General features: G+C 40.7%; 3 protein-coding genes across 5 annotated transcripts; all 3 read right to left on the minus strand.

The window, feature by feature from the left end:
- Positions 1–863: 863 nt before the first annotated feature.
- Positions 864–82,799, minus strand: LOC126176189 (uncharacterized). Of its 3 annotated transcripts, XM_049923331.1 has the most exons (4): positions 82,756–82,799; positions 25,154–25,274; positions 1,469–1,906; positions 864–1,387 (listed from the first exon to the last, which is right to left on the minus strand). In XM_049923331.1, the coding sequence occupies exons 2-4, from the start codon at positions 25,263–25,265 to the stop codon at positions 1,179–1,181; spliced, it is 759 nt and encodes a 252-aa protein (XP_049779288.1). In that variant the 5' UTR covers positions 25,266–25,274; positions 82,756–82,799; the 3' UTR covers positions 864–1,178. The 3 variants fall into 3 exon arrangements, with proteins under 3 accessions (XP_049779288.1, XP_049779287.1, XP_049779289.1); XM_049923330.1 differs by having other exon boundaries at positions 864–1,906; XM_049923332.1 differs by having other exon boundaries at positions 864–1,906; positions 25,173–25,274; positions 82,756–82,778.
- On the minus strand, positions 60,194–61,369 carry LOC126176172 (52 kDa repressor of the inhibitor of the protein kinase-like). The gene has a single exon (XM_049923312.1). It carries the CDS (start codon positions 61,367–61,369, stop codon positions 60,194–60,196), a length of 1,176 nt encoding a protein of 391 aa, XP_049779269.1.
- Positions 66,154–67,329, minus strand: LOC126176173 (52 kDa repressor of the inhibitor of the protein kinase-like). Its single transcript, XM_049923313.1, has one exon. The coding sequence runs from the start codon at positions 67,327–67,329 to the stop codon at positions 66,154–66,156; it is 1,176 nt and encodes a 391-aa protein (XP_049779270.1).
- Positions 82,800–144,179: the final 61,380 nt, after the last annotated feature.

Genomic DNA, 144,179 nt, shown 5'->3' on the forward strand with positions numbered 1-144,179 from the left:
TTAAACACTCTAATAGCATGAACAGGGAGGATGGCTCCAAGTTCATGATGGTCTGGCTGCCAATGAGAATAGTCCACTGAGCTGCATGTGTTGTCCAGCCAGCAGTTTCACATGAACCAGTTTCAATAATATAAATGAGCAGGTACAAAAGCACTGCCATGCAGCATCAATGTCTCGTTACAGGAAAATCACTACCTCTGGTTTCAAGATTATGATTCATTACGATCTACCAGTCACATGCCAGCACAGCTCTATAGAGTTACTATACAGCCACTCCCCACCCTGTAGCAACCCCTATGAATTTCCCCATGGCATCCCAGAATGTAACTCCAGTAGCTACCTGACAACCAAAACAAATCAGTATACAGTGGAAAACCATAATCAGAATCCAGCCTTTCATTGCCCCTGAAAAGGCCACACTGAAGTCCATTAAAATGTTAGCTTTTTACTTGTTTCAGGGTTTCATAATGACACAGCCTAATTCACAAAAGATTTAACTCAAACTGAATGCCTAGTCTGTGTAAGCCTTCATGTTCACCTTTGAAGAATAAAAGTGTATTTCTTTTAGCACATTGCCCTGGAAGATAACTCAACACTCAAACAGAGAGTGAAAGTACAAATTCTCTCATGATAAAACAGACTCAGCAGATAATAGGGACTTTTCTTCAGATTAAAATATTGGCTTAGAAAGGAAAACTTTTACAAATAAGAATGAGCTGATACTACTGAGTTTTGGATTTATGACACAAATGATACTGTAAAAGTGAAACAACATTCTTAAAAATAAACTAATACTGCTTGCTATCAAAAAACACCAACAGCTACTTCATCTAAACTGGTCTTTATTATGCTTGAGACAAAGTCATTAGCTGTGATACATGTGGAAAATCTGAAACTACTGTTCACATGTTTCAATACATTGTTTTTTCACTTTAGCAGAAAGCACTGACTGGTTATGACCAAGTTCTTAGAGACATAGTGGTATGACTTAAGTAGATACTGTAATTTTCAAAGATCTAAACATATAATCAAAATTAAATCTGAAAATTTATCAAACTGCTTATGTATGCAAGTCATTCCCACAGCACACATTAAAAAAAGTAAATCACTGATACTGGATGTATTTATAGTTAAAATATGTAGGTATGATAACATTTAATAACTGTGAACCTACATCACTACCTTCCATATGAAACAGTGTAGCCCATATTTCTCATAACAATGTTCTTCAAAGTCTGCTGAAGCTGCTTTCCAAGATAAGTCTTGAGAAGTGACTGAATGCCTTTTAGAAACACTTGTTCCATTTCCTGTGTTGTATCTTCAGTAGCACGGTTTTTTGCTGAATTTTGCTTTTCTCCTATAACTGTCTCCTCACGGTGCTCTCGGCCTGGAGGATGACAGCCATAAACATATACACTCACAAATTCAGGTTGCAAAAACTGACTGTCCATAGCTATATCTGCAATACCTCTGTTGCTACTGGACAATACACGTGGCTGAGCAGAAATCTGCAGTCCAGCTCGTTTCATGCGCATCGTTACATTACAGACATCAGTTGGCAATGGATGTGGTGTGTTTTTTATGAAATCTCCCTCATATAATTTCACTGCACCTGTAACACTGAGCTCTGAAAAACCTAAACGAGTTTCTAGTGTACGTTTATGAGGCTCCCAGTGGCAATGTTCAACCTCAAACCAAACTGCTTGAGCTGGCATTTTTATGCGCATTTCAGTCACATACATATCAAATGGTGCTGAACGGAGTGGCTGATGAAGAGCATAACCAGCAAGATCTAGAAAGCTTCCATTAAAATTAGGTTGTTGTATGTTCCGCTTGCTAATCAAATCCATTGCTGATTCAATTGCTGACCTACAATTCTCTCTTGGTTTTCGTGCTGTTCTTCCATCTAAATAGAAAGGAAAAAAAATGTATCTTAAAAACAGTTTTTACAGTATTTGAAACTGTAAATAAAACAATTTTCACAGTGACTTTATAGTTAATGTAAGAATATTTACTGTAATGGGATGATAGTGTGAAAGGAGTATCTAGGAAGAATAAAATTGAGATATAACCTTGTGCATAAAAATGGGAGAGCAATCAATAGCTGTACTGATTTGAAGAACAACATTCAACCAGTTCTAGTAGAAATTATTTTATTATGCAGGGCCATTTCAATATGAGACTATTTTCATATAAAACAGCGAACACTGTACTGGTGCTATTAACTATGAGGACTGGTTATTCTTGTCTTCTTATGGCCTTCAATTGTATAGATTATGAAATAATATAGAATTCAATGAAATCATCACCAGACTTTGATTAAAGTAACTATGTGTAATTGACTTACATCTGGGTTTGGTGAGCAGAGTGCTCATGCGATCATCAATGGTGTGTATGAGAAACAGAGAGTGAGAGAGAGAGAGATTGGCTAATGCCCAGCCCCATCACTCAAGTTGCTAAAAAATCAAGCATAAAGTTATTTTAATTGAAGTAGCTTATATTGCTGATACCATTATCACTCATCAGTCAACAGAATGAGCTAAACACTTTGTACTTTAATCTTTGCAAAATAACTTTTCATATAGAGTTAACAACTGGACACCAGTCTTGATGCAGCTGACAGTGTTAACATTCATTCCATGTTTCTGCTTTGATATTTTACAATTATAGATACTGAAGGATTTACATACTGCTTATTTGCCACCTTTAACCATTCCTAAAAGATACAGTTTTTGCAATGACTGAAGAACTATTCACTTGAATGTTCCATGCCACAGCCAAATGCTTCTGCCTCTTGACTGAATAGTAACATGGGTATCTCCTGTTTTCAGTTCACTAATTTCTCACCTTTTGTACTTCTTATGGCAGTTATCCATATCTATGGTATAATATTTTATACAGTTGGCTCATAATCCATTCCTAAATATCCACAAACTTTTCAGATCTGGTGCTTTTTTCCCCAAGAATTCTAATATATCTGCATCATAGGTTACTTGTGGTAATTTTTGGACAAGCCTCTCACAGCAGTTTCACAAGAAGTTTTAGTCCTATTTTTTACTCCTGTTACTTTTCCAGTCTATAAAGACTGGCTAAAACTGCTAACCCCCCTGCTATAACAGAACATGAGGTGTCATTTAACTTCATCTGACCATCTCATCCTCTGTCTTTGTTTTCCTTCTAGAGTTGTTGCAGGAAGCATATCCTGCAAAACACCTCCATTTTGATTTAAATAATTTTCCGTGTGGCTAGCAGTGCCGTCACCAGTGTGGACGGGCATAGGGTCCAAGCGTCGTCCCCGACCATGACAGCGCTTGTCCGAGGCTTCATTAGTTCTGTCCTGAACCATCTAATCACACTAAAAGGGGGGTTAGCCCTATTAGTGGTTTGTTCTTTTCATCACCTTTTACGACTGGCAGAACATACCGGAGGCCTATTCTTTTCCTGGGCCTCCATGGGGTCAATTATTATTATTATTATTATTTTAATGCTGGTGATGTGAGAAGAATGTCCTTACACGAGCATGTCATAAGAAATATGTTACTGGAAGAGTCCAAAGTACGACGTGCATTCAAGCTCTAAGGCCTCCGATTCTTTTTCTCCGGACTGGAAAGAGATAGAAACATGCGCATTGTTTTAAAATGAGGCCGCGTTCATTGTCAATATGTCCCAGAGATGGCAGCACTGTACAGCAGATGGAATTTTACCGCCAGCAGCGAGAATGAGAACTGTTTTAAATACTTAAAATGGCGACGTTTTCCTTACTTGAACAGCGTGCAATCATTCGTTTTCTGAATTTGCGTGGTATAAAACCAATTGAAATTCATCGACAGTTGAAGGAGACATGTGGTGATGGAGTTATGGATGTGCTGAAAGTGTGTTCATGGGTGCGACAGTTTAATGAAGGCAGAACATTGTGTGACAACAAACCGAAACAACCTTTGGCTCGCACAAGCCGGTCTGACGACATGATCGAGAAAGTGGAGAGAATTGTTTTGGGGGATCGCCGAATGACTGTTGAACAGATTGCCTCCAGAGTTGGCATTTCTGTGAGTTCTGTGCACACAATCCTGCATGACGACCTGAAAATGCGAAAAGTGTCATCCAGGTGGGTGCCACAAATGCTGACGGATGACCACATGGCTGCCCGTGTGGCATGTTGCCAAGCAATGTTGACGCGCAACAACAGCATGAATGGGACTTTCTTTTTGTCGGTTGTGACAATGGATGAGACGTGGATGCCATTTTTCAATCCAGAAACAAAGTGCCAGTCAGTTCAATGGAAGCACACAGATTCACCGCCACCAAAAAAATTTTAGGTAACCGCCAGTGCTGAAAAAATGATGGTGTCCATGTTCTGGGACAGCGAGGGCGTAATCCTTACCCATTGCATTCCAAAGAGCACTACGGTCACAGGTGCATCCTACGAAAATGTTTTGAAGAACAAATTCCTTCCTGCACTGCAACAAAAACGTCCGGGAAGGGCTGCGTGTGTGCTGTTTCACCAAGACAACACACCCGCACATCGAGCTAATGTTACGCAACAGTTTCTTCGTGATAACAACTTTGAAGTGATTCTTCATGCTCCCTACTCACCTGACCTGGCTCCTAGTGACTTTTGGCTTTTTCCAACAATGAAAGACACTCTCCGTGGCCGCACATTCACCAGCTATGCTGCTATTGTCTCAGCGATTTTCTAGTGGTCAAAACAGACTCCTAAAGAAGCCTTTGCCGCTGCCATGGAATCATGGCGTCAGCATTGTGAAAAATGTGTACGTCTGCAAGGCGATTAGGTCGAGAAGTAACGCCAGTTTCATTGATTTCGAGTGAGTAGTTAATTAGGAAAAAAATCGGAGGCCTTAGAACTTGAATGCACCTCGTAAATCACATGAAAATATATAGTATTCACCATGATGATTAAAATTCTTCAGGGTGTTCTACCATGCCACTGTACAAAATACTTGAAATACAAACTATAAAACCAACATTTTGGCTATATTACAATGGCCTTCCTTAGGACGCAACTGTTTTTACTGGATACAACATTGCAGTGGGTTCAGAAGTATGATGCAAAACTCCTTCAGACATGCATGTGTGTCTGAAAGAACAGGCACTGTGAGACTACAATCATTATAAAGTATATGAAATGTATTCATATTTGTAAATGTGGACAACCATTAGCTACATAACAGAGTGATGGCAATGAAAACTTGTGATGGACTGGGATTCGAACTCAGATTTCCCGCTTATTGCAAGCAGCCACCTTACCATTAGGTTATATGCTATACGGGCATGACTCACGCCAGACCCAAACTCCTGTATGTTGTCAACCATGTGTCAACAACCTGTACTAGTACATTCATGAACAGGTGAGACATTTTAATTGAAAGTTGCTTGTCTGGTGCTGGCAGATAAGTACAATATTGCAGTGCCTGTTTTGTTCAGAAATATGACGCAAAATTCCTTGCCATGCATGCATGGCACTGCAACATTGTATTTGTCCACTAACACCAGGCAAGTGACTTTCAGTTACAATGTCTCCCCTGTGTGGGAATATTCGTATGAATGTAGAAGTACAGGTTGTTAACACCTGGTTGATGACATATGGAAGTTTGGGTCTGTCCATGAGTCATGCTTGGATAGCCTAATCATAAAGTGATTGCTCACAATAAGAGCAAAACCTGGGTTCAAGTCCCAGTCTGGCACAAATTTTCCTGTTGTAATTACATTATACAGCTGATAGTTGTCCATATTCACGACTGTGAATACATTTCATGTATATTTTTACTGTAGGAAAGGTGCCCTGCTTATTACAAACCATCAGAGTCAATATGTCATTTTTCCTGAACTTTGTTGGACCTGGAATATAATAGGTCATTCATGATTAGAAGGAGAGGGTAGCCTGGATGCTACTCATGGACTATCTGGTTTATAGATGACTGATTCCAGCCTGCAAAGCAGCACCCCACTTCTGATGGGCATGTTTTCTTCCTGGTGTGCACAGATATACACTGACAGTTCCTCTATATCTGTTTGTTTAGGCTTTTCACATCCAGACTCAGTGACACTTCTGCCCCATGACTGCTTGTGGCCCATTAGATGGGGGTAGCAGGAGCCCTGAAAGTTTGTAGCCTCTCTTATAATGTTGTCAGACTGCTTAATAATTTCAGTCCCCTCTTGTATTTTCTGTTGCCACATCCTTGATTATTTTGCCAGTACACAGGCTTCCTGGAACATGACAGGCTATCTAAAATCATGGTGGTGTTCTGCTGTCACTGATTTATGGTGTTTTTCTAATTGCAAGTAGCATTCGTGTCCCACTACTCATGTGCTGACTAGTCTCACCTATGTAGGCAGCTTCACACTCACAATGTAGCTCACATACTTCTGCAGTATCAAGATAGTTCATTGTATCCTTGGTGGAAACTATCGTGGATCCTGTGGTTGCTGTGGAAAGTCAGTTTGGAACCTCTTTGGGGGTGGATGTTACCTTACTGTTCTAATGCCCTTCACATATGGTAAGCGCACTATCAAGCTTTTCTTCATGGCCTTCTTCTCTTATTTGATTCTGCATGGCATTGGCTGCCTTCTTATAATGTTGTTATCATACCTACTGGCATGAAAGGTATAGTGTAACTCCCACAATTCTTCTTTGATATTATTAGAATCACGTATCCAACAGACACAGGCCATCAGCACATGCAAAACAGAATGCTTCTGGGCTGGGTGATGGTGGCTCTCCACATGCTGGTACCCATTTCTGTGGATTGGGTTCTGGTACACTTTGTGTCCCAGTCTTCTATCAGTGGTTCTACCTACCTCCACATCAAAAAATGGTAACATGCCAGTGTTTTCAGTTTTGTGTGTGAACTGTATATTCTTATGTTGGCAGTTTAAATGCTGAAGGAAGCTTCCCACCTCCAATTCTCTGTGTAGTCAGATAATGAATGTGTTGTCTACATACTGTAGCCAATAAGGGGGGAGTAATGGTGCAGAAGCTAGGATGTTATGCTCAAAAGCTTCCCTGAAAATGTTGGCAGCAACTGAGTAGACCAAGGAGCCCATTGCCACTACATCTACGTGAAAGAATACGAGGGCTGTTCAATAAAGAATGATACTAACTTTGATGGTCCTTCTCAAAGGAGTCTCCCATGAATGCAATACTCTTGTCCCAGCATTTCTGTCAGTCTTCAAGTACATCCTGGAAACCGTTTTTTGAGATGTCCTTTCAAATCGCCTCAGCAGTCTTCACCACTGCTTCTGATGATTGATAATGCCTCCCACAAACGTGTTTCTTTATAGGAATAGAAAAAAGTCACATGGGGCTAAAACCGGACTATAGGGAGGGTGAGGGATGCATTTCATGTTGATTTTTGCAAGATATTCAGCAATAACATTGGCAATATGTGGCCACGTATTATCATGGTGCAGCATCCAGCCTGCTTCATGGAACTGGGTCTTTTGCACCTGATATGGATTTGCATTGTTTTCAGGACATCCCTGTAGAATTGTCCAGTTACCAATGTGTGTGTAAGTACAACATGCTGATAAACCATTCCATGATGACCATAAATTTCCCAACAGAAGCAACCACTTTTGCTTTTTTGGGGGTTGGTGATGAAGGAGATTTCCACACTGAGCTTTACTGTCTGGTCTCAGGATTAAAATGATGTAGCCAAGTTTCATCAGCAGTGACTACATTTGAGAGAAACTCCGGATCTTCCTCTAACATCAACTTTAACTGCCTGCAGTCCTGCACATGAATGTCCTTTTGTTCAGGGATCAACAGTCTTGGAACCCATCGCACACAAACACGTGTCATTTGTAATTTTTCTGTCACCAACAATTGGGTGGCACCCAATGAAATGTTCAGTATTTCAGAAAGTGATCCTAAAGTAATCCATCAATCCTCTCACAATGACAGCAGCAGTGTTGATGTTTCCTTCCGTGACAGCAGTAACTGAAGCACCAGGTCTACCTGCCTTTGAAATTGATTGTCTCCCCTCTTTAAATATTTTAAACCCCTTCAAGCTGTGCTGTAGGGAAGAACAGACTCTCCACAGTCCTCCTGTAACACTGTATAGGCCTCAGCTGAAGATTTTTTGAGATGAAAGCAGAATTTTAAAGTTGCATATTGTTCCTCACATGTTACCTCCATTGCAGTGGTAGGCAATACTGAACATGTGTGACCTTGCCTGCCTATCACAGGTGGCAGCCAGGAGTCCCAACAATGAAACTACTATGGCATGTGTGTTGCACATTAAGCTAACACAGTATTATAAGATTAAATTTTAGCATGAGAAATTATGACTGTAAAAAACTATGATTATTCTTTATTGAACAGCACTTGTATCAAAGATGAAGTCTGGGAGCTACACCATACATTTGACACCAAGGGGATGATAATGACATTATAAGAAAGACAGCCAAGGCCAACTGGAATCAAGTAAGAGAAGAAGGCAAGGATGAGAAGCTTCCATTAGAGCATTTACCATGTTTGAAGGGCATTAGAGAACAGTTAGGCAATGCCTATCCCATGAGGTTTCAAACAAATTTTCCGCAACATCCACAGGATCCTCAACATGATAGGTTCCTCCAATGATGCAGTAATCAACCTTAATACAGCAGGAGCATGGGAGCTATATTGTGAGTGAGGAGCTGCCTACATAGCAGAGAATGAGAGACCTGTCAGCACACAAAGAGTGAAACATGAACTCTACATGCAATTAGAAAAGCACCATAAATCAGCAGTAGAGAACACCGCCATGATTGTGGACAACTTAACATATTTGAGGAAGCCCATGTACTGGCAAAAGAATCGTGATTATAGCAACACAAAATATGAGAGGAAACTGAAAGTATTAAGCAGCGTGACAACATTAACAGAGAAGATGGCTAAAAACTTTTAGGGTCCTAGCTGCCTGTTATCCTAATCTGATGAGCCACAACTGGTTACAGGACACAACCCTTGCCTCGCACAGATGTTAAAGCCTAAGTAAACAGCTATAGAGGAACTGTCAGTACATATGTGTGCACACCCAAGAAGAAAACATACCACAAGAAGCCAAGCATTGCTTTGCAGATCAGTATCAATCATCGATAAATTGAATAGATCTTTTTGCTAATTTCTCCCTCTCATCATGACTGGACTGTTATATTCCAGGTTCAATAAAGTCTTGTCAAAATAATGTAGTGACACCAATAGTTTGCAGTAAATTAAGGGCACCTTTCTTCCAGTAAAACCAGTCTTGCCCTGAGGAAGGCTGTTGTAATATGGCTGAAACATTAGTTTTATAGTTTGTATTCTAAATATTTTGTACAGTGACTTGGTACAAATCCAGAAGAATTTTAATCATCTTGACACTGACTATGGTAGTCTATATAGTTATGACTGTTCACCATATTTCTTTATTTGCACAGGAGGTAAGTTACCTGGGGTACCTTTTACAAGTGTCATTGATATGATCCTCTCAATGGAATTTTGGATCAATGTGGACACCTAAGCTAAGAGTTTTAACATTTTTAGTTTCAGAATTCTTTGATAACCTCAAAAGGAGGTGTTGAGTTTTATCTCACTCTAGAGGAGTTTTTTAGCAGTAAACCATTTCAGTGTGGAATCTAATGATTCCCTTGTTATCTGATTCAGAGTTTCAATGTCCCAGTGTGTGGTAAGAAACATCATGTCATCAGCATAGCATATAACACACTGAGCTACATTATGGGGCACATCATTAATTGCAGTACTGAGGAAGAATGATTCAAGGATAGAACACTGTGAAACTCCAGTGTTACTATAAAATGATGGGGAACATCTATTTCTGATTGAGACAAACTGTTTTCTGTTATCAAAACAGGGAGCAAATACTACCATTGTGAGATTACTTACACTGCAGAACTCCAGTTGTGTTAACACAATATCAGATGGAGTGCAATCAGTGCTTTGTTTACTTTACACTAATCAAGTGACATCAAGTTCTTACTTTTGAGCAATTTAGTACTTGACTGACAATTTCTATAGCAGCTGTTGTAGTATTTCTACCCTTTCAGAAGTCAAACTGATTCTCACACAAAATGATGTAGTGCTCAAAACTGTTACTTAATTGGCTATAAATTAATGACTCAAACATCTTTGAAAACACTGGCACAATTGAGAGTGGACAGGGGCCTTGTGGCAGTTGTTTATCACCATTTTTTTAATATTACGATAACTTTTGAGATTTTTAGCTGATTAGGAAAGACCCCAGTCACTATTGTTTTTCTTTTAAATAAAAGCCACTCATCCAGAAATTAGGTTTATTGTTTTTTATACCATAACTGGACAACCACTAACAGTCCATAACTTGGGATTTTGGACACCATTTTTAAAATTTCAGGGGCAGTAACTGTAATCCAGTAGAAGAGATTATATAACTGTTAGTGGAGCACTAAGCAAGTCCTCTGTAGATGGGCCTGATCCTTGTGTGCTATATCTTTGACTGACTTTACAAAGTACTCATTTAATGCCCTAGGGTCAAACAATTTTTCTCTAGTGTCACTAGCAGATTTCATGCATTCTGTGACTTCCCATGCTGCCTTGTACTTGTTGGAAGCTGCTTCTATGAATTTTTTCAGACAGGTTTTTCTTTTTTTTTATCTAGAGAAGCATAGATTTATCAGATTTTTTACATTTCTGATATGAATTATAATAAGTCTCCCACTGTTTAGTGTCTTGTATGCTTGAATTTTTATGTATGCTATATAGTAGGAGCATGGTTTTTTCCTAACTTCACCCATGCATTTTACTTTTTGGCATAACTGAAGAGCTAATTTTAATTAACAGTGAACAGCCATTCACACTATTAAAAAAACTGTCAAAGACACTTTCATCTACTGGCTTTCCAACTGAATTTTTTAAAATTAATTTTGAATCATCAATGAGAGTTCCTTCCTTTTGTCCTCTTACCGACAGCACAGTAAGTCCAGTGAAACCAAATAGTAACTTATTAACACAAAGTGTGAGGAGCAACAGATCATGATCTGCAAACTCTCCTTTTGCTAGTATGATTATATAATCATCTCCATGACAATAATATGATTGATACATGCATCACTGCATGTCACAGCATTGTTTGTGCAGTAGAAGTTTGGGGGTCTTAAACTGTTCCTGGAATGTCTCATGCGTATTTTAAGGCCTCCTTTAAATAGTTTGTACTGACTGGTGTTCTTATAGTCAATTTAATTTTTATTTATTTATTTAACCTGATCTCATTAGGGCCATCAGGCACTGATTTACATTGGAACAGGGTTTCACACATAAACAGTGCCTTTTTTGCATCATAGTTACCTAAAAATGACAAATTCTGTATGACAAATAGTAGTAAAATGATTTGAGTGTCTAGAGTGACAATGTGAGTAAATAATACTAACTATGAACTAATGAAATTAATACTGGCAGTACTTGTACTACTACTACTACTACTATTACTACTACTCCTACTACTGCAACTACTGATACTGTCACTAATAGTGATAATAGTAATAATAATAATGACAATAACAATAATGATAGTGGCAGATATAAAAAGAGCTTATAGGTGTACAAAATATACATTTTCTGATTCAGTGAGTTCTGGAGAAATGGAATTTAAGGAGCCTCCACCAGTTAAGAACACTGGGAAATGAGAAAGGTCTGGTTCAGAAGAAGGATGTACAAGGGTAATGGCTGTGTGCAGGGACAATGGTAATCATTATAGTTGGTTTATATATCTAAAAACAAAGATTCTGTAACTTACCAAACGAAAGTGTTGGTACATTGATAGAGACAATAACAAACACAAACACACACACAAATTTCAAACTTTCGCAACCCATGGTTGCTTCATCAAGAAAGAGGAAGGAGAGGGAAAGACGAAAGGATGTAGGGTTTTTAGGGAGAGGGTAAGGAGTCATTCCAATCCCGGCAGTGGAAAGACTTACCTTGGGGGGAAAAAGGGACAGGTATACACTTGCACAGACACACATATCCATCCGCCAGATTAAAACTGTGTGCTGGACCGAGACTCGAACTCAGGATCTTTGCCTTTCGCGGGCAAGTGCTCTACCGACTGAGCTACCCAAGCACAACTCATGCCCTGCCCTCACAGTGGAATTAAAGCTGTGAGGACAGGGTGTGAGTTGTGCTTGGGTAGCTCAGTCGGTAGAGCACTTCCCTGCAAAAGGCAAAGGTCCCTAGTTCGAGTCTCGGTCCAGCACACAGTTTTAATCTGCCAGGGAGTTTCAGGACTTTAATTTGTTGGCACTGAATATTTTATAACAATTCCAGAAGGACAGTTCTTATGATAATGTTAGAATAATGCATATTTTGCTAACAATGAAACAGTTTCTTGTTTATGCGAAGTGCCTATTGGATGATGAAAACAAACATTTTCCTTACACCAGGCACACCAGGTGAAAGCAAAATTAATGCATTCAGGCACTTCACAGTAATTACTAATTTTATTTACACAGAACTGGAATGGAATAAGACATGGAGAAATCGTCATGGCTACTGTTCTGCATATTGTGCTGTATACCAATCATCTGACAGCATGGAAATGACTGAAGTTTAACAATACTGTTCCACAGACAAACCTAAAATGACAAAGAGCTAATGGAAATTATATTGCCTGACAATTTTCTGACAAATGCTTTAGACTATCGAAAATTTGTTGTCTTGAGAGGTTGAATCACACTATTAGTTCTGGCTGGAATCTGAATTATATTAACGGTCTCTTTATCATGCTCCTCCTAAAGACAGAGCTGTCAGTATGTCCATGCCAAGAGTCCCATGAAAGCAGTGAATTATTTTTTGCAAATGGTAAGAAGACATTTTCGGTGTAACATTGAAAATCATTGTCTCCCATTTTTCAAGATTTTTCTATGCCAATTACAAGAAATTTGTGTGTAAAGAGTCCTCTTTTTTACCTTTGGTCCTGATTTGCCTTGATATTCCTGAGGACAGATATAAAGGAATGTGTCATAGCATTCATCGACTCCACAACCTACTCCGTCTTTTTTTGCTCGAAACGACAAAGTACAGTTTGCACAAAACCTGACTGATTGGCTTTATATGCAGCATTTATAGGTTAACAAGAAGCGTTGTCTTTACATCAACTCTGAATTTCATTGCAGTAATACCTATTCAGGAGAAGCATGTGGTTTCATTTATGTACCATGTTCTTCATATTTCATTTTGCCAGGTTGAAAACACTAATTGCATTCCACATTACTGAGAGACTCTGGGACTTACACAAAGACAGATGCTATTAGCAAGCATATATGAAGAAATCACAAAGAAAATTAATTCATTTTATGTCTATTGTTAACATTTACTAATACTGCAAAAGCAACTGCTATTATTACTGAGGTGATATGTGGTAGATGGCAGCAATAACTTCCTTACGTGCAAGATGTGCCTCACTGAGAGGGGCATGTGGTGCCACAGAGGTTTGAAGAGCACTCATATATTGTCTTAACACAGTGTATGTACCCAGACCACCAACTGAGCACGAAGGTGGTTTTTCTGGCAGAGAACTTTTGTGTGGCGATACATGCTGTGCTGGCCGGGGTGGCCGAGCGGTTCTGGGCGCTACAGTCTGGGACCACGCAACTGCTATGGTCGCAGGTTCAAATCCTGCCTTGGGTGCAGATGTGTGTGATGTCCTTAGGTTAGCTAGGTTTAAGTAGTTCTAAGTTCTAGGGGACTGATGACCTCAGAAGTTAAGCCCCATAGTGCTCAGAGCCTTTTGAATCATTTTTGATACATGCTGTGGACATGCTATGTGGAATGGGATATATGATTAGCAGTGCTAGTGAAGTTACTTGAACCTGTTGCAGATTACCTTTTGTAATGACAAGTGACCACGGCCATTGGTTCAGCTCTGTCTGGTGTCCGTGCATTTGTACAGAAGCAAACATCAGAGTCTGCCTAATTGGGGATGGCCTTGCTGCTTTGCTGTAGAAAAGGTGCTGTTCTGTGGAGGTTATAGCACTGTATATTTCACCTTGGCTTCAAAATGGGTGTAGAGAGAGATTGGTGGAGTCATTTGAGTTGGATTTCACGACATGATTGATCACGGTGACCACCTGTCCTTACATACTGACAGAGTGCAAGTATCAGGCTTATTGGCACCGGGAATGTTTTGGTGGCCCCTGTCTGAATAGTCATATTAAGTGATTGCTAATGGTGTTAATTTGGATGTTTTAAGGTTTTCAATTGTTTTTAAATTTTAAGCTCTAAATGTTTAAATATGGTGGGCCTTTGTAGTTGTTAAGTGTATACCTGCTATCTAAATCTAATCTTTAGTTTGTGCTACTGTGTAAATTTGATTTCTGTTGTACAATTATAAATACGAAACATGAATTGATTTAACTGTTTCCAGTGTTTAAGCTTAGTGGGCCTTTGCAGTTCTCAAGTGAATTACTGTTACCTAAATGTAATCTGCAGTATGTGGTACTGTGTAAATTTGATTTCTGTTGCATAGTCATAAACATGAAACATTCATTGATTTAACTGATCTTCCAGGTGTCTTCTGGTGTTATTGAAAATGTATTATGATTTGAAATTTCTTTCTTTTTTAAATAAGTTAACTCACAATGGTATGGATGGTGTAAGTGTTTTATAATTGTCTGGGTGCTAATGTTCTGTTTATTCTGTTGTAGATAGCCAGATGGGTAGTGTTTTCAATGTTATTTGCCTGGGGGTGATCGCTGTTGGCGTCATCTTTGCACTGGGGTTGTTGCACCCATTTGTAAGAAAAGAGATACTTGGATTTGAAAATTAATTCTTACATACATGTGAATGTGGACTGTTTATTAATTGTATTACAGCTTTGTCATAAAGGGTGTAATTTGTTAAACTTGTGGCCTCCGGGTTGTGGTCCTGGCACCACTTGATTTGAACAATTTGTCCTGTATTTTTTAAAATTGTCTACTCAAATGCCTTTAAAATGTTCAACAGCTGCTATATAACTATATGGTTTAAGTTTCAAGGGTTGTTTTACTCTATTTATCAGGAAATATAGTGGGGTTGGATATCAATTACTGGTATGTATATTAAATGAGTTGCAAATTTAAGCAAATAGTAACTGTATAAGCTGACCTTGAGGAAGATCATTTTTGACTCTGGAGAAATGTAGGAACACGGGAGGCAATACTGACTCTACGACTTCTCATAGACAGTAGGTTAAGGAAAGGCAAACCTGCATTTATAGCATTTGTAGAATTAGAGAAAGCTTTTGACAATGTTGACTGGAATACTCTCTTTCAAATTCTAAAGGTGGCAGGGGTAAAATACAGGGAGAGAAAGGCTATTTACAATTTGTACAGAAACCAGATGGCAATTATAAGAGTTGAGGGGCATGAAAGGGAAGCATGGTTGGAAAGGGAGTGAGACAGGATTGTAGCCTATCCACGATGTTATTCAATCTGTATATTAAGCAAGCAGTAAAGGAAACAAAGGAAAAATTTGGAGTAGGAATTAAAATCCAGGGAGAAGAAATAAAAACCTTGATGTTTGCCAATGACATTGTAATTCTGTCAGAGACAGCAAAGGACTTGGAAGAGCAGTTGAACGGAATGGACAGTGTCTTAAAAGGAGGATATAAGATGAACATCAACAAAAGCAAAACGAGGATAATGGAATGTAGTTGAATTAAGTCGGGTGATGCTGAGGGAATTAGATTAGGAAATGAGACACTTAAAGTAGTAAAGGAGTTTTTCTATCCGGGGAGCAAAATAACTTATGATGGTCAAAGTAGATAGGATATAAAATGTAGACTGATAATGGGAAGGAAAGCGTTTCTGAAGAAGAGAAATTTGTCAACATGGAATATAGATTTAAGTGTCAGGAAGTCTTTTCTGAAAGTATTTGTATGGAGTGTAGCCATGTATGGAAGTGTAACATGGACAATAAATAGTTTAGACAACATGAGAATAGAAACTTTTGAAATGTGGTGCTACAGAAGAATGCTGAAGATTAGATGGGTAGATCACATAACTAATGAGGAGATATTGAATAGAATTGGCAAGAAGAGAAATTTCTGGCATAACTTGACTAGAAGAAGGGAACAGTTAGTAGGACATAATCTGAGGCATCAAGGGATCACCAATTTAGTATTTGAGGGCAGCGTGGAGGGTAAAAATCACAGAGGGAGACCAAGAGGAATACACTAAGCAGCTTCAGAAGGATGTAGGTTGCAGTAGGTACTGGGATATGAAGAGGCTTGCACAGGATAGAGTAGCACAGAGAGCTGCAGCAAACCAGTCTTTGGACTCAAGACAACAACAACAACAACAATAGTAACTGTGAACAGCTGTGTCAGAGAAAATTCACTTAACGAATTACAGTCACATTGTGCTATTTAATCAGTTTAAAGATGTGCCATCACCAAAGGATATGTGCCTGCCATGTTGCACATGCACTATCTGCTACAGGTACAGCAGAGGTATACGTTTCTCCAGCTGCCTGGTGCAAATTTCAACATTTTTCTAAAAGTAATTGCAATGGGTCTCAGCAGTAAAATTTTTGCCATTATGTTTCTTTTTGTGTACTCTTCTTATATAAAATATTTCAGGGTAAGTTTTGACATGTCAGACAGGGCAGTTCCCTTGGGAGAAGGATTTCAAGAAAGTGGCTGAATGATGGAGTAAGACAGGAAGGATTATGCTCTGGTGGCAATGGGTGCTTCTGCTAAGTTGTTCAGACAAGAACATTAAGGTGAGGAGAGATATGAAGGACAGTATATTTTGATAAGACAGTGGAATACAGTGCTTATGGGAATCTGTGCACTTTTTTTGCATGCAGCCAAAGCATCTATGCATGTGATGGTCAAAGGGTCAAACATCACAGGTATAATGAACAAAGGCATTCAGAACCAGTTCCAGGTGCTGTACACTGTCTTGAGAAAGGCCTTGCGGGACAACATTGCAGTAGCCTGTGATTGGATGTGTAAGTTATTGAGTGCAGTTGCCCATGATACAAATTTCAAGAGATCTTGATATTACAGTGAGAGTTATTGGAATCTATTGCATTTGTGCATAAGTTGTTACATTTTTCTGTAAGTTTTATAAATGCAACAGAGACACATAAAAGAGATTTTAATCATCAGTAATATATTTCCTTCACCTTTTACAAAAGACTGCCAATGCTGGGGTAACTTTTTGATTCTTCAGTTGTAGATATCAAGTAGTGTTGAGGAAAAGAACTTGTTGAGCCATGTTCAGAATGAATTTTCATCTTGAAAGGAAGTTTCTTGAAGGTTGTTTGACAGATAGCAGTAAAGGGTGCAAGATCAGGTAAATAATGTGGGTGTGTAATGAATTCCAAACCCAATTACAGTGTTTTTTGTCAATCTAACAGAATTGGGTAGATGTTATCAAGGAGCAGCATCACTTCATCCAGTTTTCGTTGTCATAGTTCTTGGATTGCAGCTGCAAGATGTCTTAGTTGTTGACAATAAATGTCAACAGTGATGGTTACTCCTCGGGGAAGCAATTTGTAGTACACTACATTGTCGCTATTCCATCAGATGCATAACAGTATCTTTTGTGAATGTGTGCAGGTCTTTGTACAAGGAGTTGGTGCTTTGTTTGTGCTCAGCCATTCCTTTCTTTTTCTTATGTTAGCATAAAGACACCGTTTCCTGTCACTGGTAACAATATGATGTAGGAATGATCATGTTGTTCATGAGGCAACTGATGTTGAGCAAGCAATGATGCACATATGGCCAAGCCACCTCCTGATTTTTGTGACTTTGCCTTAGACCCATACACTCAATTTTTGAACATTCCTCCTTGCTTGCTAATGTTGCATGATGGTGGAATGATCATGGTTCATCACATTTTCCAGTTGTCAAGTGGATCATTGTGGACTGATGCATTTAAATGACCTCCTTCAAACCACAAAGGTGTTCCTGGACATGGAGAGCCACTAATGTCAAAACGATCCTCCTCAAAATGAGAAAACCATTTTCTTGCCGTGCTTTCTCCAATGGCGTTATACCCATACATGGCACAAATGTTTCTTGCTCCCACTGCTGCTATAATCCCTCTGTTGATCTCAAACAGAAGAATATATTGGAGATTTTCCAATTTCTCTACTTGGCACTCCATTTTCTAGCATCCACAGCTCCCACTCACTATCACGAAAAGCACAAAATGATAATGTGTAAACTCAAACAGCAACAGTGAACTACAAATAGACAATCAATAAATAAAACCATAGCAGCTGAAATATCAACATGAAAAACAAAAACACTCCAAACTTATGCTACAAGCTAATAGTTAAAGGTACATAATAACTTCTGCACAGAATTGATTGTAGGATAAAGTGAACAGCAGACATTTATTATTAATACTTGGTACATGTGACAACAGTTGGGTGTAGCGACAATGGCGCAATGGTGTTGGCTGCCCCCACCAAGTCTGTGGAATGAACAAAACTTCACCCTATTCTTTGGGTCAGAGGACATTTGAGGTTGGTAGGGATGTAGCCTCTCAGTGCTTGGATGAGTCAGCACTGAGACTTTGGTATTTGGTCTGTGGCTGCCTCTTCTGCTCTTCTGTGTGTGTCAGTTTGATTTGTTCAATTGACACAGGCTCTTTTCCACCATTTTACTCTATTTTGAAGGTATTTACACCACTCTGGAGAACCTTGTAGAACCCCATGTGTGGTGGATAGAGTTCACAGTCTATCACCTCTCAGCCAGACTCATGGTGTTGACTGTAGCTCTTTGTGTACAAGGACTTTTTTTGTCCCCATGATTCTGCAGCTCAGTGGGATGTAATTGTGCCATCCTTTTTACAGCAGTTGATTGAATTATGTCATGGGCTCCAGAGTGAGGCTGCTGTGACTTAGTGGAGACAATCTTGGCAGGAAGTTGTAATTGTTGCCTGTACACTACCTGTGGTGTGCAGCAGTACAGTTTCTCTTTTACTGCTGTCCTTAGTCCTAACAGTGCTAGTGGTAGTGATCCGTCCACTGGCTGTTGTTGCACACTAGGACCACTTTGATGTTTCTGTGGAACCTGTCGAACATCTCACTATTTGCAGAATGACAGCTGATGGTTTTGAGTTGGCTGCAGTCACTTTGATGTATGAGTTTGTGGAACAACCAAGACTCAAATTATCTCCCACAATTGGTTGTTATGATTTGAGGCACTACAAATCTCGAAACCCAGATCATGATAAGGGCTCTGGCGAATGTTTTGGCTGAGACGTCCATGATGGGAATGGCCTCTGGTTGATGCTAAGACAGTCAATATGTCCCTGTGTTTGCCTGAGATTGGTATCAGCCATACCAGGCCCACATACAAGTGCATGAAACAAGCCATGGGTGTTTCAGTGGTACCTTATGTTGCTGAGATGTGCCTGCCAATTTTACTCTGGTGACAGCTCTTGCAGGATTGTGCCCATTGACAGATTTTTTTAAGAATACATTATTGGGCAGCAAGGCCCACTGACTGTCTGAAGGTGCCACATACTAGTCCATCTTTGATGATTTATGTCATCTTTAGTTGCTAAAACATTTTGGTGCAAGTTGGCAAGATTTTGCTGCCACTGGTGATTTGGATGACTCCCTGTTGTGCTTGCATGTCCTCTTGAACACTGATGGCTATGTTAGTTCTGGGAAGTCTTATAAAATGCCATGGAAACAAAGGTACCCATGCAGTGAAGCCACCTCCACTAGTGGCAGCAGCCACCTTTTGTTGCCTTAAAACTATTTTGAGGCAATGCAATGAGGTCTGACTCCATGTCCCCCAAGAATGTGGTTCCTGATGAGTTGTCGTTCATATTGGTGTAAGTCACCCTCTTCTGCTTGCATGAAACTAACTCCATGAGTTGTTTAGTATCTGCAGTAGCTGTGTCATCAACCGTAATGGCTTGGGCATTGGTGAGTGGTCATTACAGACCTCTTCATGCATGGTGCAACCGGTTACTTTCCGGAGGTGTGTACATGAGCAAATGTCTCCATTCAAACTGACACAATAGCCACGAGAGGAGAGATGCTTACTTTGGTGCTGATGATGGTCATTGGTGTCCATTAGTGGCTGTATGTAGCATTTGGGTGCTAGCATTGTATCACACATATTTTTTCCTTCACTCTGAATTGATAATGATACCAGCACCACTGTCATTCAGTTTCTGTGGTGAAGGTTTTCCATGCCACCTGCAGCATGCTCCTGATGCTGCTTCTTGAGAGTGTTTTAGAGCTGCTAATTGTAAGCTCATTTCATATGTGCTGGTATCCAGCTGAACCTGTGCTGCTGTGTCTACTTCTGTAGCTTAGTCCATTCTGGGTCCAGTATGCTGGTGCATCTTGGTCATGAGGGCTCCGGGTCTGCTGGCTATGTCATCATTTACTGCTGCACTGGAAACATTGTTTAGCAGTTTATTTGCAATGCCATCAGCTTTATCTGTTAAAATGCTTGAAGACATCTCTGTGTTTGCTGACAAAGCTGTCTGAATGTTAGTTGGTAGCCATTTAAGCCACAACATGCGAATAGGATTTTCAGATAGCAATTCTGTTCCGGCCAGGATCTTAACGTCAGTCAAAAACTGTTTGGGAGACCTGACCCCTAACTGCTCTTCCCACAGTAAATTTTGAAGATGTACTGTAGCTCAGGTAACACTATCAAATTCTGGATTTGACATTCTTTCAATCTTACGTAGTGCTGAGTTTTCAACACCTCTTCAGCCTGGACAATTTGAATTTTGTTTAAGTGAGCTGATGTGCAATGAGACCTTTCCACATTGTTTCTGATTCTGTGCTGTTCAAAAATGCTTTTGCCTTGCATAAACCATAGCTGTTGCCTTGTTCACTAGAATGGGAGCACTTTTATATGTTGAGAATCCTACCTTGTATTGCTTCTGGGGGTTACCTGAGGTGCTTTGATTGTTCTCCTGATGGATTTCCTCCATTTGTCGTGGGCAGCAATGTTTGCTGCTGCTTGCAGCCATTGTTTACAGTGAGAGTAGTTGGAGTCATTGTTGAGAGAATGCTCCAAATTCATGTTGTATTCTCTTCATTAGATCACCACTATTAGAATTTAGTTATAGGTACATAACAACTTCCATGCAGAATTGATTGGAGTATAAACCAAACACCAGACATTTATTAACAACTTTCTAGATACATTCCTTTTTTCCCCACCTCCCTGCTGAACAACATCCTGACATTGTGTCTGTTGGCAGTCCAGCCCCCACACACTCCACCAGACAGTATTTGTCTCCCTCCCCACCTTCCCCTTGCCCACCCCCTCCAGATTGCTGCTTGCATCCCACATGATGTTGCATTCTGGCCCAAGATGCTGGAGTTAGTGTCATGTGTACATGAGTTGTGCTTGCTTGTGTGTATGTGTGTGTATTTTAATAATATTAAAGAGGAGAAACTTCCTAACGTTCTGAAAAATTATTATTGTGGTTACAAATTTTTATTGCCTCTCTATACAAGCATGGATGACAGTGGCTAAACGTCAAACTGATCAAATTTTATTTCTTGGCCTCTACACAGTAAAGCATGTTCCACTGTGGCTGATTTATCAGTTTGCCCGCATCAAGAGTTTCTCTTGTGTTTATCTAAATGGGTGTGAGTCTTTCTTCCTTGTTTCCAGTATACGCTTAGTGACAATTACATGGGATGTTATACACATCAGTTATAACAAATGAATGATATACATCTTTTACATATCTATCAAATTCATCTATTTTCCTAATGATTTCAGTTTCAGTCCCTGCTTTGCCATGTTCCAAATGGATCAGTAATTTTGTTTGTAAAGAGGAGGAAAACTTTCCCATAGGCATCTGTTGTTCTTCATCAGTCCTGTAAATCATTTTGGTCACAGTGTTCTTACATTTAGATTAACATTTTCCTTGAAAGTCATCTGTAAGTACTGAATCTCTGGTTGATGGGTTAATTTCTTACGTAAGTGCTAATCTGTTGTTGTTGACATTTTGTTCACGTTATAGAGCAAAGTTCCTTCACACATTTGATTATTGATACATCCAGGAAAAGCAGCTGCATGTTACTCTCTTTCTTCATTGTAGTACTTGGGTCGATACTATTGAAATGTAGGAGTAACGCATGCAACTCCTCTTTGCCATAGGTCCATGGTCATTCCCTTCAGAGAACACACTTGCCATCTTGACCTGTTGTAAATGGTGTAGCACTTGTACCAGGTGGCCCACAAATCATTGTAGTCAAATGTTGTGAAATTTATTCAGTTGTGGAGAATCAGCACAGTAAGGTGGGTTGATATGGAGATGTGACAGGATGGCAGCGAGGAGCTATCATGTCCATGACCACACTATGAATAAAGTTTCTCAATCAACACGCTCCTTCGAACATAGTTCTCCAGTCAAAACACTCACTCCAACATGACAAGCTGGAGATGGTTCTCTGATGTTTCTTGGATGTTTTTCACACCATAACTTGACCCCACTCATTCAGATTATCAAGGAAATAAACCAGGATGTTTAGTTTAACATTCTTATTGAGCAAATGTTAACCCTTCTACCATGTCTTTATGATGAGTATGCTGTGAAAATTTCTTGTTTCTCTTAATACCACCATAATTTTCTCTTGATTTATTTGCAATTCTCATCTCTCGTTTACAAGTTGCAGTTTTATCCAGGAGCATACTGTAACCATTGAACCATGCAGCAGACATACTTGAGAAATGTAATCCCTGAAGTTTCCTCTTGCTTTCAACTGTGCCACATTACTAAGAATGTGTGGCCATGTTGGATAATGTTACAAGGCCATACCAGTAATTATCTAAATTGTTGTTCCTGCAGCTAATAAAAAGGCTGCTACCCCACAACAAGAACCATATGTTATGCTGGACTTCCTGCAGATACATTCTGATGTAGTTGCATCTAAGATAGGACCATCTGTATTGTAAAAACACTCAAGTCATCCCATTACAGCATAGTCTATGGTTCATAAATGGTGGAGAGGGAGGGGAGGGGAGATTTGGAGCAGCTGTGAATTACATAATTAACTAGATCTGTAGATCTATCTTTCACACAACTCAGAGGAATGCTAACTCACAAGCAGCATCTAAAGATTTTGTTTGTGGCCAATGAGTGAATCATATGTTAGATTACCCTAAATAATATAATGAATGGAAGCTTCTGAGTGACAGTGCCATGGAAGTGTATCATTTACACCAATACTACATTTCATGAAAAGCCTCTTTGAAGGTTTTGTATGCACCTCTTAATTTCATTAAGTTCATGTGTGTTTCCAAGGTGATTACTTTTGTGCCTCTATTTCTTCATGTGACATACTTTTCACATTCACTAATGTAATTGAGATACAGGAATTCCAAATAAATAAATAAATGACGGAAGTGTGGAAAAGCATTGTTGTATAGGTGCCCATCATTGTAAGATAGTTTCTTTGTTGGCGAATTTTCAAAATTGGTACCTAATCCTTGACCGTGAAATTGTTCACTTGCTTTCCCTAAATATCTGCTAATTTTAAGAACTTACTACAAAATGTACAGTTTTCATCATCTTCTTTTATAGTTCACATTCTGTCAGATTCTATCAGAGTATTTGAACAAAGCTGCACAATTATCTGATCATCAAATTACCTTCCATTAGGAATGTGGGTGTACTCAACAACTGTGATATGACTCTCAATTGGTAGAGCACAGTAATCAGTCATCTTTTTCTTTCAGGTTTTAATAGGCAAATCTAGATTTCGGCTAGCCATTATCAATGTCCTATTTTATGGTATCAATGCATGTCCTAATACATCAGTCTTGTACTAGGACATGCATTGATACCGTGAAATAGTGCATTAATAATGACTAGGCACTAGCCTAAATCTAGATTTGTCTAATAAAACCTGAAAGAAAAGGATGACTGACTGCTGTGCTCTGTCATTTGAAAATGAAATCTGATCAGTTCTTGATAAGATTTTAATGTGATGCAAAGCTTTATTAGCTGTTTTAAATGTTCAAAAATGTAAAGTTTTGCGCTTCACAGAAAGCAAAAATGGAGTGGCTATACTGCAACTGTAATATCAATGAATCAAAACTGCAATCTGTTCTCTCATACAAATACTTGGGATAAGCAATATGTTGGGATGTGAAATAGGAAGATCACAAAGGCTCAGTCTTAGGTGAAGCAGATGGCAGACTTGAGTTCATTACTAGGATTCTGGGAAAATGCAATGATTCTAAAAAGAAATGGCTCACAAAACACTCACACAACCCATCCTAGAATTTTGTTTAAGTGCATTTATACAAGACAGGGTTAAAAGAGACATTGATCATATACAAAGAATGGTAGCTTGAATTGTCACAGGAGAGCATCAAAGAAATGCTGAAAAGCCTAAAATGACATATGTTTGAGACTGATGACAACTACCTATGGACGCCTGATTACACAATTTCAAGAGCTAATATTAAGCAAGGGATCTGGGAATATAAGTCCAGAAATTATCATGAAGGTATTTAAGCAGTCATTTTTCCTGCACTCCATATGGAAATGGAACAGGAAGAAAAGCTTATATTTGGTGCAATGGGAGGTAATCTCTGTCATGCACTTCACAATTGTTTCCCTAGTATGGGTGAAAACGAAGATGTAGATGTAGGCCTATGGAGATGACAAACTTATTTTTAAAGGATGTAATATTTTGTATATTATACATTTAAATGTACCATAACAAACAATTGACAGTCCAAGATGGAAAGGATAGATTGCTTCTCACCATACAGAGGAGTTGTTGAGTTACAGAGAGGTGAAACTACAAAGACTGCTACAATATTAAAGCTTTCACACAAAGCCCATCTTCTGTGGTAGAAAACACACAAACATTCACACAAGCACAACTCACACACACATGGCCAATGTCTCAGGGCCCTGAGACGGTAACCATGTGTGTCTGATATGTGCTTGTGTATGTGTTTTCTACTGCAGAAGAATGACTTTGTCCAAGAGATATAATACTGTAGCAGTGTTTTTCACTGTACCTCTCTGTGACACATTGGCCCATTTATATGGTGACTAGCAATCTATCCTATCCATATTGTTGTTAAACATACCATACTTTATAAACATATTGTACGCAACTAAATGTACCATTTCTGAAATCCATAACTAGTTTACAACCACTGAAATATTTTACCTTTTGATGAAGCACTTACTGCTGATAAACTCTGCTGAGATGTCGTGATTCCCAGGATGGCATCAGGAAGTGTCATAGCAAGTAGGAAAAGTATCCATGCTTCAAAAAGCATTTTCTACCCCTGCAAATGATCATTGCAATTTGCTTAGACAGAACTCTTGGCATATGGGAATATTAAAGTGTAAAATTAAAGTGTTGAAATTGGTTAGTATCTGAGTCAAATTCAGGATTATGGCCAGAGTGTGGGGACCGAGCTCATAGAAACTTGGTATAATTTTTGAATAACTATTCCCTAAAATAAACAAAAGTGTTTTTCTACGCTATTAAATTACCAACTATAATAGTGAGAAAATTTTGAGCCTGTTAAGTCTGAAAGCTATTTTGTAGGTATTTTTTATTAAGAAGAAATATGTGTAGTTCCGAGGGATGGGAGTGGCTGCAGATCCATAGCCCCACCCCCAACCCCCTGTAACCACCTCTGGATAGTGTAAAAAGTTTTAAGTTCAGTGGTGGATAATTTAGTTATATTTTGAATCCAAAATATCACCAAATATGTATAAACTACAGATAGTGAATTTTGTGTTGAAAAACAATACTATGAAAAGGATAGATTGCAACACACCATACAGAGGAGATGCTGAGAAGCAGACAGGCACAACAAAATGACTGATATACAACTGAGCTTTCAGCCAAAAGGCTTTCTTCAAAAATAGGAAACATTCACAAACATATATTCACACAAGCACGACTCATGCCCACATCACCGCTGTCACTGGCCACTGAGGCCAGACCAGAACAAATGTTTGTACATCAGAGTTTTAGATAATTGTCATAATTGTAGGTCTCATAGTTTCATAGTTATGAAGGCATGAAGGCTGTCAATGGATATTTTTTATTTAATCAAAAGCTGCAGAGAGCACAAATTAAATATTTCAGATTTATCTGGAGAGTCTTCATCCATAGACCCTGTAATGTGTAATGTTGTTTTTCTGTCAGAGAGTATTAATCAAGGAAACTCAGTTCTGATCTCTAATGTCTGATTATTTTCTGATCTCTAATGTTTGATTATTTTCCACAGTAATGTCCCTGTTTATGAAATTGAAATGTTTCACCATTAATAACATCTCTCTTGCATTAGACTTTCCTTCACACTGCAAAACAGAGGATCACTTTGCACTACAGGAGTGAAAGTAATTCTGAATAGGGAAACACATAATATGAAATTCCAAAAAGACCATTACTGCATTTGCTTCTGTTCCAAACATGCAGCAATGTCCAACAAAACCACACCATAACCCAAGTGATAGATAGGCAGTCCTAGAGTGATTCAAAGCAAACAGTATTTTAATCTTAGAAAGACTTTTACTAAACAATTTCAGAAAAGCATAAATAATGTTCTGGTATCACAAATCACCATTGTTGATCACGCACTAAATGAAACACGATGTTTAATATAACTTGTATTCTAAGTGGATAGCAAGCTAAAATGTAGTCACCATGTTGATAAACTAATCAAGTTTGACATATTTTGCACTTACATATCTTCTGTAAACCAGAGTGTTAGTAGCTTATTTTGCATACTTTAATTCCCTATTCATTTGTGGGATTATCTAACAGATTAATAGGTTGTTTGGCTTTAGGGCACTCTAGATTGAAATTATTAGTGACTATATTAATTTTTTGTTGGCTAAATGAGGCTAAAATTTATAAAATCCTTCCTTTCAGTACCGGTATGCTAAAAGATTAGTGAAAGTATTGGAAAAAAATTCTTCTCAGTTAGTTAACCTGTCATGAAATAAAAGTGTTTAAAATTGCATTTCAGACACATGTGGCTGATTCATAACTAACAATATAAAAACAGGCAAAACATCCACTCTGACAGCCTAAAAACTTAGCAAGAAGTACTGAAACTACACAAAAACACAAGCAACAGGCATCAATTCAACATCTATGTTGATTATTGAATCGTTTTCTCATGGTTGCCTCCCCCTTGGCAGTCCCCTCCTGGATATCTGAATGAGGGACTATTCCAGAATGTTTTTCCAATGCAGTGATCATCTTGACACTTGGTCAATTACAGGCTATGTGTCCTGTGGGTAGACACTGTGTGTCTTTAATGCAATGGTTTTCATTACTGTCTGCAGTCTCCCCAAGGCAATAGGTTGCCCTGAAACTCTGTCCGATCCGCTGTCTTCTTTGACAAGACCATTGGCTGTTGGCAATGTGGGGGTGACGTCTTACACTGTGAGGTTGTATAGAAAGCTTTCTAACAGACAAACTAAGGCAAGATGGTGGCATATATACAAACTGTCGTAAATTGCTCCATAAATTTTGAGTTATTATCATCAGTAAATTGTTGTTCATGTGATATTATAGTGGAAAAAGGTATTAGAGTATGTTCACTAACGCATTAATGTTACAACTCAAATTGTTTTGTGAAATTAAACTCTGATAAAATCTCGTGTGATTGTGGTCAACTGTGTAACTGTCTCCAAGTAGCAACGGAAATGTGCAGTGCTGGAATTGAACTAAATGTGTTACATGAGATTTATTGTGATATAAATGCACCTAGAAAATACGTAGAATTTCTGGAAAATCTAAAGCAGGTATTTAGGAATCCTCTTGAAAACAAAAACTGTGAATCAGAAAATGCTTACAGCAGGCCTAGGTATAAAAAACTACAGAACAATTTTGCCATTCTAGATGGTGTAAAAGCAAACAAGGAAGACTTTAATGATATTGATTGCCATCTAACAGTTGCTGCTAATACACAAAAATATAGAAATAGCATCGCCCCAAAAAGCAGTAATGGCAGAAATACATATCTTAGGAAATCCAAGTTAGTTGTTTACTCAGACAGTCATGTTCGCAATCTCACAAAAATCTTGCAAAATGAACACAATCGTAGAGCTACCAGCTATGTAAAACCTGGAACCCCTATGAACGAAGTTATAAGGAACATACAGTGTGATAACACTACACAAGAAAATTGAGTTTATTTATAATTGGTGGTGCAAACGATGTTTATTGCAATGAACTAAAAAGTGCGTCCATGACCTCCGGAAAACACCAGATACAGTGAAAAATGAAAGTGTAATAGTGACTGGAGTACCACACAGATATGACCTAATAGAAACGTCATGTGTCAACCAGGAAATTATTAAGGCCAACAGGCAATTTTGCAAAATATGCAAAGCATACAGAAACACAAACTTCTTAGATGTGAAATTCTTGGAAAGGAAACACTTCACCAGGCATGGTACGCATTTAAATATTCATGGGAAAAAGTTCATACGTTCTAGAATAAATGAGATGGCTGAGATGATGTAGGGCCTACATAAAAAATTACATCATGCCTATTATTGTATCAACTCAAAACGGAGAAGCCATATCATCACAGATGATACCAGCAACAAAAAAAGCAGCAGAACAAACACAACCAATACCAGTTACACAAAGTGCACCAGTACAAACAATAATCCAGAAATGCCAACAACAGCATCACCATCAACAGCAGCATCACAGACAGCAGTAACAACAGAAATCCCAGCAATAGCAGGAGCAGCAGTACAAACAATAATCAGAACAGAAATGCCAACAACAGCATCACCATCAACAGCAGCATCACAGACAGCAGAAATCCCAGCAATAGCAGGAGCAGCAGCAGACATGGAAAAAACCATTCATGGGGCAGCAAGTAGACGGAAAAGGACACCTTCTTCCCATCTGAAGGATTTTTTAATTGCAGATATGACGAAAAAGAAGCCACCAAGGTAAGTAGCATTAAATGTCTAACAGTACTCCACCAAAATATTGAGTGTGTAAAAAACAAAGTGCAACAGTTGGAATTCGAGTTAACAAATCTTAGACAGCACTGTTATCTATATTACAGAGCACTGGTGTAAAGAAAGTGAAATCTTATATATTAATTACCCTCATATGTCCAAGCATGTTCTTATTGCAGAAACACAATGAAAGATGGAGGATCATGTATTTATGTTAAGAACAGCATTGAATTTAGAGGTCAGAAATGATATCATCATGCTAAGTGTAGACAAAGACTTTGAAGTGTCAGCAATAGAGATAGTTGCTACAAATATGTCCAAGAAACTAACTATATTGTGTGTATATCATTCACCCAGTGGTAATTTAGAGATATTCTTTTCGAAACTTATACAAAACCTAGAACTAGTGTTGACTCTGAAACATAATATCCTTTTGTGTGGGGACTTAAACATAAATACAACTAAAACAGATGACACCAGTAACACATTTATGAATATCCTACATAGTTTTGGTCTATCATCACTAGTCAACTGTGCAACAAGAACAACCACACATTCATCATCTGCCATTGGCCATGTAACTAAAGATGTAGGCATGGAAAGCTGTGATGAGAATCAAAACTGCATGTATATAAAAGAGTCTACTCTCCATCAGCTTTACAAGAGTTTTCCTAAAAGTTAGCACATGAAAGTTGGGAAGGAGTATACATAGAAACTAAAGTGAATAGCAAGTTCTCCAATTTTATGTCTGAGTTTAAATTTAAATTTGAAGAAACATTCCGCAAAGCATTAATCCCCATTGGAACACCCACCAACAATACAATCCATTTAGGGTTACTAAAGGAATCAGAAAAAGTAGGTTCATAAATTTAGCCAATAATAAAAGTAAAGCTACATGGGCTGTAGTGAAACAAGAAACAGGAACTGTGAAGCAGAGAGGTACAAACACACAAATCAGGAACAAGGAACACTTGGAAAGTAGCCCAAAAGAATTAGCAAATTATGTGAATACGTACTTTAGCAGCATTGCAACAAACTTACAGAAAAACTTTCCAAAAGGTGCTAATCAATCAATACAGAAGCATATAGTAAACTCAGTGGTATTGCTTCCAACTACTGAGGGGGACGTATGCAATGTTGTAAGGCAATTAAAGAATAAAAATTCGGCAGGTTTAGATGAAATCCCAATGTGTGTGCTGAAAAAAAATGCATAAACGCTATCAAAGCTCCACTAACCAACAGAAGTTGTATAAATTAGAGGCACTAGTAGTAAGGGGAGTGGTTCTCAAATGGTTTCGTTCATATCTAGGAAACAGAGTACAGTCGGTAGAGATCACACATGTCTGCAGTGGATCAAAGTACATTGAGAAACATATATCAGATCCACAATATATTATTATTGGGGTCCCTCAAGGAAGTGTACTAGGCCCTGTATTATTTCTGGTGTATATAAGGGATCTCCCGCAATATATCAGCCATGAAGAGAAGAATTGTTTGCGGATGACAGCAACATAGTAATCACCAGTAAGACACCAGCACAAATGTTGGAAAATTCTACTGAAGTGCTGAGGGATGTTCGCAGATGGTCTCAGGAAAACAAAGTAACACTCAATGTAAAGAAAACAAATTCAATATTCTTTAGAATGAGCAGAAAACAGAGTCCCCTAAATTTAAAACTAGATAACATTTCCATAGATGATGTACCTATGACAAAATTCTTAGGGTTGCACATTGACAGCCAAATGAAATGGAATGAACATGCTATGAGACTCTCAAAAAATATATCCAGAACATCTTACACACTTAGAGCCCTTGTATCCGCATGCAGTAGTGAATGTTTGGGAACTGAATATACATCAGTTATGTTCACTCAGTAATCAGTTATGGTATTATTTTCTGGGGAAACAGTGCTCAGAATTTACAAACAGTATTTAAAATGCAAAAGAGAGCAGTAAGAATTATAACAAAAAGCAGTAAGCAGGCCAACTGCAGAGAACTTTTCAAAATGTTAGAAATTCTAATTGTTCCTTGTAAATTTATATTCCAAACCACAGTGTACATCAAGAAAAATATAGAAAATTATAGTACAAATAGCAGTTTTCATAACTATAGTACAAAAACAAGTCACTGTCTTCACCTAGACAGGAAGAATAAACATAAGACTCAAAATAGCTTCTTGTATGAAAGTGTAAAACTGTATAATAAAATGCCGCAGAAAATAAAAGAAGCAGATAACATCTACCACTTTAGGAAAAATCTTAAATTGTATTTGCAAGAACACTGCTTTTACACTATAAGTGAATTCCATAGTACAAAATGATGGTAAATAGCTTTTGTTTCACAATTTTTTGATAAGGAGAAAAAATGATTCTAAATAACTTATATGTCACAATGTTTAACTACATGTAACAACAAACTGTATAAATATATGAATGTATGCAACTGACAACATCCATACATTTTAAAATGTCCACAGATGGCTAAATAAAAAGTAAATAAATAAAAGAGAGCAGTATGTCATCCTGAATGGGGTGACTTCAGCAGAAGCAAGCGTAACTTCAAGTGTGCCCCAGGCCAGCGTAGTGGGTCTGCTGCTTTTTGCGATTTACATAAATGATCTGGTTGATGGTATTGACAGAGGCATTAGACTGTTTACCGATGATGCAGGAAAGTAGTATCACGTGAAAGTTGTGAACAAGTCAATGAGGATTTGCAGAAAATAAATGCTTAGTGTAATGACTGGCAGTAATCTCTCAATATTAGCAACTGTAACCTACTGCATATAACAAGGTGAAAATCCCCATTAATCTACGAGTACAAAATAAATGCCCAGTCTTTTGAAGCAGTAACATCCGTCAGGTATCTGGGTGTGACTATTCGAAATGATCTCAAATGGAATGATCAGATTACACAATTAACAGGCAAAGTGAACTCTAGAATGCAGTTTATTGGTGGAATCCTGAAGCGATGCAGTCCTTCAGCAAAGGAAATTGCTTACAATATGTTAGTTCATCCATTCTTAAGAGTATTGTTCATCTGTATGGGACCCTTACCAGTTGGGTCTGATTCAAAAGATTGAGAAGGTCCAAAGAAGAGTGGCAAGATTTGTGATTGGTACATTTAGCCATCGCAAGAGCATTACAAATCTCATAGAAAGTTTGAAGTGGGACACACTTGCAGATAGACGATGCGCTAAATGGAAGGGGCTGCTCACTAAATTCTGAAATTTGATCTTCGCTGAGGACGTAGAGCATATATTATTAACACCAACTTTTACTTCATGCAATGATCACCATTCAAAGATAAGGGAAATTAGAGCTCATACTGAGGCATTCAGACAGTTGTTTTTCTCTCGCGTGATCTGCGAGTGGAACAGAGGGGGCGAAATATGAGTTTGGCACGAATTGTGCCCTTTGCCACACACTGCTTGGTGGCTAGCAGAGTATATATGTAGATGTAGAGAGTCTTCAGCCATCATTGTTTCTAATTTTTATTCAAAACAGAAGCAGTGCCCTAGTTTCATACTCAAGAACCAGACCATCAGCAGTTCTCTCAATGGATGCAGTGAAGCATGTTGAGTGAAGCCCCAAGGCATAAACACTGAGTATACCTGACACTCCTGCCCTTCCCCTGAAGCAAATTTAATAAGGGGTACCATTATTCACTCATGTTTAAACTGATGATTGGTAGAACACCCCCCCCCCCCCCCCCCTTCCCTTCTGCATTTGCCTCCTCTTGACATGGAACACAAAATGTTTCCAAATGAGAGGAGAGAGCCTTACAGGCTCAGTTTCAATTTCACTGCATGATATCTGGTCCCTGTCTCCCTTGTACTAGTTGCCTAGTCCTACCACCAAAACGTCATTCCATCAGCTGTCAAACAGATGAATAATGAGAGATCCTGTACCCTGTAGAGGAGACAGCACCCACAGGAGATAATAGTACTAGAGGTACCTTTTGTACCTCTGGTATACAAATATCAGTAGCTTTCCCATCACAATCATTCACCGTAGCTTCTAATTGTTTTACAATGATCATGGATATTTCCTGCTGCTTGTGAACAACAGCTATCTCATCCCACACCAGGGAACACCATATAGAGCGGGGACGTGTAGTGCCTGACACAGAACAGTACACAAGTAACTTTAAACTAAGCTTCCTGATTTATATACACACAATCCCCTGCCTAATACCATGTAGGACCCCCGAGAGCTCACAGAAGTGCCACAACATGATGTGGCATGAACTCAACTAATGTCTGAAGTAGTGCTGGAGGGAACTGACACCACGAATCCTGCGTGGATATCCATAAATCCATAAGAGTATGAGGGGGTGGACACCTCTTCTGAACAGCATGTTGCAAGGCATCCCAGATATTCTCAATAATGTTCATGTCTGGGGAGTTTGGTAGCCAACGGAGGTATTTGAACTGAGAAGAGTGTTCCTGGAGCCACTCTGTAGCAATTCTGGACATATGGGGTGTCACATTGTCCTGCTGTAATTGCCCAAGTCTGTCGGAATACACAATGGACATGACTGGATGTAGGTGATCAGATGGGATGCTTGCATATGTGTCACCTGTCAGAGTCTTATCTAGACACGTCAGGGGTCCCATATCACTCCAACTGCACACGCCCCACAGCACTAAAGAGCCTCCACCACCTTGAAAAGTCACCTGCTGACATGCAGGATCCATGGAGTCACGAGGTTGTCTCCATCCACTCAGTAGAATTTGAAATGAGACTTATTTGGCCAGGCAACATATTTCCAGTCATCAACAGTCCAATGTCACTGTTGATGGGCCCAGGTGAGGCTTTGAATGCTTCACACGCTGACACTTGTTATGGCCCAGCATTGAAATCTGCAGCAATTTGTGGAGGGTTGCACTTATGTCATGTTGAATGATTCTGCTGTTGGATATTTGATGTTTTACAGGATTACTGATATTCACGGTACACTCATGAAATGTTCGTATGTGAAAACCCCACTTCATCACTAACTCGGAGACGCTCTGTCCCATTGTTCATGCACCAACTATAACACAATGTTCAGCTCACATAAATCTTGAAAACCTACCATTGTAGCAGCATTAATTGATCTGACAACTGTACTAGACACTTGTTATCTTATTTAGGTGTTGCCAACCGCAGCACAATATTCTGCCTGTTTACATATTTCTGTATTTGAATATGCATGCCTATACCACTTTCTTTGGTGCTGTAGTGTATATATGGTGAACATTAATAAACTGACATTCTGTAGGGATGGATTCTTAGCTGGAAATGGAGGAAAAAAGGTCCTATGAACATGAGTCCAGAAATGTATCATTGCCACAGTAGATGGTGCTGATGAATGAAAATTCCTCTGGCCACGTACTGTATGTTCCTTGTGTGTTGCAGGCTATGTGATTGCTGCAGCACACTGTAAGCAGCAGAATGTTCCAGTACTCATGTCAGGAACAAGCCAAGATGGTGTTTATGTATGCTAAATCAGATGGAAATGAAACTTTCCTGGCAGATTAAAATTGTGTGCCGGACCGAGACTTGAACTTGGGACCTTTGCCTTTCGCGGGCAAGTGCTCTACCAACTGAGCTACCCAAGCATGACTCACGCCCCATCCTCACAGCTTTACTTCCACTAGTACCTCATCTCCTACCTTCCAAACTTTACAGAAGCTCTTATTCTGGAAACATCCCCTAGGCTGTGGCTAAGCCATGTCTCCGCAATATCCTTTCTTTCGGGAGTGCTAGTCCTGCATGGTTCACAGGAGAGCTTCTGTAAAGTTTGGAAGGTAGGAGACGAGGTACTGGTGGAAGTAAAGCTGTGAGGATGGGGTGTGAGTCGTGCTTGGGTAGCTCAGTTGGTAGAGCACTTGCTCGCAAAAGGCAAAGGTCCCGAGTTCGAGTCTCGGTCCAGCACACAGTTTTAATCTAGCAGGAAAGTTTTACATCAGTGCACACTCTGCTGCAGAGTGAAAATCTCATTCCAGATGGAAATGGTCAAGAGGCAGCATCCCTATACCAAAACAAGTAGACTCACAGACACCAACCAGATCACACAACATTTCAAGCCCTATCTGGGCATTTGTGTGATCATGTGTCCTTTCAAACAGATGAACATGCAGGGAGGCAGCGGACAGTGCATACACCATATTTCGAGGACTGGGTTCTACAATATCCTGTAGGATATTGTCCTGTTCTCAGGACCTTTTCTTCCTCCATTTCCAGTTAGGAATCTGTCCCTGCAGTTTCTCAGTTTTATTAATGTTCATCCTCTGTGTGTGTGTTTTCTACATCTCCTCCCAAACCACTGGATCAATTTCAACCAAATTTGGTATACATGCTCATACTGTCTGGAAAGATGTATTGTGGAAGAGATCATACCCGCTAACATCTAGGCAGCCCTGCATGACTGGCACATTTTGACAGCAGTGTCAGAATACATTCCAGGGATTATATGTGCAGATGGACATGGCTGGGCAGAGAGAGTTAGGAGTTGGAGATGGATAGTGAGAGGGGGGGGGGGGGGGGAGTATGAGATGGACACAGTAAGGAGAGAAGAGGAGATGGACAGAGAGAAAGGGGGAAGAGGAGATGGACAGAGAGAAATGGGGAGGAGGAGATGAGTGCAGTATACGTGCTGTATGTCTATGAAGGCAAAGCTGTAGGTAAATGACTAGTTTATGATAAATTCAGACAATACTTCTCTCTCAGAAGAGAAAATTAAAAATAAACATGATATGTTAGTTGTAATATAAGCTAAGTAAATGTAAACCCTATATGCAGATTTACTATGAACTGTACACAACAGTTATAACTTGCAAAAATTTGTTTATCCACACAGATACACAGAGAGTTGGTGAACAACTTTTTCTTTGATGAATTCTTCTCGGGTTATCAGCCGAGTGGTGGCGTCATCTTGTCGCAACGTTTCGATGAGTTTCGCACCCATCATCTTCACCAGAAGGTGAGTTTCGTACCCATCATCTTCGGGCGAAGATGATGGGCATGAAACTCATCAAAATGTTGCGACACGACAACACTACCACTCGGCTGATAACTCAAGAAGAATTCATCATTGGAATACGCTGAGAAAGACTGCAATCACATATAACTCTTTCTTTATTATGATAATAGTGCTAATATTGTATAAAGCATAAACACTTGCAAGCATCCAAAAAATCTCAAAAATATTCCTTTTTCAACTTTTTTCCTTATGTTCTTTCTTTCTTTTTTCTTTTTTTGAATGAGGGTACTGTTACCAAAAGCTGCTAAAATGCAGAAATTAGGTTTACTACTGACAATATAGAAGGGGAGAGAGTTGAACCTTGGAAGACTTTCGAGTCTTTCACCTCTAGCCAGCCATATAACAGATGTTTAAAAATATACTTTCTCATTCCATTTTGAAGTGTGCCACAGTATTTTTCTGAAATTACAAAATTTACTTAAAAAAAAATAAGGTTTTTCCAAATGTGAGAAACTGTTCCAAGATACAACATGGTCATTTATGGGAGGGTGGGACTAGTGTGGACATTTTTTATGTTTCATGTTTTACCTTACAACTATTTGAGGCAGATATTTTGAATTTGGTATCTTTGGATTAACCAGCTTCCACACTATCAGAAGTATTAACGAAATTCTTTATGTATTCAACATTTTGACCATCTACTTGGAAAGAAAGATACCTGCAGTCTGCCCACATTTATCCCATGATGGGGTAAGTGTGCACATTGGCTGACACTGCATGAGGTAAAAGTGGACAGCATGTTTTTGATATAAATAAACCCAAGATTCCCAAAAAAGTGTTATTTATTCCTTAATAAGTGTCACAGATACCAAAATTACCAAAATTAACCTAAAGAAAACTTGGTGTTGTTTTTTTAAACAAATATTGCACATTGCAAAACTAAAATTAAATTGTAGCATCCACCCTTATCTTTCTGTTGCAATTGTTTTTGCAGAAGGCAGGAGGCAAATAATGTCAGACCTTTCTATTGCTGACTTATTTGTGACTATAGGGAACACAAATCTAGATCCTTTTTTCCACAGATAGGGAACAATCACTTCGCCTTTCCCAAATGTATTCACAAATTAGCCTACATAATATTCAAAAGATTTTCTTGGTGGCAAAATGAACCAAAACAAAATCACCAGACCTCACTTCTTCAGCATGTCAACTTATGTAAGGTTTTGGCTTCATCATCTTCTATTTCACAGCATCCCTCATCCTCAGATTCCAGCACAGTGGATGAAAGGCTTTCTGATTCACTGTCCGTATCATCAATGATTTTATTTTTTGTAGATCTCTTCAATTATGTCTTGCTCTGGAACAAGGCCTTTTTTAAAGCTGGTTTCATTTTACACACCACTGCAGCTTCTAAGTCACCTCTGACTGGAGTACTAATGTAAACTGCAGATTTATTTTGCCTTGATATTCCTTCTCAAACCTCAGCTTTTTGGAAAGATCTACAGTCTTCATAAGTTGAAATTTCAGTTAGGTCTCCACTTGAAGTGGAATGTGAAGCATCAGATAAAGTTGTAGGTTTCACATGAGAAGGTGTTTCACAACTTGATATAGAAGCTGCTGGCTGCTCAGTTATTTCTGATGGCCTGAAATCCTTTTCAGTGAATGCCAACCCATTAAGTAGCAACAATCTAGGTACTTTGAAGCCAGAGGTGATATTTTGTAGGTAAAGAAAATTGAACATGCTAGGCCTATCCTTCAAAACAAAGTTATCTCTGAAATAGTGACTGAACAACCAGGATGCATTCTCATCCAGTCAGACGTCGCTATTCTTAAGTATCCCTTAAATGGCCCAACACCGTGATATCTAGTAGATGCATCCTCTGGGAACAATGTGGTGAGAGTGTCAGGAGATTGATTCCAGCATCCCTGGACATACTGATAACCTCAATGCCGATGTGACTTGAATGGTTGACCAGAAGAATGAGTAGATGATTATGTTTTGAAAAATTCATCTGCTTAGTTACAGGCATCAGAACTTTAAGGAAACGTTTGGTTGACATATACCTACATTTGTTGGTGTATCCACTACTTCCATCTGGCACAGCATTCAGAAATTTGTTCTTCATATGGACTGACAGAAAAATCAACTCTGGCGGTATAGCCATCCCTGATGCTGAACAGAAATCATACATAGTGAGATTTCCCCCCCTCTGTTTTGTGCTGCTGCCATTCCCACTTGCTTCTTACCATGTTCTGCATTACAGTAGGAATACCGTATTAATCCAATTCATTATCCCTGTGTGGAGTGACCTTTAATTTGTCAGTATTCTCAAAAAGTTGTCAAAGAAAAGGATAATTTTTACTTTCTCAAATACTGCATCTGTTTCAAAGTTTGTGTTTTTTCAGATCTGCAGAGAGATAGCTTCTGTTGCCTCTGTAAAAATCTATTTGTCCAGGCCTTTCCTGCCAAATGTCTTACATACCAGCTGCTAGGGTAGTTTTTTCTTTGTAGTTTTTTAGCATACATGTACGCCAGTTACCCTGCTTGGGTCTATGTCAGCCCACAATGTGAATACTTATGTGGTGCCGATGAAATCGTCACCAACATCGATATGCTTTCATCTTTGGACTCTAAGTTTTATCTTTTGCTGTTCCACCATGTTCAGTTCAGTTCTTTGTGATCCTTGTATGTGTTAAGGTTAATAAACAAACTATTGCTAAATGGGTGTGATTATTGGTGCAACCAACCCGGTAATCCTCCTCACGGGTGATCCCAAGTTGTAACGTCTTCCGTTTTGGCCATTTTACTGCGTCCGCGACCTCCTTGTCAGTTATTTTCGCGTGTATTACATCGACACAGCATTCGAACAATGACTTCGGCCCAGCGCCTAACGCCAGATTTTGTGATTGACATGCATCGTGTTGTGGGCAATATACACCCACCAGGACTGCAACATGATGCCTCTCACTCGATGATTCCGCCGATTTTGCTGGACGTTTTTGAGCCTGCAACAATAAGTGAGGTTAGGAGTGTGCATGACTCTGGCTATCAAACGCCTTTGTTCCTGCCACATGTGCCTTCCCTCATCGACTGTGCAGTTACCTCTTCCGGATCTCCGTGCAGTGTGGGACCAATGTCGATTTCTGCAAATGCTTCGTCGGACAACCTACTACCACCAGGACAATGATTTGCCACGCCGCAATCCATGCAGTACCATGCGGATACCTGTCACATGGCCGGAACTGCTTTGTTCACACGTCTACCTCCTCAGCATCCAACCACGCCCGCACCTGCCTCAGTTCAGCATCAGCACATTCCTTCCTACTTTGATACCTCGTCCTGCAACAGGAACAAAAACTTGTTATCTGTGCCTGACCTCCACCTCTGACCCACTGCTATGGCTCAGTGTTTCGTGCCACGACATTCACCTTATCCGCACACTGTTTTGAGTGGAGTGACTATGAACAGTGAACATTTACACATTCCATCCCACATTCGACATCATTTCACACACTGTGCTTCTGGACAGCCCGCACCTCTGCAGCCTCCCTGGCTCTGATCATATGTCGAGCTTTCCACGGACTACCACGCATTCTCAAACTTTGAACTTTTTCTCGCCTGTCGCCCCACGCCGGCTCCAGTTGAGCTTCCGCTACCATTCTCAGCACATCTCGGTGCCTCATCCACATTGGTCTTCTGTGACACATCAATCCGAACACACCCGCAACGTGTTGAGCTTCCGCAACCGCAATTGACACATTACGGTGTCTCACCTGTGTTGGCCTTCCGCGTCTCGACGGATCGCACTCAACCACAACATGTCACCTTCACGCTGCCACCCGAACAGCTGTTGTTGCCACATCCCCTGGAGGCACATTCTCCTGGAATACTACAGCAACAACAGCTCGATTCAGGCAGTGCCCCGATGAACTCAACTCAACCTGTTCTTCCAAACATTCTACAATGCTTACCGACGCTGCCGCCATTTAATCCCGACAGAGCAACAATCTGGTTCAAAACTGTGGATGAAGTGTTCGACCATTACAAACTCGATGAGTCAACCAGGTTTCTGTGCCTCATCACCCACCTGCACGACCAGGAGGACTTGATTGCTGACCTGGTCGATGCCCTGGACTCATCTACCCGGTACACTCTAGCCAAAAAGACAGTTCTACGTCGGCTTGCACGCTCAACTGAGGCAGCAATATGGCAGGTGCTCCATGTCGAGCAACTAGGCAATGAGAAACCTTCCCAGCTCTGGAGACGGCTACTTTCCCTGGTCAGCGCCAATCTATTCTCTGACACAGCTCTCCTCACCATCTGGTCAGATAAACTCTCCCCTCACATCCGCTTTGCTCTGGCTCAAAGGTCTCCTGAATCTGTCGAGCAAGGAATGACAATTGCTGTCATGCTACACGATGCATCACTGCTCTATTTCGCCAGCCACTGCCTACCTGACAAGTCTCAGGTTCAGGCTCATCGCACTGCGGGCGGACGCGGCCGGGGCCGTACTGTGTCGACCGTTTCGCTCGCTCTGGGAAGCAGTAAACAAGCAACTGGGACGTCACCAGCTCCGCCCATGGTCACGCCCCCTCCTGCAACTGAACCTGCTGCGGCCACCGAACCTCAGCCACCGCCACTGGCAACGAGCTTTCCGTAGGAAATGCAACCGCACTACGCGTACTGTTACTTCCACACACAGTTTGGTGAGGCAGCACGGAACTGCAGACCATCCTGCTACTTCCCAAACACCAATCGCAGGTAGGTCCTGGTGCCGCCTTCTGTGCACAAAATGACAGGCACCCCCCCCCCCCCCCCCCCCCCCCCCAGTGCTCCATTCTGTCTGGGAGTGACCGGATAATTGCGGACAACTTTACATTAAAGACATTTCGTCGGGATACCTTTTGCTAGTGGACACAGGCATAAGGTGATCTTTAAATATATTGCCATTTAAACTTAGGACAGGTAAGCTCTTGGGTTCCAAACTTTGGGTGTAAGTCGCTTTAACTGTGACGTCAGAGCGGTTGGGAAATTGTTTAAACTTTGGACAACTGGGCTAGTAACATTTTAAAACTAGGGACAGTGAACTGTAACGTCATAGCAGTGGAGGACCACCAATGATTTTTGAATTTCCAACCATTTTAAACTTGGGACTAGGTTCTATACTTAGCACAAGTGATCTGTCAATCATGCATTTTGGTCTTGTATTCCCAGATCGCCATTTCAGGCCACTTTCTTGGTTATAACATTATATACCCACATCGTCATCTTGCATCACTATTTTGTATTCTCATGTCAAAGAGGCTGACCTCGTATTCACGAGTCCATCATCTTGGATCACCATCATGGAGTGTGATATCATATGGCTAGGGAAAGCCAAGAAATCTGACAACAGTGCAGACTGACCCAATGCCCTCAGCTCCAACGTTTTGTATTCTTTACTCAGAACAAGTGATCTGACAACTATGTACGCTGATATGTGCAGGTCCACCATCTCAAATTTCACACCAGTAGAACAATGCACCATGTTGGATTTCCCACGAATTTACACTAGGCTTTGAGCTGTGACGTAATAGGAGGGGGAAAAACAAAATTTTTTTTGTATTACACCACTTTTTCGAATTTACCTCCATTTTTTCCATAGGACAGTTGGCCCTTGTCAGAGGGAGGTGGGAGACCTGCAACAGTGCAAGATGTGATCGATGATGTCATAGTGGGAAGAGCAGGGGAGGGAGGAAATCTGTCAACAATGCAGAGTAGCACTGAGCACTGATAGGTATACCACTCAGCCAAAGGATTTAAATATGCTCAAAACATACAAGGCAACATAGTCGTAACCGTATGAGATTCACTTCTTACGCTACCATTGTTACAAAACAATGTACAAGGGTCACCCCCAAAGAAATGCACACTATTTTTGTAAAAATACAGTTTTCATTCTGCAGGTGTGAAAGTTTTACAGTGTGTAGATACATACTTCCCGCTTGTTTTCAATCTTAGTTCAACCTGTTCCCGTGAGTGGCATGTCTCCAAGATGTCTGCTACACTTGACGTTCGTCAGAAGCAACGTGCTGTCATAGAATTCCTGTACTGTGAAAACGAGACAGTGGGAAACATCCACAAGAGGTTGAAAAAGGTGTATGGAGATGCTGCTGATGATCGCAGTATAGTTAGTCGGTGGGCAAGCAGGTTACGTGATGAAAGCAGGCACGTCAATATTAAGGATTGTCCTCGCAGTGGCAGGCCTCGTACTGCACACACTCCAGACAATGTGCAGAGAGTTGAATTGGTGACTGCTGACAGACGCATCACAGTGAACGAATTGTCACGCTACGTTGGGATAGGGGAAGGAAGTGTTTGCCGAATACTGAAAGTGTTGGCGTTAAAAAAGGTTTGTGCCAGGTGGGTTGCCAGGATGTTGACAGTGGCTTACAAAGAAACAAGAAAAACAGTATGCAGCGAACTTTTGTAACAGTACGAGAATGGTGAAGATGAATTTCTTGGAAGAATTGTGACAGGTGATGAAACATGTCTCCATCACTTTTCACCAGAGATGAAGAGGCAATCAATGGAGTGGCATCATGCAAATTCACCCAAGAAAAATAATTCAAAACCACACCTTCTGCTGGAAAAATTATGGCTATGGTGTTTTTCGATTCCGGAGGACTCTTGTTTGTGGACGTCATGCCAAGTGGAACCACCATAAATTCTGGTGCATATGTGACGACACTGAAGAAATTTCAAGCTCGACTGAGCTTTGTTCGACCACATCGGCAAAAACGGGATGTTTTGCTGTGCACGACAATGCAAGGCCACATGTCAGTCAAAGAACCATGGAAGCGATCACAAAACTCAGATGGACAACACTGAAACACCCGCCTTACAGTCCTGACCTGGCTCCATGTGCAAGACAGCTAAAGATGGCGTCTGGTGTAGTAGGACTAATGAATCGCTCCATGAAAATTAATTACGTAGTGTCTATAAAGTGTGTATTATGTAGTGAAATAGTACGTAAAGGAATAAAAATTTGTTCTACATTGCAAAAATGGTACCACACAGAATGTTTTGGTGTTACTAACTTTAATAATCCAAGTTGTGAGTGCGGGGTAACAACGTGTAACGGCCGACAGACTGCAGCCAAAATGTTTGCCGATGGACAAGACGAAAGTGTATTATGTTCTCTACAGCGTGATGTGGAAATGTGCGAACAGTATACAAATCTACTTAAGAAAATGATGAGAAGCCTTCTTAGCAACTCGGATAGTATTAACGACGATAACAGTGTATATGTTACACCTAATCCAGTGCATCGTAAACAGTGTGAAAACATGCTTCACTCAGCAATAAACGTACGTATCAGTGCACCTGAGGCAGGTGTGAATACAGGTAAAACCACGTACGGGGAAGAATATGTTATGTCTAGTGCAGTGCGTCGTAAACATTGTAAAAATATGTTTCATACAGCTGTAAACACAGCGATAAATACGCAGAGTGAAATAACAACAGGTAGGCCTACCGGTACTGTAAACAACACAAAGGAACATGCGCAAATTAATACAGTGTTACATGCGCAAATTTCTGAATCAAATGTGTGTATATATTCTGACAGCCACGGACGTGGTCTTGCTGAAATCTTACGTGATAATTATCGTGTAAATGCAACCGCCATTGTAAAACCGAGGGCACCCATGTCTGAAATCACAACGAACATAAAAGTCGGAAATCGCCCCAGCTCAACTCAGTGTACAATTATAATAGGTGGAGCTAATGATGTCTACAGGAATGAACTTTACAAATCCACTAACAATTTGAAAGAAATTTTGAGCTTTGCTAGAACACCTGTAATTGTCGTTGGTATTCCCCATAGACACGATCTTATGACTACTTCAATTGTAAATAAAGAAATTATTAAGGCTAACAGACAGTTCAAGAAGATATGCAAAGCATTTCAGAACTCACATTTCATTAGTGTAGATTCACTGGAGAGAGAACATTATACCCAACATGGCCTGCATTTAAACAACAGGGGAAAGATTGTATTAGGACAAAAAATCCGAGACTTCCTTTGTTCACTAGGCAGATGCAAGAAAAGTGAGCACATTATTCTTCCACCTCCAGTAACCCAGTCTACAGCATCGTGTGTAGGACAACAATCACCATCTTCAACAGAAGCAGATCAGCCTACACTGCTGGCAGCTTCAACAACAGTACCTACTAAGGAAAGTGAGCCCACTATTCTTCTGCCTCCAGTAGCCCAGTCTACAGCAACTTCTCCAGTACTACAATCACCATCTTCAGTAGAAGCAGATCAACTTACATCACTAACAGGTTCAACAACAGTACCAACTACCCGAGCAGAAGCAAGGAAAACCACCCGCCCCTTAAGCAAAAGAAAAGTGTCACCACCAGGCCATCTCAAAGATTTTTTATTGGAGGCAGGCACAAATCAGCCAATGCGGTGAGCACTGCAACAGATGCCAATCATAAAAAATTAGTAGTTTTGTATCAAAATGTACAGGGTATAATTAGTAAGATTCCAGAATTAGAAGTACTATTGCTTGATGAACTAAAGGATGTTTCAGTTTTATGTGTATGTGAACATTGGTTAAAAGAAAATCAAGCTTTTGCTGCCAGAATAACAGGATATGAAATGGTTGGTAGCTTCAGTAGAGAAACTTTTAAAGGGGGAGGAACATGCATTTATGTCAGACAAGGAATTGAATATAAAGAAATCAAGTTTAGTAAGATAAAAAACATTGAAAAAGTATTTGAATATTGCGTTTGCAAACTAACAGACCTTAAAATAATTATTGTGTGTGTATACCGTTCCCCATCAGGTAATTTTATGGAATTTTTGGACAGTGTTGAAAGTCTTTTTAGTGAGTTAAGACATTCTACAGAAAGCATTATTGTACTTGGAGATTTCAATGTCAACTTCAAAATCAACTGTTTAAATGTTACAAAATTGACCAATGTCTTTTGTTCGCATAATTTAGCACCAACTATCTTTGAATACACAAGACATGGAAAGAACTCTGAAACAATAATAGACCAAATATTTCTTGACATACATAAACTAGACAATGTTGTAGAAGTGATTGACACTGGATTCTCTGATCATAAAGCACTAAAACTTAGTATAAATAATGTGCTCTGTAAAAACTCTAGACCAAGTGAGAAACACATCCACAGGAGATGTATTACTGAGGACAACATTAGGATTTTTAATTCCTTGTTAAAAAATACAAGTTGGGATCTAGATAAACATGATAGTATAGACATGAAGTTTGAGTCATTTCTAGCTGATTACAAACATAACTTTGAAATTGCTTTTCCCCTTAAGAAAATGAAAGTAAAAGGCAAAATTAACCCATGGATAACACAGGACATAAGAAAATCTGGAGAGCAACTCAGAATGTTAAGTAAATCAGCAAGGCAAAATCCTGCTTTGAAACAACGTGTTAAGTGTTATAGGAAATTATACAAGAAAGTAATCACTGCAGCAAAAAAGTTAAATAATGATTCATGTATCAGTAGAAATAATGGCAACAAAAAAATGAAATCAGTTTGGAAAGTGATCAATAGTAACTTAGGAAGAAGCAAAGTAAGAAACAACATTGTTATTAAAACTGAGGACAAAACTATAAATGATCCATTACAAATTGCCAATATATTCAACTGTCATTTTACAAGTGTAGTTCAAAACCTCATACAAACCCAAAGTAGTACAGACATCAGTCATAACATCACATTGAATTCCAAAACTATGTTTTTGTATCCTGTAACAGTACATGAGGTAGAGAATGCCATCAGCAAACTAAAAAATAAAGTATCCTGTGGCACCGATGGCATTCCAGACAAAATCATTAAACACAGCAGATATATTTCTCCTCTTCTTGTAGATATAATTAATGCATCTTTCAGTACTGGCACTTTCCCTAGAAAGCTGAAACAATCAATTATAAAACCATTATACAAAAATGGGGATCATTACGATGTAAAAAACTACAGGCCTTTATCAATGTTATCTTGTTTTTCAAAAATTATAGAAAGAGTAATGTATGGAAGACTCTCTACTTTCCTAAAAAAAAAGTGGAATATTGGTCGATGAACAAAATGGCTTTCGAAAGAATAGATCAACTGAAACAGCTATATACAACTTTCTAAAACTTGTCCTAAATTCCATTGATAATAATGAAGTAAATTGTGGGGTCTTTTTAGATTTATCAAAGGCTTTTGACGTTATTGATCATAAACTACTGCTCGAAAAACTTAGTTGCTATGGACTCCGTGGTACTGCTCATGCATGGTTTAAGTCATATTTAACTGGCAGATCCCAGAAAGTAGAAATAGTTCATGATGGAAAGTCATACTTTTCTGGTTATAAGGAAGTTAGTTATGGGGTGCCCCAAGGATCGGTGTTGGGACCCCTGTTGTTCTTGATCTTTATAAATGACTTGCCAAACTATTTAACACAAGCTGATTGTGTACTTTTTGCTGATGATACAAGTCTCTTTATTAAAGCTCAGAATGAGACTGACCTTAACAGCAAAATTGAAACAACAGCAGTTGAAGCAAGTAAATGGTTCAGGGACAACAGTTTATTTGTGAATGAGGGGAAAACATTATGGATGAATTACAGACATGTTTCAAATAATATGAAGCCCAATATAACTGTGAAGCTAGGCCAACAGAATATACTACAAACGCCAAATACAAAATTCTTAGGAATTTGGTTAGATGAGCATCTAAAATGGGACAAGCATATAGATGTGCTCAATAAAAAGTTAAGTAAATGTTGCTATTTATTTAGAATGCTCAAAAATTGCTGCAGTGATCAAACAGTATTGTGTACATATTATGCATTTATGCATAGTCTTTTGCGATATGGTGTCATATTTTGGGGCAATTCAAGTCAGGCAAAACGCTCCTTTATTATTCAAAAACGAGCGATAAGAATCATAAAAGGAGCTGCACCTAGAGATCCATGTAGGGAAATTTTCAAGGAATATAAAATCATGACTCTTCCATCCATTTACATCTATGAAAGTATATGCTTTCTGAAGTCTCACCCCCAGTTTTCTTCTTTAAACAGTGAGTTCCATGACTATACAACAAGACAAAGTAATGAATTTCACAGAGAAGTGCATAAGAAAGCCCAATACAACAAGAGTGCAATATACCACCCAAAAATTCTCTATAGTGCTCTTCCCTTAAAAATAAAAAGGATTCAGCAGCTGAGCAGTTTTAAAAGTGAACTCAAAAGAATGTTAATCAGTAATAGTTTTTACAGTTTTAGTGAATATATGAATTCTTCAGAAAGATAGCGTGCCTTCACCTATCTTATAAGTTACTCATATACAAACTTGTGTTGTGGGGTAGACTCTTTTATGTACACACAAAAATTAATTAATCTGTCAATATAGAGTGTTATAATCATTGTTTCTTGTTGCTGTCCATTATACACAGAATATATGTAACTTATTTGTGTCCTATATTGTTACAAATTTATATCATGTAAGCTATAATTGTTTTGCCCATATATTTAATTCAGATTATTCACTGATAGTTTTTACATAATATGTTGTTATTCATATTTTTTCTGTATGTAGCATATGACAAATCCCATATCATTGTACATGATAAAACGGGTGCTCAATAAACTAAACTAAACTAAACTAAACTAAACTAAACTATCATCTCTGTGGGAACTCTCTTCGTGGAACAAGTTTTGTGCACGCTGCCGAACAGTGGCTCCAACAGGTTGGTCCAGAATTTTACTGTGCGGGTATACAGGCGCTGGTTCCAAGATGGCGTAAGGCAGTTGAGAGGGATGGAAACTATGTGGAGAAATGAAAATATTGCTCCTAAAGGATGTATCTACATACTGTAAAACTTTCAAACATGTAGAATAAAAGATGGATTTAAAAAAAATAGTGTGCATTTCTTTTGGAGTGACCCTCGTACAACACGAACAGCTACTTGGTATATCAGATAGTGGAACTAGTGAGAATTATATCGTCACGATTCAGCGACGCTGTAGATTTGCACGTAGATCATTTCAGAGACATGTCACCTTCGTCAAAACGAGCCACTATACTATACTATTTCAGTTTTTTCTTCTAGCTTTAGGAAGTAAATCGGTTGAGGTGAATAGTACCTACAGATTTAGTTCAGTGCAAGATGAAAGAGCCATAATGCTACAGGAAGCCATAATTGAATTAAATGAGGAAGTGGCAAACAAAAGCGGCGATCCTGTTACATATTAAGGGAGGCATAGAGCACAATCCAATATACATGTCATAGTAGTTAATGAGCATGCAGTGAAGAAGAACAGAACCTGAAAAGTTGAAAAAAGCATCATCACGAGCGACCACATCGTTATAGTCTTTACAGCTCTCTCCTGTAAAAATGGATTCAGCGGTAACGTACAGCAAACACGCTAAAGACACGACACAATATAAGCAAAGCTGACTAGAGCCATGTGAGGAGTAATTTAGCTGCCCGAACCCTGTGGATATTGATGACAATTTGGACAATAGCCCTCACCTCTACATAAGAGGCCATGAAAGGTGCAATATCAGTCATAAGACAAACGGGCTGGAGTCGCAAGTACCATGGAGAAAGAATAGAGAATAGAGTAGGTGATTCTGCCAGAAAAGGGGCACTGTAGAAGAAAGTTCGCAGAATGGGCAGACACTAATTAGCAATTTAAAGACCACCTGCAGCAGGGAAGAATGGAGAGCTGGTACCAGTTCGTGGCACAGAAGCTACATCGTGACCCTTGGGCCGTCAAAAGACTAAATATCCACCAATGGTATCCATTCTAAAACGAGCAGGTGGCAGCATGATGGAAAACTGACGGTAGTCCGCACAGTTACCGACGAACTCACATTTTCTGGACGAGAGTGCTAAGAACGAATTTGATGAATGCAGAGAACTGAGAAACGAACATAGGGAAGTATATACGATATTCCAATACCGGTATTATTCCGAATGATGCAATGTTGGACATGTATGCAAGTTCGAAAGAACATTGCATTGTAATTCAAAGTAACATAACCACTGCAATATCGTATTTATCTGCCGACACCGGGCAAGGACTTTCAAGTAAGATGTCTCGCTTTTACGGGAATATACATAATGGATGTACGAGTACAGTTTTTTTTTTTTTTTTTTGTTTGTTAAATCTCATTTTGTTCGTTGCATCTGCTCGGGGCGGACGTCGTAAGGCATACGTTTAAGTTCGTTATTGATCGATTAACTCAGTTTTTTTTATTACAGAGGGCAACTAACCCTCTGACCGAACACGCTGAGCTACCGTGCCGGCAAAAATACAGGTGGACGCGAACAGGCCACTATAAGTTTAGAATGCACGACGATTACCACTAGGCCACGGGCTCACACGGGTTGTAGACACATGATTGACTACATATGGAAGTCTGTGCCTAGCCTTGAGTCGTGTTCGAGTAGGCAGTTGTTAAGGCGACCTCTTGCGATAAGCGGGCGTCCGGATTTGAGTCTCGGTCTGTCACAAATACTCGTGTCGTCATTCCGCTATACAGCTGATGGTGGTCCATATTCGCAGCTGTAAATACATTTCATGCATAGGGACGTATACGTCGGAGACGGAATTGTTTTTCCATTTTCAGAAGAGGGGGTGAAGAAATAAATTCTGAAATAGAATCTTCACTAAGTTCGAACATCATCCATGCTGGAATTCTAGTTTTTAGTTGTGACAGAAGAATACCCGGTATTTTGGCCCACAGCTCGTGGTCTAGTGTTTGCCAGCACTTCAGTTCTGCGTGTTCGGCCTCGGGACTGGCAGCCCTCTGTAATAAAAAAGAAGACCGAGTACAGTTCTTATCGAGGGAACTTGAAAGACGTCAAACAACATCCGCACAGAACCTGTAAATGAAATGATCGTATGGCATTGTTGGCCGGGAGGCCCCAGGGAAGTTCGGCTGCCGTATTGTAAGTCCTTTTTAGTTGGCGCTACTTCGCCGACTTGCGAGTCAATGATAATGATGAACACACAACACCCAGTCATCACGAGGCAGAGAAAATTCCTGACCCCGCCGGGAATCGAACCCGGGACCCCGTGCGCGGGAAGTGAGAACGCTACCGCAAGACCACGAGCTGCGGACACAGTGAACCAGCAATGATAAACGATGAAGAACCAGATCGACATGAGTTCCGCAATAATGCCTTACGATCATTTCATTTTTTACCAGGTATTTAGAAGAAGGCAATCGTGATTATCTTGAAAAAATGTGAAGACAAAGGTCCCCTAGCTTCAGAGTTCTACTGATCCCTTTGCCTTTTCGATATATCAGAGAAAGTGCTGGATAAGCTACTAGGCGATTGACTGCTGGAGAAAAGAACTCCCAATAATACGGGTTCTGAAGAGGGAAGTCAATAGAAGACACCTTAAATGAGGCGATAAAGCTTGCAAAAACGCTCTGCATAAAGATATTGCACCCCTAATGTTAGGTACTGCCGGGAATAACAATAACTTCTGCTGCACAGCACCTTTTGACTTTTAAGAAGTATTACCAAACCTGAGATGCAACTCTCCGCGCAAGAGATACTTCTACAAAAGACATTTCAGAAGACTGCTCACAGGGATCTGCAACTCGGGCCAGTATTAGGAGAGCTTCAGGAAAATGAAGTGGTAGTAGGAGTAATAGCGTATGCCGACGACAAGAAGAGAAACTCCACGAATACCACGAATAAACTGGAAGAAGAATGCAACACATCCCTTCAAGTGTTACATCGGTGGTGCCAAGGAGTTAAATTAGCTGTTGCAATTGAAAGGACCATGTAACTGTTATCAAAAGGGAACCTTTTAACAGATCTGACCATGAAATTACGCACCAGGTCCATAAGGAGAATGTCTATCACCAGATTCCCATGCATCTTTTTGGTGGAGCAACAAAACTGTAATTCGCAAACTGAAGAAAGAAGCAAGAGAAGCAGGAACACAATGAACAAAATTATTATCCATGCCAGTTACGACTGAAAACTACCAATGGAGACACTGAGAAACTATCATAATATTACCATAAATGCGATAATGGGAAGACATCAGCTCATAACACCAACATGGGTTGTTAAGAAGGTGCAATGCGGAATACTTCGGTTGGCACGAGCTTCTGGCACCATGTATGTTGAGTCGATGTAGGTGATACATTGGACGTTTCCACTCGATCTCCAGATACGAAAAAATGCGGCCATGTATTGGCCGAAGGAAGAACAACATCGTGGATTGCATAATTTAATAGAAATACGGACCACAAACACGCAGGAAATTCACATTCCGATCCTCCTCCTGTTGCAGCAACGACGGGATGATACCCGAACAGCGAGATACACATGTGGTTTTTTCCCCAGTCATAAAAAGGGGGCTGGAAATGAAGCATCTGAGTCCTATAACACTTCTTGACTGGTCATGGTCATTATGTCACCCACTGGCACTGTACTGAGCGAAGGTGAACATCCGAATGTGCTTGTGGTGAAGAAGGCACAACAATATGATTTTCCGTATCAGCATATTCAGTTCTTCTAGTGCAGCCGTGAGTTTTGTTAATCCTGTTTAAATACACTCCTGGAAATTGAAATAAGAACACCGTGAATTCATTGTCCCAGGAAGGGGAAACTTTATTGACACATTCCTGGGGTCAGATACATCACATGATCACACTGACAGAACCACAGGCACATAGACACAGGCAACAGAGCAGGCACAATGTCGGCACTAGTACAGTGTATATCCAACTTTCGCAGCAATGCAGGCTGCTATTCTCCCATGGAGACGATCGTAGAGATGCTGGATGTAGTCCTGCGGAACGGCTTGCCATGCCATTTCCACCTGGCGCCTCAGTTGGACCAGCGTTCGTGCTGGACGTGCAGACCGCATGAGACGACGCTTCATCCAGTCCCAAACATGCTCAATGGGGGACACATCCGGAGATCTTGCTGGCCAGGGTAGTTGACTTACACCTTCTAGAGCACGTTGGGTGGCACGGGATACATGCGGACGTGCATTGTCCTGTTGGAACAGCAAGTTCCCTTGCCGGTCTAGGAATGGTAGAACGATGGGTTCGATGACGGTTTGGATGTACCGTGCACTATTCAGTGTCCCCTCGACGATCACCAGTGGTGTACGGCCAGTGTAGGAGATCGCTCCCCACGCCATGATGCCGGGTGTTGGCCCTGTGTGCCTCGGTCGTATGCAGTCCTGATTGTGGCGCTCACCTGCACGGCGCCAAACACGCATACGACCATAATTGGCACCAAGGCAGAAGCGACTCTCATCGCTGAAGACGACACGTCTCCATTCGTCCCTCCATTCACGCCTGTCGCGACACCACTGGAGGCGGGCTGCACGATGTTGGGGCGTGAGCGGAAGACGGCCTAACGGTGTGCGGGACCGTAGCCCAGCTTCATGGAGACGGTTGCGAATGGTCCTCGCCGATACCCCAGGAGCAACAGTGTCCCTAATTTGCTGGGAAGTGGCGGTGCAGTCCCCTACGGCACTGCGTAGGATCCTACGGTCTTGGCGTGCATCCGTGCGTCGCTGCGGTCCGGTCCCAGGTCGACGGGCACGTGCACCTTCCGCCGACCACTGGCGACAACATCGATGTACTGTGGAGACCTCACGCCCCACGTGTTGAGCAATTCGGCGGTACGTCCACCCGGCCTCCCGCATGCCCACTATACGCCCTCGCTCAAAGTCCGTCAACTGCACATACGGTCCACGTCCACGCTGTCGCGGCATGCTACCAGTGTTAAAGACTGCGATGGAGCTCCGTATGCCACGGCAAACTGGCTGACACTGACGGCGGCGGTGCACAAATGCTGCGCAGCTAGCGCCATTCGACGGCCAACACCGCGGTTCCTGGTGTGTCCGCTGTGCCGTGCGTGTGATCATTGCTTGTTCAGCCCTCTCGCAGTGTCCGGAGCAAGTATGGTGGGTCTGACACACCGGTGTCAATGTGTTCTTTTTTCCATTTCCAGGAGTGTAGATCATACACGCAAGGGAATTTTTGCTGCTTGGCCTTACTCGGGCCAGACGCCTGTTGTGAGAACAGTTAAGACTTTAGTTCTGAACGCCAGTGATACAGTAGATGGGATCATTGTCACTAGCGTCCTAAGGTCCGATTTCGCCTGGGCAGCAAACATACAGCAGTGGCTGTCGAGATATGCTGCCGAAGAGTGCGCAGTGAGAGTTGCCTTGACACAACACACTGCTATGCGTGGCACTGTAAACACGCTGGGGCACCAGAGTAAGAGACCGTCTTGCTGGTGTTTCTCTTTATCTCAAAGTATTAACTAACGCCAAGGGAAGTGACCTGATATAATGATTAACATAATGGCACACAATAGGCACATTAGAAAATCTGGAAAGGGATATGCAAAGGCTCAGTGGTAGGGGAGGGTGATCAGTGAAACGAAATGGAAAGAGGACACGAATTTCTAGTCACACGAATATAGGGTAATACCAACAGCAGCAGAAAATGGTATGATGGATGTAGGATTTGTCACGAATAGGAAAGTAGGGTAAAGTGTTAACTACTGTGAACAGTTCACTGACAGGGTTGCCCTCATCAGATTCGACAGCAAACCATCGCCTACAGCAATAATTCAACTATATAAGCCCACATCGCAAGCAGCAGATGAACAGACAGATAAAGTATACGAGTTAGAAGAAAGGATTAGAAGAAGGAGATAAGAAAGGCTTACGAGAGGATATGGGCTTAGCAGTAGGAACGAGAGAGAAGAAAGGCGAAATGAATTTTAAAATAGATTTCAGAAAGTAATAGCGAATACTCTGTTCACGAATCGCAAGAGGAGGAGGGATGCTTGGAGAAGACCCGGAGACACGGGATCAAGTTAATGTGTAGAATCTGCGAGACTGGCGACATATCACCAGACTTTCTGAAAAATATCAAACTCAATATTCCGGACATAGCAAAGGCAGATAGGTGCAAAAACTATCGCACAGTCAGCTTAAGAGCTCATTTATCCAGCTGCTGGCAAGAATAATATACAGAAGAATGGAACAGGTACCTGAGGATCTATTAGACGACGATCAGTTTGGCTTTAGGAAAGGTAAAGGCGCCAGAGAGGCAGTTCTGACGCTGCGCTTCATAATGGAAGCAAGACTGAAGAAAAATTAATACACGCTCATAGGATCGGTAGACCTATAAAAAGTATTAGAAAATGGTGCAAGATCTTCAAAACTGTAAGGAAAGTAGGAGTAAGCTGTAGGGAGAGACGGGTAATCTATACTGCTATAAAAAGACAAGTTGTTATCTAAAGTTATTACCAAAAATATGGAAAAGCTCTTGGCCGATTTACTTCAGATTTTTGCACATTATTCTAATAAGCGTTAGGACGGATATAGACTACATATTTTTAATATGTATGATAAATAAATGTATATATTATGTTCAAAGTGAAAACGTTGTTAAAAATAATCTCGAAAAGTTCTTCACCGATTTACATCAGATTTTCGGACGATACTCTTTTACCAGAATCTAGAAAGTTCCTTGGCAAATTTACTCCAAATTTTTACACGATACTCTAATAAACGTTCAGACGGACATAAACTACTATATATATAGTATGTAAAGGTGAAATGTTATTAGCACAAATCTCGAAATTTTCTTGACCAATTCAATACTCTAATGAACGTTTGGCTGGACATAAGCTACACATTTTTAAATATAAATGGTACATAATTTGGGGAAATTCTTGCCCTCTTTACTTCTAATTTTTACACATTATCTTAACAAACATTTGTTTGGGCTTAGGCTACATAATCTTTAATATACATAATTTATAAATATGTGTGTTATATATAACTGGGAAAAGTTGTTACAAAAAATTTCGAAAAGTCATTGACCAATTTACTTCAGAGTTTTACATGATACTCTAATAAATATTCAGACGGGCATAAGCAATATATTTTTTAAACAGCTGTGTCAGTATTTCTGTTAAAACGAACTCCAAGGAAGAATATATTGTAACATGCCGTGTGGTATCGTTTTCTTTCTCAAAGTCAGTTTCAACTCTAATAACTGGGCATCTAAACCATTAGACAAATAGTTTCTCCCGTATATATATTATTTCTACATACAATTTATTTTAAACAAACATTGTATTCACAACAATGCGCTATTTTATTTTCTTCCACGCAGTTGATTTTAACAGAAAACGGGAAAGTTGTATATATGACCTATTGGGTTATAATGAGATTACTACTACGGAATCTGAATCGCCACGAAACTTCGTATTCCTACCTGTTTGCAGATTAAAACTTTTACTGAAGCTACTATCCTCACAGATCAAGCAGCAGGAGAGGTCTCGCATATCCCATTTAACAATACTCCCAACCGATTTCGCCACTCATTTTAAGCGACTTCATTTCTCAGTAAAGGTTTTGTTGCCAGTAACAATAAACAAAAGCAACAATATGGGAACTGTGCGTCCGCTTTGATGCTAAATACTTTTGTTATTTATTTATTTCCAACTAGGTTCAGCGACAAACATCGCCGTTATCAGTGGATTCTTTAAATCTAAAACATGCAGAAAATATCACATTTACAAAAAAAAAAAAAAAAAACCGCTAAAACATTATTCCATGTGTCTTGTTTGTTTTTTAAATATCATTTTCTGTGAATGCTTTCATAATACTTAACATATTATACGTTACTTTGTAAGTAACAGCCAGTATACACCAAAACTGTATCCACAACACTACTGCAACCCCAACTGTGTAACGCTGACATACGTTCTTGTATTTTTTTACTAACAGCTGCTCACACAGTTGCAGGTGACATGATGTATGCCGAGAAAAATGGCAATAGAAAATGTACTTCAAACAGCGACGACAATCTTAAAAACATGCTGTAGTGTATAATAAATAAGGTATTTTGAAAGTATTCACAGAAAACAAAATTTAAAAAGCAAACAATACACATATAATAGTGTGTTACAGTGTTTAATAACTTTGCTATTTTCTGCATGTTTTAGATTTTAAGAACCCACTGGGGATGGCGATATGCAAACACGGACCAAATGGAAGAGTTCTGAGGTAAAATTATTGTTACAATAAGCAAGGCTCAAGTTCAGAGAGAAGTGAAGAGGAGATGACAGAGAGGGGGGAGGAAGTAGATATAGGCAGGGTGAAGGAGGAGATGGACAGAGAGTGACGGGAGAAGGAGGTGTGGAGAGAGAAGAGGGGGTGAGGAGAAGATGGGCAAAGAGAGGGTGGACAAGGAAGTGCAGAGGGAGAGGGGGGGGGGAGGAGATTAGGAATATATCGAATTCCCGTACCTATTTACAAATTTGCAAAGCATTGCCAGGCGCTGGTATGCAATATGTACAAGAACCCAGAGGGAACAATATAACTGGGAGACCAAGAACAAAGTGCTGGGATTAAAAATAGTGTAAGACAGGTATGCTGTCTTTCGCCCCTACTGTTCAATCTGTACATCAAAGAAGCAATGACAGAAATAAAATAAAGTTTCAAGAGTGGCATTAAAATTCAGGGTGAAAGGATATCAGCGATAAGATTCGCTGGTGACATTGCTATCCTCGGTGAAGTAAACAAGAATTATAAGACCTGTTGAAAGAATCATTATTATCCATATAGCACACACATGCACTTCATTTAGAATATGTAAAGAATATACACTCCTGGAAATGGAAAAAAGAACACATTGACACCGGTGTGTCAGACCCACCATACTTGCTCCGGACACTGCGAGAGGGCTGTACAAGCAATGATCACACGCACGGCACAGCGGACACACCAGGAACCGCGGTGTTGGCCGTCGAATGGCGCTAGCTGCGCAGCATTTGTGCACCGCCGCCGTCAGTGTCAGCCAGTTTGCCGTGGCATACGGAGCTCCATCGCAGTCTTTAACACTGGTAGCATGCCGCGACAGCGTGGACGTGAACCGTATGTGCAGTTGACGGACTTTGAGCGAGGGCGTATAGTGGGCATGCGAGAGGCCGGGTGGACGTACCGCCGAATTGCTCAACACGTGGGGCGTGAGGTCTCCACAGTACATCGATGTTGTCGCCAGTGGTCGGCGGAAGGTGCACGTGCCCGTCGACCTGGGACCGGACCGCAGCGACGCACGGATGCACGCCAAGACCGTAGGATCCTACGCAGTGCCGTAGGGGACCGCACCGCCACTTCCCAGCAAATTAGGGACACTGTTGCTCCTGGGGTATCGGCGAGGACCATTCGCAACCGTCTCCATGAAGCTGGGCTACGGTCCCGCACACCGTTAGGCCGTCTTCCGCTCACGCCCCAACATCGTGCAGCCCGCCTCCAGTGGTGTCGCGACAGGCGTGAATGGAGGGACGAATGGAGACGTGTCGTCTTCAGCGATGAGAGTCGCTTCTGCCTTGGTACCAATGATGGTCGTATGCGTGTTTGGCGCCGTGCAGGTGAGCGCCACAATCAGGACTGCATACGACCGAGGCACACAGGGCCAACACCCGGCATCATGGTGTGGGGAGCGATCTCCTACACTGGCCGTACACCACTGGTGATCGTCGAGGGGACACTGAATAGTGCACGGTACATCCAAACCGTCATCGAACCCATCGTTCTACCATTCCTAGACCGGCAAGGGAACTTGCTGTTCCAACAGGACAATGCACGTCCGCATGTACCCCGTGCCACCCAACGTGCTCTAGAAGGTGTAAGTCAACTACCCTGGCCAGCAAGATCTCCGGATCTGTCCCCCATTGAGCATGTTTGGGATTGGATGAAGCGTCGTCTCACGCGGTCTGCACGTCCAGCACGAACGCTGGTCCAACTGAGGCGCCAGGTGGAAATGGCATGGCAAGCCGTTCCGCAGGACTACATCCAGCATCTCTACGATCGTCTCCATGGGAGAATAGCAGCCTGCATTGCTGCGAAAGGTGGATATACACTGTACTAGTGCCGACATTGTGCATGCTCTGTTGCCTGTGTCTATGTGCCTGTGGTTCTGTCAGTGTGATCATGTGATGTATCTGACCGCAGGAATGTGTCAATAAAGTTGCCCCTTCCTGGGACAATGAATTCACGGTGTTCTTATTTCAATTTCCAGGAGTGTAATTGCATAAAACAAAAATAAACAGACTAAATACTAATATTTAGATTTCTAATCCATTCCACCACCATGGCATTGGCATTCATAAAATCATTCTACGTGCCCTTGTAGCACCGTAGGGGGTACTGCTCTCTTATATGTCTGGTAGATTGTTTCAGAGCACCACTGTCACAACTCGCAGACTCCAAAAGACACCCCATTTATAGAGCACCGACCATATCCAGTAAGGATTCTACTTAAATTGACCCACAGTTTCCTGTCAAGGTCGACATCCACAGTATCACAGTTATATTTCTGGAACCACTCCAGTTCTTGATAATTTCCGATGTGTTGGCAATTCTTGTTCCAGAAATCTCTTACTTTCGTTTTACTTGTATCTAGCTGTTCAGCGTACAGTAGTGGCGGTTGTCTCGAAAGAAGCCTGTTTCTTCATAAAACGATAGTGTCGTGATGAATGGGTAGTTCCTTAATCTCTTGTTTATTGTGGTAATCTCTAAGCAGGGCCTCAGTTTTGCGAATCTGTGGTGGGTAGATATTGCTTAGTAGGGGAAGCCAGTAGACAGAAGTTGGTCACATTATACCAGTAATTGTGTTGTTAAGCTGCGCATCGATGGAGAGGCTATGACAAATATTACACCGCATTGAAGCACGGTACTCTGCGGCCGGAAAAAACAATACAAGAGCCGATGTAGCAAAGCCTCCATTGAAGCAAGCCAGGTTGTGCCACACAGCCTCAGAATAATGTTGTTGCGAGCTTTTATTTTGGCTGATGTGTTTTCCATATGTTTTTTATAAGACAAAGTGCGGTTGGGCATGATGCCAAGGTACTTGGGGTATTTGTTGTGACGGAGAATATTGACATCACATTGCATCTTAGCTCAATGTTAGCTTAGTTGTTGTTGAGGTGAAACGCACAAACCTCGCTCTGACTGTTACTGGGCTTCAGTCTCCATTTCGTTACATATCCTCTTCTAGTGTTCCCTCTGACCGACCAAGCTGTTTTGATTGACAAGCCAGAGCGATATCGTCCACACAGTAGAATTTTCTTGAAGATGTTTTTAGAAGGTCAGAAATACAAAGGCTGAGCATGAGAGGTGCGAGAACTAAAGGCAACAGATGTGTAGTTTCTCCTGGAAACCGGCCTCTATGTACGTTTTCAGAGCTAGTACAAGCTCGCTGCAGCTTCGGTGAGGCCTAAATCTCGCTTGTTCTGTTGGAATGTGTTCTAAAACACAACAACTAATTCTGTTTAAATAAGTCTCTCCAAGAGCTAACACGTGCAACCAGGTAGGGAAATTGGCAGAAAATTCTGGAGGAGATACAGTGATTTTTAGGTTTTAAGATTGCCACAATTTTTGTATTTTTCAATTCCTTTGGAAGTGTTCAGTCATCAAAATAATAGAAAAGAAGCGAGTCGGCCAGCTTGCATTTTCCCCAAGATGGGATAAAAATTCTGGATGGATGTTATCAGACTCTGCAGTCTTACCACTTTTAACCTCTGCTAAAGTTATCTCTATTTCATCTAGAGTAAATGAGGAAGAAAATTTTGAATCGCTTGGAGACTGAGCTTTTAGCTTTGCTAGCTCTTTTTTGATTCTGGAGGTATGCTGTTCATTCCTGAACAATCTGGACGTTTTTACCATGTGGTTAGCAATATGACTGACTGAAATACCAGACTTCAGATTTATTAAAAGAGCCACCCACTATGCTAAGCAAGAACCAGACTTTCCTCCTTGAATGTTTGAAGTTCAAGTTTTCTACGTCTCAGACTAGGACACTTTCCCTGCATCACCAAGGCTGTGAAGAAGTTCATCTGCAATATCAGTGTCTCTGCTCCTGTTAAATTGTTGATATCTCTTATCTTACCCCGGGATATATTCTCTTCTATATCCATGAGGAACAGGGACGGATTTAGAATATTTTCCTTTGGGGTGGGGGAGGGGCACAAGCTTTCATGTCAATAATTATCCATGTCACAGCAGAGCACAGTGTATCCGTCTATGAAAGGACACTTCTGTGTTAAGGTCAGAGTGGTCTTTATAAGGACTTTGTAATAAATTTAAATCAGCTGAACTGTTTTACTCAAATTTTACTTGTTTAATTGCACCAAAGCACGTTCATTTTATATAGTTATAACATAAGATACACTCTGAAAAATACTGCACTCTCAAAAATACTCCAAGTTCAGCCTTCTCTTAAATTTTCGATAGAGGACTTCTAGCACTACTGCTATAAATTGGACGTTCCTGTTGATGTGCATCAAAGCTAAGCCACTCAGTCGGTTTTCCGCCAAGGTGTTACGAAGATAGGTTTTTATGCATCGCTGCGCAGAAAATGATGTTTCTGCTGTGCTAGTAGTGATGGGCAGAATCAATAGGAACTGAAGGGCGGCTGCCATGTTTGGAACACAAGATGAACTCGGAGAGGCTGGCTTGAGGCCTTGTTTTTTCCTCAACTGATTCCAGATCATCAGTTCCGCTTTCAAAACTGTGAAACACGGCAAACCATTTTTGTATATTTCAACGCTCTTCAGCACTTCCCCAGTGGACTCACCAGAAACGTACATCGGTATTAGCTTCTTTAAATGACAAGCGGCTTCAAGGTGTGCTTTGGGGAATCTATAGTTTTGTTCATTACACAGAAAATCTAGAAAAGGGATCCGGTTTGCCACTCTAAAGTATTCCTCGCGTGACTCAGCTGGGGCATTCGTTCGATTCGTCTGTAACGCAGTTGTTCTAGGAGTTTTTATCTCAGGGACAAATTTCTCAACAAGTTCACCTACTGCCTTAAAGACAGGATGGAAGTGTAAAATACTGTCCTGATGAAGTTCTTTCAAGCTCTCGTGTGCTGCTACCATGAGCAGCATTGCTTGGAATAGATCGATTTCCTTGTCTTGCAGTTGTCGAACAAGTGGCAATGCTAACCTAAGCACTTTGGCAAGTATGTATAAAATTGCAATAAATTCTGATGGCTGCACAACACGAACTAAGAAAAATACAATTTTTGCATTACTGCTTCCACTGCGAATGTTACATAATTTCTGCAACGCAATAGTTGGGCTAGAAACGATGTCTCGAAAATGCAGGATAGCGTCGTGCCTCTCTACCCAACGTATTTCACACAGTTTCTTTGTTGTGTGAATCCTTTTTGCTGGTAGAGATGACTGTATTTCTTCTTGTAATAAATATCGTCGCTGAGTAGATTCCCTGATGAAGTTCTCTACTGAACCAATTATATCTATAGGATTTCGTAAGCCGCCTAGAGTAAAGGCTTTGCTTAGTGTAAGAGTGAGCCTGTGACTATCGCAGTTACAGTAAATTGCTAATGGCTGTTCCTGTGACATAACTACTTGAAATAGGATTGTCCTCGGCAATAATCTACACCAAGGTTATTTGCGTGATGGTGTTCGTTAAGTTTTTACCTGTCAGGTCAGTAACAGCAACGAATTTTAGAAAATCTTTTCTTTACAAGTCTACCTTCAGCGTCAAAGAAATATATGCATAGCGATAATTGTCCAGAGATGCTTATATCAGTTGTCTCGTCTGCTATTACGGTGAAAAATTTCGATTCCTTTATGGAATCAATAATTTTTCCAGTAATAACATCAGCGCAGCGCTCTATTAAATCATTTTGTCTTGTGTTACTGATATAAATGGCACTTCTTGAGACCGACTGCATGTGTTGTATTAATATTTCATCGCCTGCGTCCATTCGAAACTTCAGTGCAGCATGAAAGTGTGCTTGTGAAGTGGGATGGATAAGCAAATATTGGGAATAACGGGTCTGTGTTGGCTGTGTGGGAAGTCTGACAAGACTTTTCTTGATGTAGGAATTGGCTGGTCGTTAGATCATGGGAGACAAAACAGAGGTCTGGGTTATAGCCTTTCTGCCATGCAACTAGTCTGAATGTAAAGATTGTTTGAGATGAGATGCTACAGATGAGTGAAAATTAGATGGACTGATAAGGTAAGGAATGAAGAGGTTCACTGCAGAATCGTCGTAGAAAGGAGAATAGGGAAAACACTGACAAGAAGAAGGAACATTATGATAGGAAATGTGTTGAGACATCAGGTAATAACTTGGGTGATACTAGCTGGTCAAAACTGCAGGTAAAGACAGAGATTGGGCTCCATATAACATTATTGTATTTATAATTGCGATAAGTTATTTCAATTTTCGTCCACTCCTCTTCTCTTTCTAACCTCATCCATTCTTGTTAGGATATTCGCTGACTTCCCTTCAATCATATGCACAAATTTCTGCTAGTCACCATGATAGTCTTTCTCTCGGTGATTGTGTATAATTTCAGTTGCTTTCTTACACATTTTCATTGGTTTACTCACTAGTCTTCCTAATGTTACGCCATTATTGCCTCCTTCGTCTCTTCTGAAGAGAACGGAAGCTTTGCAAAATCCGCCACTTAAATTGCTGCTGTAGGCCAGTCAAACATTTTCTTCTAGCCATTTTCTCTGGAACGATAGCACTTTATCAGCTTCTGCAACTTGCGGTAAGCAAAATATGCACTTTAACCATTGAAATACACTCCTGGAAATGGAAAAAAGAACACATTGACACCGGTGTGTCAGACCCACCATACTTGCTCCGGACACTGCGAGAGGGCTGTACAAGCAATGATCACACGCACGGCACAGCGGACACACCAGGAACCGCGGTGTTGGCCGTCGAATGGCGCTAGCTGCGCAGCATTTGTGCACCGCCGCCGTCAGTGTCAGCCAGTTTGCCGTGGCATACGGAGCTCCATCGCAGTCTTTAACACTGGTAGCATGCCGCGACAGCGTGGACGTGAACCATATGTGCAGTTGACGGACTTTGAGCGAGGGCGTATAGTGGGCATGCGGGAGGCCGGGTGGACGTACCGCCGAATTGCTCAACACGTGGGGCGTGAGGTCTCCACAGTACATCGATGTTGTCACCAGTGGTCGGCGGAAGGTGCACGTGCCCGTCGACCTGGGACCGGACCGCAGCGACGCACGGATGCACGCCAAGACCGTAGGATCCTACGCAGTGCCGTAGGGGACCGCACCGCAACTTCCCAGCAAATTAGGGACACTGTTGCTCCTGGGGTATCGGCGAGGACCATTCGCAACCGTCTCCATGAAGCTGGGCTACGGTCCCGCACACCGTTAGGCCGTCTTCCGCTCACGCCCCAACATCGTGCAGCCCGCCTCCAGTGGTGTCGCGACAGGCGTGAATGGAGGGACGAATGGAGACGTGTCGTCTTCAGCGATGAGAGTCGCTTCTGCCTTGGTGCCAATGATGGTCGTATGCGTGTTTGGCACCGTGCAGGTGAGCGCCACAATCAGGACTGCATACGACCGAGGCACACAGGGCCAACACCCGGCATCATGGTGTGGGGAGCGATCTCCTACACTGGCCGTACACCACTGGTGATCGTCGAGGGGACACTGAATAGTGCACGGTACATCCAAACCGTCATCGAACCCATCGTTCTACCATTCCTAGACCGGCAAGGGAACTTGCTGTTCCAACAGGACAATGCACGTCCGCATGTATCCCGTGCCACCCAACGTGCTCTAGAAGGTGTAAGTCAACTACCCTGGCCAGCAAGATCTCCGGATCTGTCCCCCATTGAGCATGTTTGGGACTGGATGAAGCGTCGTCTCACGCGGTCTGCACGTCCAGCACGAACACTGGTCCAACTGAGGCGCCAGGTGGAAATGGCATGGCAAGCCGTTCCACAGGACTACATCCAGCATCTCTACGATCGTCTCCATGGGAGAATAGCAGCCTGCATTGCTGCGAAAGGTGGATATACACTGTACTAGTGCCGACATTGTGCATGCTCTGTTGCCTGTGTCTATGTGCCTGTGGTTCTGTCAGTGTGATCATGTGATGTATCTGACCCCAGGAATGTGTCAATGAAGTTTCCCCTTCCTGGGACAATGAATTCACGGTGTTCTTATTTCAATTTCCAGGAGTGTAATTGCATAAAACAAAAATAAACAGACTAAATACTAATATTTAGATTTCTAATCCATTCCACCACCATGGCATTGGCATTCATAAAATCATTCCACGTGCCCTTGTAGCACCGTAGGGGGTACTGCTCTCTTATATGTCTGGTAGATTGTTTCAGAGCACCACTGTCACAACTCGCAGACTCCAAAAGACACCCCATTTATAGAGCACCGACCATATCCAGTAAGGTTTCTACTTAAATTGACCCACAGTTTCCTGTCAAGGTCGACATCCACAGTATCACAGTTATATTTCTGGAACCACTCCAGTTCTTGATAATTTCCGATGTGTTGGCAATTCTTGTTCCAGAAATCTCTTACTTTCGTTTTACTTGTATCTAGCTGTTCAGCGTACAGTAGTGGCGGTTGTCTCGAAAGAAGCCTGTTTCTTCATAAAATGATAGTGTCGTGATGAATGGGTAGTTCCTTAATCTCTTGTTTATTGTGGTAATCTCTAAGCAGGGCCTCAGTTTTGCGAATCTGTGGTGGGTAGATATTGCTTAGTAGGGGAAGCCAGTAGACAGAAGTTGGTCACATTATACCAGTAATTGTGTTGTTAAGCTGCGCATCGATGGAGAGGCTATGACAAATATTACACCGCATTGAAGCACGGTACTCTGCGGCCGGAAAAAACAATACAAGAGCCGATGTAGCAAAGCCTCCATTGAAGCAAGCCAGGTTGTGCCACACAGCCTCAGAATAATGTTGTTGCGAGCTTTTATTTTGGCTGATGTGTTTTCCATATGTTTTTTATAAGACAAAGTGCGGTTGGGCATGATGCCAAGGTACTTGGGGTATTTGTTGTGACGGAGAATATTGACATCACATTGCATCTTAGCTCAATGTTAGCTTAGTTGTTGTTGAGGTGAAACGCACAAACCTCGCTCTGACTGTTACTGGGCTTCAGTCTCCATTTCGTTACATATCCTCTTCTAGTGTTCCCTCTGACCGACCAAGCTGTTTTGATTGACAAGCCAGAGCGATATCGTCCACACAGTAGAATTTTCTTGAAGATGTTTTTAGAAGGTCAGAAATACAAAGGCTGAGCATGAGAGGTGCGAGAACTAAAGGCAACAGATGTGTAGTTTCTCCTGGAAACCGGCCTCTATGTACGTTTTCAGAGCTAGTACAAGCTCGCTGCAGCTTCGGTGAGGCCTAAATCTCGCTTGTTCTGTTGGAATGTGTTCTAAAACACAACAACTAATTCTGTTTAAATAAGTCTCTCCAAGAGCTAACACGTGCAACCAGGTAGGGAAATTGGCAGAAAATTCTGGAGGAGATACAGTGATTTTTAGGTTTTAAGATTGCCACAATTTTTGTATTTTTCAATTCCTTTGGAAGTGTTCAGTCATCAAAATAATAGAAAAGAAGCGAGTCGGCCAGCTTGCATTTTCCCCAAGATGGGATAAAAATTCTGGATGGATGTTATCAGACTCTGCAGTCTTACCACTTTTAACCTCTGCTAAAGTTATCTCTATTTCATCTAGAGTAAATGAGGAAGAAAATTTTGAATCGCTTGGAGACTGAGCTTTTAGCTTTGCTAGCTCTTTTTTGATTCTGGAGGTATGCTGTTCATTCCTGAACAATCTGGACGTTTTTACCATGTGGTTAGCAATATGACTGACTGAAATACCAGACTTCAGATTTATTAAAAGAGCCACCCACTATGCTAAGCAAGAACCAGACTTTCCTCCTTGAATGTTTGAAGTTCAAGTTTTCTACGTCTCAGACTAGGACACTTTCCCTGCATCACCAAGGCTGTGAAGAAGTTCATCTGCAATATCAGTGTCTCTGCTCCTGTTAAATTGTTGATATCTCTTATCTTACCCCGGGATATATTCTCTTCTATATCCATGAGGAACAGGGACGGATTTAGAATATTTTCCTTTGGGGTGGGGGAGGGGCACAAGCTTTCATGTCAATAATTATCCATGTCACAGCAGAGCACAGTGTATCCGTCTATGAAAGGACACTTCTGTGTTAAGGTCAGAGTGGTCTTTATAAGGACTTTGTAATAAATTTAAATCAGCTGAACTGTTTTACTCAAATTTTACTTGTTTAATTGCACCAAAGCACGTTCATTTTATATAGTTATAACATAAGATACACTCTGAAAAATACTGCACTCTCAAAAATACTCCAAGTTCAGCCTTCTCTTAAATTTTCGATAGAGGACTTCTAGCACTACTGCTATAAATTGGACGTTCCTGTTGATGTGCATCAAAGCTAAGCCACTCAGTCGGTTTTCCGCCAAGGTGTTACGAAGATAGGTTTTTATGCATCGCTGCGCAGAAAATGATGTTTCTGCTGTGCTAGTAGTGATGGGCAGAATCAATAGGAACTGAAGGGCGGCTGCCATGTTTGGAACACAAGATGAACTCGGAGAGGCTGGCTTGAGGCCTTGTTTTTTCCTCAACTGATTCCAGATCATCAGTTCCGCTTTCAAAACTGTGAAACACGGCAAACCATTTTTGTATATTTCAACGCTCTTCAGCACTTCCCCAGTGGACTCACCAGAAACGTACATCGGTATTAGCTTCTTTAAATGACAAGCGGCTTCAAGGTGTGCTTTGGGGAATCTATAGTTTTGTTCATTACACAGAAAATCTAGAAAAGGGATCCGGTTTGCCACTCTAAAGTATTCCTCGCGTGACTCAGCTGGGGCATTCGTTCGATTCGTCTGTAACGCAGTTGTTCTAGGAGTTTTTATCTCAGGGACAAATTTCTCAACAAGTTCACCTACTGCCTTAAAGACAGGATGGAAGTGTAAAATACTGTCCTGATGAAGTTCTTTCAAGCTCTCGTGTGCTGCTACCATGAGCAGCATTGCTTGGAATAGATCGATTTCCTTGTCTTGCAGTTGTCGAACAAGTGGCAATGCTAACCTAAGCACTTTGGCAAGTATGTATAAAATTGCAATAAATTCTGATGGCTGCACAACACGAACTAAGAAAAATACAATTTTTGCATTACTGCTTCCACTGCGAATGTTACATAATTTCTGCAACGCAATAGTTGGGCTAGAAACGATGTCTCGAAAATGCAGGATAGCGTCGTGCCTCTCTACCCAACGTATTTCACACAGTTTCTTTGTTGTGTGAATCCTTTTTGCTGGTAGAGATGACTGTATTTCTTCTTGTAATAAATATCGTCGCTGAGTAGATTCCCTGATGAAGTTCTCTACTGAACCAATTATATCTATAGGATTTCGTAAGCCGCCTAGAGTAAAGGCTTTGCTTAGTGTAAGAGTGAGCCTGTGACTATCGCAGTTACAGTAAATTGCTAATGGCTGTTCCTGTGACATAACTACTTGAAATAGGATTGTCCTCGGCAATAATCTACACCAAGGTTATTTGCGTGATGGTGTTCGTTAAGTTTTTACCTGTCAGGTCAGTAACAGCAACGAATTTTAGAAAATCTTTTCTTTACAAGTCTACCTTCAGCGTCAAAGAAATATATGCATAGCGATAATTGTCCAGAGATGCTTATATCAGTTGTCTCGTCTGCTATTACGGTGAAAAATTTCGATTCCTTTATGGAATCAATAATTTTTCCAGTAATAACATCAGCGCAGCGCTCTATTAAATCATTTTGTCTTGTGTTACTGATATAAATGGCACTTCTTGAGACCGACTGCATGTGTTGTATTAATATTTCATCGCCTGCGTCCATTCGAAACTTCAGTGCAGCATGAAAGTGTGCTTGTGAAGTGGGATGGATAAGCAAATATTGGGAATAACGGGTCTGTGTTGGCTGTGTGGGAAGTCTGACAAGACTTTTCTTGATGTAGGAATTGGCTGGTCGTTAGATCATGGGAGACAAAACAGAGGTCTGGGTTATAGCCTTTCTGCCATGCAACTAGTCTGAATGTAAAGATTGTTTGAGATGAGATGCTACAGATGAGTGAAAATTAGATGGACTGATAAGGTAAGGAATGAAGAGGTTCACTGCAGAATCGTCGTAGAAAGGAGAATAGGGAAAACACTGACAAGAAGAAGGAACATTATGATAGGAAATGTGTTGAGACATCAGGTAATAACTTGGGTGATACTAGCTGGTCAAAACTGCAGGTAAAGACAGAGATTGGGCTCCATATAACATTATTGTATTTATAATTGCGATAAGTTATTTCAATTTTCGTCCACTCCTCTTCTCTTTCTAACCTCATCCATTCTTGTTAGGATATTCGCTGACTTCCCTTCAATCATATGCACAAATTTCTGCTAGTCACCATGATAGTCTTTCTCTCGGTGATTGTGTATAATTTCAGTTGCTTTCTTACACATTTTCATTGGTTTACTCACTAGTCTTCCTAATGTTACGCCATTATTGCCTCCTTCGTCTCTTCTGAAGAGAACGGAAGCTTTGCAAAATCCGCCACTTAAATTGCTGCTGTAGGCCAGTCAAACATTTTCTTCTAGCCATTTTCTCTGGAACGATAGCACTTTATCAGCTTCTGCAACTTGCGGTAAGCAAAATATGCACTTTAACCATTGAAATACACTCCTGGAAATGGAAAAAAGAACACATTGACACCGGTGTGTCAGACCCACCATACTTGCTCCGGACACTGCGAGAGGGCTGTACAAGCAATGATCACACGCACGGCACAGCGGACACACCAGGAACCGCGGTGTTGGCCGTCGAATGGCGCTAGCTGCGCAGCATTTGTGCACCGCCGCCGTCAGTGTCAGCCAGTTTGCCGTGGCATACGGAGCTCCATCGCAGTCTTTAACACTGGTAGCATGCCGCGACAGCGTGGACGTGAACCATATGTGCAGTTGACGGACTTTGAGCGAGGGCGTATAGTGGGCATGCGGGAGGCCGGGTGGACGTACCGCCGAATTGCTCAACACGTGGGGCGTGAGGTCTCCACAGTACATCGATGTTGTCACCAGTGGTCGGCGGAAGGTGCACGTGCCCGTCGACCTGGGACCGGACCGCAGCGACGCACGGATGCACGCCAAGACCGTAGGATCCTACGCAGTGCCGTAGGGGACCGCACCGCAACTTCCCAGCAAATTAGGGACACTGTTGCTCCTGGGGTATCGGCGAGGACCATTCGCAACCGTCTCCATGAAGCTGGGCTACGGTCCCGCACACCGTTAGGCCGTCTTCCGCTCACGCCCCAACATCGTGCAGCCCGCCTCCAGTGGTGTCGCGACAGGCGTGAATGGAGGGACGAATGGAGACGTGTCGTCTTCAGCGATGAGAGTCGCTTCTGCCTTGGTGCCAATGATGGTCGTATGCGTGTTTGGCACCGTGCAGGTGAGCGCCACAATCAGGACTGCATACGACCGAGGCACACAGGGCCAACACCCGGCATCATGGTGTGGGGAGCGATCTCCTACACTGGCCGTACACCACTGGTGATCGTCGAGGGGACACTGAATAGTGCACGGTACATCCAAACCGTCATCGAACCCATCGTTCTACCATTCCTAGACCGGCAAGGGAACTTGCTGTTCCAACAGGACAATGCACGTCCGCATGTATCCCGTGCCACCCAACGTGCTCTAGAAGGTGTAAGTCAACTACCCTGGCCAGCAAGATCTCCGGATCTGTCCCCCATTGAGCATGTTTGGGACTGGATGAAGCGTCGTCTCACGCGGTCTGCACGTCCAGCACGAACACTGGTCCAACTGAGGCGCCAGGTGGAAATGGCATGGCAAGCCGTTCCACAGGACTACATCCAGCATCTCTACGATCGTCTCCATGGGAGAATAGCAGCCTGCATTGCTGCGAAAGGTGGATATACACTGTACTAGTGCCGACATTGTGCATGCTCTGTTGCCTGTGTCTATGTGCCTGTGGTTCTGTCAGTGTGATCATGTGATGTATCTGACCCCAGGAATGTGTCAATGAAGTTTCCCCTTCCTGGGACAATGAATTCACGGTGTTCTTATTTCAATTTCCAGGAGTGTACATTATATTGAAATTGAAGGGGGAGAGGGGAAAATTTGATAGGCGTAGCTGGGCAATGGACCCACCTTCTTCGTTGCGGATGAACAAATACGTCCGAATCTGTGGGAATCTCAGAGAGCGAAGAGAAAATTGACAGGGAGTGCGGACAGGTGGCGCTCAGTGGGAATGTGGCACGGCCGTGAGGCGTGCTGAGGTAGTCTGCGCAGTTGCACTAAGGCTGTGGCGCAGTGGTTAACGCACCTGCCTAGTAAGCAGCAGATTCAGTTTGAATCCCGCTCCAGTGCACATTTCCATTCGTCGCCGCTAAATCCGAGTAATGTGCTGACGCAGCTGATAGCAGTGATTTCCTCCGTTTCCTTTTCTTTTTACCCTTCTCCACTTTCAGTTTACATATACTAAAAATGCATTTTAATTACGTTCCTGCAACTGGGGGATCTAATCTTTTATATGATGCTGACTGCAAATGCTGGATTCTAGAGCAGTTTTTACAGTTAATGAATGTAATCTGATACATCGTGACGTCACATCCGCAAGGTCGACAACACTTCATACGCCGCAGTGTCGCGGTTTGCCGGCTTGACAGGCAACCACTTTTTGCCGGGTAGCAGACTTCCTGGTTTTTTTTCCGCTAGGCGAAAATAAGAACGCCGCCAGAGTCATAGGATCCTACTTGCTTCTGCAATCCACGTGACGGAAAATACACCCTAAGATATCCTACCGTCGGGCGGTATTTAGGCTGGCGCACGCCCGCCCGCCAGCAATTCACTCCGAGCCCTGACAGCAGTTCGGACGTCCACCCCACGGCGGCGCTGTCTTCGCCACCGGCCAGTTGCCACTGCTGCGAACAGTGCTTTGGTTCGCAGCGACACAGCGGACGATTCTTTCTTCGTGGTTGTAGAGGACATACAAATTGACTTAATTATTTTTGTAGTACAGCGACTGTAGACTGTTCCAAGGTAACTTTAACTTCGTACCAGACAGAAGAACTTAAACATTTTGTGGAACTTTAGCTCCGTGCATAGATGAAAGAACTGGACCCTTATTTGAACTTTGCTTCAGGACAGTAGGAACGAGTCCTAGCATTTTCATTTGTGTGACCAACTTGTTTGTTTCTAAACTACGGTCTTTAGCCAGTGACTTTCGACTTGTCAATCTTGTATTATTATTATTACAGTAACATATGATCGTGAGAGTATCACTTACGTATTTTCCTCACTCTGCCAGGAGCAGGACCCGTCGTTCCGAACGCTAACATTTTTTTGTCTAATACGTACTGCACAACTTGCGAAACGTGTCTGAGCACCGAATGTATTGCTGTCTTGGAAATACCATGACTGCTGTTAGAATGAGTCCTGATGATAAAGTTAATTTCTTCAGTCTCTAGTGGTTCCGATGCGCCCTACTGTCCTCACGGGTTACACCTAGTACAGCTTGAAAGTGACCCCCCCCCCCCCCCCACACTCTTATAGTAACACAACGTGACTGTTTTGGTCCAAGTATCGAATTGGCGTGAATGTATTACATGAAAATGTGGATATCAGTATGAAATAAAATCTCTCATCTGTCCTCATCCCCATGATGAGCATATGACTCAGGTATTTACATTGTTTCCTGTCACTGTGTGTGTGTGTGTGTGTGTGTGTGTGTGGCCTCGCGCGCCTGTAGCAGCCCAAGGAAGAAATTACGGATGAACACAAATGAATGTACTCACAAAAGCACATATTTTGAGGCATAATTTGTTGGCGTCGTGGCGTGTCGGGGAAGAGGTGCCATTTATATCCGTGCATTACCCCGCGAACATTAATCTCACCGACGTACAGTTTACACGCTAGGATCGTCATTGTCGCGTCATAACGAGGCGACCCGCGGGCTTAAGTATCTGAATCAGACCCGCGTCTCACCAAAGATTGCCTATGTTTGTGCTGGACAGTGAATGACCAGTATACGCCGCCGTACAACGTTGAGCGACGTTATTCATGCTGCTTACTTACTCGTACTTACGTGTGCGTTTCATAAAGCGTTAACATATGAACTTGTAATGGTAAATACCATGTTTAGATTGCCCGCTAAGATACTGTATATAATATTTAAACCGGAAGACACAGAAAAAGTAATTATGGCTTTATCACAAAATGGCCCTGAGCACTATGGGACTTAACATCTGTGGTCAACAGTCCCCTAGAACTTAGAACTACTTAAACCTAACTAACCTAAGGACATCACACATATCCATGCCCGAGGCAGGATTCGAACCTGCGACCGTAGCAGTCGCGCGGTTCCGGACTGAGCGCCTAGAACCGCAAGACCACCGCGGCCGGCCGCTTTATCACAGTTGCGGTCGTTCTTCCATGTCCGAAGAGCTGTCGGGGATGTGTAATATTACTCTTATTTCTCAGTACGAATCTGTTATTGTATCCTGCACAGGAGACGTAATCAAACTGGAACTATTTAAATGCACGAAAAGAAGCATACCCCGAATTAAAATTGCAACCTGAGATTTTTTTATTATTAAATGACTACCATAATAAGACTCCTAGTTTTAGTGATAGGTACAAGCATGAGGAACATTTTGGCTGCTTTGTGGTTTTGTCCGACTATGTTCTCAAATTCTGCTCACCTTGAGAAGCCATTGTTTTTAACGCCGAGGTACGTATTTTCTCGAGCACAATGGAACCGATAAGACGTGGACTGTCTGATTTGCTTCAACTTCTTGATTTCAGTACAAATAATACAGCGCATGTTTCCAGTTGATAAAGGAATCCGCAAGATCCAGGTCTCCTTCCTCTGCCTCAGAAGCTATGCAAGATGTTCTTCTGTTAATTAGTTAGTATTGTAGGAATATTGGGCAATGAACTGGTGGGTGCCACAGCCTAGGAGGACTGGATTATTCCCGTTACTCAAAGTGCAGTGACTTGGTTGTGATACACATTGTCATGGATCCCTTGTAGTATGAGTGCATGGAAGTGAACAACAACAAGCTAAGACACCAGTGAAACCAACTGCTAGCCAGTGGCTGATCTCCTTTCAGCCTCTGGGGCGAGATGTAATATTAAAATGTCTCCAAGTAGAATATTAATCTCTAATATTCAACATTTTTGGTGCTTTTAGTGTAAAAATAGTGCCACGATAATTTTGGAGACAAACACTTCATTTGGTGATAAGGAGGTAGTCCACAATTTGCCTAACGACTATCCCTCTATTTTTGATGATTACATCAAATGTACCAACAGCTTATAAATTTTCCTTCGTCTGAATTACCTTGTTTTTTGAGGTCAGATTCCTAACTGAGAAGTTCTAGCTTTCTATTCATTCGAGGTTCAGAGTTTCTGCTGATTACGAGACTTTAGATCGGGTCACTGTCTGGTAATGTCTTAATTTAGCAATGATCGGAAGTTTCCAGTAGTTGACTGCTAGATAAACCATCGCGGAATATGCACAGATGGGTGTGACAAGGAGTCGAAATACTCTTGAACATGCTGAGAACCACATCTGACACTAAGGTTAATGGTTAATGAAAACTACCTCCGCTCTATTACTACACATTTATTGTGTTACGACTGGTTTCGTTCGTTGAACATCTTCAAGTTGCCGAGTTATGCTGACGTCGTGACATAAATTGTCTATTTGTCGTTTATAATGTTAAAGACCAAATCCAAAACCACTTATCATAAGCATCAGTATTTCTGGATTAGGACATTAACATTCATATGACAACCAGACCATTTATGTCACGACTTCAACACAACTAGGCAACCTGAAGACGTTCAACGAATAAAACAGATCGTAACACAATAAATGTGTAGTTGCACAACTGACATGGTTTTCATTAATCATTAAAAGAGTCTAAAAGTGACCGGTAGTAGTACCAGCGCATCAGTTATTCACATGTCACGCGCTTTTCCTCTCGAAAGCCAGCGAAAGGAATATGTCAAATAATGTCATTGTTTAAGTAGCAGTGGTTGCATCAACTGACATTTCAACAAAAGTTTTCGTAATTGTCAGACACTTACCGAAAGAGAGCCATAACAGTCTGAACCCAAACGAAACGTTTCTGTCTTGCCAAGAGGGAGCTAGAGTGAATCGTCGTATAAAAACACGGTTGGGAATGCCTGTTCTCTTAGCTGTAACCCACTCTCTGCAACGAACGCTGCCGGGAGACGGAGACAGGTTTCTGTGAGTTGTTGAAATGTTTGTTTGCTGTTGTGTCAGGTAATCAGTTTGCAGCACTTCCCAAGTGGTTCACAGAATTGCACAGTTTCTTCTTCTTCTTCTTCTTCTTCTTCTTCTTCTTTCGTTACACGCCAGCTAAGGCGTACGTTTCTCACAATAAGCTTCACTCTTTCTTCAATTTTAGCACATGTATTCACTTTTTTATCTCCTCTCTTCTGTTGAGCATTTTTCCCCGTATTTATGGAACTGTTTTGTCGCGGAAACCTTTCCATCTCTCAATTTTGTTCTGTCTACAATTTAATTCTTGCTTATTTACGCCAATTTCTTCAGGTTTTCATGCAGTTTCCTAAGCCAGATGTGTTTACCTTTAATTTTTTAAAACGCTGTATTTTACAGTTTTATTAATACCATTATAGCTTTGAAACTTACTGGAAGTTTGAAAGCGTGTGCCGGATCGAGTCTCGAAGGACGTTTACGACTCTATCAGCGGGTATACGCCAAATCACAAGCCATTTGAGTGTTAGACAACACTCAATCAGTACTCATACCATCCAGAATTTACTTATTCCCAATCCCGATTGGCGTGCGGGGGAGGGAGGGGGGGGGGAGGGGGGACCGGTAAGAAGTCTCCGACCAATATGAGGTACCTCAGGTAACTGTGCGCCATAGAGCACCGACATCGGCGTGCACAAACACTATTGTTGGAAGCTCGAAGCATGGAAGTCTATCTTCGGGACTGATAACTTGTGCTAGTGCGTGAGCAGAATATCGCCACACCGGAACAGAAATGCATTCCCGTCGTGAACGCTGGGACGTGGTTCCGAAGCGGAGGCTGCTTGAGTTAGCAGTTACCTGACGAAATGCACACTTGGAGCTATTTCGTTGCCGTCTCCTTACTACTTGACATGGCTCTGCAGTCTTCCTACACCATAAATGAAGGGAAAGTTCTTTACAATCAGGCATGTGTGATTATATACAATGCTATTAAATTTTTGTCCGAAGAGATGAGGAAGAAAAAATCTCACTAAAAACCGTGCTTGACAGAGCTGCAGGATTCAGTAGCCTGCTTCCTGTATGAAATAATTTTGAAGCTGAAATACAGTATCTGACTCCAATCTCTTTGCTGTACCTAAACAAAACTAAATATTTTCTCATATCCTTTACCATTTAAGCAGTATCACTGTAGAACGAATCACAAAAAGACCTGGATCTGATCGGAAACATCGCTGCTTTGGAAAGACTCTTAAGCCTTTCCTGTCATCATTAGCATAGGTTACCTCTCGTTTTATCCCAGGACTGTTGTTTTTGTCCAAAAGCGAAACAAAATATCTGTCGCATTATCAACACTCCTCTCGGCTCTCCTCGTTTCTGTGTCGTGTTTTGTATTTTTCCTCTTCTGCTCGCATTTATTTTTCTCCCCATTTTACACTCCTGGAAATGGAAAAAAGAATACATTGGCACCGGTGTGTCAGACCCACCATACTTGCTCCGGACACTGCGAGAGGGCTGTACAAGCAATGATCACACGCACGGCACAGCGGGCACACCAGGAACCGCGGTGTTGGCCGTCGAATGGCGCTAGCTGCGCAGCATTTGCGCACCGCCGCCGTCAGTGTCAGCCAGTTTGCCGTGGCATACGGAGCTCCATCGCAGTCTTTAACACTGGTAGCATGCCGCGACAGCGTGGACGTGAATCGTATGTGCAGTTGACGGACTTTGAGCGAGGGCGTATAGTGGGCATGCGGGAGGCCGGGTGGACGTACCGCCGAATAGCTCAACACGTGGGGCGTGAGGTCTCCACAGTACATCGATGTTGTCGCCAGTGGTCGGCGGAAGGTGCACGTGCCCGTCGACCTGGGACCGGACCGCAGCGACGCACGGATGCACGCCAAGACCGTAGGATCCTACGCAGTGCCGTAGGGGACCGCACCGCCACTTCCCAGCAAATTAGGGACACTGTTGCTCCTGAGGTATCGGCGGGGACCATTCGCAACCGTCTCCATGAAGCTGGGCTACGGTCCCGCACACCGTTAGGCCGTCTTCCGCTCACGCCCCAACATCGTGCAGCCCGCCTCCAGTGGTGTCGCGACAGGCGTGAATGGAGGGACGAATGGAGACGTGTCGTCTTCAGCGATGAGAGTCGCTTCTGCCTTGGTGCCAATGATGGTCGTATGCGTGTTTGGCGCCGTGCAGGTGAGCGCCACAATCAGGACTGCATACGACCGAGGCACACAGGGCCAACACCCGGCATCATGGTGTGGGGAGCGATCTCCTACACTGGCCGTACACCACTGGTGATCGTCGAGGGGACACTGAATAGTGCACGGTACATCCAAACCGTCATCGAACCCATCGTTCTACCATTCCTAGACCGGCAAGGGAACTTGCTGTTCCAACAGGACAATGCACGTCCGCATGTATCCCGTGCCACCCAACGTGCTCTAGAAGGTGTAAGTCAACTACCCTGGCCAGCAAGATCTCCGGATCTGTCCCCCATTGAGCATGTTTGGGACTGGATGAAGCGTCGTCTCACGCGGTCTGCACGTCCAGCACGAACGCTGGTCCAACTGAGGCGCCAGGTGGAAATGGCATGGCAAGCCGTTCCACAGGACTACATCCAGCATCTCTACGATCGTGTTGCCTGTGTCTATGTGCCTGTGGTTCTGTCAGTGTGATCATGTGATGTATCTGACCCCAGGAATGTGTCAATAAAGTTTCCCCTTCCTGGGACAATGAATTCACGGTGTTCTTATTTCAATTTCCAGGAGTGTAGTTCTGCTGGATTTCACCTGCTCTTTCTCAGTCTTTCCCAGGCCAACTAACTCTTGCTCTTGATAAAATTATTCTCATAACGCTACCATATCTGCTTCCCAATCATATTACTCTTACTTAGCAGAAACGTTATACTACTGGCAAATGTTCTTAAAACTAATAAATGCTACTACGAAAGTGATGCGTAGCACTAAATTATAAATAACATAACCTAGAAGTATTGGAAGAAGGATCACGAGGAAAATTTTAGGTTCAATAAGAAGCAAAGAAAGCTTGGAATTAAGAAGCAATCACGAAATATATGACAATATAGAAAAAGAAAACAAAAGACGCAACAAGAAAAAAAATACTGATATTTTTATCCACATATAGAAGATGAATGACAATAAGCTGAAAAGACAGATTTTCAAGTATCTCTCGCAATAGAAATTAATTATTATCTGGATCCGAGAAGTTAAAAAAGGATTTAGAAATAAAGGAGAACAGAAGCAACGTCAGAAAGAGGTATTTTCAGAAAAAAGTGTTAAAGTTAAAAGGATTCTAAGGCAGAAGCAGTAAGAGAACAGGTGTAAACTTCTCAGAAAGAAAAAAAAGACACGATAAAAAGATGAACGATATTTGGAGGAAAAGAAAAGAGCAAATGAGAGGGAACTGAAATTATCATGTGGTATTTATCTCGCTAGAACGAACACAAAAAATTACGAAATTATGACGAACTTTTTTTTCCACCTCTTTACGCATACACTTACAAAATAGTAGACATGCATTTAGCTTTACAGCATACTGGTATGAGGTACTCTCGCACAATTAATAACGGAAGTTGGAATTCATCATCCCGTCATGTAGAAGTCATAACACATGGAACACCAACTCAGCTGAACAAGGTTGGAAGAGGGAGTCTACAACGACCTTTCTTGCATGATGGTCCGTGGATTGGCCGAACTGAATCAGAGAAATGATCGATGTAATGAATCAGTATGGAAAACATTCTTTATGTTGTGGTTCACAGCTTTTGTAAAGTACATATTCACGTATAATCACCACAAATTCGCTACAAACATTATTGTTTTGCAGCTACGAGGACTATTTAATTTTAACCTCCGATCGGTCGGGAAAATAAAACCACAGTGAAAATGCTATGAAACTTTGCTCCGATGTGTTGGTCAGTGTCTCTAATATGTCCGGCACGCGTCACGTCACGCTTTTCAGTTCGGAGCGCACTACGAGCTTTTAAGATGCGTAGGGCAAAAGCCTTCGATGACGAGGGCATTGGAAAGTTGGTACCACGCTACAACAAATGTCTACGTCGGAGCGGCGACTATGCAGAGAAGTAGCTGGAAGGTGCAGTGAAATAATGGAAATAAAATATTTTTAATTTTCAGGTTAGTTGTCATGATCAACCGGGAGATACACAATACGTCGTAAATTTTTATGTTAGGGACTGAAAACCCATGAAGTCAAGTTCGCAGATGATATCTTCTTTTATTGTATTGTACCTGTAACTGTTAACTAGCGCCAATAAAGGAGATTTGATGTGCAATCTTGACTTCATGGGTTTTCAATCCCTAACGTAAAAAAGAAAAGAACTGAAGAAAATAGCCCTGGTGGTATCGCTTGTATTTCATCGTCTGTCAACTAAAATTTTTAAAAAGGGGTATATCATAGTTTAAATCTTCATACATAAAAACCAGTTGACAAACCGGCATTGCCCGGGTCTGTATTTATTCCAGTCTTCTACTTCTACTAATCCATCTCATCCTTTCCCCTCACTGCCAATCCGCTCGACCCCCCCCCCCCTCTGTCCATCTGTTCCTTACCCCTCTGTCCATGTCCTCCTCCCCCTCTAATTTCATCCCCTCATCTTCCCTCTCTCTGTCCATCTTCTCCACCCCCATCTTCCTGTTCACCTCCTCCGCTTTAATGGGATACCTCCTAATAACGTGTCGGACCTCCTTTTGCCCGCCTAGTGGAACATTTCGATGTGGCATGGGCTCAACAAGTCGTTAGAAGTCCCCTGCAGAAATAGTGACCATTGCTGCCTACTTTACTTTTCAAGGCAAATCATTCAACACTGAGCTCATTTAACTTAAAAATATCATTCATGATAGTAATCAAGGCCAAACTATGTTTCAAATGAGTTTAACTTACTTGTCTTTTTATCACCTGTGAAGCAGCTATTTTAGACAGTAACGTTTACGCATTTTTTTTTTTTTTTTTTTTTTTTTGGACTTGTAGTCCGGGGCCGCTCACAATTGCGGAAGTGTTATCGGTGCACGAACAGACCTCTCGATGATGTCCCATAAATATTCGATGGGATTCATGTTGGGCGATATGCGTGGCCAAATCATTCGCTCGAATTGTCCAGAATGTTCTTCAAACCAATCAGGAACTACTGTGGCTCGGTAAAATGGCATACAGTCATCCGTAAAATTCCATCGTAGTTTGGGAACATGAAGTCCGTGAATGGCTGCAAATGGTATACAAGTGGCTGAACATAACCATTTCCACTCAATGATCGGTTCAGTTGGACCAGAGGGTCCAGTGTATTCCGTGTAAGCACAGCCCACACCTGCTTGCACAGTGCCTTGTTGACAACTTGGGTCCATGGCTTCGTGGGGTCTGCGCCACACTCGAACCCTACCATCAGCTCTTACCAACTGAAATCGGGACTCAGATGACCACACCACGGTTTTCTAGTCGTCTAGTGTCCATCCGATGTGATCACGAGCCGAGGAGAGGTGCTGCAGGCGATGTCGTGCTATTAGCAAAGGCACCCGCATCGCTCGTCTGCTGCCATGTCCCTTTAACATCAAATTTCGCCGCACTGTCCTAACGGATACGTTCATCGTACGTCTCACATTAATTTATGCGGTTAGTTCACACAGTGTTGCTTGTTTGTTGTCCATGGTGAGAGGTAACGCCTGAAATTTGGTATTTCCGCCACACTCTTGTCACTGTAGATCTTGGAATATTGAATTCCCTAACGATTTCCGAAATAGAATGTCCCATGCGCCTAACTCCAACTATCATTCCACATTCGATGTCTGTTAAATTCGTCGTGAGACCATAATTACGTCGAAAATCTTTTCACGCGAATCACCTGAATGCCAGATGACAGCTCCACCAATGCATTGACCTTTTATACATTGTGCACATCCGTATATGAACATTTCGCCGTCACATGAATTTTGTCACCTCAGCGTGTATCTGTTTGGCGTTGAATTCTAGACAAGATGATTTCGTGCCGTACTCGAAACTCACTCAGTTTTACGGCGCCAAAGTCTATAACTTGAATACCGTAATTTATACAGAATGTTTCAAAAATTATTTTAAAGACTTGGTGGATAGGTTCCTTATACCAAAACAAGGAAAAAGTTCAGATGACCATACGTCCAAAAATCCATCGTTTTCGAGTTATTAATGAAAGTTACCGTTCAACGGATTTCCAGCACAGCATAACAGCTTCACTTATCTATTCCTTCGTTTGACACATTGTATCTTAGATGACGTTGTGTTCCCAGGGAGACTTGTTTACATTCATCATTCTTCTGTCTTCAAAGTGTCGATTGTGTACATTTACTACTGGTAGTGAGTTAAGTGAAAGTTCTCCGTTCAAGCATGGCAGGATATTCATTTCATGAGCTGTGAGACACGATTTTTACGTCGCGCGAATGATGTTGATCATGAGGCTGAAAGGCTGCATTATGCGGCGTTTCCAGACCGAAGAGAGCCGTATCATGCAAGTTTGTTGCTGTGTATCATTGCATTGTCGATACAGGATCCATAGCACCACAGATTATTGACCACGTGCTGCTCGTACGACTGACCAGGAAGAACGCGTTCTACTGGCTGTCGAACAAGAGCCAGGTATCTGAGCACGACAAGTGGCTCTGGCGTGTGGTAATCTTCACATTCAGTTTGGAGGACTCTTCACAAGGGAACCATGTGTCCGAATCATGGTCAGCGTGTGCAGGGCCGTACGCCTGCCGGTCACCCACTAGAAGAGCTTCTGCCGAAGGTTTGTTGGACAAACTGCCAGTTCGTTGTTTGTCTCTTTAGTTTTGTTGATAGACGAGGCCACGTTGGGAAGAGATGGAGTAACAGTTTTCCACAGCCAACATATATGGGCCAATCGCAGTCCTCATGCTGTAGTACAGATATACTGTCTCCCTAAATAAAGAGACTTATTTCTGTAATATAATAAAAAATATAATTAAAAAAGTTTTTTAGATATATTGAATTAATGAGATTACTTTTTCGGCACTCGGACAATTAGTTCATACTGGTTCTGCATGCACAATACTTTCTTTCCCCTCTGTATATTTTGCTTACCAATTAATACTGCTATGTCCGATCGCCGTATCCACCTACAAAATCTTGACCGTGTCCATGTTGCGTTAATCGGATCTTTGTGAATTCTCCGAAGTACACAGGTGGTCTTCAGTTCTTTTTATCACAGTACTACTTGGAATAATGATTCAGACAATCTTTCAGTTGGTAAAATAATACTATATTCTTCTCTTCGATGCACATAGAAAACACAGACTTTTCACTTACTCACATAGCCCAAAATGGCTACCTCCGATTACGTCTACCTTCGTTCACTAGCAGAGAGCAAGTCCTTCCTCGTTCTGAGGAACAGATAAAACATCTTATGTTTCTTAACTTCTGAAAAACAAAAATACATGACGGTAGGCACAGGCTCTACGCTGCTCTATCTCTTCACCTTTTCTCTTTGACTTTAAAGAAAACAAAAGCATAAAGCAAGAAATGCTAAAGGTTTATCACACAGTCTAGATATCAGCATCAGTTTAAGATTAATGTGCGAGCTGGAATTGTAGGTGATGGTCTGGTTGGGCCATTTGTTCTCTCAGCAGCTGTTACAGGTGCTGTCTACAGGGACTTTAATCAGAACACCCTCTAAGACCTACTAGAAGACGTGCCCTTGCAAATAAGAAGAAACATATTCCAGTCTCAGTCTTCGAGATGCACTGGTTGGTATCAACCATGACAAATAGATAGAGGAGGCCACTCCCATGACGGACCTCTGTCCCTCGGATTATTATCTCTGCGGCACCTTAAACGATTTACCCATCCGGCAGACCACGTGGATGCAGAAGCTCTTTGTAAAGTGTCATGGAAGTCTGCAAAACCATTCGAAATCGTCAGGGAGTTTTTGAAACGGTCCGACAGTTCACGATTCGACGAGTTATTGCTTCTGTTGATAAGCTCCAATCATCTAAATTTTTAAACTTTCATCAATAACTCGAAAATGAAGGGTTTTCGGAAGCTTGTTTATAAGAAATTTTTTTGTTGTGCTGGTGTAAGGAATCTGTCTCCAAGATTTGTAAAAGTGTATATGCTCGGTGCTGTAAAAGGAAGTCGGTTTGGAGTATGGCAGGCAGTCACCTAGCCCAGAACACAGCGTCTAACCTTTTTAAATTATAGACATGTGGTAAACACCATTTTAAAATTTTGAAGTCTACCAGACGACGTCATACAGCTGCAGAACAGTAAATACCTTAGCAGCTTTGAAATGTTTGCGCATAAAAAGGTCGTAACGAGTATGGCGGGGCAGAGATATGAACTTCCTTCATCCCGAAAGGCGAGTCCAGTGGCTCATTCTCTGCCTCGTGATGGCTGGGTGTTGTGTGCTGTCCTTAGGTTAGTTAGGTTTAAGTAGTTCTAAGTTCTAGGGGACTGATGACCATAGATGTTGAGTCCCATGGTGCTCAGAGCCATTTGAGCCATCCAGTGGCTCAGTCGCTGCAGCGCCACCGCTTCGTTGACAGAGCAACCGAGCAACACACGCGCGCCCGCTGTGAGAAGATGCGTAAACCGCAACAGTGCGTGGGACACTCACCGCTTGTGTAGTCTGCCGTGACAGAGACGGCGCATGCAGAAGACGGGGCGGCGGGCGAGGCTCGCAGGGGCTGGCGTCGCTAGCGGCTGGACTGGCGTCCCGCTGGAGACTGGCGCGTTCCGGGAGGCGCAGTCAGCGATATCACCCGCGCGCCCCACCGTCTCCCTCCTGTGCAGGGGATCGCGTGGCCGCGGCAACTCGTTTTCCGCGATACGGCTCACGCAGCCGCCCGCTGCCCGCGTGCTTCTGCTAGAAAGTGCTGCACGAGCCCAGAAAGTGAGGCGAAGCATCACGCAACGTCTGCCCGCATCCCTCACATCGACACCACCATGATACCCTCACTCTCTTTCAGAGACTGGTGTGTGACAGCTAATTTCTTCAACACTTCTGGTCATATCTCCGTAAGATTATATGTTGGCTATGCTACAAATATAGCACCATTCTCATCCACCATCTATCAGAGATCATGGGGACAGCGGGAAGTTCCACGAGACTGGAACAAGGCCCAGGTCATAGCAATCTATAAAAAGGGGAGAAAATCGGATGCACATAATTACCTGCCAGTTTCACTGACATAGATTTGTTGTAGAATCATGGATCATATTTGTACAGAAAGCAGATGGCAGTTATAAAGGTCGAGGGACATGAAAGGGTAGCAGTGGTTGGGAAGTGAGTGAGACAGGGTTGTAGCCTCTCCCCGATTATATTCAATCTGTATATTGAGCAAGCAGTAAAGGAAACAAAAGAAAAGTTCGGACCAGGCATTAAAATCCATGGAGAAGAAATAAAAACTACGAGGTTCGCCGATGACATTGTAATTCTGTCAGAGACAGCAAAGGACTTGGAAGAGCATTTGAACGGAATGGACAGTGTCTTGAAAGGAGGGTATAAGATAAACATCAACAAAAGCAAAACGAGGATAATGGAATGTAGTCGAATTAATCGGGTGATGCTGAGGGAATTAGATTAGGAAATGAAACACTTAAAGTAGTAAAGGAGTTTTGCTATTTGGGGGGCAAAATAACTGATGATGGTCGAAGTACAGAGGATATAAAATGTAGACTGCCAATAGCAAATTCGAGTATAGATTTAAGTGTAAGGAAGTCGTTACTGAAAGAATTTGTATGGAGTGTGGCCATGTATGGAAGTGAAACGTGAACGATAAATAGTTTAGACAAGAAGAGAATAGAAGCTTTCGAAATGTGGTGCTACAGAAGAATGCTGAAGATTAGATGGGTAGATCACATAACTAATGAGGAGGTATTGAATAGAACTGGGGAGAAGAGGAGTTAGTGGCACAACTTGACTAGAAGCAGGAATCGGTTGGTAGGACATGTTCTGAGGCATCAAGGGATCACCAATTTAGTAATGGAGGGCAGCGTGGAGGGTAAAAATCGTAGAGGGAGACCAAGAGATGAATACACTAAGCAGATTCAGAAGGATATAGGCTGCAATAGGTACTGGGAGATGAAGAAGCTTGCACAGGATAGAGTAGCATGGAGAGCTGCATCAAACCAGTCTCAGGACTGAAGACCACAACAACAACAACATTTTCTGTTCAGACATAACGATCATTCTAGACTCTAAGAAGCTCATCTGCAGACACTAGCTTGGTTTTAGAAAACAGTGGTCATGCGAGACACGGCTGGCCCTCTTTCTGCATGATATACAACAGGCTCTAGATACCGGCTCCCATGTTAATTCCATATTTCTAGACTTTCGAAAGGCGTTAGACTCAGTTCCGCACTGTCGCTTGCTCCAAAAAGTGCGCGCTACGGTCTATCCGATGACATATGCGGTAGGATAGAAAGTTTTCTAACAGACAGAGAGCAGTATGTCGTCCTGAATGGGTGACTACAACAGAAGCAAGCGTAACTTCAGGTGTGCCCCAGGGCAACGTAATGGATTTGCCGCTTTTTACGATTCACATAAACGATCTGGTTGATGGTATTGACAGCGGCATTAGACTGTTTGTCGATGATGCTGTAGTCTACGGGAAAGTAGTATCACACGAAAGTTGTGAGCAAATCAAGGACGATTTGCAGAAAATAAATGAGTGGTGTAATGACTGGCAGCTATCTCTCAATATTAGTAAGTGTAACCTACTGCGTGTAACAAGTCGAAAATCTCCATTAATGTACGAGTACAAAATAAATGCCCAGTCTTTGCAAGCGGTAACTTCCGTCAAGTATCTGGGCGTAACTATTCGAAATGATCTCAAATGGAATGATCAGATTACACAAGTAAAGGGCAAGGTGAACTCTAGATTGCGGTTTATTGGTAGAATCCTAAAGCGATGCAATCCTTCAGCATAGGAAATTGCTTACAATACGTTAGTTCGTCCAGTCTTAGATTACTGTTCGTCTGTATGGGACCCTTACCAGTTGGGTCTGATTCAAGAGATTGAGAAGGTCCAAAGAAGAGCGGCAAGATTCGTGACTAGTACATTTAGATATCGCGAGAGCGTTACAAAACTCATAGAAAGTTTGAAGTGGGACACGCTTGCAGATAGACGGCGCGCTAAACGGAAGGGGCTGCTCACTAAATTCCGAAATCCGATCTTCGCCGAGGATGCAGAGCATATATTACTACCACCAACTTTCAAATCGCGCAATGATCACCATTCAGAGATAAAGGAAATTAGAGCTCGTACTGAGGCGTTCAGATAGTCGTTTTTCAAAATGGTTCAATTGGCTCTGAGCACTATGGGACTTAACATCGGAGGTCATCGGTCCCCTAGAACTTAGAACTACTTAAACCTAACTAACCTAAGGACATCACACACATCCATGCCCGAGGCAGGATTCAAACCTGCGACCGGAGCGGTCGCGCGGTTTCAGACTGAAGCGCCTAGAACCGCTCATCCACACCGAGTCGTTTTTCCCTCGCGCGATCCGCGACTGGAACAGAGCGGGGAGGGGGAAATTGGACTTTGCCGCGAATTGTGCCCTCCGCCACACACCGGTTGGTGGCTAGCGGCGTATATATGTAGATGTAGACATAAGAGTCCTCAAGTAGCGGAGGGATAGACTTTTTCACTCAATACAGAATCCTCAGGCATTTCTAACAATGACTGTCTGCGAATTTACTAAAGTACATATAGAGCATCGCCGAGCGCGACAAGGAATACTGTGTGCGGTTTTCCCCAAGTTAAAGTGGATCATATGGCGACTTCCTTGACGTACGCATGTAATTTTTATTGTTTATTGTCGTCGAATCACAACACCATTTTTGTTTCTTTCTAATGGAACTATACACTGAGGTGACAAAGGTCATTGGAAATCTCCTAATATCGCGTCGAACTTCCTTTCGCCTGACGTAGCGAAGAAACTCGACGAGGCATGAACTCAACAAGTCACTGGAAGCCACCTCCAGAAATATTGAGTCATGCTGCCTCTATAGCCGTCCACAATGCGAAAGTGTTGCCGGTGTAGGATTTTATGCACGAACTGACCTCTCAATTGTCCCCTAGATGGGATCGGCGATGTGGGTGGTCAAATCATTTACTCGATTTGTCCAGAATGTTCTTCGACCTAGTTCCGAACAACTGGGGCCTGGTGACATAGTATACTGCCACCCATAAAAATTCCATCGCAGTTGGAAACATGGCGTACGTGAATGGCTGCAAGTCGTCTCCAAGTAGCCGAAATCCAGCCCACAACATTATGGAGTCACAACCAGCTTGCACAGTGCCTTGTTGCCAACTTGGTTCCATGGCTTCTGGAAGTCTACGCCATGACCGAACCCTATCATCAGCTCTTACCAACTGAAATCAGGGCTCATGTGACCAGGCCACGGTTCTCCAGGCGTCTAGGATCCGACCAATACGGTCACGAGCCCAGGAGAGGCACTGCAGGCGACGTCAAGCTGTTGGCAAACGCACTCACGTCGGTCGCCTGTTGCCATAGCCCATTAACGCCTAATTTCGCCACACTGTCCTAACCTATACGTTCGTTGTGCGCCCCACATAGATTTCTGTTGTTATTTTACGCACTATTGCTTGTCCGTTAGCACTGACCAGTTTACGCAAACGCGCTGCTCTCGGTCGTTAAGTGAAGGCCATCTGCCACTGCTTTGTCTGTAGTGAGAAGTAATGCCTGAAATTTAGTATTCTCGGCACACTCTTGACATTGTGGATCGCGGAATACTGAATTTCCTAACGATTTCCGAAATGGAAAGTCCAATGCGGCTAGCTCCAACTACCATACCGCGTGCAAAGCCTGTTAATTCTCGTCTTGAGGCCATAATTATGCCGGAAGTCTTTTCACATGAATATCCTGAATACAAATGACAGATCCGCCAATGCACTGTCCTTTCATACCTTGTGTACGCGACACTACCGCTCATATGCGCATATTGCTATCGCATGAATCTTTTCACTTCAGTGTATACTTATTTCCGTGGCATTAGAAATAATCTTCTAAGATAACTTCAGTGATATGACATTTATGGGACTAGATCAAATAGTACCAACAGAACAGTGCTGCATACCACTCTCTCGCCGCCAGAAGAAAAGATTCCACAAATGCCTGTCCTATTATGCCAATGTAGGGGCTGGGTTGTTTGGGGGAGGAGACCAGACAGCGAGGTCATTATGCCAATGTAAGTGACCACGTAACTCAGGAGTGATTCTTGATTTTAACTTTGCACATCAAGCCCATTAGTCTGTGTTCATCAATTGTAGCGATCAGATAACTTGCTTGTGAAGCAACTGAGACATTCACCACGTAATCGAGTGAATATCGGTTATGGCGAATGTCGCCAACTATTAGAGGAGCGGGGCTGATGTATGCTGAAGAGTATCCAGATCGTGCAAAGCACTCACGATCCGTCTTTGCAGACATAATAAAAAAGTTCTGAAAACGGGAAGTGTGGAGGATAAAATACACCTAGGAAAAAGAAGAGCAGCTAATGAAGGAAATGAAGCTAACATATTCGCACAATGCAAAAGTCACGAAGATGCATCTCGGAAGTTCGAGAGGGATCAATCAAATGAGTGTTCTACGAAAACTACATTCTATCGATTTCAATCTCATCACATTTCGCTGCAACACATTTCGCTGCAGCTACAGCTTCAGGGCAATGACTTACAAAACTGGTTACCCTTCTCCGAATGTTATCTATTACAAGTGCAAAGAGATGCGGCGAATCTGTGCATGATTTTGCTTACGGAAGAAGCAGCGTTTGCAAATCATGAGGGAGTCAACCGTCTCAGTATGCACCAATAGTCAGTTGAAAAGCCACGCTGAATCATACAAGTGGGTAAAAACAATGCTCTTCGTCTATCAACGTTTGGTGCATGCTTCTCAAGACTCATATAACTGGTCTCTGTTTTATTGATGGGAATCTAAATACAGTCAAGTTTCTCGGGTACCTAAGACAGGCTGCTGCCGAAGTTACTGGAAGACATTCCACTTGACATAAGGCAGCTAGTGTGGTACCAACATGACTGATGGCCACCCCATTCTGCACATGTAATGATAGATTCTCTCAAGGGAACATTTGGAGAGCACTGGAAAGATGGTTTAGGAGACGCATTCAAACGCTCGTACATGAAATGCAACATGGTTTGCACACTCATAAAACTTAACACGTCTACAATTTTATCTGTGGTGAAAATTGAAGGCCGCAAGGGATTAGCCGAGCGGTCTAGGGCGCTGCAGTCATGGACTGTGTGGCAGATCCCGGCGGAGGCTCGAGTCCTCCCTCGGGTATGGGTGTGTGTGTTTGTCCTTAGGATAATTTAGGTTAAGTAGTGTGTAAGCTTAGGGACTGATGACCTTAGCAGGTAAGTCCCATAAGATTTCACACACATTTGAACATTTTTGAAAATTAAAACTAGAGTTCTACCAGGAAACATTGACGACTGCCGAAGGCAGGAAATGCTTCATAAACCAGGCTTGTGCTGCCGTTAATTCCAGGTAACATTCAACTTACAGTATTTTTCCTCCGGAATCACTTTATAGCGGGTATCAATCCCGAATGTCAACTTTTGCTGCGCTATGTATGACAGCTGGAACAATGGACACACGAACCCCTATCTGAGCTGCGTGCCTGTTTACTTTTGATGTAACCGAGCAGTCGTTTATGGAACCCTTCTCGTGACGGCGAGACAGTTTGTGGAGGTGGCTCTGAGCACTATGGGACTTAACATCTATGGTCATCAGTCCCCTAGAACTTAGAACTACTTAAACCTAACTAACCTAAGGACATCACACAACACCCAGCCATCACGAGGCAGAGAAAATCCCTGACCCCGCCGGGAATCGAACCCGGGAACCCGGGCGTGGGAAGCGAGAACGCTACCGCACGACCACGAGATGCGGGCAGTTTGTGGAGGTATTATCTTGACTCTATTTGATCAAGTCCCATACATGTTATATCGATGAAGTTATCTTAGAAATTTGTTCATATGCCACAGAAAAAAAATCGATTGGAAAATAAATAAAGTCTGTACTGAGATTCGGCGAGTGTAAACAATAAAAATTACTCGCAAACTTCAATAAATTTGCCGTATTGTCCGCTACAGCTTGGCGAAAACCGCACCTCGATGTATTTATTCATTCGGGATATATGTGGGGTGATCTGTCTTAGTTGCCTCACCCTGTATAGCTTGTGGTTTTTTGGTTGTCACGCTGTTCACTGGACGTCATACCGCTTCCTTGCGTTTTCGTATGTACTGAGGGCGGATGCGAATCTTTATAGAACAGAGGCAAATCCGCAGTTTTTCTTCTGTCGCTTCTTCGTACAGAGTTGCAGAAAATGACCGGTACATCGCGTAACATATCACTTCCTGGCCGCACATGCCCGTCCATTGTCGTAGTCGCCTCGGCCAATTTCTGGCTGCAGGCGAAAGGGAGTTTTCGTTCGGCAAGAAGATAATGGATCGGTCTTTCCCTGATCCTCCTAAATGGGTGGCGCAGTCTAGAATCATTTTAAAAGAGAACGGTTTCCCCATGATGGCCATTGCTTTGCGACATCTGTTCCATCGAGGAGTCAGTACCTTATAGAAATTATATTGGTGGGAACAGGACATGATCAGTGAAAATGCCTACATTCTGCTCCTGATTCGGACTACCTTTGGGACTAAATGTTAAATAATCTCATGGAGCGTGTTAGAGCTCGAGAAATCGAGTAATCGTGCGACTGGCATCCTGGAATGTACAAGTTGCGTTCCCTCTGGGGAGAGGGTGGTGTTTTAATAGTTAATTCAGAAGTTGTGAGTCGATAGTTCAGCCGAATTATATCTTGTGCTAAGAAAAATTTGAAGATTCCGAAAGTGCATTCCCGTGCGACTTATATTTAGGTTGGAGCTTTCCGGTGCTGTAGGCGAGTGTTGCTTTTAAGTGCTTGGTAAGCAAAGCCCTTACATCAGATCGCAGAGCCAGTAGCTGGCCGAATAATAATGGTTTAGTGAACGAGACGGGTTAGCAGAAACCAGCAAACAAGACTGGTTAGCGTGGAAATTTGCGAGTGATGTTTTTGTGTGACTTCTTCCCTACTGCATTCCTGTATTGTTGCTTGGGAGAGTATCGGCGGAAATTGTTAAGAGCCAGTTGAAGCCGTTGGATGAACTTTTAGTGGTGCACATATTAAGTCCAGTGGTCGGATCAAGGAATCTTTGTGAAAGCCGTTGGGCTGCTACAGGGCTTTTAACTATTGACTTTTGTGTTGTGAGAAGCTAAAGCCTGTGTCGCAGGTCAAAGCGAGGTTGGCCACCCATAAGCCGGGTTCACACACGCAACCGACGTGACGCCACAACTAATGTCTTATTGCAATGGCACGTGTGAACATAGTTTTTAGTGGTGTCACTCAATTGTCGCCACAACGTGGCTGTAATTGGTGACACCATTTACCTTGCGCCACTGCTCCCTGGTGGCTGCATTTCGAAACACGAGCATTCTGGCGCACTTATCGTGAGGTAATTGCTGCTGTATTCCATTCAGTTTTACTGTGGTTTGATTTTGTTACTGAAAAAAGTCAAAACAGTGGTCGGCAGGTACGCTTACGCAGTTTCTGGAACCATAACAACAACAAAAATAACAAAACATGCTATTAAATTTTCTGCTGCAGAGTGTGTGTGTGTGTGTGTGTGTGTGTGTGTGTGTGTGTGTGTGCGCGCGCAATCTTGAACGATTTTATGAATAAATAAATAAATTTAATACGAAACAAAAAAACGCGAGTCGTATAACCTAATTACTTATAAGACTAAGCACGGTGTAAATTGAGAATTATATGCGGGGAAATAGCTTCCCAAGTGTGATGAGGCAGCTGTCGAACTAGAAATTAGTTATTCGGAATGCCTACATCAATGTATAGAATGAGATTCTAAAATCTTGGAAGAGTGTCGTGTCTGCAGATGATATTTACGTGCCAGCGTTTGGTTTGTTTGCCACAACAGACAGTATTTTCTTCTTCGAGTGTTATTTTTGTTATAAACGTGTTTGTGGACCCTGGCTTATCCCAGCGCAAAATCTATTCTTGGATCGAACATTTGAGTATCGTGTTCCTTGTCACAGCTAGTCTTGTTTGTCACAGCTCTAACGCCATAACCTACACTGTAACATTAATGCCGTCACATAAGATCTCAGGTGACGCCATATTGAAAGATGTGCACCTGCGTAGAATACTTGTCAGCGTTGCCAACCATACGATAAATTATCGCGATATACGATAATTACAACGTGAACACGATATACGATAGTACATTGCCGATAATTGCGGAATCTACGATAATTTTTGTGAAGATTTAAAATGAAAATAAATTGATACTTGTAGTAGTTTCATACGTTAATAATCTGTTTTCATATATTTAAGTCCATACTCCATTCAATATAAACAATTTCCTCTTTTTCTCTCGTCCACTCCCCGCAACAGTCCAACGACTCTTAACACTGTATATTCGCTTCCGGGGAATACCCTTACCGCCTAACAAATATTGTTTCACAACAATATGGGGTATTAGGGCTAGGCCATCGTCATCAGTTGCTGGTGAAATTGGGACTTGAATGCACGGGTTGTGCTCTTAAAAGAATATTAATTTTTTGTTCTTAAGGGAAATTAAAGTGTGGTGTTCTTGAAATAAATACTGTAGTAGTGTATTCAAATATAAATAATGGAAAGTGACAACAGTGATGTAGTTTCTCCGCGGACCCCACATAAGAAACTGAGACTGTGTGGTGAGTTGAAATTAAAACGTTTGAAACAAAAGTTCAGAAAGGAATGGTTGACTGATTTATCTTTCAAGGATTGGCTACAAACTGTTAGTGATGATGCATATAAAGCTCGGAGTAAAGTTTGTAGATGTGAATTCAGTGCTGAGTTGACTGTAGTGAAAAATCACGCTAAAGGGAAAAAACACTTAAGTGCCGTAAAATGTGTCGGGCCTCTACAAAAGAAACTTGACTTTTCATCACAATCAAAATCGTCTGATACATTTGATAAGCAGGGCAAGAGAGCTGAAATAATGCTATGTGGATTTTTGCAGAACATAATATCTCTATTAATACAGCCAGTCACTTAACAGATGTAATTAAAAGTGCCTTTCCCGATTCTAAAATAGTTGAGAACTTGCAATTGGGTAGAACAAAAGCCGCAGGGGTGATAAAAAATGTCATAGGTAAATGTCATTTGGATGAATTGAATGAAGTTTTACGGAGATAAAAGTTCAGTTTCATAATTGATGAATCTACCGACATTTCCGCTACGAAATATTTGTATGCGGTATTTCGATGAAGATAGCTCCAAAATACATACTAAATTTTGGCAGTTGTTACAGCTGTTTGACGAGAAAAATGCAGAGGCCGCTCATGAAGGTGCCACTGCTAATCGTTTGTACGATCTCGTACGTAAAGCCTTGTCAGTACATAATATTCCTACTGAAAATTTAGTAGTATTTGCTTCGGATGGGTGCAACACAATGATGGGAAAAGATAATTCTGTTGCTAGTCGAATAATTAGAGATTTTCCTGGTATTTTTATACAGAAATGTATATGTCATTCATTGCACCTATGTGCAAGTGAGGCTTGCAAACAATTACCAAGACTATGTGAAGACACAGCAAGGGATACATATTCATTCTTTAAGCATAGTTCAAAAAGAATAGCACAGTTTGTGGAATTCCAACAGTTTTGTAATGTCGAACCTCACAAGATACTGCATCCGTCTCAAACAAGATGGTTATCTTTGTTAACTGTTGTTTCACGTATTCTAGAACAATGGAATGCATTGCAATTATTTTTCACTTGCAAGTGGGAAGAAGAAAGATTGTGTGCAGCTGAACAGTTAGCAAAGGCATTCTGGGACAACTTTGTACGTGTATTTTTTATATTTCTCGAGTGGATTCTAACGAACTTTGTGTCTCTGAATCAATATTTTCAAAGCAAGAAATTAGTAATTTGCTCTTTGCATGATAGAATGTGCAAAACGTACAAAGAAATCCTTCTCTTCTATATGTCTCCTGATTATATCAATAAAACTGATTTGACAGACATAGATCCAGCAAACCCAGCCCAACTTGTGCCTTATACGCAAATGTATTTAGGTGTAGGTGTGATGGATTTCATGAGCCAATCTGAAAACATCTCACAAAAATCTAAAGTGACTGATTTCTACTACAGAGTGCAACAGTTTCTTATAGTATCTTGTTGTGAGATAAAAAAGCGGTATGATTTCAACAATTCTCTTCCAAAAATGTTGAGTTGGTTAACACCAGAAATAGCATTGTCAAAAAGTGCTGCAAGGCCGTCAACGCTTGTTCCACTTATAAAGTCGGTTCAGAGGATTTCTCCAAAAGACAAAAGGCTTATGCAAATGATTGATGATCAGTGGAGAGCATTGCCACATGCAGAATTTCCCGAAAATCTACGGTCTAAAGAGGTGGACGAATTTTGGGTGTTCATAAAGAACGCTAGGGACCTTCATGGTAACCAAGAGTTCCTCCAAATAGGAATCTTTGTGCTAGATATATTACTTTTACCACTTTCTAGTGCTGATTGTGAGCGGGTCTTTTCAAAAATGAATCTAGTGAAGACACCATTGAGAAATAAGTTACATTCGGGCACAGTCAGCGCAGTAATGCTCACTTCCCAGCGTGTGGAGAATTGTGTACAGTTCGAACCAACCAGTGCAATGATTGCATCAATGAACACGTCGAACATTCATGCTAAGAAAAAAGAATCTCATCGGGATAGTGACGCCGATTTCGCCGATGTGGAGTTCGACAACGATGGTTATCAGGGTGAGTTTAATTATATTATTATTTTTAATTATATTACGTACATAGTGCTACTTTTCGATCGGGGTTAGCGAATTTTCCTTGCATACAATCTGTGATGCTTTGGACACTTCCGAGTTTATCTGGTTCTGAACGCATTTTTAGTAGTTAGTACCGAGCGAGGTGGCGCAGTGGTTAGACACTGGACTCGCATTCGGGAGGACGACGGTTCAATCCCACGTCCGGCCATCCTGATTTAGGTTTTCCGTGATTTCCCTAAATCACTCCAGGGAAATGCCGCGATGGTTCCTCTGAAAGGGCACGGCCGACTTCCTTCCCCATCCTTCCCTAATCCGATGAGACCGATGACCTTGCTGTCTGGTCTCCTTCCCCAAAAACAACCCGACCCAGTACTTAGTATCGCGATTAGAGACTATTTTGGTTCGTAATTAGGAGGTTTTATGGATAAAAATTTTAAAAGATGGGAAGACTTTGCCATTCGCGATTGAAAACGAATATTGTGTACGTCATATTATCAGCATTATTGTTTTTTTTTTTTTAAGATGATCAATATACGATAATTTTAGATAAAAAACGATAATTTTAAATACAAAATGCCATAATTTTATCTTCTGGGGTTGGCAACGCTGATACTTGTGAACGGTAGCTTCCGGTGCCACATCTGCGGCGACACATTAGTTACGCGTGGGAAGCCCGCTTTATTTGCGCCGTTTTTACATGTGTGACAGTGAAGAGAATTAATTCGGGTGTGCCAAAGAAAGTATCCGATTTAGTCTGGGGAACGATACGTGGCGTACGGCACCTCGCGGGCCGCACATCGCTGAAGTGCATGGATTCAGGCCGCGGCCACCAGTGTGGGTGGGTTCACACGAGGCATCAGAAGATGCGAAGCACGGACCAAAGAAACGTTTCAACCACCCTAGGCGGGGGTTACTGAGGCAATTCCCGTCACAACATAACCATGGCAGCAGTATGTCTATCCGAAATCCACAGAGGCAGCTGCCCTTACTGCACAAACTAATCTCGAAAATAGTTTACCATTTGTCTGCATACATAAAAAAACTCGTGACAGCTTCCTAAGTCACTGAGCTTAACACGGCAAAGGTATTGTAGTGTACAGATGCTGAATAAAATGATCCTGCTGTACATCTATCCGTTAATGGACCCAGATGCATGCCTAGAAAAGAGGGTAAAACCGTGTGAAATTTCACGGTAAAAAAAACCACGTACTTTACAGGTATTGAGACATTCTCAAAATGTCGGCTGCAACACACACTCTCTGTATTGCAGTAGTTCGCGTAACGAAGATTTTTGTGAGTTAAGTGCTTAATGAAATGTATAGGTTATTGTTAAGATTTCTTTTTAGTCAGGGCCATTCTTTTGAATTAATTATTTGAAGTCAGGTTTTAATTTTTTTGAGAAGTCAGATTGCGTTGCACTAGAATACTGTGCGTCAGTGTTGACATGATAAGAAAAAGTAAAGAGAAAGTTTTACTCAGCTGTTTCAGAATCAAATAATGTAGAAGTTTCATCTTCTCAGTCATTCTGCAATTTAAGTACAGACACACTCATTTAAATAAAGAAGTTACACACTTTACCCCAATGACTTAAAAATGCAGCTGTAAAAACAAAGGTCCAATTTCAATTAGCTATGTCATTTAACATTAAAGAATAGAAGGCACGAAAATAAGCAACAAATCTATAAACGTGATCAGATGTGAAGGTCTGTAAGAAAATCGAGTGTCTTGTAAATTGATGTTTATGTTTTAGCAAATTAGTTTTTGATTATCTTTTTGAAATTATTAATTATAATTCACGCAAAAGTGTACGGTGTGACAATGTAATCGTTTTTTTCTGTCTGTTTTTGCTACTCTCCAACTACAGTTTTTCAATTATTCTGATTTCATATTTTTAATGTTCAGTGTCAAACCAGCAAACTCGTTGGGTTCCTGAGACTTAATCATAAGAACGATGTAATTTCAGACAAAACGGTGGTCTAGCGTTCATATTCATCTTATTAATATAGCACAAATAAAATTTAATATAACACAAATAATATAACAAAATTTAATGTAGCAAAATATAACACAAATAAAACATTCCTACCATTTAAATATCAAAGTAGTTGACCTTAAAAACATTGAGTGAATACCTAGAACCCGATTGCATTACAGTAAGTGTTATTGTCATATACTGGAATTCGATTGTATGAAAAGGAAGTCCTGGAGAATTGGTAGCAGAATATATACTGGAGGAAAGGAATGAAAGAGGAAGCCACCTAACAAAATTTTTCACAGACCATAATTTAATAACTGCTAATACTTGGTTTATGAATTATGTAAGAGGCTGTATACGTGGAAGAGACCTGGAGACAATGGAAGGTTTCAGACTTATTACATAATGGTAATAGAGAGTATTCAGAACAATATTTTAAACTGTAAGACGCTTCCAGAGGCAGACGTGGACTCTGGTTGTTGGTTATGAACCGTAAATTCAAACTGAAGAAATTGGAAAAAGGTAGGAAGTTATGAATATGAAACCTAGACAAGTTGAAAGAGCCAGAGGTTGTCGAGAGTTTGACTGAAACGGGGTAAAGGAATACAGTGGAAGACAGATGGGTAGCTTTGAGAGACGATACACTGAACTCAGAAACTGATGAAGTAGGTAAGAAGTCAATGCCTAGTAAAAATCCTTGAATATCACTGAATTTAATTAATAAAAGATAAAATATAAAAATGCAGCAAAGAAGCAAGCTAAAGGGAATACAGACATTTAATAATGGGACTGACACAAAATGCAAACTGGCGAATGCTTAACAAGTCTTTGTATCAAACACGAGAGTGTAAGAAAAAATATGTTAGATGAGGTCTGTATTGATAAATAGGAATAGTTAACTGCAGCTTTCCACAAAGGATCTTTGGTAATGGGGATTCTAGTACCTCTATATCTTAGGTACGAATCGCCGCAACATCCACTGCATTCATCACATTTGGCACCTTCCGATGTTCATCTATTCCTACATCTAAAGAAATTTGTATCTGTAAAAAGCATTTTTAACGTAAAAGAAACAGTCAGGCCAAGAAATTTTTTTCCTAGACTCGTAAATATTTGGCAAGATGTCATCTGCTGAAGTGTCAGGGGCATATTGTTCAATGAAGACAGTTTATGCTTTCAGAGGAAACGCGCAGACTTGCGCAGTATTGCTGATTACTCAAATTTATCGTGTTGCTCGCTGCTGTTCATAACACCATCGTCTTCATAGTTGCTTCTTCTCAAGATCTAATGACGCTGGTTTGTGTAAATTAAGCAAAACAAACATGAAAATAAGGATGACTGAAAAAATTACATATCGCACCTGATGAAAATCAACAAATGTACAGCATACATGACATGGTGCAAATAATACACCGAAGGTTAGTTTCAAACAATGAATTTGTAGCTAACCATATTTATATACCAGGAAGAGCTGTTGACAAAACAACTCTTTATTCGTAACCAGTTTCCATCGAAACGTTAATTACCAGGCAACATGATATTACTACAGCAGCCTGTATGGTGTCACGCTTACTGTGGCGGCAGTAAAAATAAAACAGTAAGAAACCATCTTGCGTCATACTATTAAAAGTGAAATGCATTTATACAGTTAAATATTCGAAACATGCTGACTTCAGTGAACAGTATTTCCCCTGACTAACACGCAGGACCTTTAATAGAAGAAAAATTAAAAAACTAAGTGTTACTGACGGATCTGTGGAGAGATTCGTGATGGAAATTATTTGAAGCGACAAGCAAACAGAGAAACGAATCAGAGATCAAACTGGCGTAGGAGGTTATATGTAGTTAGAACTGCAACGGAAATTAAATGATCATCACCATCATCATCATCATCATCATTTAAGACTGATTATGCCTTTCAGCGTTCAGTCTGGAGCATAGTCCCCTTATACAGTTCCTCCATGATCCCCTATTCAGTGCTAACATTGGTGCCTCTTCTGATGTTAAACCTATTACTTCAAAATCATTCTTAACCGAATCCAGGTACCTTCTCCTCGGTCTGCCCCGACTCCTCCTACCCTCTACTGCTGAATCCATGAGTCTCTTGGGTAACCTTGCTTCTCCCATGCGTGTAACATGACCCCACCATCTAAGCCTGTTCGCCCTGACTGCTACATCTATAGAGTTCATTCCCAGTTTTTCTTTGATTTCCTCGTTGTGGACACCCTCCTGCCATTGTTCCCATCTACTAGTAACTGAAATTAAATGAAGATGGATATAATACGCAGCCAGTCGAATTGACGGTATATGGACCAAGAAAGTTTTTTGATGAATACCAAAGATAATAAATGATCGAGACAATGATCCAACTAGTCGAAATTAATTAGAAGGCTGCATTACATTAATCGGAGGTGAGGTATAGAAAGAAGATCATTTGCTATTTTCTCTTTTCGCGCTTCTTTGTTTGGCTCAATTTTCCTCAAGGCCGGCAAGAGGGGGCGATTCCCCTCTTGGAATCTTCTAATACAGACATTAAATTTACCACAAAATTCTCTCACATTTCGGGCAACTATTGTCTATGATTCTAGAAATTGTAAATTCAACATCAGGATGGATAAAACAGTGGTTTTCTGAAATTTGTATCTGTTTGTACACTCTGAGGGGTACTAATTTTGGATTTTTTCTCATTGTTTTCATTACTATCCAACGAGATTTTCGCAGTAATTCTAATTTTTGTTTTTTGTTTCAAATTCTTAATTTTCGATATAAATCTAATGTTATTGGTATTAGAATTAAAATTTTTCTTATGAGTAACTCAATGAATATTCTGAACTTTTTCATAAGAGGGCTCTAATTTCAGATGATTGAATCAAAAGAGTGCCTTCATGTACAGTGTATGTCTAACATCTGCACCTAAACGACCAGGTATGCATACTGCTTGTTATATGAGAACCAGCACTGCGGAGGTTAGAAGCTCCTGGCTCCTATAGAAGTGGAGATACAGGCAGAAAAGAGTTTTTTCTACCTCTGACAGGTTGACTGCCCTGCATGATAGGCATGTAGTGTGAGGATAGTAGCGCTCTGTTTTATCGGCCACCAATACTGAGGTATTTTTGTCGAGACATTCACAACAGATGGATAAATAGAGGGGAGGAGCGATTTGTGTCATTTGTATTGGCTTACATTTCAGGGGCTAAACATGGGGATGGGCACGGCTGAGTAGAGGGCCTCCTCTCTCTGCTCAGCCATACCCATACACATGTTTAACCCTTGAAAGGCAAAGACAGGCTGATACTTCCTACAAAACATGACTCCTTATCTGCTTATCTGTTGTATGGGAGGACTGATGACCTTAGAAGTTAAGTCCCATAGTGCTCAGAGCCATTTGTTGTCTGGGAGGTGGATAGTGAGAGAGTGGGGAAGATCAAGTGGACAAAGAAAGGGGAGAGGAGGAGGGAGGAAACAGACAGGCAGAGAGGGGGAAGAGGTGATGGACAGAGAGTGGGGGAAGATGAAAAGGACAGAGAGGAGTGGGAGGAGGAGGTGGACAGAGAGATTGCAGGGTGGGGCAGGTAGGAAGAGGTGGACAAAGTAAGAGGGAGGAGGGGATGGAGTAGAAGAAGTACTAAAAGAGGAGGAGAAGGAGATGTATGGAATACATGAGTAGGAGAAGGACTAAAAGAGGAGGAGAAGGAGATGTATGGAATATATATGTCGAATGTGTACACAAGTAAAATGAAAGGGAGAAGGTTAGTACAATGGTACTATTTCGATATCAAAGTAATCTACCTAAAAATATTGAGTAAATAACTGTTAATCGTTCTGAGATGTAATAGGTCATCAGTCACTGTGCGTTCTCAAACTGCCCAAATCACTTATTTAAGAAACGGAAATTTTGAAATCTTGTCCTCCCCCTCCAACGCCTTTATTAAATTTCTGCCAACGGCCGTGATTCAGCATGTCGGTGATACTTATGTCATGACTAAATTATCACCATACAACTTTCATTTACTTCTCTTTGAGGCTAATCATGGGAAATTGTGCCATTTCGTGGTGCGGCGGCAGCTTCGGCGATGTCTTCCATTATTGCACAAAAACATGTCCATTTGGCGAGACAAGAGACCCTCTCAGTCCACTCCATGGTCAAACTGAGAGTGGCTTCGTGAGGTTTCCCCGACTCATCTAAGTGGTTACTGGCCCTGAATTATATTTTACGCATAAACTCAAAAATGTAGCTTTCATAAGACTTTTGCTCAGCTTTAATCATGCAAGTCAATTTGATTGAATTTTCTCATTCAAGTATGACAGTCAACATAAAAGAGTAGAAGGCTTCAATGTATTTCATTGAATTCATTAATACGATTAGATTTAAAGTGAAAACAAATTTTTTTACATTGTGTCAAAGCTTTATAGCCGCTATTTTAAAGTTTAATTCATATTTCTCCATTTTGAAGGACACCAATATTAATCAGTGGTATTACTTGTTTATTGTGCCACAGGCATGATACGAGAATTCGAGTGGCATCATTAAAAGAAAGGCGTTTTTCGTTGTGACGGGGGCCTTCTAATGAAATTTCAATCACCAGTATTCGAAAAGTGGGTGGCAACGCTTTGGCAAATGATGTAAGGAGAGAGAATGGCCAGTACTTGGCAACACCTGACCATGATTTACCCGTGTTGCAAAGCAAGATGACAGTGGTGGAGGGCTGCGCTTAACTGCAGTTCTGTGACGCCGGCGCATCCTCGTGCACCACTAATGGCTCCCAGAGGAGGCTGGGTGGCGGAGGCGCGTGCGCGGCTGACCGAGACCCGGAAGCTGGCCCGTGCTTTCCTTCCTGCCTTTGTGTCTGTTCACGTACTTTCGCCGCCAAACGGCCAGTTCTCACGCCACAAGCCACCGAGTTTCTCCGAGTCTTCTATTACTTTACTTTCTTCAAAGCGTCTAGTTTATCTGATGACGTAGACAGAACTGCGGTACTCGTAACCGCCGAGTTGATCCACAATTATATAGTTTTATGCTCTTATGTGCTAAACTCCTCGTATAACTCTCCGCTCAGTGGAAGACTTTCTAGAAGACGCAATTTGGTCGACTTGCTTCTTTAGTATTGTGAGTAGAACTACAATGACGGGAAAAAAATCACAGCGCCAAAAAATAATTAATGTGGAGTAATGAAACTTCGGGAATACGTTTGTCTAAGTAATATATTTAAGTAATTAACATCACCAGATTAGCCATTGCAAATGGGACCTGCTGGAACGTTAATAAACGATGTAACCACCAGAATTAGATTAGATTAGATTAGATTAGATTAGATTAATACTAGTTCCATGGATCATGAATACGATATTTCGTAATGATGTGGAACGAGTCGAATTTTCCAATACATGACATAATTAGGTTAATTTAACAACATACTTAAGTTAATATAACAACTTTATTTTTTGTGTGTTTTTTTTATTTTTCTTTATTTTTTATTTTTATTTTTACTTTTTTTTATTTTTTAATAATTTTTTTTCTTAATTTATATCTTAAAATTCCTCTATGGAGTAGAAGGAGTTGTCATTCAGAAATTCTTTTAATTACTTCTTAAATACTTGTTGGTTATCTGTCAGACTTTTGATACTATTTGGTAAGTGACCAAAGACTTTAGTGCCAGTATAATTCACCCCTTTCTGTGCCAAAGTTAGATTTAATCTTGAATAGTGAAGATCGTCCTTTCTCCTAGTATTGTAGTTATGCACACAGCTATTACTTTTGAATTGGGTTTGGTTGTTAATAACAAATTTCATAAGAGAGTATATATACTGAGAAGCTACTGTGAATATCCCTAGATCCTTAAATAAATGTCTGCAGGATGATCTTGGGTGGACTCCAGCTATTATTCTGATTACACGCTTTTGTGCAATAAATACTTTATTCCTCAGTGATGAATTACCCCAAAATATGATGCCATATGAAAGCAATGAGTGAAAATAGGCGTAGTAAGCTAATTTACTAAGATGTTTATCACCAAAATTTGCAATGACCCTTATTGCATAAGTAGCTGAACTCAAACGTTTCAGCAGATCATCAATGTGTTTCTTCCAATTTAATCTCTCATCAATGGACATACCTAAAAATTTGGAACATTCTACCTTAGCTATATGCTTCTGATTAAGGTCTATATTTATTAATGGCGTCATACCATTCACTGTATGGAACTGTATGTACTGTGTCTTATCAAAATTCAGTGAGAGTCCGTTTACAAGGAACCACTTAGTAATTTTCTGAAAGACAGTATTGACAATTTCATCAGATAATTCTTGTTTCTCAGGTGTGATTACTATACTTGTATCATCAGCAAAGAGAACTAACTTTGCCTCTTCATGAATATAGAATGGCAAGTCATTAATATATAATAAGAACAACAAATGACCCAAGACTGACCCTTGTGGAACCCCATTCTTGATAGTTCCCCAGTTTGAGGAATGTGCTGATCTTTGCATGTTACGAGAACTACTTAGTTCAACTTTTTGCACTCTTCCAGTTAGGTACGAATTAAACCATTTGTGCACTGTCCCACTCATGCACCAATGTTAGATGCAAGCATGCAAAAGTGCATGAATTGTGTTGTACATGTGCCGAAACTCAGTTTCTAGAATGGAATTCAATGCTTTTTGCACTTGGTCGCTCAATACAGGGACGATTCATTCTGGCTGTGAATTACGCTTAGTGTTGTCGTCTAATGATGTCCCATTAGTGTTAAATTGGAGACAGATCTGGTGATCGAGTGGGCCAAGAGAACATGTCGACACTTTGTAGAGCATGTTGGGTTACAACAGCGATATGATGGCGAGTGTGATCTCGTTGGAAAACACACTCTGGAATTCTGTTCATGAATGGCAGCACAACATGTCGAATCACCGCACTCTGCAGTCAGGACAACCATGACTGCTCCTGCTGTCATACCAAATTGCACACCAATCCATAACTCCAGGTGTAAGTCCAGCGTCTCCAGCACACAGGTAGTTTGGTGCAGGCCCTCAACTGGCCTCCTTCCAAACCAATACACGGCCATCGTTGGTACCGATTCAGAACCAGCTTTCATCAGAAAACACAACAGACCTCAACCCTTCCCTCTAATGAGCTCTTGCTTGACTCCACTGAAGTTGCAAATGGCGGTCGTTTGGGATCAGTAGAATTCACGCTAAAGGCATTCTGACTCGGAGCTGTCCTTGAAGTTACCGATATGTAACAATTCGTTGTTTCCCTGTGGTGCCAACTGTGCTCCGCTGCTGCAGATGTAGTACAATGTACCGGAGACATACGCCGAACATGATGAACTTCCCTCTCGGCAGTGCCACGTGACCGTGTAGAATCCGGTCTTCTTGCGACCATACATTCCCATGACCATCGCTGCCAGCAATCATGTACAGAGGTAACATCCAGCTTCTCCTAGTCCTATTACACGACCTCGTTCAAACTCAGTGAGATATTGTTAATGGTGTCTTTGTCGCCTTAAAGGTATTTTTGACTAACGTCAGCTCATAACGGTGAACCTCAGAAGCAAGTAATACTCACGACCGTTACAGCGTGAATTTAAAGCAAATTTCATTTGCATCCCCCGCTCTGCTGCAGTGTGTCCTTGCACAGTGCTGGTGAAAGCTACAAGTATTTGCATTACACTTCATCTGGTCACTAAGCCATTTTGTTTGTATGCGGAAAAGAGTGTTTATGGATTTCATGGATACTCTCTTCTACTGCTTATAACTTTGAAGAGTTGACTAACTGAAAGCAAGTTGATATTAGTTACATGTCTAGATAATTCTCTAAAGAGTTCAATTTCGCTAAAATTTTCTGCAAATTTTACTAAAATTGAAAAGTGAAAAAAGTTATTTCTGTGGACTTGTTGACACATGTCGATGTATAATGAATCGAGTCCTATCGGAACTTAGGCTCAGTTAACGAACTTTTCGATACCACCTAAATTCTGGCACGATATGATTTTATTTTCATACATAAATTATGTAATCCATTTTCGTGAAGGTTTATTAATTTTTCTGTCTGTTTGGCACATTTTTTCTGTAATACGGTATTCTCAAACTTCAGTCTTACACTACCAAAATTTGTTGGCAAATAATTAAGAGTACATGCTCTAAAAACAAATATACATTAATTTTACTATTTGTACCATCCAGTTTTAAATGCAGATAAAACATATGTTCCTATTTATGTTTTTATTTATTTTACTACCGATACGTAACTGATATGACAAAATAAAAGGAACTTTCTGAATCTCATATTTACGAATTTTGTAAGCTTTGCCATTTGATATTATTACTAATAATATTCACATAATTACATATCGTCGAAAAACTTTGTACAAATTAAATCTGATAAATAATGTAAAAAACAAAAGTTACCTGAATCTGCCTGGAAGATTCATATTAGCGCACACTCCGCTGCGGAGTGAAAATCTCATTCTGTGAACAGAAAAGTAATTTACCACGAAAAGTTAGCCGCAGTCCTTTGACTGAGAGAGCGATGAAATCAAATAAGTGTGACAAAAACCGATCGTTTAAGAAGAAAGTGTACAGTTAGTACAAGTTGTTGTGTAGATGCAGCATTAAGAATATCTGATTTTCAGCACGTAAGTAAGTCCAAAAGCTAATACATCTGTTACAGATCTTGTACATTTGTCCGATAAAACTGAAAAGGACAAAAACTTCCACTTGCACAAGAATGCGAAATGGAGAGTTGCGAAATTTTACACATTATTTCGTAATTACTTAATTACGTACAAAACAACAGAATTCCACAGAAAGGTTTCTTACTTTTGTCAGATTATTATTATTATTACTGTCGTTATTATTGTTGGCAGTGGCTCTAGTTGTATGAACTTGTTGATAAGCGTAACTGTTATGCAGCAGATGCTATTTATTTCATGCTCTCAAATTTATCTGAATCTAAATCTCTGCAAAAAATACGTTAGGTTTCGATGCAACCGCGTTTCCTGTTACAAGAGATTCCAGCAAGAAGAAGAAGAATAAGAAGAAGAAAAAGAAGAGGCAGATGACGAAAAGAGTAATAGCGATTATCTATAATTCACGCTGAGTGTTTCACCTGAAATGTGCAAATCGAATCACAATCATAACGCACTGAAACCACACAGAAACAGCCGTTTGACACGAAAGGGAAAGTTGTTGGCAATCATGTAAGTGTCTGTTTTGAGGGTGCATATTAGCCAGGAATCATTACAGAAACCAGCTAAACAGAAGATCCTGTGAAAGCCATGCACTCATCTGGCAGCAAATGAAAATAGCACGGAGAAAAGGAGGATTTAGGATTAGTTGGCAATTGCTCTATTTTCTGTATGTCTATGTCCATGCGAGTGTCGTGGATAGCTACCATGAACCTCATCCAGTCCTCTCGCTGGTAGATCCATCTTCGAATTCTATCCCAGACGTACTGCATTGTGGAATGTCCTATAAACACCGTTCTGGATATAATGCGCGATGGATGCACCACTGAGAGGGTTGGGTCAGGTTTATTGGATCCATCTGAAACACACATATAGACAGACACAGATGTACAAAAGGACTGTCTCCCTCCAGCCAACGGACATCTGGCACACAAAATAACGGATGATCATGTGTTGACATCGTGGATCTTTTTAAGAGTACCGTACAGGAGGTATGATAGCTGCTACATATTTGTATTGTAATGCAACACAAATATGTAGTGCAACCATTTTGGTTACACGTTTGAATTTGTAAATTGTTGTTTATTCTAGGGCAACTAACAGGAAACCAACGTATAATATGTATTGATGAAAGCATGAAAAAAGCGTCTGATGATGAATTGAAAAAAATTCGAAACCAGTAATGGTACTTTTCGAATAACGTAACATGAAACCAATTTGTGGATGGTTGCTGTACACTCTCAACAGTTTATTATATTATATAATATAGCTAGCATCGAATATGATATGCTATTAAGAAGGATGAATTTAAATGTGCTTACATCCCCTAAAGAATCGTTTTGCGAAGAGTTTTTCGCTATTTGCGAGGCTGTAGCACTGTCGAAGTGCTTGTTGTGTATCCAAGGACAACTGGGAAGTGGTTCATATCGAGACTTCGCGATTGGTAACATACAGGGTGTTTCAAAAATGACCGGTATATTTGAAACGGCAATAAAAACTAAACGAGCAGCGATAGAAATACACCGTTTGTTGCAATATGCTTGGGACAACAGTACATTTTCAGGCGGACAAACTTTCGAAATTACAGTAGTTACAATTTTCAATAACAGATGGCGCTGCAAGTGATGTGAGAGATATAGAAGACAACGCAGTCTGTGGGTGCGCCATTCTGTACGTCGTCTTTCTCCTGTAAGCGTGTGCTGTTCACAACGTGCAAGTGTGCTGTGGACAACATGGTTTATTCCTTAGAACAGAGGATTTTTCTGGTGTTGGAATTCCACCGCCTAGAACACAGTGTTGTTGCAACAAGACGAAGTTTTCAATGGAGGTTTAATGTAACCAAAGGACCGAAAAGCGATACAATAAAGGATCTGTTTGAAAAATTTCAACGGACTGGGAACGTGACGGATGAACGTGCTGGAAAGGTAGGGCGACCACGTACAGCAACCACAGAGGGCAACGCGCAGCTAGTGCAGCAGGTGATCCAACAGCGGCCTCGGGTTTCCGTTCGCCATGTTGCAGCTGCGGTCCAAATGACGCCAACGTCCACGTATCGTCTCATGCGCCAGAGTTTACACCTGTATCCATACAAAATTTAAACACGGCAGTCCCTCAGTGCCGCTACCATTGCTGCACGAGAGACATTCGCTAACGATATAGTGCACAGGATTGATGACGGCGATATGCATGTGGGCAGCATTTGGTTTACTGACGAAGCTTATTTTTATCTGCACGGCTTCGTCAATAAACAGAACTGGCGCATATGGGGAACTGAAAAGCCCCATGTTGCAGTCCCATCGTCCCTGCATCCTCAAAAAGTACTGGTCTGGGCCGCCATTTCTTCCAAAGGAATCATTGGCCCATTTTTCAGATCCGAAACGATTACTGCATCACGCTATCTGGACATTCTTCGTGAATTTGTGGCGGTACAAACTGCCTTAGACGGCACTGCGAACACCTCGTGGTTTATGCAAGATGGTGCCCGGCCACATCGCACGGCCGACGTCTTTAATTTCCTGAATGAATATTTCGATGATCGTGTGATTGCTTTGGGCTATCCGAAACATACAGGAGGCGGCGTGGATTGGCCTCCCTATTCGCCAGACATGAACCCCTGTGACTTCTTTTTTTTTTTTTTTTTTTACTTTATTGTCATTTTAATGCCTATACAATAAGCAGGCTGGCAGCAGCACACTACGCTGCTCTTCAGCCAAATGAGACATAAGCACAAAAAAACAGGAGGAAAACAGAAAAGTCACAAAATGGTGGGCGATAAAATAGGAGACACAGAGAGACAAACACGGAGCCGTTCACACTTGACGATAAACCACACTGCAAACTGTTGAGACGACGCACAGACACTGAAGAAGACGATGGCACTGGTGAACAACGGAGCGTGACGGGAAACACTGAACACGGAACACGACGGCACACACAAGACACTGATGGCGGTGATCTCCGGCGCGCGAAAGTCCACGTAGCGTGTGCGAGTCCGGGGACCTGCCAAGAGTGGAACAGGGGGGAGGTGGGGGGAGAGGGGAGAAAGGGATGCCAACGGCGGGGGAGACGGGGGAAAGAGGGAGAGGGACAGGGTAGGGGGGGGCCCGGGGGAGAAGGGGAGAGAAAAGGAGGAGGGAGGGAAAAAGGGAGAGAAGGGAGGGAGGGTGCCCGGAGGAGCAAGCACGGGAGGAGGACGGGAGGATCAAAGTTGGTAGGAGGGGTAGATGGAGGGGAGGAGGGCATCATCAGGGAGGGGGAGCTGGCGGAAGCCACCTTGGGAGAGGGTAAGGAGGGTGGAGAGATGGAGACCGGGTGGGACATGAGAGTACAGGCGCGGCAGCGGGCGGGGGTGGGAGAGGATCGGGGAGACGAGCGGGTGGGGAGGATCGAGTTTGCGGGAGGTGTAGAGGATTCGTATCCTTTCGAGGAAGAGGAGGAGGTGAGGGAAGGGGATAAGATCATACAGGATCCGCGTGGGGGAGGGGAGACGGATGCGATAGGCAAGGCGGAGAGCATGGCGTTCAAGGATTTGGAGGGATTTATAAAAGGAAGGGGGGGCGGAGATCCAGGCGGGATGGGCGTAACAGAGGAGAGGGCGGATGAGGGACTTATAAGTGTGTAGGATGGTGGAGGGGTCCAGACCCCACGTACGGCCGGAAAGGAGCTTGAGGAGACGGAGTCGGGAACGTGCCTTGGCTTGGATTGTCTGGAGATGGGGAGTCCAGGAGAGGCGACGGTCGAGGGTGACGCCAAGGTACTTAAGGGTGGGGGTGAGAGCGATGGGACGGCCATAAACGGTGAGATAGAAATCAAGGAGGCGGAAGGAAGGGGTGGTTTTGCCTACGATGATCGCCTGGGTTTTGGAAGGATTGACCGTGAGCAACCACTGGTTGCACCAAGCGGTGAACCGGTCAAGATGGGATTGGAGAAGGCGTTGGGAGCGTTGCAGGGTGGGGGCAAGGGCAAGGAAGGCGGTGTCATCGGCAAACTGGAGAAGGTGGACGGGGGGTGGCGGCGGTGGCATGTCCGCCGTGTACAACAAGTACAGAAGGGGGGAGAGGACGGAGCCTTGGGGCACACCGGCGGAGGGGAAAAAGGTGTAGGAATCGGAGTTATGGATGGTGACATAGGAAGGACGGCGGGAGAGAAAGGAACCGATCAGACGAACGTAGTTAATGGGAAGGGCGAAGGTTTGGAGCTTGAAGAGGAGACCGGAGTGCCATACGCGGTCATAGGCGCGTTCGAGGTCAAGAGAGAGGAAGATGGCGGAGCGACGGGAATTGAGCTGTTCGGAAAGGAGATGAGTGAGGTGAAGGAGAAGATCGTCGGAAGAGAAGGACGGCCGAAAGCCACACTGGGTAACGGGGAGGAGGCGGCCTGTGACTTCTTTCTGTGGGGACACTTGAAAGACCAGGTGTACCGCCAGAATCCAGAAACAATTGAACAGCTGAAGCAGTACATCTCATCTGCATGTGAAGCCATTCCGCCAGACACGTTGTCAAAGGTTTCGGGTAATTTCATTCAGAGACTACGCCATATTATTGCTACGCATGGTGGATATGTGGAAAATATCGTACTATAGAGTTTCCCAGACCGCAGCGCCATCTGTTGTTGACAATTGTAACTACTGTAATTTCGAAAGTTTGTCTGCCTGAAAATGTACTGTTGTCCCAAGCATATTGCAACAAACGGTGTATTTCTATCGCTGCTCGTTTACTTTGTATTGCCGTTTCAAATATACCGGTCATTTTTGAAACACCCTGTACATGCATAGTCTCTATATATGTATGTGTATAGAGCTGCCAGCGGTGGACGATTGCAGTTCGAATGCATAACTGTTCGTCTATAAATAACATTGCCGGGGGTACGTACTCTGTAGGTACGGAGAAGTGAAACTCTCACGTTCCAGGATGCTAAGTGCAGTCGACACACTGTCAACTAGCGAATAACTTAGACTAAAGTTTCCAATTTGCACCGCTTACTGAGCCTCATCCAGGTACTATACTTTACTATACTTTTCATGCTCTTCCTATGCAAAATGCATGCATGTATATCATTGGAGAGAGGGGAATTCTTAGGATTTGTTAGTAGACTGGTGTATAGGACACGCAAATATCCTCATATAAATTCAAACAACACACAGGTATAACAGCAATATGACCATATACATGCGGAAAAATATCGAAAAATTTAAAAAAAAATGACAAAATCGATAAAAATCTAGGAAAACCTGGTATAATTACGACATATAGATGGGAAATAGGTAAAATTGAGGGAATTACGACGAAATATGTAAAATTACAAAAAAGAAATTTCGAAATTACGTAAATTGACAAAGAATACATAAAATTAGAGAAAAAAGTATCATGAAATTCAGGGAATTGAGTTGGATTGGGGGTACACAAACACTCAAAACCGAGAAAAGCTTAAAATTATGCTCTGGTTGCATTCACTTTCAACCCTCCCACTCCCCCTGTGAACTATGTGGGTTTTCATAACACATTCTTTAACAGAGGCGACACAAGTGTTACACAGAGGGGTTATATTAAAGCAGGTGAAACATTTGCACCCCAATCCATAATTGTGTTCTCACACGTGCAGTCAAATGTAGATATTACTGAATCATGGTTGGTTCTCACAACCAGTGTTATCCCTTAAGCATTAAGAAGAAGAGTCAATGCATTTATCAGAGTTAAACCATTCCCTACAGTTTTCTGTAGGAGAGAGAACCAATACCACATATATCACCTTCAATAGTGTGAGGGGGCTGTACTCGAGAGATGCGGTGTTAGGACGAAATTCCTATATTATCCTACACATGAGTAAAACTACCTAACATCAAACCAGGACTTATTTATGCAAGAGGAATGCTACCAGAGCTGTGGTGATGCTGCTGTAAACAGCAATAAGACTATTACATCTCCTTTGTCTACTGATCATGATGATTCATCCTTGTAGGAAGTTGCTGCTTCTTCAGGTGCATTTTGTGCAGCAGGACATGGGTGGTACCTCAATGCATCAGCTATCGAATCATGTTGGTTTTCATCACTCCATTTCCTAGTGAGACATAGCCACATCCATCAAAACTACTATTACTACTAATAATAAAAGCACAACTGGCACGGGATGTATGACTGAAGGTATGTATGTTTTCAACTTAAAAAGATGTGTAAAATCCATTAATTTCCTAAAAGACAGAAAAGCAGTCTCCTGATTTTATTCTAGTTGGTTTATAAGCAACTCAAGTGGTGGATATACAATTACAATGCTTTGGTAGGGCACCATAACATTGTAGAAAGAAGTAGTTTAATCATTTTAAAGTTTGTCACCATATGATACGGCAGTGTTTGGGGTAGGAAACTTGCAGGGTGGTTCCATGTCTGATGTTGGACAAATGTATCCTATAATTGTTCAAGCTTTCCCAGTGAGGCATTGTCATGTTGATTAATCGGGTCTCTGCCAGTTATTTGTGTCTTCCCTGCACGATATTTCAATTTCGTGATTCACAGTCTTCTTCAGACAGCACCTGAAGAAGACTGTGAGTCACGCAGTTGAAATATCGTGCAGGAAAGACGCGAATAACTGGCAGAAACCAGATTAATCAACATGACAAATATTTCTTGCATTGGAGTATTAAGAGCGTTGTATTCTGCACGGCTAATATTTGAAAATCATATGGCTTTAACAAAATAGCAGTTGTAGGTACAGAAGCGTGTAGCCATAGGAGTCTGTGATTTTGTCCTATGACCATTTTTCTGGTAATGGTACCTTCGTGATACTGACTCTAGACTGTGGAATAACACTTTGGAATTGACAGCACAGTTTACTTACGTGAAACGTTTCACATTCCACCTGACTGGAACTGCATCATCTATAAACCACACGTTTCTTCTTAACCATCTGTTATACCACTGCAACACTCTCATGTTTACTATACACTGATAAGAGGTGCTACCCTCCTCAACACACATGCATCTGGAGAGATCTTGTTCATTTGGATGGTGTGCTGTGGGTAAGACAGGTGTGGAACATTCTTCACTGAACAGCAGTTATGGACACAGCTTGCCCTGCTCCATCACAGGATGCGGAATGTAATGGATGTAGGAGCCTGATACTTCTGGTCAGTTGCAGATTAAACTGACGACCATTTTGCAGGGAGGATTGGTCAGGAGCAATTTGGGAGAGATCTGTCAATCTCCGACTTTATCCTACGAATGTGAGAACACTCTGTGATGCACATCCATACAGGAAAAGAGATGGCCAGTCATAACTGTGAATTTTGCACTATGATCGATGTGCTGGAAATATGTAGATAACCTAATTGCATCAGTATATGATACTGGTTGGTATACTTCGATGTATATGTCATCTATCTGCTTTTGCAACCTAGTATATGGTATTTGCAAAGTAGTGGAGGGATGATTTAGCGGTGATACAGCACTTGAGAAGCAATCTGCTGTGTCATTGTCTGGCATTGAAATTATGGAAAACTAGTAAATGTGTTAAAATTGATTGCACTATCAACTGTTGTGCATATAACAGTACATCAGTCCATATCAGTGGTGTCTTTCCCATCCCACCCTTTCACTGGTATGATGTTGATTATCACATAATAATTAACTGACACCACTTGGTTGAGAGGGAAAGAGCCTTGGCGCAACACTGGATATCTCCTACTTCTAACTGTGGAGCATGTGATTAAATGTAGAAGTAATCATCTGCAAACAGTTGGGGAAGTGTTCCTCAGTGGTGCAGACCCGCTCTATTTCCATACGCTGTGATGCCCTCCACATTTTTTTTTTTCCACTACTAAGGTAACAGTACCTCTTTTCATTTCTACTACCTTGCACATTTTGTGAACAGCACCTTCTGGTGATGGTCAAGACTGCAACAGGAATCATGTACATGACTGCAAAAGGAGGAAAAACAATGCTCTTTGAAACAGAACACCGAGACATCTGCTAACCAGTCACTCTGGTAGATGAGATTAACTTTATAGGCCATCACCTTTGGATTGCTGTTAGAAACACCCTACAATGCCGCAAACTCTCCCATTTTCCATATGTTGTGATGTCTTCCAAATTTTTGCCAGTGGTAAACATCACCTCTGTGTTGTATTTCTACCAATTTCTGTGTTGTGGGAGCTGCATGCTTTACACCATGTGATGTTCAGCTTTCTGTGAGAGCCAATGAATTGAAATGTTTTAAGGTCAGTTTAGCACCTCGCATAGCTCTCAAAGTCATGGTAGAAAAACAAGGTGTATGGCGGTGTACAAAGCTTAGTCAAACACTCCTTAGATGTGCTACAGCTGAAAAACGATGTATTAAACTGCTTTTGAGGGAACAATACAGGAACTGTATCTTGTGATTGTAGTTAGTTTGATATGGTTGTCCTCCAGCACAGTCGACAAGACTTTATGCAGGTCTGTGCAAGCGACTTTGACCACTGGCCACCAGTTCCAATGGAGCGATATGTGTATATGTAATATGCTCGATGTCAACATGCAGACGGTATTTGGTTTTTGATATATGGGAACAGAGAGACACAGTAAAATCTTATAGGAGGTTCTATTACAAGGAGTGGTATAAATGGTTAAATTCTGGATGCATATAGTTCTCTCAAATCTACACCAATTTTGCTCATTAAACTAAGAGAAATCGGTTGTATTTATTCTCGTGGAACCATGACTGTTTTATTATCATTGTCATGATTGTGTGTTTAAAAATAGGTGTTACTACAAATTCTATGTTATTTCATTCTTGGTGACCTCTAAATATGAGGGTTGGAACTTAAATAATGGCAACTATTTATTTACGACCCCTACAAAATAGATATATGTTTCAAAGTTTTACTGGCCTTCAAAGTGTGTATAACCCATTGCCAGTGATGTGGAAGTCATAGGATACTCTTAGCAGTGCAAGTTGTGTTGACAGTTCAAGTGGCACAGTCTATTGCCCGACGAATTTGTAGCAGTTCTGAAATGAATGCTGTGAAGTGTTTCCTTCAGTTTAGAAATCGATTTGAACTTATGAAGGCTTAAGTCAGGAGACTGAAGTAGGTGGTATAGCACTTAGCAGCCCCATCACTCAAGCAAATCAGTAACAGCTTGCACTGTACGTGCTTGAGCATTGTCCTGCAAAATTATGTTCAGGTCCTGCAGAAAGTGTCATCATTTCTGTCTCTAAGCTGGTCGTAGGTTGTGTTCCAAAAATGAACAGCATAGAGACAGAAGTGAGGACACTTTTTGCTGGACCTGACCATCATTTTGCTGGACAATCCCTAAGCATGTACATTGCAAGCTGTTACTGATTTGTTTGAGTGATGGGGCTGCTAAGTGCTATACCACCTACTTCAGTCTCCTGACTTAAGCCTTCATAAGTTCAAATCGATTTCTAAACTGAAGGAAACACTTCACAGCATTCACTTCAGAACTTCTACAAATTTGTGGGGCAATAGACCGAGCAAACTTAAACTGTCAACACAACTGACACTGCTAAGAGTATCCTACGACTTCCACATTGCTGGCAACAGATTGTACACAATGCTGGTGACTACTGTGACAGTCAGTAAAACTTTGAAACATGTAGGCCTATCTATCTTGTATGAGATGCAAATAAATAGTTGCCACCATTAAAGTTCCAACTCTCTTATAAAGTAGACATCACTTGAATTATAGCTCATTGTTAAACCTTGAAACGATAGTGTTTCTCCCCACATGTGAGTAGATTGAGTGAAACAGGCTGTGATGACCAAATTGCTTAAAAAACTAGAACAGAAGAATCTACTGCTGTTGTGAATGATTGTCTGCTGTAAGATAGAAACTTTACAGAAAGGCCAGTAGAGGGGAGTTATGGAGAAAAAATGTCAAATGCAAGTGCTCAGACAGTGTTTGTTTTTGATGAATTGGAAACAGAGAGATGCGGTAAAATCTTGTAGGAGGTTGTTACAGTGTAAAGTCAAGTACTGGCATGTCAGTCGGGAATGACAGAGAAGAGATTGGCTGTGAGAAGACGTCAGCCAATCGCGAGCTGACTGACCTCTCTCCAGGACAACAATGCGACAGCAGCAGCCCCAGTGCGAAGAGGACATAAGCGCCACACCCAACTGGTCGCAGACCAGTTCAGTAGCAGCTTCAAGATTAGGCCCTTGTATTGCAGCAATTTAGGACTGTCTGTACCGAAGAAACTTGCTTAATTTGTGTATCGCTCTTTGCTTGCAAAACATCTGTGTGATTGCATAGTATTGTCTCTTTTCATTTTGTAATAAAACTAATTTTGTAATGAAACTCTGTAGTAACACTCTTTTCAAGTATTCCAGAGAAGATACAGCAAAAATTCCTCCAAATGCCTGTAAATAATGTTGCATTAAATACAATGATGTTACTTCCAACCACAGAGAATGAAGTCAGTAAAACAATTCAAAAACTAAAAAATAAAAAGTCAGTAGGCTTAGATGAAGTACCAATGTGTGTACTGAAGCAATGCATAGGGATTATACAAGGCCCCTTAACAAATATAAGAAATGAATCCTTCACATCAGGGACATTCCCAGAGCAGTTAAAACAGGCAAGAAAGGTAACGCAGAAGACATAGAAAATTACTGGCCCATTTCCCTGCTGTCAGCATTCTAAAAATAATAGAAACAATTATGAAAGAAAGATTAATGAATTACCTGAATAAATACAATCTTTTAAGAGAATCACAGTTTGGTTTCCGAAGTGGCAAAAATATGGAGTCAGCCATAGTAGAATTCACAAAAGTTGTACTTGATGCTCTGGATAAAGATAAGTGTGTTACAGGCATATTTTTGGATCTTTCTGAGATGTTTGATACAGTCAACCACAAGATTCTATTAAATAAATTAGAAGCATTAAGAATAAGAGGGGTAGCTAATGACTGGTTTCAATCATACCTAAAAGATAGGGGACAAAGAGTAGAGATAACACATACTTCAACTATGTTGTTGTTGTTGTGGTCTTCAGTCCTGAGACTGGTTTGATGCAGCTCTCCACGCTACTCTATCCTATGCAAGTTCCTTCATCTCCTAGTACCTACTGCAGCCTACATCCTTCTGAATGTGCTAAGTGTATTCATTTCTTGGTCTCCCTCTACGATTTTTACCCTCCACACTGCCCTACAGTACTAAATTGGTGATCCCTTGATGCCTCAGAACATGTCCTACCAACCGATCCCTTCTTCTAGTCAAGTTGTGCCACAAACTCCTCTTCTCCCCAATTCTATTCAATGCCTCCTCATTAGTTATGTGATCCACTCATCTAATTTTCAGCATTGTTCTGTAGCACCACATTTCGAAAGCTTCTATTCTCTTCTTGTCTAAACTATTTATCATCCATGTTTCACTTCCATACATGGCCACACTCCATACAAATACTTTCAGAAACGACTTCCTTACACTTAAATCAATACTCGATGTTAACAAATTTCTCTTCTTCAGAAACGCTTTCCTTGCCATTGCCAGTCTACATTTTATATCCTCCCTACTTTGACCATCATCAGTCATTTTGCTCCCCAAATATCAAAACTCCGTTACTACTTTATGTGTCTCATTTCCTGATCTAATTACCTCAGCATCACCTGACTTAATTTGACTACATTCCATTATCCTCATTTTGCTTTTGTTGATGTTCATCTTATACCCTCCTTTCAAGACACTGTCCATCCTGTTCAACTGCTCTTGCAAAGTCCTTTGCTGTCTCTGACAGAATTACAATGTCATCGGCGAATCTCCAAGTTTTTATTTCTTCTCCATGGATTTTAATGCCTGCTCCGAACTTTTCTTTTGTTTCCTATACTGCTTGCTCAATATACAGATTGAATAACATCAGGGAGAGGCTACAACCCTGTCTCACTCCATTCCCAATCACTGCTTCCCTTTCATGTCCCTCGACTCTTATAACTGCCATCTGCTTTCTGTACAAATTGTAAATAGCCTTTTGCTCCCTGTATTTTGCCCCTGCCACCTTCAGGATTTGAAAGAGAGTATTCCAGTCAACATTGTCAAAAGCTTTCTCTAAGTCTACAAATGCTAGAAATGCAGGTTTGCCTTTCGTTAATCTTTCTTCTAAGGTAAGTCGTAGGGTCAGTATTGCCTCACGTGTTCCAACATTTCTACGGAATCCAAACTGATCTTCCCTGAGGTCAGATTCTACCAGTGAAACATTTAGTGAAACACTTATCAGAACCAAAATATTTTAATATAGTGGTTCCGCAAGGCAGCATATTACGACCAATACTGTTCCTGATATACATCAGTGCCTTTCCAGTAGTGTTACTCATGGTGAAAAGATCTTCTTTGCTGATGACAACAATATTATAGTCAATATATCCCACATGGAATGTTTCCCTCTATTATATTCACAATATTATAGTCACTTAGAAAACAAGAGAATTCCTTGCCGAGAAAGCATGAAACTGTCAAGGAAGTTTATGATTGGTCAATAAGTAATAAAGTGACGCTGCACATAATGAAAACTAATGCCATGAATTTCAGTTTGAAGAGGAAAAATGACAATGTTAAATTAAATGTAGATGGCACCTCTATAGACTGTGCAACAATTGCAAAATTTTTAGGAATGAACGGTACTTCAACCAGGATGTCATCAGCATGTTATGCCCTTAGAATCCTATCATCAGTGTGTAGCATGCAGTGTCTTTTAGTTACATATTATTCATATGTACGCTCAGTTCTTAGCTATGGCATTCTTTTTTGGGGCACAAATGCGTGAAATATGAACACAATTTTCAAGCTCCAGAAAAGAGCCATAAGAATAATAACCAAAAATACAAGTCGAACTCATTGTGAAGATCTGTTCAGAACACTGGGGATTTTAATTGCTCCATGTGAATACATTTACCAGTCAGTTGTACACATCAAAAATAACATTGGTAATTACTTCACAAACAGCTCTGTCTATGAACATGCAACAAGAGATGGACTCACATTTACCAAGAAAAAAAAATAAACATAAAACTCAAAACAGCAAAAAGAGATTAAAGAATTTGCAAAAATACACTTATTTAAAAGACAGCTAAAAAGTACCTGTTATGCAATACGTTTTATACACTGAAGGATTACTTAGTTAAAACCGAGTAGGGGTTTGATAAAAATGTTATACAAATAAATAATAATGATTATAAAATATCCAACATTCCACATAACAACTTCACTTTATGTTTTTTTCCTTCTTGTTTTCCTTTCTAGAAATACTTACCCCCAAGCTATGCATAGCACAATACTAACACCTCTTCCTCTTTCGGAGCTCAACATCTCACTCATTATGGAGGGATGATGACTCAGCTTATCAGGATAGGAAATGGGAAGTTGCAATACAGAAAATGGTCCGGAGATCAACAGTGTGTGTAGTGAGTGAAGTATTGTGAAGCAATGTGTGTATAGTGTGTGTAGTGACTGATAGTGAGATATGAGTGAACAATGTGGTATTACATTATTTAATAAGTTATTTGTAAAAAAAAAGGTATTGTATACCAGCAGTAAATCTAATGATTGTCTCTAACTAGAAGTCTGTAAATATATGTGTACACGAATTAGCTTATTTTAAATTGATCTAAATTTGTAAATACTTTGACATGTCCTATATCCTTGTAAAAAGAGATCTACAGATGAATAAAGCCACCACTACTACTACTACAACTTGTTTGATTTGATTGTCTAGTGAACTGAGTATGAAGGATTCCTAGACACCCTATATTTGGCGATAAGTCTGGAGACATAAAAGAGGTCCAATTACAAGACAGGCACTCATGATTTGTTTTGTAAATGCCAGTATGATATAACATTGCATTGGTAAAACAGGAGCTGCCAAAGCACACAAAAGAGCAATGTCATCTTGAATTATAGCTTCTTGTTGTTGAACATAAAATGATTGTGTTTTCTTCCGACATGTGAGCAAATCGCATGAAAGGCTGTATTCTGTAATGTTATTTCATATGCCTGAAATATTTATAATACAGATGTGCTTAACAGTTTATTAACAGACACTGATTTAAATTCGAGAGATGTTCTCAGGGCATGGAATTTGTACATCAAGCTGAAAGACATTGCGTAACATAGGTGTTTTTTTTTTCCTCCAGAGTTTAAATTCTCTTTTTTTTAACTCCAATGAAGGGAGTTTTGGAATTATGATAACATTCTGTGGTGATCAGTAGTTTTTGCAGCAAAATAGTGGAAGTTTTTTTTTTTTATTGTACCCAGGGTTGACATGTATAGGTGATGTATAGCCTGACCTTTGCCATCTGGTCACCTATAAATGGTAGCAGTGCTGTAGTTTTTTTTTTTTCACTTCCTTGGATGTTGCAAAATAATGAGATGCAAATTGTATCCTGCAGTTGAAAGTAAAAACTATACAAATTTTCCTCATAAAACTAAAAGAAAATGGACTGCACCTATTTTCGCGGAAAGAGAACATTTATTATCATCACAATTGTATTTTCCGTATTAATAGATGCTCGCTTATAAGAAATGTATTGACATTAAATAAAAGTGTCTTCCTTGCAGAACGCCTGATATGGGTGGCATGCTTTCTGTGTGTGAGGTCGCTAATGCAGGTGCATCCTGACCAGCAGGCAGCAAATAGGGTGGTGCCATGCAGATACATTTTAGATAAACAAACAAGTAGCATTTGGGGTGACCCTCATTTAACTCATATTGTTTAGTAGACTTTACATCCTTTTGTATTGGCAGAGGGCAATATCTGGACCATTGCCTCAAAGCAAACCTGATGCCGCTTTTCTGCTGGCACGACGGTGGTAGGCCACAGATAAATGTGCAGTGACCGCTAGCAGTTGACCATTTGAAAAAAACCTGTGTCCTAGCTGGAGGGAGGAGGGGAGGGATGAAGGGAGGTGGGAGTGCATATAATTTTGCTAGCTCCTAGCCAAATATCGAGAAGAGCATACATACGTTCAACTGTCACCACTCTCTCCTGTTGCAGTGTTTTGGGATGATATTTTTCCAAGCACATGTGTTGCATTATGAACTGTTGATTACAGGTTCTGTTTTTTTTTTTTTTCGTGAGAATTTCAATTTGTAATTAGAACATTGAAGCATTTTCCATCACTTGTGGTAGTGTGTATTGACTTCAATTGCCTGAGCTGTTGGGTAGTTTCCATTCCACCTTTTTTTCCTGTCAGCTTGTAGGTGAAGGGTAGAGTTAGAGCATGTCTGCCACTAGTTTTGAGTGGAATTGTGAAATATTTTCCCAGCAGGATAACACCAGTTTAATGGGATTGTCAATTTTGAGCTCTGTTGTGATTTTAGACACTTCTTTTGTAGCGCTATGCATATAGTTGTGTTATTAGGACCGATCTTTATGGTTAATCACATACTTAGCACTGACCTTTACTTCAGTTTCCCAACCAAAATAAATAAAGTACACTAACCTAATCTTGCTCTCCTGCAACCTGAACAGTTTCCATATTTTGGTGGGTGCACTTGGGCTTTTCATCCAGAAAGAACAGGGTTGGAGTCCCAGAAAGGGCACCACATTTTGAATTCCTGCCAGTTCCCAAGTGGGGGTGGGATGTCATCATAGCCTTGGGACAAAAAAATTCCCAGCATATTTGAAATCCCTGCCAAAATTTGAAATTGCCACCAAGACAGTAGGTTGAAGAGGTGGATGGGTGGGAGAGGCCAGGGTGGGGACCCACATGCCACTGAAGAAAACACATGATGTCATTTGGCGTTGGGGGTGAGAGTAGGTGGGAGTGGGGGTGCTGGTGGGGTGATGGATTGGGGTGGTAATTAATTGATCAATTTAATTAATTTGCATACCAATTTTATATCAAAATAGCACCAGCACCGCCATCTCCCTTCTACTAATGCCTAACAATTTGATACAATTACCTTTCTGTACACACATGTAAATGAGGCTGTAGCAATATGTTTATTTATGTTGCTTAGTGCTGTTTTTTTCCATTCTTATTTTATTTAAAAGAGTATAGGTGTAAGAAAATTTGAAAAGTAAATTTCACCCAATTGACAAAATTTAAGACAAATTTTTTGTGTGCGGATAAAAGTTCACAAAACTGAACAAATTTGTAACAAAATTATAACTGTGTTCATAATGAAAGACAAGTTCAGTTCATCTTTGTGACATGTGAATTTAACTGTACTTTACCTATCTTAGACTTCATGTCACAATGTGGTCCTGAGCTGTGGGATAAATCTGTGATAATTAACAGTCTATATTCCAAATATCACATTGCCCATAAAAGTTTTATTGATATCAAAATTAAAGGATAAAGGATATATAATTCCACATATGTAGAGATTAAATGTAACAGCATATACTTTTATAATATGTTACAAAAATTGCTTAGTTTGATGGTAGTAAAGGAGAGTGGAGCAACATGCAGCGTTATCTTGTAGGAATGTGATATAACACCATTGACACCTCAAAAACGCCCCACAGTTAAGGCCCTGCATATGTCAAATGTAGAGGCTTCTATCCAGATTACCAGTTGTGTGAACCAAACATCATATGCTAAGCCCATTTGATGAAGACGTGCAAGCTGGCAACTTCTAGTCCCCTGAGAGTCTCCATACATCAATCGTGATATGGAAAAAAGTACTGTGACTCAACTAAATGGCGACAGTGTGCCATTCCTCTGTCCAGTACGCCTCTCACTGCTGCCCAGTTAAGAGTGGCCACAACAGTGATGCCTTGCTGACAGTCCATGACGATTTATATGTCGTTGCATTGACTATGGGGCTGCTGAGACCTTGTCTGGCATTGAGTACAACCCTCCTAAACCCATTGATTCCATATTCATAACCATAAAATATTTTTTCCAGATGCTGGACAGTATCTGTGATTGGCCTTGCTTTACTTGGAAGTAGCCAAACAAAATGAGTAAAAGCATTAATCACAACAAATATATACCTTTTAGTATTTTTCTGTAGCTTTGCCCAAGTATGTGTATGTCACATATATTATTCACATCTCCTCCTTTGCCTCTCTCTGTCCATCTCCTCTTCCTCCTTCCCTCCCTATATCTCATTCTATCTTCTTGTCTGGCAGTTGTGCCAGAGTGTTTTCACTGACTCCTATGACATCACTGTGGAAGTACATTACTTGTACTAAGTGTATATTGGCGAGAAATTAAAAAATCAGTAATGGGCAGTTGTCCTACTAGTTGAAAATCCAAGTAGGTAACTCACACTAATCGTAGAATTTAAGGTAGTGAACTTTGCGATACTGGTGCAGTTTTCATGGTTGTCACATTTCTCCATCCTTATCATGTAAGATTTGAAGATGATGAATCCATGGGTCCCCTTTAACACAAGCAACAATAACATGGAATGATATAGTGCAGTCTCAATAGGTCCTTATTATGTTGCTGTGGAATTTTGAAACATGCTAGTAAATGTTTCTATTTCTTATAGTTTCTCTGATGGAATACCAGGTCTCGTGGACCATCTGAGCTCTATAGGTTCTTTCTTTTGACTTATTCAGACAGAAAACGAAGCATTACTATTGACACAATGTTCTTCCAGTTACATACTTCCAAAGACATAGCCTGAGGGCCAGTGGTAGGATTGGAGACTTCTGACAAATAGAACACATATTTATCCTAAAATAATGTTTGTGAAAATTATATAATACCTAGATGGAATGGCAAGAATAAATACAAATTCAGACATGTGTAGAATATTGTGTGAGCACTAAGTGCTTAACATTTCACAGATGTAGCCTTTCCAAAGGCCCTTCTGTTCTCATTCTTGTTTGAATGGAAATGTCAGTGTTATATGAAGATTGTTGTTGTTGTTGTGGCCTTCAGTCCTGAGACTGGTTTGATGCAGCTCTCCACGCTACTCTATCCTGTGCAAGTTTCTTCATCTCCCAGTACCTACTGCAACCTACATCCTTCTGAATGTGCTAAGTGTTTTCATTTCTTGGTCTCCCTCTACGATTTTTACCCTCAACGCTGCCCTCCAATACTAAATTGGTGATCCCTCGATGTCTCATAACATGTCCTACCAACCGATCCCTTCTTCTAGTCAAGTTGTCCCACAAACTCCTCTTCTCCCCAATTCTATACAATACCTCCTCATCAGTTATGTGATCTACCCATCTAATCTTCAGCATTGTTCTGTAGCACCACATTTCGAAAGCTTCTATTCTCTTCTTGTCTAAACTATTTATCATCCATGTTTCACTTCCATACATGGCCACACTCCATACAAATACTTTCAGAAACGACTTCCTTACACTTAAATCAATACTCGATGTTAACAAATTTCTCTTCTTCAGAAACGCTTTCCTTGCCATTGCCAGTCTACATTTTATATCCTCCCTACTTTGACCATCATCAGTCATTTTGCTCCCCAAATATCAAAACTCCGTTACTACTTTATGTGTCTCATTTCCTGATCTAATTACCTCAGCATCACCTGACTTAATTTGACTACATTCCATTATCCTCATTTTGCTTTTGTTGATGTTCATCTTATACCCTCCTTTCAAGACACTGTCCATCCTGTTCAACTGCTCTTGCAAAGTCCTTTGCTGTCTCTGACAGAATTACAATGTCATCGGCGAATCTCCAAGTTTTTATTTCTTCTCCATGGATTTTAATGCCTGCTCCGAACTTTTCTTTTGTTTCCTATACTGCTTGCTCAATATACAGATTGAATAACATCAGGGAGAGGCTACAACCCTGTCTCACTCCATTCCCAATCACTGCTTCCCTTTCATGTCCCTCGACTCTTATAACTGCCATCTGCTTTCTGTACAAATTGTAAATAGCCTTTTGCTCCCTGTATTTTGCCCCTGCCACCTTCAGGATTTGAAAGAGAGTATTCCAGTCAACATTGTCAAAAGCTTTCTCTAAGTCTACAAATGCTAGAAATGCAGGTTTGCCTTTCGTTAATCTTTCTTCTAAGGTAAGTCGTAGGGTCAGTATTGCCTCACGTGTTCCAACATTTCTACGGAATCCAAACTGATCTTCCCTGAGGTCAGATTCTACCAGTGAAACATTTAGTGAAACACTTATCAGAACCAAAATATTTTAATATAGTGGTTCCGCAAGGCAGCATATTACGACCAATACTGTTCCTGATATACATCAGTGCCTTTCCAGTAGTGTTACTCATGGTGAAAAGATCTTCTTTGCTGATGACAACAATATTATAGTCAATATATCCCACATGGAATGTTTCCCTCTATTATATTCACAATATTATAGTCACTTAGAAAACAAGAGAATTCCTTGCCGAGAAAGCATGAAACTGTCAAGGAAGTTTATGATTGGTCAATAAGTAATAAAGTGACGCTGCACATAATGAAAACTAATGCCATGAATTTCAGTTTGAAGAGGAAAAATGACAATGTTAAATTAAATGTAGATGGCACCTCTATAGACTGTGCAACAATTGCAAAATTTTTAGGAATGAACGGTACTTCAACCAGGATGTCATCAGCATGTTATGCCCTTAGAATCCTATCATCAGTGTGTAGCATGCAGTGTCTTTTAGTTACATATTATTCATATGTACGCTCAGTTCTTAGCTATGGCATTCTTTTTTGGGGCACAAATGCGTGAAATATGAACACAATTTTCAAGCTCCAGAAAAGAGCCATAAGAATAATAACCAAAAATACAAGTCGAACTCATTGTGAAGATCTGTTCAGAACACTGGGGATTTTAATTGCTCCATGTGAATACATTTACCAGTCAGTTGTACACATCAAAAATAACATTGGTAATTACTTCACAAACAGCTCTGTCTATGAACATGCAACAAGAGATGGACTCACATTTACCAAGAAAAAAAAATAAACATAAAACTCAAAACAGCAAAAAGAGATTAAAGAATTTGCAAAAATACACTTATTTAAAAGACAGCTAAAAAGTACCTGTTATGCAATACGTTTTATACACTGAAGGATTACTTAGTTAAAACCGAGTAGGGGTTTGATAAAAATGTTATACAAATAAATAATAATGATTATAAAATATCCAACATTCCACATAACAACTTCACTTTATGTTTTTTTCCTTCTTGTTTTCCTTTCTAGAAATACTTACCCCCAAGCTATGCATAGCACAATACTAACACCTCTTCCTCTTTCGGAGCTCAACATCTCACTCATTATGGAGGGATGATGACTCAGCTTATCAGGATAGGAAATGGGAAGTTGCAATACAGAAAATGGTCCGGAGATCAACAGTGTGTGTAGTGAGTGAAGTATTGTGAAGCAATGTGTGTATAGTGTGTGTAGTGACTGATAGTGAGATATGAGTGAACAATGTGGTATTACATTATTTAATAAGTTATTTGTAAAAAAAAAGGTATTGTATACCAGCAGTAAATCTAATGATTGTCTCTAACTAGAAGTCTGTAAATATATGTGTACACGAATTAGCTTATTTTAAATTGATCTAAATTTGTAAATACTTTGACATGTCCTATATCCTTGTAAAAAGAGATCTACAGATGAATAAAGCCACCACTACTACTACTACAACTTGTTTGATTTGATTGTCTAGTGAACTGAGTATGAAGGATTCCTAGACACCCTATATTTGGCGATAAGTCTGGAGACATAAAAGAGGTCCAATTACAAGACAGGCACTCATGATTTGTTTTGTAAATGCCAGTATGATATAACATTGCATTGGTAAAACAGGAGCTGCCAAAGCACACAAAAGAGCAATGTCATCTTGAATTATAGCTTCTTGTTGTTGAACATAAAATGATTGTGTTTTCTTCCGACATGTGAGCAAATCGCATGAAAGGCTGTATTCTGTAATGTTATTTCATATGCCTGAAATATTTATAATACAGATGTGCTTAACAGTTTATTAACAGACACTGATTTAAATTCGAGAGATGTTCTCAGGGCATGGAATTTGTACATCAAGCTGAAAGACATTGCGTAACATAGGTGTTTTTTTTTTCCTCCAGAGTTTAAATTCTCTTTTTTTTAACTCCAATGAAGGGAGTTTTGGAATTATGATAACATTCTGTGGTGATCAGTAGTTTTTGCAGCAAAATAGTGGAAGTTTTTTTTTTTTTTATTGTACCCAGGGTTGACATGTATAGGTGATGTATAGCCTGACCTTTGCCATCTGGTCACCTATAAATGGTAGCAGTGCTGTAGTTTTTTTTTTTTTCACTTCCTTGGATGTTGCAAAATAATGAGATGCAAATTGTATCCTGCAGTTGAAAGTAAAAACTATACAAATTTTCCTCATAAAACTAAAAGAAAATGGACTGCACCTATTTTCGCGGAAAGAGAACATTTATTATCATCACAATTGTATTTTCCGTATTAATAGATGCTCGCTTATAAGAAATGTATTGACATTAAATAAAAGTGTCTTCCTTGCAGAACGCCTGATATGGGTGGCATGCTTTCTGTGTGTGAGGTCGCTAATGCAGGTGCATCCTGACCAGCAGGCAGCAAATAGGGTGGTGCCATGCAGATACATTTTAGATAAACAAACAAGTAGCATTTGGGGTGACCCTCATTTAACTCATATTGTTTAGTAGACTTTACATCCTTTTGTATTGGCAGAGGGCAATATCTGGACCATTGCCTCAAAGCAAACCTGATGCCGCTTTTCTGCTGGCACGACGGTGGTAGGCCACAGATAAATGTGCAGTGACCGCTAGCAGTTGACCATTTGAAAAAAACCTGTGTCCTAGCTGGAGGGAGGAGGGGAGGGATGAAGGGAGGTGGGAGTGCATATAATTTTGCTAGCTCCTAGCCAAATATCGAGAAGAGCATACATACGTTCAACTGTCACCACTCTCTCCTGTTGCAGTGTTTTGGGATGATATTTTTCCAAGCACATGTGTTGCATTATGAACTGTTGATTACAGGTTCTGTTTTTTTTTTTTTTCGTGAGAATTTCAATTTGTAATTAGAACATTGAAGCATTTTCCATCACTTGTGGTAGTGTGTATTGACTTCAATTGCCTGAGCTGTTGGGTAGTTTCCATTCCACCTTTTTTTCCTGTCAGCTTGTAGGTGAAGGGTAGAGTTAGAGCATGTCTGCCACTAGTTTTGAGTGGAATTGTGAAATATTTTCCCAGCAGGATAACACCAGTTTAATGGGATTGTCAATTTTGAGCTCTGTTGTGATTTTAGACACTTCTTTTGTAGCGCTATGCATATAGTTGTGTTATTAGGACCGATCTTTATGGTTAATCACATACTTAGCACTGACCTTTACTTCAGTTTCCCAACCAAAATAAATAAAGTACACTAACCTAATCTTGCTCTCCTGCAACCTGAACAGTTTCCATATTTTGGTGGGTGCACTTGGGCTTTTCATCCAGAAAGAACAGGGTTGGAGTCCCAGAAAGGGCACCACATTTTGAATTCCTGCCAGTTCCCAAGTGGGGGTGGGATGTCATCATAGCCTTGGGACAAAAAAATTCCCAGCATATTTGAAATCCCTGCCAAAATTTGAAATTGCCACCAAGACAGTAGGTTGAAGAGGTGGATGGGTGGGAGAGGCCAGGGTGGGGACCCACATGCCACTGAAGAAAACACATGATGTCATTTGGCGTTGGGGGTGAGAGTAGGTGGGAGTGGGGGTGCTGGTGGGGTGATGGATTGGGGTGGTAATTAATTGATCAATTTAATTAATTTGCATACCAATTTTATATCAAAATAGCACCAGCACCGCCATCTCCCTTCTACTAATGCCTAACAATTTGATACAATTACCTTTCTGTACACACATGTAAATGAGGCTGTAGCAATATGTTTATTTATGTTGCTTAGTGCTGTTTTTTTCCATTCTTATTTTATTTAAAAGAGTATAGGTGTAAGAAAATTTGAAAAGTAAATTTCACCCAATTGACAAAATTTAAGACAAATTTTTTGTGTGCGGATAAAAGTTCACAAAACTGAACAAATTTGTAACAAAATTATAACTGTGTTCATAATGAAAGACAAGTTCAGTTCATCTTTGTGACATGTGAATTTAACTGTACTTTACCTATCTTAGACTTCATGTCACAATGTGGTCCTGAGCTGTGGGATAAATCTGTGATAATTAACAGTCTATATTCCAAATATCACATTGCCCATAAAAGTTTTATTGATATCAAAATTAAAGGATAAAGGATGTATAATTCCACATATGTAGAGATTAAATGTAACAGCATATACTTTTATAATATGTTACAAAAATTGCTTAGTTTGATGGTAGTAAAGGAGAGTGGAGCAACATGCAGCGTTATCTTGTAGGAATGTGATATAACACCATTGACACCTCGAAAACGCCCCACAGTTAAGGCCCTGTATATGTCAAATGTAGAGGCTTCTATCCAGATTACCAGTTGTGTGAACCAAACATCATATGCTAAGCCCATTTGATGAAGACGTGCAAGCTGGCAACTTCTAGTCCCCTGAGAGTCTCCATACATCAATCGTGATATGGAAAAAAGTACTGTGACTCAACTAAATGGCGACAGTGTGCCATTCCTCTGTCCAGTACGCCTCTCACTGCTGCCCAGTTAAGAGTGGCCACAACAGTGATGCCTTGCTGACAGTCCATGACGATTTATATGTCGTTGCATTGACTATGGGGCTGCTGAGACCTTGTCTGGCATTGAGTACAACCCTCCTAAACCCATTGATTCCATATTCATAACCATAAAATATTTTTTCCAGATGCTGGACAGTATCTGTGATTGGCCTTGCTTTACTTGGAAGTAGCCAAACAAAATGAGTAAAAGCATTAATCACAACAAATATATACCTTTTAGTATTTTTCTGTAGCTTTGCCCAAGTATGTGTATGTCACATATATTATTCACATCTCCTCCTTTGCCTCTCTCTGTCCATCTCCTCTTCCTCCTTCCCTCCCTATATCTCATTCTATCTTCTTGTCTGGCAGTTGTGCCAGAGTGTTTTCACTGACTCCTATGACATCACTGTGGAAGTACATTACTTGTACTAAGTGTATATTGGCGAGAAATTAAAAAATCAGTAATGGGCAGTTGTCCTACTAGTTGAAAATCCAAGTAGGTAACTCACACTAATCGTAGAATTTAAGGTAGTGAACTTTGCGATACTGGTGCAGTTTTCATGGTTGTCACATTTCTCCATCCTTATCATGTAAGATTTGAAGATGATGAATCCATGGGTCCCCTTTAACACAAGCAACAATAACATGGAATGATATAGTGCAGTCTCAATAGGTCCTTATTATGTTGCTGTGGAATTTTGAAACATGCTAGTAAATGTTTCTATTTCTTATAGTTTCTCTGATGGAATACCAGGTCTCGTGGACCATCTGAGCTCTATAGGTTCTTTCTTTTGACTTATTCAGACAGAAAACGAAGCATTACTATTGACACAATGTTCTTCCAGTTACATACTTCCAAAGACATAGCCTGAGGGCCAGTGGTAGGATTGGAGACTTCTGACAAATAGAACACATATTTATCCTAAAATAATGTTTGTGAAAATTATATAATACCTAGATGGAATGGCAAGAATAAATACAAATTCAGACATGTGTAGAATATTGTGTGAGCACTAAGTGCTTAACATTTCACAGATGTAGCCTTTCCAAAGGCCCTTCTGTTCTCATTCTTGTTTGAATGGAAATGTCAGTGTTATATGAAGATTGTTGTTGTTGTTGTGGCCTTCAGTCCTGAGACTGGTTTGATGCAGCTCTCCACGCTACTCTATCCTGTGCAAGTTTCTTCATCTCCCAGTACCTACTGCAACCTACATCCTTCTGAATGTGCTAAGTGTTTTCATTTCTTGGTCTCCCTCTACGATTTTTACCCTCAACGCTGCCCTCCAATACTAAATTGGTGATCCCTCGATGTCTCATAACATGTCCTACCAACCGATCCCTTCTTCTAGTCAAGTTGTCCCACAAACTCCTCTTCTCCCCAATTCTATACAATACCTCCTCATCAGTTATGTGATCTACCCATCTAATCTTCAGCATTCTTCTGTAGCACCACATTTCGAAAGCTTCTATTCTCTTCTTGTCTAAACTATTTATTGCCCACGTTTCACTTCCATACATGGCTACACTCCATACAAATACTTTAAGAAACGACTTCCTGACATTTAAATCTATACTCGATGTTAACAAATTTTTCTTCTTCAGAAACATTTTCCTTGCCATTGCCAGTCTACATTTTATATCCTCTCTACTTTGACCATCAACAGTTATTTTGCTCCCCAAATACCAAAACTCCTTTACTACTTTAATTGTCTCATTTCCTAATCTAATTCCCTCAGCATCACCTGACTTAATTCGACTACATTCCATTATCTTCATTTTGCTTTTGTTGATGTTCATCTTATACCCTCCTTTCAAGACACTGTCCATTCAGTTCAACTGCTCTACCAAGTCGTTTGCTGTCTCTGACAGAATTACAATGTCATCAGCGAACCTCAAAGTTTTTATTTCTTCTCCATGGATTTTAATACCTACTCTTAACTTTTCTTTTGTTTCCTTTATTGCCTGCTCAATATACAGATTGAATAACATCGGGGAGAGGCTACTACCCTGTCTCACTCCCTTCCCAACCACTGCTTCCCTTTCATGTCCCTCGACTCTTATAACTGCCATCTGCTTTCTGTACAAATTGTAAATAGCCTTTTTCTCCCTGTACTGTACCCCTGACACCTTCAGAATTTGAAAGAGAGTATTCCAATCAGCATTGTCAAAAGCTTTCTCTAAGTCTACAAATGCTAGAAATGTAGGTTTGCCTTTCCTTAATCTTTCTTCTAAGATAAGTCGTAGGGTCAGTATTGCCTCACGTGTTCCAACATTTCTACGGAATCCAAACTGATCTTCCCCGAGGTCAGCTTCTACCAGTTTTTCCATTCGTCTGTAAAGAATTCGCGTTAGTATTTTGCAGCTGTGACTTATTAAACTGATAGTTCAGTAATTTTCACATCTGTCAACACCTGCTTTCTTTGGGATTGGAATTATTATATTCTTCTTGAAGTCTGAGGGTATTTCTCCTGTCTCATACATCGTGCTCACCAGATGGTAGAGTTTTGTCATGACTGACTCTCCCAAGGCCGTCAGTAGTTCCAATGGAATGTTGTCTACTCTGGGGGCCTTGTTTCGACTCAGGTCTTTCAGTGCTCTGTCAAACTCCTCGCGCAGTATCGTATCTCCCATTTCATCTTCATCTACATCATCTTCCATTTCAATAATATTGTCCTCAAGTACATCGCCCTTGTATAGACCCTCTATATACTCCTTCCACCTTTCTGCTTTCCCTTCTTTGCTTAGAACTGGGTTTCCATCTGAGCTCTTGATATTCATACAAGTGGTTCTCTTTTCTCCAAAGGTCTCTTTAATTTTCCTGTAGGCAGTATCTATCTTACCCCTAGTGAGATAAGCCTCTACATCCTTACATTTGTCCTCTAGCCATCCCTGCTTAGCCATTTTGCACTTCCTGTGTATATCATTTTTGAGACGTTTGTATTCCTTTTTGCCTGCTTCATTTACTGCATTTTTATATTTTCTCCTTTCATCAATTAAATTCAATATTTCTTCTGTTACCCAAGGGTTTCTACTAGCCCTCGTCTTGTTACCTATTTCATCCTCTGCTGCCTTCACTATTTCATCCCTCAAAGCTACCCATTCTTCTTCTACTGTATTTCTTTCCCCCACTGCTGTCAATTGTTCCCTTATGGTCTCCCTGAAACTCTGGACAACCTCTGGTTCTTTCAGTTTATCCTGGTCCCGTTTCCTTAAATTCCCACCTGTTTGCAGTTTCTTCAGTTTTAATCTACAATTCATGACCAATAGATTGTGGTCAGAATCCACATCTGCACCTGGAAATGTCTCACAATTTAAAACCTGGTTCCTAAATCTCTGTCTTACCTTTACATAATCTATCTGATACCTTTTAGTATCTCCAGGGTTCTTCCATGTATACAACATTCTTTCATGATTCTTGAACCAAGTGTTAATTATGATTAAGTTATGCTCTGCACAAAATTCTACCAAGCGGCTTCCTCTTTCATTTCTTAGCCCCAATCCATATTCACCTACTATGTTTCCTACTCTCCTTTTTCCTACTCTCAAATTCCAGTCACCCATGACTATTAAATTTTCGTCTCCCTTCACTATCTGAATAATTTCTTTTATCTCATCATACATTTCATGAATTTCTTCATCGTCTGCAGAGCTAGTTGGCATATAAACTTGTACTACTGTGGTAGGCGTGGGCTTCGTGTCTATCTTGGCCACAATAATGGATTCACTATGCTGTTTGTAGTAGCTTACCCGTACTCCTATTTTTTTTATTCATTATTAAACCTACTCCTGCATTACCCCTATCTGATTTTGTATTTATAACCTTGTATTCACCTAACCAAAAGTCTTGTTCCTCCTGCCACCGAACTTTACCAATTCCCACTATATCTAACTTTAACCTATCCATGTCCCTTTTTAAATTTTCTAACCTACCTGCCCAATTAAGGGATCTGAAATTCCACGCTCCGATCCGTAGAACGCCAGTTTTCTTTCTCCTGATAACGACGTCCTCTTGAGTAGACCCCAACCAGAGATCCGAATGGGGGACTATTTTACCTCCGGAATATTTTACCCAAGAGGACGCCATCATCATTTAGTCATACAGTATAGCTGCATGCCCTCAGGAAAAATTACGGCTGTAGTTCCCCCTTGCTTTCAGCCGTTTGAAGTACCAGAACAGCAAGGCCATTTTGGTTAGTGTTACAAGGCCAGATCAGTCAATCATCCAGACTGTTGCCCCTGCAACTACTGAAAAGGCTGCTGCCCCTCTTCAGGAACCACACATTTGTCTGGCCTCTCAACAGATACCCCTCCGTTGTGGTTGCACCTATGGTACGGCTATCTGTATCGTTGAGGCACGCAAGCCTCCCCACCAATGGCAAGGTCCATGGTTCATGGGGGGGATATGAAGATTAGTCTATGAAAAGTCATCAAATGAAGCAGAAGCAAGAGCCCATATACCTCACTGAAGTCAATGGACAAATATCAAAAGATGAATGCAAATGAGGCAGAATAATCAGCTTTCATTAAATGACATTACCATGTCACGAAATTTCATCTTACACAAGTTATACGATTATGACAATAGTTGTGTGCAATGATTAGTGTGTAGCCCTGCAAACACAACATAGAACAAATGTCATCTTGTCCATATGGTCATTATCAATCATACAACTTAGTCATTTGTAGGGTTTGTGCTGCAACAGGTGGGACTCTGTTAGAACTGATGGTTTGATAGTGTCTGTTGTGAATTGAACTGGTAGTCTGCACATCAGTGCATTGGATTCTGTTGTCAAAAGTCAAGAAGACATACGATTACAATGGCTACAAGTATACTTTCATTGCCATACCGAGAGAGGATGACGCATGTTGAATGTGGATGAGTTTTACTCCACCAGTCATACAGTGATGACTGCATATGTGTGAGAGGTTAAGGTGGTGGCCACTATGTAGAAGACTACATTAATGAGCAATATAATGAGCAAATTTCAAGTGTATGGTTTGTGATGCAGACTTCCCAGTATTGATGGGTACTTATCAAAACAGTAACCGTTATATTAGGAAGGCTTTAGATGCAGACAGACTGTCCCTCCTCTGGGAAGGACATTGCCTGATGTATGTGATGAGGCATCTAAGAGATTACCTCCTGGCCTACCTGACCAGGATATTTGCATCTAACCCATTACACATCTGTGCCATCATGTTTGTCATTATCCACCAACAACTAATATTGACGACTTATGGATTTGCATTCAAACTGTGTGGAGGAAGATTCTCCAGGAACTATTTGGCATTTACCACAAAACTTAAAAGCTGGTTGGACAACACAGGGATTTCATAACAAATTGCTTTTTCAAACTCAGATGACAGATACATTTGTGTCATCATAAGGTAATGGAAAGCCGTTGGAAAAAAATAAATAATGGCAGGAGTAAGGCAACAACTTACTACATTGTTGAGGCAAATTGTCTTTCAGAGCTAATAGGATACACATACTTACATAAAGACCTGCATGACTACACTGTCCCAGCCAGCTGTAACATTTATTCATTGCAGATGTCAGTGTATGTGATTTTTTTTCTTTTCTTAATTGTGAGGTCTTACCTTTACTCCTTCCATTATTTGTGTCATCTAGATCATTTTTGATGTGTAATTCATTTAATATTTGATATACAGTTCATTCAAATCAAAAGTAGTATGTATGCTTGGTGCTGCGAACTTTCACAAATTTTAGCACAGAAGTAACATAATGCTACAGGTATTGGATTATACATAAAGTTCATGAATTGTGTGTACGATATGAAATTCTTAGTGTTTATGCTAACAATCAACTAGTACTGTATTGATTTAAAATGTTAAAACACTGATGAATAGAATTGTGTTCCTGAAACATAGTGCAACTATGCAATAGTCCATTGTTTCAGTAATGCATGAAGGTACAATACATGAGTTATAAAGTGTCAATTATTGCATGAAAATCAGCACAAAACTCCAAACTATAATCAGTAATAGAAAGAAGGTGCAGTGGGCTTAATATACTTGATAATTTGAGATGTTAGGTGCCTGTAATGTGAACTTCAGCACCCTATGTGTCACAATTAATTTAAACAAAGAACTTTTGCTTTAGATGGCATCTTCATAAATAATGTATTAAACAGCTTTTTGAATGCTGTAACAAAAAGTAATATTTATCTTAGTAAAACCTACTGATTTGTATATAAGTACAACATAACTTCTGCACAATTTCAGTGCAGTAATGTGTTCATTGAAAATGTGTGTGTGTGTGTGTGTGTGTGTGTGTGTGTGTGTGTGTGTGTGTGTGTGTAAGTATAATCTAACTTCTGCACCATTTCAGTGCAGTAATGTGTTCATTGTAAATAAGTATTACAGTAGTTGTATTACATGTTTATTACCTTATAAATAAATAAAAAACTTTTTTATTTTAAATTCAGTGCATTAGTATTTGTAAAATGACTTTTAGTGTTCATTAAAAAACGACGATCATTCCACTTGGGACCTGTGGAATGGTACATTAGCTTATTTGTTTAAGCTGTAAATATTTGTCATGTATTGTTGTTTTTCTGACATGTTCCACATCCTGGAGGACCTCCTCACTACAGATCAATTGGAATGAAAGTAAAGCTAATCTAATCTAATCTCTGTTTTTAATGTTATTTCATAACAATAATGGGAATTCCTGGTTGGAAAAATACATAAAACAAGGGAAAGGCTACCTGTTATCTATAGAAGATTGAAACATAACACACAGACACACATAACAGAAAACAGAGTTAACACTATCTTTTGTCTCTTGCACTTTTTCTAGTAAGAGTACACACATTCACACACACAACCATGCAGACACTCAATTGTACCCACTCACATCATGCACCATCCACTACTCATTTATAGGTAAGAGGTTGCATTTTCCTAATTCTATGCATTTTTTTAATATTATTCTGTGATTCAAAAAAGATATCACCTACAAAAATAACAAGATCAATCATAAACAATTGTTTGGCAAATGATAATGCTAAAAGTCATGAAATGTGCTTATTAAACAGCTGGGCAAGAAAATAATTTCATCATGTCTTTTGTTATGAGACATTTCACTTTTGGATATAGAAAGTTGAATAGGTAATCATAGTTCATTTTGTATATGTTGAACAACATTGAGGGAAATATTGTGAAACAAGATAAAAAATTTGTGCTTAAATAATAAACTGTCAGTATGATCTGTGCAGCTGATAACTGATTACCTTTCTCCAGTCCCATCAGTTCATGTAAAATATTCAGACTTGTGCAGTAGTGTGTACATTCAGCTATGTAGTTCTCAGAAAGCAGTAACAATTATTTAGATATATTTCTAAAGAACAGTCAGAATATAAAATGTGTATGTAGTGGACACCCTGGACAAATTAAAGCCAACCCATAGAATGACTCTACATCCTCATCATTCAGAGGCAGTCCTCTTTGCCACCTATAAAATTAGTGCAAGCCTTATTCAATTATTCATTTATGTAATGTTGTTATAAGTAATGTACAAGAGGTTTTATAAAGTTTGATTGACATGTTAAGAAATATAAGTAAGGTATTACACACAGCTAAAGTACACATAGCAAAAGAACATACATAATAAAACAATACAGTTGATAATAAAGATTCATCCACATGGTTAACAATTAATATGAAACTTAAGATTGTTAAGTTACTTACTAAGTTTCACATAAGAAAAAAACAGAGGGCATATTTCAAAAATCTCTCTATGTGGTTGATAGTAAAATATGATCTGAAAATTATTTAGTACTTTTATATTCATTATATATATGTATAACAAAATACCAGAAGAAACAAAAAACATAGGAAGATGTACAAACAAACAGTATTATGTGTTGTTTAGTAAATCGGATCTACTTTTGGAGAGTTTTCAAATTCTTCAAAAGTGTAAAAAGCTTTCTCTTTCAGACATTTTTGAGTGTTACTTTTAAAGATATTAGAAGACCCTGCACTGGTAATGTGTTGAAAAGCCTTACTCCAATGTATTTGTAAGTGTCTTATGTTTTTTAAGTTGAGTTGTAGGTATGTGTATCTTAAATGTTTGATAAGTGTTATTATTATAAACAGACTACGTAAGGTTGTAACCGCTAAAGTTTTATGTACAAAAGGCAGCTGTATATCAAAATAGATGTGACTGTTATTATCTGTAGTTCTTTGAAATAAGGTCTACTGATACATTATTTTTGGTAATCACAGAAATGCTCCTACGGCTTTCTCCTGCCAAATAAAAATTCTTTTGGTAACGAGAATTACCCCATAGAAGAATACTGTAACTTATATGGCAATGTAAAAAGGCATAAAAAGAATTAATCAGTGGTTTTTCAGAAACAGAGATGTGTAACTTTTTTCTGTTGATAGATAATTCATGGAAGCTTTTGAGATATGTAGTCCATGTGACTCACTGAGGTTAATTTTATACCCACGTATATGCCAAGAAGTTTGGTAGATGTGGTCTCAACATCAACATTGAATAAGATGAAAGAAATATATACACTCTTTTCATAGTTAACAGCTAACTCATTGGCTTCAAACCACATATTGGATAATCTGAGGAAATCTTTACTTTGCTCCTTATGTCCCCACCTGAAATGATGAAAGTTGTATCATCCAGTACAGATTTGCATGGCATATTGCTGGGCTGCTCAGTTATAAATATTATAAACAGTAATGGCCCAAGCACTGATCCTTGGGAAACATCTATAGTGATGTAAAATAACTGTGCCTTTTGACCATTGTGGCTTACATTTGTTTTCTGTTACTGAGATGTTACTTAATGAGGGAGAGTTCCAGATCCCTAATGACATACCACCATAGTTTTTCCAGCAATATTGAGTGATTTACTGAAGCAAATGCCTTGCTCCAGTCCACTAGTGTGACTTCAACTGATAATTTGGATTCAAAAGAGGATTGCACAATAGAAAAATTTTCAGCAGCTTTAGTCGTTGATAACTGGGGCCTAAACCATACTGAGACTTAGCCAACATATTGTTTCTTGACAAATACATGCAAATTTGCTTCTATGTACAATATCCAGTTATTTTTGAGAAAATAGGTAGCAGAGAATTTGGATGATAATTATTAGTGCAGCATTTATCACCTTTTTGTGAACTGGAATGATTACTGACAAACTTCCGGCTTATGAATGTACAGAGAGTAAATGATATCAAGTCAATTATTTTTTAATCACAAAATTTGGAAGACCATAAATATCTGGAACCCATTAATTTTGCTGCTAATTTAATGAAATAACATAGTTTCACTTTTTCCCAATTACCAGTTGGCATGGTATGAACACAGTTTTGTAAAACTGATTTATATAAGCAGATCTGAATTAGATTTTGAACTCTTCTTTTGATAAGATGGGAAATATGGTTTGCGGCATTGACAAAAAAAGAGGTGAAATTCACCTGGAGTGACAATAACATCACTTGTAACTTTTACACAATGACTACCTGTACCTAATTCTGCTTTAATGACCCTCCATGCAGCCCTACATTTATTATTGGAGTTTTCAATGAAGTTATCATTTGCTCTAAATTTGGCTAATCTGATTTGTGATATGAAGTGTCTCCTGAGGCTAATGCATGCTGTGTTGTCAACACTACCATTTTTACTTGGTCATGGCATATCAGAACCATTAATCTTAGCTTTTGTGAATGTGGTGTGAACCACTTGTGTAGAGTTGTTTCAGTAACCACTGAACAGGAGGTATTGAAAATTTTAGGTAGAGTACTAACAAACCTACTACAAGCCTCCTCAACATTGTTGGAAGCATATATATTACATTATTCCAGTTTAGTACCTCCAGCTTATCCCTGAAGCTACTTGTACTTTCATCATTTAACATCCTGACATACTGAGTTGGTTCAAAATGTCCCTTTGGTTCATTAATTGCTAGCTTTATCCATATACCTTTGTGATCTGTTAGATAGTTGACATCAAGTGGGAGTGTAATTTCTACAGATGGGATTATGAGATCTTAGCATGTTTAGCAAATTAACATTTTTGGGTGGCTTTTTTTCTTACATCAAAATTTAAATCTCCTAAAATTACTGTATTGTTTGTATATTTTTCTGTACAGAGAATAAGTTGATCTAAACAGTCTACAAATTGCTCTGCATCACTGTCAAGGGATTGGTATATAGGAATAACACTGAGTTTTATTGTTGGTAGTAACATGACAGCTGCTTCAATAATATCTTTAACATGTAAGTCTTTGACATCAAGCACAGTACACCATAACCCTAGATTATCACTTATATACAGGGTGCGTCAAAAAAATGTATGCACACTTTGAACTGTCATAGACAATTTATTTCCAGTTCTACAAGGTTAAATATCTGTGAGAAAGTAATGTTATGTTTCTTCAACAGGTGGCAGCAGTGGCAAGGAAGTAACTGCAACATGGCGGACATGCGTTTGAGCTTTGAAGCGCAGAAGCAGATAATTCAGAGGCCTGGAAGTTTGAGAATGTAGCTGTGGTTTGAAGACAGTGGAGAAGTGAGTATGGTACAGAACCACCTTCAAGGTTAACACTTACACATATACAAGACAAATTCGAAATTCATGGAACAGTGTGTGATGTGCATAATGGTCGATCAGGGTGATCTCGTACAGCTACAAGTGATGATTCCACAACTGTAGTCTTGGAATTGTTTCAGCGTTTGCCTCCAAAATCTGCAAGGCAAGTGGCACATGAGAGTAATGTAAGTGCTAGTAGTGTGCTACACATTCTGAAGAAAAGCAAGTTTCATGTGTACATTCCAAGGCTGGTGTAACAGCTATGTGACGACGATCCAGATCGAAGGTTAGAATTTTGTGAATGGTTTCAGGAGATAGTGACACGTGAACCGGGATTTATGGGTAGCATAATTTGGTCAGATTATGCCCAATTAAAACTCAGTGGAACTGTCAGTGGGCACAATTGTGTGTACTGGGCTGAAGATAATCCTCACATTACAGTTGAAAAGGCTGTGAATTTGCCTGGTATAAATGTGTGGTGTGGTTTGTCTGCAAGGGGACTCATTGGTCCTTTCCACTTTGAAGGTACTGTTACTGAAGAAGCATACCTAACAATGCTTGCTGACTCCATATTCCCTGCCATTTGTGGATTATATGGTAATGATGAGTTTTATTTCCAACAAGACGGCACCCTGCCGCACTATCATAGGGATGAATGAGCATACCTGGATCACAATGTGTCAGACCAGTGGATAGGACGCAGGGGACCAATTGAGTTTCCTGCATGCTCTCCAGACCTCATGCCGCTGGATTTCTTCTTATGGGGCACAGTAAAAGATGAGGTGTACAAACGTAAACCATGTAACCTGGACACACTTTGGAATGAGATTCAAGCGGTGTTCGCAGAAATCTCATTGCACACTTTGGTACAATGTACGGAATCAGTGGTGACTCATACTCAGAAATGTATTGATGCTGAAGGCCACCAGTTTGAACATTAATCACATTTGCAAAGTACATTTATTTCTCCAATTGGATTTTAAGCATTACATTTCCAGAAATTTAACATTGTAGAACAGGAAATAAATTTTCTATGATGCTTCAAAGTGTATATACATTTTTTTGACGCACCCTGTATAGTAAGGAACCCACATCATCTCCACTGGATCAGCAGAAACTTGTAATTAAATTAAAACATGTGGTATGTACATATTTCTCTCTTCTCTTAACCAGTGCTCACTAATACATAAAACTATACTTTTGTTCCAATTCAGTATAACACCAAGCTCATCAGCTTTATATTTCAAAGATCAAATATTTATTTGCACAAATAAAATTGATTTTTCACTGCAAGAGGGAACACGAATATGGTGTCCAGAGCCCAACTGATTACCATGGTTTGCCTTTCACTGGTCCTCATGTTTGGTGCAGTGGCCGTGATATGTTTCAGTAGCAGCTAGAATTTCTTGAGGCAGGTCCTGAAAATCATCATTTCTCTTTGGTATTTTTTGGTCCTGTTTGAGGCTCAGATGGCAGAGTCTTTTATTTCATTTCCTGAGTAGTTTATTTGGCATGGATGATTTGATCTACTTGATAACACACCAATGTGGGATGGCTGATCTGATGCACTAGATAACACCTCACTATGGGATGGAGACGATACAGTGCTTACTGAGGTTGCTGTCTTCTTATCTGCTAACGGAAGTGGTATTTTTGTTGTTTATTTTTCAAGGTTCTTGTTTGTTTCACATGCTACATAATTTATGTGGGCAGGCCCAGTGGAGGCCTTTGATAACACTTTGGCATAGGATGGAGGTGGTGATTCAGTACTGCCTGTGGTTGGAAAACTTGAGGATATTGACAGACAGAATCTCACAGTAAGTGAGCTCTTGAAGACTATCTGACATATTAAAATTATGTTGTGTTGGAAACTATAGTGCAAACAGTCTGAAGATAAATGACTAACTAATATTGTACTTATTTGAAAATGCTCAATATTGTTGAATGTGAAAGAAAATATAATATATGTGAAGAAGCATTGCAGTGTCTTTTTCCAGATGTTTGTAATGCACAAAAACAGTCTTTTCATTTGCCATAAAGATGTGTAGAAACTATATTCTCACCAGTAAAGAGCATTTAAAAAGCATTTTGTGATAGGAGGGTATTACCCTTTTGAGTTGCTGTAGATTATGGTAGGACACAATTTCTGTGATGTACTTATCCTACGTTTTTTTACATTGCTTGCCAATGTGAACTGCCATGTTCAACTTATGATTATTATACATATCCACTTTCAACATCCCCCCTGAATGGGGATTGTTTTGTTTCACTTATTCCATCTTTGTCTTTTGATTCTATATTTTTTACCACCAAAATTCATACTCACTCATTGCTAGTCTTACCTTATTTCATCACTGATTTGCATCTGTGTATTGATGACCACTGTCAGTCAGAAAGGTAAAGCTGTGACTTATGAATAGTCCATATTCAGCAAACTTAATTTTGCTTTTCTGCATATGCAAACCACTGTGAAATAAATGGGAGAGTAACTCTCATTGTACTAGTTATTAGGGTTTTTTCTGTTCCATGAGCATGGGAAGAAGAACTGCTTAAGTGCCTCTGTGTACACTGTAATTAATCTGATCTTATCCTTAGGCTCATGGGAAGCTATAGTATATTGCTAGAGTCACTATTTAAAGCCAGTTCTTGGAACTTGATAAGTAGGCTTTCATAGGATAGTTTACATCTGTCTTGAAGAGTCTGTCAGTTCAGTGTTCTCAGCATCTCTGTGACATTTTCCCATGGGTCAAACAAACCTGTGACCATTCACGCTACTCTTCTCTATAAACCTCCAATATCCCCTGTTAGTCCTATTTGGTATGGGGTTGCACACACTTCAGCATTTTTTTTTAGTATGGGACACGCAATTGATTTGTGAGTAATCTTCTTTGGGGACTGATTGCATTTCCATAGTTTTAACTGACAGAATTATCTCTGAGGCAAGATATGATGAAGAGTAGCATATGGGGAGTTTTTTTAAGTAAACTATTACATGCATTAAAAACAGAAACATTTAAATGTTGCATAAAATGGAATATTCAATATAATATGAATTCTTCTGTTCAGGCAGCTTATGATGTGATAACTGGAGTTTTATGGTGTGTTCAATCCATTCAGAACATTTTCTGTTGATCTCCATGAAAAGTTTTCAGTGTTTTATCATGTTTAGCTGAGGATTAAGACTGTTATGTATTAGGAGCATAGTACACTGAAGAACCAAAGACTTAGGTACACCTGCCCAATATCATGCAGGGCCCCAATTAGCACGCAGAAATGCCACCCCACAATGTGGCATGGACTTAACTGATGTCTGAAGTAGTGCATAGTGTTGGAGGGAATTGAGAGCATGAAACCAGCAGGGCTGTCCATAAAGAGTATGAGCAGCACATTGCAAAGCATCCCAGGTATTCCCAATAATTTTCATGGCTGGGGAGTCTGGTGCCCAGTGGAAGTGTTTAAACACAGAGAAGTGTTTCTGGAGTCACTCTATAGCAATTTTGGACGTATGGGGTATTGCATTGTCCTGCTGGAATTGCCTAAGTCCTTCAGAATGCACTTAGGACATGAATGGATGCAGGTGATCAGACAGGATGCTTTTGTATGTGTCACCTGTCAGAGTTGTATCTAGAAGTGTCAGGGGTCCCATATCACTCAAACTGCACATGCCTCGCACCATTACAGAGCCTCCATTAACTTGAAGAATCCCCTGCTGACATGTACAGTCCATGGGTTCATGAAGTTGTCTCTGTAACCGTACATGTCCATCGGCTTGATAAAATTTGAAATGAGGCTCGTCCAACCAGGCAAAATATATCCAGTCGTCAACAGTCCAATGTTGGTGTTGACGAGCCCAGGCAAGGAGTAAAGCATTGTTTCATGCAGTCATCAAGTGTACACAAGTGGGCCTTCAACTCTGAAAGCCCACATCGATGGTGTTTCATTGAACGGTTCACACACTGATGCTTTTTGATGGCAAACATTGAAGTCTGCAGCAATTTGTGGAAGGGCTGCCCTTGTGTCATGTAGAAGGATTCTCCTCAGTCATCATTGGTACTGTTCTTGCAGGATCTTTTCCCAGCCACAGTGATGTCAAAGATTTGATGTTTTGCCAGATTCCTGATAGACACAGTACACTCATGAAATGGTCGTATGGGAAAATCCCTACTTTGTCACTACCTTGGAGATGCTGTGTCTTGTCGTTCATGTGCTGACTATAACACCAGATTCAAACTCACTTAAATCTTGATAACCTTTCATTTTAGCAGCACTAAGTGATCTAACAACTGTGCCAGAGTCTTGTCTTATATAGGCATTGCCAACCGCAGTGCTGTGTTCTGCCTGTTTACATATCTCTGTATTTAAGCATGCATGCCTATACCAGTTTCTTTGGAACTTCAGTGTATATCCTGAATTTTTAGGGAAGGAGTGATTAACGTGATATGGAGCTTTTTTTTTTTTTGTCAAATTTGTTTGAGCAATTTAACAATTTCTTGCCACTTGATTTCTTACATTCATATGAGATACTTTGCTCATGCCACAGGTAGTTTCAGGCTGAAATTATCTAATGTGATAAAAATCACATATATAATTTTTGGTATGAATCAAGGAGTTTGAAGCTGTTGCAAACAGTAATCAACAGTAAAAAAATGAAATAATAAGGGTGAAAAAGGTAGGTGAAAAAATTTTAATATGCAATAATGCAAGGTGTATTTCGATAGTAAGTCTGATTAAGCACGAAATGGAAACCACTGTGAAAATCCAATGGAACTTTGCACAGATGTGTTGGGCAGTGTCTTTAGTGTGCCTGTTGATTGCTTCACATTGCTCTTTTCAGTTCAGAGTGCAAAGTGATCATGTAGAAATACCTAAAACAACAGTGTCTCCCGCCAATATGTGGATCTGGTGAGAGATTTTTGCCTGAAGTTGTGTATCCCACATAACATAAATGTCATGAGTTTTTTTCTTCAAGACAATTTTCAGCCACATTCTGCAGGGGCAATGAAGATGCTCCTGCAGCATTTTTGATGGGAAATGTTTGATCACTTACAAAACAGCCCTTAATTGGCTCCCTCCAATGTTCATCTCTGCTCACGTGAACCACTGGCTACAAAGACAACATTTTGGCACAAAGAAAGTTTGTACACTGCCATGACAAATGTCGAAGTCAGAATGGTGCCTATTTAGAGAGGCAGCTGGAAGGTGTGGCTAAATGTTGTGTATAAAAAATTTTTGATTTTCACTGTGATTTTCATTTCATGACCAATTGTACATTACTTTCTGAACAGCCCTCCTACATTGCTGATATCTTTATATAAAACTGGAGTGATTGGAAGGTTGTGATTTTTGTCATAATGGAAATGGGCACTAGAAACAAAAATTATTATACATACACTCTTCTCTATTG

Source organism: Schistocerca cancellata, chromosome 3 (genome assembly GCF_023864275.1).
Source record: "Schistocerca cancellata isolate TAMUIC-IGC-003103 chromosome 3, iqSchCanc2.1, whole genome shotgun sequence".
Classification (NCBI taxonomy): Eukaryota; Metazoa; Arthropoda; class Insecta; order Orthoptera; family Acrididae; genus Schistocerca; species Schistocerca cancellata.

What these genes read in the sequence shown, in the direction of transcription:
- LOC126176189 (XM_049923330.1), bottom strand. Translation starts at nt 25,265, where the DNA reads ATGCTTTTTGAAGCATGGATACTTTTCCTACTTGCTATGACACTTCCT. An exon ending in AGTAAGTGCTTCATCAAAAG is followed by an intron (nt 1,907 to 25,153) that starts GTAAAATATTTC and finishes CTTTCTATTTAG; the next exon opens with ATGGAAGAACAGCACGAAAA.
- LOC126176172 (XM_049923312.1), bottom strand. Translation starts at nt 61,369, where the DNA reads ATGTCACAGGAACAGCCATTAGCAATTTACTGTAACTGCGATAGTCAC.
- LOC126176173 (XM_049923313.1), bottom strand. Translation starts at nt 67,329, where the DNA reads ATGTCACAGGAACAGCCATTAGCAATTTACTGTAACTGCGATAGTCAC.